Source organism: Panulirus ornatus, chromosome 48 (assembly GCF_036320965.1).
Source record: "Panulirus ornatus isolate Po-2019 chromosome 48, ASM3632096v1, whole genome shotgun sequence".
Taxonomy (NCBI): Eukaryota; Metazoa; Arthropoda; class Malacostraca; order Decapoda; family Palinuridae; genus Panulirus; species Panulirus ornatus.
The window spans coordinates 21739551-21883729 of record NC_092271.1 but is presented as its reverse complement, the minus strand read 5'-3'; the positions used below and the strand labels follow the sequence as shown (position 1 = coordinate 21883729).

At 39.9% G+C, this 144179-nt stretch overlaps 5 protein-coding genes across 22 annotated transcripts in view; 2 read left to right on the top strand and 3 right to left on the bottom strand.

Moving 5' to 3' along the window:
• Positions 1-19806: 19806 nt before the first annotated feature.
• Positions 19807-36484, bottom strand: LOC139763821 (jouberin-like). Of its 7 annotated transcripts, none has more exons than XM_071690127.1 (13): positions 36424-36484; positions 35126-35226; positions 33787-33945; positions 32918-32985; positions 31576-31768; positions 30894-31041; positions 29479-29558; positions 28731-28870; positions 27771-28169; positions 24005-25543; positions 21521-21618; positions 20261-20409; positions 19807-20077 (listed from the first exon to the last, which is right to left on the bottom strand). In XM_071690127.1, the coding sequence occupies exons 3-13, from the start codon at positions 33943-33945 to the stop codon at positions 19931-19933; spliced, it is 3120 nt and encodes a 1039-aa protein (XP_071546228.1). In that variant the 5' UTR covers positions 35126-35226; positions 36424-36484; the 3' UTR covers positions 19807-19930. The 7 variants fall into 7 exon arrangements, 6 of the variants coding, with proteins under 6 accessions (XP_071546228.1, XP_071546229.1, XP_071546225.1 ...); XM_071690128.1 differs by having other exon boundaries at positions 33787-33953; positions 36405-36475; XM_071690124.1 differs by having other exon boundaries at positions 36405-36475.
• Positions 36485-36503: 19 nt separating this feature from the next.
• LOC139763825 (non-structural maintenance of chromosomes element 3 homolog) lies at positions 36504-49214 on the top strand. Of its 3 annotated transcripts, none has more exons than XM_071690141.1 (8): positions 36504-36637; positions 37037-37133; positions 39179-39328; positions 42254-42352; positions 42683-42857; positions 43110-43204; positions 43388-43519; positions 48631-49214. In XM_071690141.1, the coding sequence occupies exons 2-8, from the start codon at positions 37113-37115 to the stop codon at positions 48631-48633; spliced, it is 675 nt and encodes a 224-aa protein (XP_071546242.1). In that variant the 5' UTR covers positions 36504-36637; positions 37037-37112; the 3' UTR covers positions 48634-49214. The 3 variants fall into 3 exon arrangements, with proteins under 3 accessions (XP_071546242.1, XP_071546240.1, XP_071546241.1); XM_071690139.1 differs by lacking the exon at positions 48631-49214 and adding an exon at positions 47377-48608; XM_071690140.1 differs by lacking the exon at positions 48631-49214 and adding an exon at positions 47377-48608 and having other exon boundaries at positions 36533-36643.
• A 16762-nt stretch (positions 49215-65976) lies between these two features.
• LOC139763822 (cryptochrome-1-like) lies at positions 65977-108134 on the top strand. Of its 2 annotated transcripts, XM_071690129.1 has the most exons (10): positions 65977-66287; positions 85849-85957; positions 93100-93242; positions 94809-94993; positions 97112-97341; positions 100107-100274; positions 101427-101567; positions 103733-103884; positions 104396-104598; positions 107116-108134. In XM_071690129.1, the coding sequence occupies exons 1-10, from the start codon at positions 66106-66108 to the stop codon at positions 107247-107249; spliced, it is 1647 nt and encodes a 548-aa protein (XP_071546230.1). In that variant the 5' UTR covers positions 65977-66105; the 3' UTR covers positions 107250-108134. The 2 variants fall into 2 exon arrangements, with proteins under 2 accessions (XP_071546230.1, XP_071546231.1); XM_071690130.1 differs by lacking the exons at positions 65977-66287; positions 85849-85957 and adding an exon at positions 87143-88289.
• On the bottom strand, positions 106492-134321 carry Ing3 (Inhibitor of growth family, member 3). Of its 8 annotated transcripts, XR_011716270.1 has the most exons (9): positions 133337-133524; positions 119600-119791; positions 117364-117574; positions 116538-116668; positions 115966-116079; positions 114278-114407; positions 111289-111464; positions 110495-110595; positions 106492-109247 (listed from the first exon to the last, which is right to left on the bottom strand). XR_011716270.1 is itself a non-coding variant. In XM_071690133.1 (8 exons), the coding sequence occupies exons 1-8, from the start codon at positions 133385-133387 to the stop codon at positions 110584-110586; spliced, it is 1017 nt and encodes a 338-aa protein (XP_071546234.1). In that variant the 5' UTR covers positions 133388-133524; the 3' UTR covers positions 106492-110583. The 8 variants fall into 8 exon arrangements, 7 of the variants coding, with proteins under 7 accessions (XP_071546234.1, XP_071546239.1, XP_071546237.1 ...); XM_071690133.1 differs by having other exon boundaries at positions 106492-110595; XM_071690138.1 differs by lacking the exon at positions 111289-111464.
• Positions 134322-138930: 4609 nt separating this feature from the next.
• Positions 138931-144179, bottom strand: part of LOC139763820 (uncharacterized) — a 19866-nt gene continuing 14617 nt past the window's right edge. The window contains exon 6 of one of the 2 annotated variants that reach the window (XM_071690120.1): positions 138931-144179. This exon is cut by the window's right edge and continues 82 nt beyond it. In XM_071690120.1, the coding sequence (XP_071546221.1) occupies positions 144106-144179 (74 nt within the window). In that variant the 3' untranslated portion in view covers positions 138931-144105. The other variant, XM_071690122.1, reaches the window with a different exon arrangement.

Genomic DNA, 144179 nt, shown 5'->3' with positions numbered 1-144179 from the left:
CTTGGCTGACGGTTTGATGGCTTGATGGTCGTGTCTTCCCAAGCGAGCGGGAGAGGGAGGGGAAAAATTTGTATGTGATAGAATTTGCAGAATTCATTAGTGTCAGTTTTAGCTGCACCGCGAGCGATGTTGGTGTACTTCCAGGCTGGACAGGTCCAAGCCTAGCTTGGTCAGGGGTTCCCATATATATATATATATGCCTTACGAGAGCACCAATTAGCCAAACTTATGAGTCTTATGTCTTATGGTTTGTGACCCTCCAGTAAAGTGTACGTAAGAGGAGAGTCACACCGATAGTGACCTTAACCCCTGAGATGTGGTCTTCATAAACCTTTCCACAGATATTCCCTCCCTCATGAATATTTGATACGAGGATGTACCAGCGAATATTTGACCCCGAGAACCACACATATGCAAAAAATACTTTAGAATCTATGTATCTCTCTATCTATTTATCTATGTATCATTTTATGTATCCGTGTGTTGTCACTACTCCGTTCTCAGTTTCATGTGATGGACCAGGTACATATTTTCCTTCACAGCATCACACACACACACACACACACACACACACACACACACACACACACACACACACATATCCTCAACCCAAGCTTAACATGAACTTCCTCACTTAATAAAAGTGCTTCTTACCTTTTCCACTTTACACAGTAAGTTGAGTCTACAGGTAAGACTAAGGTTTCCATCCAGGCGTCCATTCCCTCCGGCTCCCCAATCATTCCTGGTACATCTTCACCTGACGCTCTCCCTCTCTGCCTTAAATCAAGTCTCGTGCTCTATCTACCCATCTCTGTGGCTCTGCACACTATACCATCCACTGTATTGGTATATATATATATATATATATATATATATATATATATATATATATATATATATATATATATACCAAATGGCGTCCTAGCTTCGTCTCTTCGGTGTATATCAACTGACTCATATTTCTCTCTTGTGTCTCCCCTGATGATGTGATTATTACACGAAAGTGCACTTGGGAACTTATCGTGTTTCATTTTCCCCGTGAACTCATAGGAATATATATATATATATATATATATATATATACTTATACCTTCTGGGGGGTTACCAGCCCAGCCCCCCCCCCCCCCCCAAGCTTCGCAGGCAAGGAGGGAAAAAGGTTGAGGTGAGGGAAGGAGGAGGTATGTTAAGGGGAGGAAGGCAATGAATGAGGCCTGACTCATTATTTCAGGGGAAAAGTCTTTTAAGAATTTTGCAGCCAAAAATTGTGAGGTCGGAAGGAGCGGGTCTTGAGTGACTAGCACGGACAGTGAAATCCATCCTGTGTCCCGGAAGGAGGCCGCTGATTGTGCTGTAGTCAGGTCGTGTTACCATAACAACCGAGGGCTATGAATATATAACCAGAGATATTCATGAAACGTACTCATGTGTCGTGGAGATGACCGACGTGTTGGTAATACTGCCGTGTTAGCATCATTCTGTAGTCGTATTACTTACCCCCCCGTGTTGGCACCACTGATACCTTGGCACTGCAGGTGTATGTCTGTTCTCACGAGAATGGCATCACTGCCTCACTGTCGTAGGTGGAGTCACTGTACTGTTGTTGTACCAAGGGACTCTCTCTTGGTATCACTGCTGTATCACGACCACACTGGGTATATCACTCTTTTCTGGTATCACTGCTCTCTATACTGGCATCACTGCCTTGTACAAACACGCACACACACACACACACACACACACACACACACACACACACACACACACACACACACACACACACACACATTGGCATCACTGCTCTTCGGCTCAGAGCAGCTGCCGAATTTTTTTTTCATTTTATCCTTTTTTTCCCCCCAATATCCAATATGATTTGAAATCTTGAATATATATAGACCATTACGGCCCAGCGGAGCCGCACATGAGGCTACATTGCGAGGAATAAATATGTGTTAGCTCCTGTGCTTGCTTGGAATCGCTAGGCCATGCATGAAGCTTGCAGTGGTATAGAGCGAGAAAGCCAGAATTTAGAGCACTCTAAGAATTTAGAGCCACTCTAAGAATTTAGAGCCACTCTACCCTGATTAACTGGTAGAATACTAGTTATATGCATATGTGTGTGGGTGTGTGCTTGTATATATATATATATATATATATATATATATATATATATATATATATATATGTACGTGTGCGTATATTTGAGTACGCGTGTATTGTTCGTGAGAGGGAAAGAAATGTATGGTAATTGCCTTTTCGCAAACTCTCGTACGGACTGGGTGCTCTGCGGTCATTGGGCCTCCGTGTGTGTGTGTGTGTGTGTGTGTGGGGGGGGGGGGGGAGACACAGCTCGCATGGAACATAATTATTGGACGCATGTGTTTGTTGTTTGTTTTTTTTTTCTCTTCCGTTGAGAATTGCTGATGCCCAGGGAAATTCCAGTCTGGTTTTCGGTTTATCGCTAGTGAGTTCCCACAATTTTCAGCCGACTGGCGACGTGAACTGAACTGTTGAGGTGGCTTGGCGAAACTCCGTGGTGGAAACAGCGTTGAGAGAGAGAGAGAGAGAGAGAGAGAGAGAGAGAGAGAGAGAGAGAGAGAGAGAGAGAGAGAGCAACTGTGCTCTCGTCGCTCTCAAGTGCCGGACATTGCATGCAGTGGGGTGGGAGGTGGACGACGCCCCTTCGTCGTCATGCCACCGCTGGGGTGGGGAGTTGCTTCTCTCTCCCCGTCAGAAGAACAGGACGATCGAAACCACTGAGACATGACTGGTATTAAACCATAGAAGATGCGTTCGCGGGCGGCGGGAACAGGAGGGAGAGAAGATGTTGACTTCGTAGTTTTCGACGTGAGGCAGGAGCGACCCAAGATGGACTGTGGTTCATATCAAACAGTTCTCCGGTTTGGGTGAGGGAGGTTGTCTGTTGTGTTACCATCATCATCATCTGTTGTTCTGGGAAGGACGGGAGGAGGTTATAACCCCGTTGTGAACGGCGGTAGCGGTCAGGTCAGAAGGCCAAGCCATCCTGTCCAGAGGACGTGTGATCGTGCTCAGGGGTCGTACCGTCGTGCTCGAGGGTCGTGCCGTCGTGCTCAAGGGTCGTGCCGTCGTGCTCAAGGGTCGTGCCGTCGTGCTCAAGGGTCATTTCCAAGCCTCCGGTTCATCCCCATCAAACTCACTGTATGCATCATCATATTTCAAAGTCTTAAGTAGTTGTGGTGAGGTCACTCCTCACTCTTCTCTCTTCCATGGTAGGCAAATGCAAGGCCGTGTTACTCAACATCTCTTGAATGTAATACCTTCTTTACCGACCTCCTCTGGACCTTCTCTATTTGCTCTCTGTCTTTTTTTTTTTTTTTACGTGTGGTATCCAAACTTTGGAGACATACCCTAGTATGAGAGTGTGTGTGTGTGTGTGTGTGTGTGTGTGTGTGTGTGTGTGTGTGTGTGATGAAACATCAGTGCAACACCCGTGTTAGAATTACCAGTTACATCAATACCCTCATTATTCGCACGCGGAGAAAACCGATGCCACGGAAACTGAATAGTGGTCATTAGCTGTTAATTGCAGAGGATTTTAATGAGGCCCGAGACGACGAGAGGGGAAATAAGTTTCTATGTATTTTGTAAGCACCAGAAAATATACCATTTAGGGGAAATTAGTGTACACACACTGGTTTGAAAACAGAAAAAAAAAAAAAAGGTGGGCGAGAGATTTTTTTTTTTTGTGGGGTTTTGTTGGTAATGTTGTAATCTTCGACCAGGGTGTGCGAAACAAGATTCATGGGTGGCTCTTGTTATTCACTGGTCAGCATCCATCCCTCCCCCCATGACCTCCTCCATTCCACCCCCATCGTTCTCTCTCTCTCTCTCTCTCTCTCTCTCTCTCTCTCTCTCTCTCTCTCTCTCTCTCTCTCTCTCTCTCTCTCTCTCTCTCTCTCGGTGTGTGTGTGTGTGTGTGTGTGTGTGGGTATTTACGTATTTGTAATTACATGACTTGTTTGTTCAGCACGTGGGACGACCCTCCTCCCACCCCACCCCCACCGTCTCTTGTGAGTGTGGTGGCTATTTATGCAAAGAGAAGTCGGAAGTTTGGAGGGAAACAGAAGGAAAAGAGATAAATGAAAGATGATATAACAAAGGGAATAGATGAAAGGTAATGTAACAAAGGGGATGAGTGAAAGAGAGTGCAATTACGTGGTAAATGAAGGACAATGCAACTAGGGGTAGAATAAAAGAAGCTTCAACAAAGAGATAAATGAGAGAAAATGCAAGAAGGAGGCGAATGAAAGAAAATTCATGAAAGATGGTAAATGAAGGAAAGCTCGACAAGGGAATGAATGAAGGAAAATCGAAGAATGTAGGTAAATGAAATAACACTTAAAAAGTGAGTAAATTAAAGTATATTCAAAGAGTAAGGTAAATGAAAGAACCTCAGAAAAGTGGTTAGATGAAAGGACATTCAAAGTGTGGGTAAATGAAAGAAAATACAAAGGATATATGAGTTTCTCTCAACTTCTTCCATCAGTCATACAGTGTCTTGAATTCCTTCGTGTCTCTTCATCACTCACTCCTTCCCTTCGCTGGTTCATCTCCCACGAGTATATATATATATGTATGTATATATATATATAGAGAGAGAGACCTTTTTCCTCCACATCTCTTTCCCTTCTCTTCTTCATTTGGCCCAGTGCGCCATCTGGAGCATCAATCCTTTCCTCCCCATCTCAAAGTACTGCTTCATGTCACAATCACCAGATCCAGTGTGTGTGTGTCTGTCTGTCTGTCTGTCTATTTCTGTGTTTGTAGGCACACACAAGTGTCCGTATTTGCGTATTTATGATTCCCTGTTCAATCACGAACGCGCGTGTGTATGTGTGGTTTTATGTGTTTGTGTCCATATATACACACGTATGTGTCTGTGTAAATTTGGATCTGTATCCGTTGGCGTTCCTGTGTGTGCGTATCTCTGTTATGTATGGTGTCAGGCGGGTATGATATATACAATCTTCAGACTAGAGCATTTTGCCCCTTCCCTCTCTGTACACAACGTCCATGTCAGATCTTTGTTTTATTTTGGTCACCCCCTCCTTGCTCTATTTTCTGTGTACCCCGAGTTCCATTTTCTCTCATATACCCCCCCCCCCCTTGTTGCATGGTTTTGCGCTTACCTCATTTATTTGCGTTGTCATTCATTCTCTTTGTCGCATTTTCTCTCATTTATCCCCTTGTATTACCTTTCATTTACCGTTGTGTTCTTCCTTTACTCCTAAGTTTATCATTTTCATCTTACATTTTCTCTCTCTCTCTCTCTCTCTCTCTCTCTCTCTCTCTCTCTCTCTCTCTCTCTCTCTCTCTCTCGACTCTCGTCCTTCTTGCCCATTGCCGCTCTCACTCCGACACCCTTCGCAAACGTCATTCCCACTTATTCAACCCTTCCGTCTCCCATTCAACCCCCTCTCACTTCTTCTCCCCACCCACCTCTCTCTCTCTCTCTCTCTCTCTCTCTCTCTCTCTCTCTCTCTCTCTCTCTCTCTCTCTCTCTCTCTCTCTCTCTCCCGGCCCCAATCAATCACAACTCGCGAAGCGTCAGTAAAGGCTCCCTGGGAATAATTAGTAAAGTTCTGAATCAGGTGACACCACCATCAGTCTTAGTGTCGTGCGCTCTCTCTCTCTCTCTCTCTCTCTCTCTCTCTCTCTCTCTCTCTCTCACACACACACACACACACATCTGGAGTGACTTCTTTCGTCACGGCTTAGCATAGCGTGAGGAGCACGTCTCTACTTTCCAAATTCCAATAGCCCTGTTTTGCTTCTAGTAGATTTGTTGTTGAGACACCGTCGCAACCCATGATTTTGAAAGTCCATTCTCATATTACACTTGAAACTGAGGTGTATCGTACACGGATGTACCGTTCATGATCACGGAGGAGAAACCGATGCCAATTTGGCGAGGGGTAGACGCCTCATTGTTAACACTGTAGTTACTTCCTTCTTGAGGACTCTAACCACGGCCTTTGCCCGTCCACGAAAGACGACGATACGAGAAGTGGATGGAAGCAAAAAGCTTCGAAAATGCTGGTAGAAGATGTGTGTATTCTTTGAGGAACATGGATATACGCTTGAGGATTATCTTCAAGAATATAGCGTAGTCTCTTGGTAGAGGACATTATCTTCAAGAAAACAGCATAGTGTCTTGGCATAGAGGAAGAGGACGTGATCATTTAATGCCATCGTTAATGAGGTTGTTAAAAGTCTGGATATAATGCATATGGGAATAATGTTAATTACTGCCTGTGAGTATGTATTGTAGCCAGTTGTGGCTGAGGGGATCTGTCTTGTGTTGACGAACATACATTGAAATACTGAATACACCGTCATAATTATAGCCACTCAGTTACCGTTTTCCTCTGTTAACTAATAGTTATCTTTATGCATACAGTGACCCCTACGTACCACATGCAATAGACTTCAAATTTCTACTGTGTTGATTATTTATATGTTGCGGGGTTTTTTTTCTTTTTTTTTTTTCCCCCAGTATTCGAAATTGTTGTTGATATAGAGGAGAGCACAGGGATGAAGAAGTAAAGCGTCGGGAGGACCCTTTGAACAGACAAGGTTTGGCGGGTCTGCGAACCGACTCGTAAATCAAGGTTGGTCAGCAGTCATTTCCCCCCCCCCACACCCCACCCACCCACCCTGGTGAGTGATGGCGCTGGCCTTCTGCAGACACACACACACACACACACACACACACACACACACACACACACACACACACACACACAAGACACACGACCTCTGCTGCAACACCTCTCTCTCTCTCTCTCTCTCTCTCTCTCTCTCTCTCTCTCTCTCTCTCTCTCACACACACACACACACACACACACACACACACACACACACACACACACCCAACCAGGGCCTCTGACCTGGGATGTGTCCTCCAGGTGACCTGTGACCCGGGATGTGCCCTGCAGGTCACATCAGCCAACTCGTCTCTGCATATCATTGTCTTCATATTCATACACCACGGGTTAAATCTCTCAATCTCTCTCACACATGCACGTTTCTTGCAAATCTGGCGCCTCATGGAGGGTAAAATGTGAACTGGTGCAAATTAAGGCGCTCATACGTTTCGCCTTTATAGCCGGGCGGATGGGTTGGGTTGGGGGTGGGTTCAGGGGTTGTGGAGAGACGCCCCACCCACCTTCTCGCGGCCTTAACTTAGCCCACTATTGCCCCATAAAGGTCGTCCATCTAAGTTTACCAAGAGGAGTTTTCAAAAGGAATGTTGATCCCTCTTCTTACGGCCAGGGGGTCGAAGTTTGGCAGTCTGTCTCCGCCCGCCGCCCGTCCTGACCCACCCACCCACCCCTTCTCGCCTCCCCCACCCCCCTTCTTCAAACCCACCCAGAACTCCTTGCAGCTGCGTTTGATTTTACCCAGAACTTTGCTTTTAAAGGTTCGTTCTTTCTGTTAGCCAGGTATCAAACCTGGAGTGTAGAGGAGGGAAGGAAGAAAAAAATGAATACCAGTTGATCCCATCGGAGCCACGACGTGGGAAGGACAGTATATATATGTGTGTGTTGTGTGTGTGTGTCTTAAGATTTTCAGACTGTTATGGGTGTAATGAAGCGAGGTAAGACAGAGACACCCGGTTGCCATTATGTGGTGGCGGACGAGAGTTTGAACTGGTTTTAATCACTTTCACGACCATTGACCATCCGGTGATTCTCCTGTCTCATACATCGCACGATGATGTATATATATTGATCAGCCCCCTGACATCGCACGATGATGTATATATATTGATCAGCCCCCTGACATCGCACGATGATGTATATATATTGATCAGCCCCCTGACATCGCGCGATGATGTATATATATTGATCAGCCCCCTGACATCGCGCGATGATGTATATATATTGATCAGCCCCCTGACATCGCGCGATGATGTATATATATGGATCAGCCCCCTGACATCGCGCGATGATGTATATATATTGATCAGCCCCCTGACATCGCGCGATGATGTATATATATTGATCAGCCCCCTAACACACAGAGGTTATCCCAGTGAATGACTTAAGGAGGCGAAACTCCAGATTTCTTTTTCTCTCACACAACACAAACACTGAATTTCTGCTATGATATTTCAGGTGACTGAGGTTCATTTTCCGTGACCCGATGTCGCATATTGGAGCCACTTCATCGGTGGCCCGATGTCACAGTCTCCACCACATACTTCATGCATATATAACACATAAATAATCATAATTAACCATCCATTAGTTTTCTTCTTAGTATAAAGACGTCACGGCGAATAAGAATATACCGTAGACAGATGAATCTAATACATTTTGCGAAACACACACACACACACACACACACTCTGCCATGGCTACTGTGGCAACTTACAGCAAATTACGGGAGCCGAAAATGATGCTAACATGAGCGAAAAAAAAAATCGAGAATTCTTCGTCTCCTTCTTCCTGCAGGAGTAAGTGAGTTGGGAGTGGTTGCTCTCGCCTGGCCACTCGAGTATGAGGTCTGAGTTACGGGAGGGCGCGAGAAATCCTACCCTTTTTGTCACTAAAGTTTGCCTGGGGAGGGTGGAAAATGTCTGATTTTAAACCCGACGCGACGAGGACGAGAGACTTGAGGTAAAATTGCTTTTTAGGGTAGAACCCCTTCCCTCCCCCCCCCCCCCCCCCTTCAGAGCGGGAAAACATAGCATAGAAAACGGAGGATGGTTTGGGGCCTTTTCCCCCCAAAAAAGAAATGGCTCTCTTTCCTTGATGGGTGCCTCCACGCCACTCTATCATAGGCCTTTGGCATCCCCAAAAGGGCTTTGAGGTAAACCCTCAGTTTCTCTCTTGCCCTTTGGATGCCGCTATGCCCCTGTAATGGCCTTTGACGCCGCCAAAGGGGATTTAAATCAAACCCTCCATTTCTCTCTTTATTTTTGGATGACGCCACGCCACTCTATTGGCCTTTGCCATCCCCAAAGGGGCATTATAGTAAACCTTCCATTTGTCTTTTTGCCTTTGGATGCCGCTATTCCCCTGTAATGGCCTTTGGCGCCGCTAAAAGGGGATTTAGATCAAACTTTTTTTTTTTATCAATTCTCGAGTTTGCTCTCAGCCATCGGTAATGGATCAACTTCAAATAGTAGCAGCCGACGCCGCCGACCAAACCCCCCAGTCCCTCCACCTCTTCTTCCCGCATCTCCTGCGTGTGTGTGTGTGTGCTTTGCCCCTCCGCCCCAAGCCAGGGACGACAACTCAGACACTTCAACACAGCACACGTAGGAGGTGGGGAAGGATGAGAGGGGGGGTCGCCTGGTACACCAGAGTCGGTCGGTTCCTCCTCCTCCTCCTCCTCTCCCACCTCGCCCTACGACCTATCCCCGCACACCTGACTGCCTGCCACATTTTCCTTTATTGCCAAACACTCTGGTGGCGCTCCTCAAACACGATCGCCAATCATTCTGATGTTCTGGCAATTTGAGGGAGCAGTCTGAGGCGGGAGGAGCACGGGAGGCAATTGGGCGTGGTCTCGATCATAGCCATTTTAGCTCCTATCAATACGTTATGGGGTTCGGGATATCTGTCGTTCACCGTGGGTAATATTATGTCGCGTGTTTACGTCTCTCGTACGACGAGGATAATGCTTTTATTATCTATCAAGACTCGTATCACACAGCGGCTCTAACCACAAAACACACCACAAGCTTGGTGGTTTAATACGGCTCCTTTTCAGTGATATAATGCGTGATGTACAGTGTGGCGTTTATCATCCTCTTTGGTTCTCATATACTGTGTCTCTCATCATACCCTGCGGTTCTCCTTTAGCCTCTGTGGTTCCTGTCATACCTTGTGAGACTCCATATTCTTATCTATATCTAAAAGTATGTGATTGATACCTCGGAACTCTCACTGTTCTTGTAGATGCAGATGATTGTTTTACGTTGGCCAAACTGTAATTTGCTTCCACTGTAGTTCTTTCCCTGTGTTGTTCTGGTGACGAAAGTCTTAACTCTCGTGTTAGCCTCCCTTGAGCCAACTTCTACTAGACTGGTTTTGCTGTGGTTCCATTGTTTCCATTTTCATCCGACTTCATTGATTTAGGTTGAATTTCACTATCCATGTATCTAGCCAGTGTGTGCAGTGCTTCTCACAGTCCCAGTCTGGTACTGTCAGGGGCCAAATTTGTGTTTTTAAACGGTGAATGAACTTCAGCTCCTCACGTGTATATCCTTCTCTCCTTCTTTAATCCTAACCCCTGTGTGTGTGTGTGTGTGTGTGTGTGTGTGTGTGTGAAATTACTTATTTCTTACATATCTGTACAATGTGGGGGAAGATTTCTACCCGTCTCAAGAACTTTATCTACCTTTACCTATTAGGCTGGTCTGCCACCTACTCCTCACTCTAGGGAAATATATGAGTTAAGAAAAACGGGTCGTGTGAGGTACGTGTTGTCGGGTGTTGTGTGTTTCTGGTGTGAATACCAGTAACACCCAGTTGTATGTATGTGTATGTTATCTTGTCATACGTACAGAACATCAATGCAGATGACCGAACGAGTACATCAGACTTGACCACGTTATCCCACACTGAAGCCGTACGAAAGAAATAAGTCGGCTTCTTCCATTATCCTGATCAAACACTGATTACTTACGTCAGTGTGGCCTCTTAGATCGTGCCAATTTAACTGCATATGACGTGAGTTATCATCTGTCTCATCTCCCGTATCACATGATGTAACAAAATCGCAACTATAGATTTCTTTTCTCCCACCTTAGTACACGACAAGGAATAGAATTCTAAGATTCATGTGACTGAGAATCACTCACAACCTTTTCTCTTTGCGTCCTCGAACGTTTGAAAGTGTTTTCTCTATTTTTTTGTGGAGGAGAGAACCACACAGACACCACTAAAGGTTTTAAGGAATATTGTTAAAGTATAGAATCCGTCTGCGGAGGTCTAAAATACACAAGAGTCTTGTAACACAAAAGAAGCCTCTTATTGTCAGAGTGTGGGAAGTACTTGAGACCTGAACTGTTCAGGGGTTCGAAAAAGAAATACTTATCTTCAACTGAAAAGAAGAAACGAAGTAGGAGTGGCAGGCGCGGGTTACAAATGACCGCAAGAAGAGGGACAGGAAGAGCACGGAGAGCCCAGGACGAGGATTAAGGAGAGCCGCACGTTGGAGGAAGAACCAGGTGGAGGAGGCTGCTGGGGTTGTGCCCGAGGGAGTGTGAGAGAGGTGAACGCGAGCGATCGCTGACTTCTAATAGCTGAGACAGGCTAGCGATATCTGATATCCACCTCAGAAACTCTTTATTACGAGAAAATAAAGAACATTATTAGCACGACATCATTTTCACTCGAAACTCTACGTCAGCGAAAGTCCGCAAAGAGGACGTAATCAGTCTTTCTTCCTTTGTTAGACTATCTAGTACTGCAATTATTTATCTTCAGAGATTCTGTTAAGGCAAGTTCAGCAGCGAGAGAACATGGAAGGATGTATATTCTCTGCCAACAAGTCCTCCCCCATTTGTTTGTGTTGGGGGGCCTTCATGATATCGAACATTTCCGAACAAGCTCGTAATAGCACCAATTCGAAGTTCGTTCGAACCGTTAGCCCGAGTCGCTTCGGATCATCATGATCCGTCTAGCCGCCGCCGCGCCGACAGTTGATAATAGATCAAAAGTTATTCGAAGCTCGAGTATCGAGTAGCTCGGAACCGTTCGAACAGTCCGGCCGCTTAAGAGAGTCATAACCTAGCCGTCACCAGTTAGGACTGGATTGAAGCTCTTCGAAGCTTTGAATGGATTCGAATACGTTTTGAACGTATGCGGTGCAGCCTCGCGGGCACTTGGCAGTTCAGAGTAGATTTGAACAGTGTAAAGACGAGACTGCGTGGCAAGCCTCTTGGAATATCACAGTGCTTCTTCCGCGTACACCAAGAAGGAAGGGAAGCAGATGGGTCGTCACTCACAGAAGATTACGGTAAGCGACCTGAGTGAGTGACTGTGTGTGTGTATGTGTAAGTAAAAGCTCACCAGCTGTAAGCCTATCACGGGTTGACTGTAATGATGGCAGCTCGCTGCTCTGAGGTCTGCCACAGGTCGTGGTTTAGGTGGATGCCTGAGTGTTGTGTTTGACATTAGAAATCTACTTTTTTTTTCCCTTACCCGCCATGGTGACAATTGATGTACGATGCGTAATTTTTTTTTATTTCTTTTTTTTTTACTATGTCTACGTTGCCCCAAGACTATACGTATGTACCTTGTCGTTACTAATGCGTAACGTTGTCCGGGTAACGTAGTTCCAGCGGTATGCGTTTGAGTAACGCGTAACGCGCCGCAAATAACCTGTATCATAATACCTGAGACAAGGTGCGCCATTACGTCAAATAGCGTGAGCTACATCTCAATCAAGGTGAAACCGTACAAGTGATAACGTGCGTCCATAATAACAGCGGTAGCGATGATGATGATGATGATGATGATGATAGTGATGGTGATGGTGGTTTGATGATGATGGTGGTGATGGTGGTTTGATGACGATAGTGGTTATGATACTGACGATGGGAGTCTTCGTGGTAGTTGGGTTGTGGTGATGGTGGTAGCGTTGATGAAGGGGAGGGAAGGGGGCGTGTCGTGGTGATGAGGGTGGAGATGGGAGTGGCTGTGTCCCACACCAAGTGAGGACAGTGTAGCGTCACAGGCCGGTCGTACTGGAAGGGATGGGTGAGAACACAAACAGACGTAAGGAGTTTTTGATCAAAGAAAGGAGAGAGAGAGAGAGAGAGGAAAGTGTGATTGAGCACAGAAATTAAGACTGCTATTCAAAACATGTACTGATGAAAGGCTTCGACTGTAGATTAAGGAAAAAAAGACTTCCGTTGAAAGGGGAGAGAGAGGAATAAAACAGATGAGAGGGAAAGAGAAAGAGAGGGAGTCCATGTTACGCAGATGCCACCCTTCATTTAAGGAATTTGAAATTAAAAATCATGTACCCTCACACAACACACAAGAGATAGGGCCCCACGAGTGTAAAACTCCCTCCCCATACAGTAAAGTTAGGTAATTACACATACTATTAGCTAGGTAATGAGCAATAATTATTCATATTACAAGCAACTAATGACGCTAATTACATTAAGAAGCATTGTTGGGACCGTTAAAGGAAAAATATTCACACAGCAACACAGAGCAGCTCAAGAGTCGAGTAGGGTCGAGGAACCGAGAGCTTCGAGCTGGCGGCCGAGGACCAAAAGATACTGAGTATACTGACGAAAGAAGAGCCAGTCCCTCATCCTGCGCCCGGACCCGCTTTCAGTCCTCAGGCTGGCGGCCTCTTCGGAAGCACTCATGTCCCTCTCCTGCACCTCCAGGCCAGGAACAGGTCCCGGGGAAGGAATGGAGTGGAGGAGACGCCCCAGGGCACACTGGACGTTCCTGAAGTTCACATCAATGCGACCGAGGTATTGGAAGGCCCCGTCCTCCAGCCACTCCGGCCACAGGATCTCCATAGCCCGGCGAAACTGCTCGAGTGACCCTCGAGCCTTCTGGAGGTTCATCCTCACATCCCTGGCTCGCACCTCGGGCACGGCAGGCAGGGCCACGAGGACGTAACCCGACATCATCTCGTCAGCCTCCTGGAAGGTCAGACCTTCAGGGAAGGCTGCAGCGGTCGCGGCCTCCCGAAGGCTGAGGAGATGGGAGTGGGCGCGCGCGCAGGCCACGAGGGCGTCTTGGAGCAGGTCGGACGAGGAGGCAGGCTGGGCCACGGTGGGACAGGAGAAGTTTGGAACGGCCGGCGGGGAAGATGAACACCAACCTAGGAGGACCAACATGGCCACTAGGGACACGGAGATCATGCTGGTCACTAAGGGAATATATCGTTTGTGTATACACCAAATGATCGGAGAACCACGCGTGTCTCTCTGAACAGCATTGGGGCAAAGTCTGAACCTCTTGAGCAACGACGATGCGACCTTTAATCACGACGGCACGACTCTTTTGGCCGTGACCTTCCAACTGACCGAACGAAGAGGTCCACGTCGTTCTCAAGGACACGTACGTTTTTTTATGCTACTGAGTCGTACCGTCTTGCTTGATTGATAGAACCCAGATGAAGCCAAGATTGACGAGTGTGTCTGTGTGTGTGTGTGTGTGGCGATAGATAGGAACAGTATTATCAGCCAAAGCAAGACGTCCTGTGAGCTCTATAGTCCCGCCTGTCGGCAAAAATCTCGTAAGGAGTTAATCTTTCCTTCTCTCGTCCTCCCCACCGCGTCTTCTTGCCATCAAGAAACCTCTCTGCAGCTCTCTCCCAAAACCTTTTTCTCCGAGAAACTGATCCAACTTCATTTGGACCACAGCTGAAATCCACGCCATCTCCCAACAACTCACCTCCTCGGTTTTTAGCACTCTGTCACTTTTGCTTTTCTCTCTTCTGTTGTCTGACTTTTTCCTCTTTACTCTTTTTCACATTTGTGTTAGCGAGACGTGAGCACACTCTCCCGATCTTTAATATGAGACTATTCATAATGCTGTGGATGATATTCACCTAATTCCCAATTTCATTTAAGTCCGTCCATGATTTTATTGCAGACATTAAGTTAGAGAACACACACACACACACATGGCGGGTACCTTCATGATAACGTACGTACAGATAGGAGCTCTGATGGGAACAGATCCAACTAAGTCTTCAGTTCGTTCGACTCTCTTCCACGGTGTTGATGGGATAGTGAGGAATATCTTTGGCCAAAGTGGGTCTTCGCACAAGAGCCGCGAGTCACTGAAGAGAGTTTACGTAGCCTTAACCCGCCATCACCAGCAATAGTGGGGTCACCACCATGGCAGCCACCACCACCATAACTCACCAGGTAGACACTATTGAAACCCATACCGTCGTCCCTTCTCTAGACTATTAACATTCCTCCGGCAGTCCACTCACCCCTGAGAGAGAGGGTCATTTCCCTGGAATGTTCTACCCCTGTCCACGCTTCTCTCTCCCCTGAGACGCCCCTCTCACTATCTATCTCCTCAGTTTTAATCCTTCTCTCGCAATCATGCAGTAACACCACCTCTTCCTTCTTCCCTCTCACTCGCGTTATTGCGTTTGCTTTCATCGCTTGCTTGAGCCAGAGGGAATTATGATATGGGCAAATATTTGTTTTTTTCCTTTTATTTTTGAGAGACAGTATCAGTGGTCATCACCTTCGTACCGACTAGACAGACATCACATTTATAATTGTAGTAGATTTTATGATTCGCACAACCTATGAAAACTTAGTACTTCCATTATATATATATATATATATATATATATATATATATATATATATATATATATATATATATTATCCCTGGGGATAGGGGAGAAAGAATACTTCTCACGTATTCCCTGCGTGTCGTAGAAGGCGACTAAAAGGGAAGGGAGCGGGGGGCTGGAAATCCTCCCCTCTCGTTTTTAATTTTCCAAAAGAAGGAACAGAGAAGGGGGCTAAGTGAGGATATTCCCTCAAAGGCTCAGTCCTCTGTTCTTAACGCTACCTCGCTAACGCGGGAAATGGCGAATCGTGTGAAAAAAAAAAAAAAAAAAAAAAAAAAAAATATATATATATATATATATATATATATATATATATATATATATATATATATATATATATATACATATATATATATATCTTTTATACTATTCGCCATTTCCCGCATTAGCGAGGTAGCGTTAAGAACAGAGGACGCTTAAGTTGGTTAATTTCTCAAGATATTCAGAACGTTTTTCTATTACATCTAAAAAAATCAATTTAAAACTGATTATCCTTACCGCTCGATGTATCGATAAAAAATATACCCTGATGCTCACTCAATTGACAATCATTCATCTAACTTATTTAATAAAAGAAAAAAAAATCCATGAATCCGTCTCCCGGAATGAAAAATGGGCGACTTTTTTCTCATAAAATGTTTGAACGTGATGATGGATTCGTGGTGGGTCGTTAATCCCAGCCTCCAGAAGGGAAAAATTGCCTCTACCCAATATCGGCGGCTCACGGTGTGCCGATTAGAACAGCAAGGCCAAAATGCAAATGAAACTAGAGGGAACGTTCGTAAGGCGAGACGCCGTTGGGGAACCAGTCCTCATATTTTCCTTTATACGCACTGTATACACGTGTCCGTGCATAAAGCCTGTGTGTATTAAAGTTACTATAGTAATATTAAGTTGTAGTAGTAGTAAATAATGAGTAAGTGATGAAAAGATGGGGTAGAAATAGAAATTATCATTATGTATGATCATTATTTACAGTCATTATTCTCATAATCAATTGTACAGTTTTGATGTATCTTAGTATTATTGTATCATTACCAAAGTCTTATTTTTTTTTTTTTTTTTTTGCATTGAAAAATTCTTAAGGCACCACTAAAATACCTCCGTTTTCTTCAGCCCGTTAATGCTCATTTTCTTTTAATAATAGCGTAGGGTAACTTAACAAATTTTATGTTTATTAAGGCTTTTACTCCTATCGATTCTAATTAGTACTGCAGCCGTAGGATGTGATTATTAAGCTCGGTCAGTTAAAATATTCGGTTACTGGAAATCTCCGATATTACACAAAAATTACGTAACAAGTTTTTCCAGGAACCACTCATCCTCCTCTTTCCGTGCTCGAATACATGCCATGATCTTTCCATTGTATTTAGTAATTTTCCATTAACTCTTTATATATGCAGCATCAATTTTATTACCTCTCTCAATCCTATCATAAGCTTTCTCCAGATCCACTGATGCTACCCTCAATTTCTCGAAGTATATTTATATGTATTTATCATACTGACTATCTCCCGCGTTAGCGAGGTAGCGCAAATAAACAGACGAAAGAATGGCCCAACCAACCCACATACACATGTATATACATACACGTCCACACACGCACATATACATACCTATACATCTCAACGTATACATATATGAACACACACAGACATATACATATATACACATGTACATAATTCATACTGTATGCCTTTATTCATTCCGTCGCCACCCCCCACACATGAAATGACAACCCCCTCCCCCCGCATGAGCGCGAGGTAGCGCTAGGAAAAGACAACAAAAGTCACATTCGTTCACACTCAGTCTCTAGCTGTCATGTATAATGCACCGAAACCACAGCTCCCTTTCCACAACCAGGCCCCACAGAACTTTCCATGGTTTACCCCAGACGCTTCACATGCCCTGTTTCAATCCATTGACTGCACGTCGACCCCGGTATACCACATCGTTCCAATTCACTCTATTTCTTGAACGCCTTTCACCCTCCTGCATGTTCAAGCCCCGATCGCTTAAAATCATTTCCACTCCATCTTTCCACCTCCAATTTGGTCTCCCACTTCACCTCGTTCCCTCCACCTCTGACACATATATCCTCTTTGCCAATCTTTTCTCACTCATTCTCTCCATGAGGCCAAACCATTTCAAAACACCCCCTTCTGCTCTCTCATCCACACTCTTTTTATTACCACACATCTCTCTTACCCTTTCATTACTTACTCGCTCAAACCACCTCACACCACATATTGTCCTCAGACATCTCATTTCCAGCACATCCACCCTTCTGTGCTCAACTCTATCTATAGCCCATGCCTCGCAACCATATAACACTGTTGGAACCACTATTCCTTCAAACATACCCATTTTTGCCTTACAAGATAACGTTCTTGCCTTCCACACATTTTTCAATGCTCCCAAAACTTTCTCCCCCTCCCCCAAACTATGACTCACTTCCGCTTCCATGGTTCCATTCACTGCCAAATCCACTCCCAGATATCTAAAACACTTCACTTCCTCCCAATTGACTTGTCCCTCAACCCTACTGTACCTGATAACCTTGCTAATATTCACATTTACTCTAGCTTTCTTCTTTCACACACTTTACCAAACTCAGTCACCAGCATCCGCAGGTCTTACCCGAATCAGGCACCAGCACTGTATCATCCGCGAAAAGCAACTGACACTTCCCAAGCTCTCTCATCCACAACAGACTGCATACTTGCCCCCTCTCTCCAAAATTCTTGCATTCACCTCCCTAACAACCCCATCCATAAACAAACCAGGCATCCATGGAGACATCACACACCCCTGCCACAAACCGACATTCACTGAGAAGCAATCACTTTCCTCTCTTCCTACTCGTTCACATGCCTTACATCCTCGATAAAAACCTTTCACTGCTTCTAACAACTTGCCTCCCACACCATATATTCTTAATACCTTCCACAGAACATCTCTATCAACTCTATCATATGCCTTCTCCATAAATGCTACATACAAATCCATTTGCTTTTCTAAGTATTTCTCATATGCCTTCTCCAGATCCATAAGTCCTGCATACAAATCCATTTGCTTTTCTATGCTTTTCTTTACCCTTGAGCTTTGTTTCACTCAAAGCCAGAACATCCAGGTTCCTTTAGTCACCTTCTACGACACGTGAGGAATGCATGGGAAGTATTCTTTCTCCCCTATCTCCAGGGATAGGGGAGAATACTTTCTCAAAGTATTTCTCTCAAACTTTCTTTAAAGGAAACACATGCTCCACACACCCTCTGCTTCTGAAGCCACATTGCTCCTTCCCTTAGCAGGTATACTTAATATTGACTTATAGCTCATAATTTTAACATTAACTTATGTCCCCTTTATACACGGGCACTATACGTGCATTATGCTGGTCCTCAAGCACTTCACCTTGAGCCATACAAACATTAAAAAGCCTCACTTAACTGCAATCCCACCCATTCCTGCCACTTTGCTACACTTCATCTTGTCTTTTTGTGATGCCATTTGCCTTTATTCTCTCACCCTTCATTTGTACTCTCGTTCTTCTCACACTGTTCACCTTCTCCAAAAACATTTTTCATATTCTCCCAGAGGTTCATCAATAATCTCTAATCCCCTCTCCATTTGCCCTTTTCAGCTCTTGACCTGTAGACTCTCTTCTACTCCTTACATTACATATGATTAATTCATATGACTGAGTAATATAGAAACACACGATGGAACATTTTGTTTGTAACAATTTCATAAATGAAGGCCAGCATGGATTTGCAACAGGTAAAAGTAAACAGCTTTGGTACTAGTTCCCGATAATGATACGTATGTATGAAACAATTATACAATGGAAAAAATAGACCCTGTTTATTTGGATTTTGCAAAACCTTTAATTGAAATATGGAGTGCAACTGGAGAAAGAGACAAGACTAAACATCAAAGGAAAACTAGTAGATTCAAGTTTTTCATCAAGAGAAATATTAGAGTGGAGACAAATGGAACTATGTTTGACAAAAAAAGATGTGTTTTCAAATGTATTGCAAGGAGTGGATGCAGGGGAGAGCATAGCAGTCACATATTCTGTAGAAGATTCGACAGTCAGTAAAAACAGAAGGTACCAAAGAAGAATAAGAAATATTACAGAGACCCATGGATATCATCTACATTTAAATAGAAAAAACTTAATGGAATATAATTAGTAGAAAATCAGAGAATAGCCTTTGAATGATTAACAATATATAAGACATTTCCCACAAAGAAACAGACTGGAAAGAGAAAGTCAAGGAAAAAGAGGGGCAGCATGGTGTCATGAAAATTCAAAGTAGATAGTTCTAGAAAAATGTGAATGAAGAGAGAGGCTTAATTTTCAAAAAGCAGAGCCGGTAAGAATGATGGAGAAGAATGATATGCAATTCCTAAGGGAAATAACATCTGGAAGGAGACAAAAACACTGGAAAAGTTATCATTCACATTTTAAGAATCTCTTTCCAACCATTTTTCAGAAAACCTTCAAAAACTTATTTCATACTCCCAAACTATGTACTTTAACACCATTTCATAAAAGTACTGTGGTTCAACTTCAGTCATATTTGGTTTTGGGGGTCGAGGTAATCATCTTGACTGACTGCACTCTTGCTTTGTGCCTGCGGGCTCGTGCTTTGCTTGGAGTTCCTTCAACATCAGATATAAAGCTGACCTCTCCAGATCCTGATGGAACTGCTATAATCTGTGTTAAAGAGGGTTGTTATAAATATCTTCATTATAAAAGATGTAAAACTGAATATAATGCAGACAGTAAGTTAGAATGAACAAAATGTGTATGATTGAAAATTGCAGAAGCTAGTAAATGCACTAATGCATGCCCCTCATCCACCCTAATGCCCAGAAAAAAAGGAAAAGCCATACATACTTTTCCAGAATCAGTTTCATCTTCATGGCTATATCCTCCTGGCAACTGCTGAAGGTATGCTGAAGGGACAATGCCTGTGAATTTCAAATCTGCTGTGCGCACAAGCCACCAATCCTCATTCATTTCTTGTACCACCATTACATAATCACCTGCAGGCCAAAGAATGTTCAAAATAATTTTGGAAATCCCATACAGAAAGAACCCTATAATTCATCCATAACCTGAGGACATATGAAGTACAGTAATGCAATCAGTTGATTACAAATTAACAAGCATATGTATTTAATACAGAACAAGCATGGGTCATTCTCACCTTACTCATTTGGCTTTATGTGGCCAGATGTTTAATCAAACCAGACTGATTTCCCAATTGATTGGTGTCTCTGTGGCTTTACTACAAAGCAGGTCATACGTGTCTTAATCCAGAAGGTATTTCTCATATTCTGAAACTTATTTTCTTTTGCATGCACGTTCTTTCTTCGTTATTTCTGTCTTTTTTATCCTTCACACTTCACCTGATACTCAAACATCATCTATAAAACTTCTTACAAAACTCATTTAATCTTTTATAATCTAATATGATTACTAACCTTGCTATCATATCCTCATAAATCATATGACATCTTTTAAAATTGTTACCTGTTTGCCCTAAAAAAGTCAAGAGCAGTCTCATTCTACAGTCTACCACATGATAATCAAATAAACAAATTTTCCCACACTACTACCTATCATTCTAATCTATATGAGCATGTAAACTTTATGCATTCACTATACCATGATTCCTGGTACCCAAGTTATTGATAAGAAACACAATACTAAGTGGGTAATTCATTAGATTTTTATCATACTAATGTTAACACTAAACTCTGATAAACAGGTTTCTGAGCACTGACAGCAATCCATTTTCTTGTCACAGATACTTTTTCCACTTGCTGCTAATCCATGAAATAAAGTTTTAGGTTAGTACAGTAGTTACATCCAGTGTCTTAATTTACAGTTTACCTATGATCTATTTTTCAAAAACACATAAACCCTAAAATATTAAAAATCCAACAATGTTCAGGCCCTAAGCATTCAAATTTTTGATGTATTTATACTACCATATCTCTACATGACATACATACCTATTTTGAAAATTTAGTATATAGCAGATGTAGATGTGGTGTTTATTTTCAATACACAACTTGAAATAGTATGAGTAGTAGTGTTGTACCACCTCAGTTATACCACATAAATTCTTTGCTGAATAACCTTTCTTACCTTGTTTAACTGTCAGTTCATCTGGTTCAGTGCTTTGGTAATCATATAAAACTGTGGCAAGTTGCCCCAAAGGTAAAACTTCTTCACCTCTTTTGCCACTGAAAATATACATGATTATCAGTTTGAAACTACTTAGGATGCCATAGTGTAGCGTAAGTACCCAATCCAGAATAAGTCCACAGTAACCACAGTCAAAATCCCAAGTTCACTCCAAGAAACAGAAGGGAGCCACTTCAGCAGAAATACAGTCCATTATCTTATTTGAACTAAGGTACTTCAATCTCAAATTTCACAGCCTCCTAACCACACATCTCTTGAATTCTCATCATTTGCACATCATCCTCTTACTTTTCATGAATTTCTCATATGTAGTTTTACTGACTGCAATGTACTTTCTCAGTAACTAAATATTTCAAGTCCCTTTAATGCTATCAGGGTCTTGGGCTAGGTTACTCTCCTTACCACTTCACACTAGCATCACACGTTTACATATTGTTCATAAGGTTTGTCTAGAGCCTTCTTTAAGTGAACATTTATTAGAAATTGGTATTTTCATACGAAATCACGAGAAAAAATAATATTTCTTAATGTGTGTATGCCAAAATATATAATTTCTACATCATTTACAGATGTACAACCATTAAGTTACAATGTCTTTAATTTTCAGCAGAATTAAAGCATCAATAAGGATGAGAAGATAGATACTGTGGAAACAGTTCCACCCATTTGTGTCTAGTCTTATGGTCTCGTTCAGTAACTCACCACTAGCGCCAAACATGCTAATGAGCCTTACAGCACCAACAGCTGAGCTTTTACTCTTTCTAAATGTCTCTAAACCCATTGTAGTTGTTTACAGTTGTCAGCCATTATCGTTACCATATATTCAGTGGTATGTAAATTGTCTTCACAATGTAAAACTCGGATAACTTTCCTAAAAATGCATTGAAAAAAATTTTTACAAACACAGACACACTTATTACATCCTTGATGCATCACTGCACTGGATGAATTAAGACAAGGGTGGACATATATACTAGCCATATGATGTGAAGTCCAGCCACGAGTGACATGAACGACATGCATGAAAGCCAGTGATATGTAATAAACCTAACATCAAACTTGCATCCAACACTTCATACACATGCTGACATATGAAAATTCCAAGAAGGTAAATTTAAGAATACATGCATTTGCATACAAAAACCCTAAAAGAATTAATGCAATATATAACTGAAGACAATTTGTGGCATGAGGCGGGTTAATCTTGTATGGGATGAAAGTTTAACATAGGGGTTGTGCTGAAATGGTTGACATATGGAAATAGTAAGCTAACAAAAGACTCACTGAGAGAACCTATATGGATGGTTCAGACATGTGGAGAGGAATAGTAAAAACAGAGTGACCAAAAGGATATAAGTGTCAGGAATAAAGGAAGCTACAGGGAGGAGGAGGCCAAGATGGGGATGGAAAGATGGTGTGAAAGAGGCTTTTAAGTTTAAGGGCATGAACTTTCAGGAGGATGAGAGGCATTCATGGGATAAAATGAACTGAAGCAACATAGTATACTAAGGGGCAAGGTGCTATCAATACGATGAACCAGGTAATATGAAGTTGATAAGGTGAACAATGGCATGGTAAGTGGGGCTTAACTGTGGATCACAGGTTCTGGTATTTGTACACTATACATGTCAGCATGAGAGCAGATGTAAGTAAATAAAGCCACTGTTTGTTTGTTCCTGAAACTGCCTCACTAAGACAGGAGAAGCAAATGTTAATATTACAATTCTTCATCCAAAAACTGGTATACTGTCCATCTATCTATCATCATTACTATGATATACAATTTAAACATATTTGTACTTTATTTCATCATCTCAAAATTCCTATAAAAAACTTTGCTCTGAATCCCTTCCATTCATCTTTCCTTCTTCCAATCTAATCTAAATCATTGGATATCTATTTCTACCTTTTCATGAACATCATATCAGGGATGGATCTACTGCATGTCTCAAAGCTTATTCATACATGACCTTGAATACACAGTACAACTATATTTATGAAGTACCTAAGCATTTACTTTAGGTTTTCTCAGTTAATTACAATGTTTCTTCGCTTTATTACAAACTAAAAGGGCTTATCACCCCTTTTAAGATTCATCACAAATTTCATTCAGATGCTTTCTTTCCTTATTTTGTTAATAACCAGACCATAGTAATTCACATACATAAACTCTGAGTGTTGTCATTCAGTGATGCATGTAAATAAATGCATGTGCATGCTGTATTATTAATGCTGATGAAAATCATAATATTGGGCACAAAGGAAGTAGTATATGCAAAACAACACCAAACACTTTCATTGAAAGCATGCGTATATCAATCCCCACAATGATGAGCAATGATTAACAACACAAATAAGACAAAGGCTGCATTCATCACAGAAAATGTCAGGTAACCTTTAAAAGATAAAAATATAACATCTTACCTGGTAATGTTGCTACTTATGTTAAGTGGATCTTCAGTTGCCATCTTCAGTACTGAGTCTAGTTTCCTAAGGATCTTGTCTCCATGAAAATACCACAATCCTTTTTTGTTCACCCCTTGATCACTATTTCCTGAGTACTGGTTCTTGAATGTGAATGATTTCCTGTCTATTTCTGTGACAGAGTGACTTGATGTAACTGTTCTTAATTCTGACTGCCTTTGTTCTTGTACATGAAATTCAGATCTGACTGGGGAAGACAAATGTTTAGTCACATGACTCTGTTCTTTATGATCTGAAGAGAAGGAATGTTCTTGAGGTAGATGACTAGGGCTAGGACTTCTTATCAATGAAATATCTGGGCTTCTTGAGACAGCAGGCTGAACATACATGGGGATGGTAGTATTAGCTGGAAACTTTTCCTGATTATAAACTAAAATAACTACAGGAGCTTCACTGGAATATGAACACACAGCCATCATATGATCATGTGGATGAAAATCAACACAAGAAATGGTTCCATCTATAGGCAAATCCAGGAATTCTGACACAATTTCTCCTGTATCTGAATTCCATACATATAATCCATTATCTTCACTCCCCGATATCACCCAAGAGCCACAAGGACTGAGGCATCCACGTACTTGTTCTCTGATATTCAGGAAACCTCGAAGTCTGTGAGTTACTGTCCAGTGTTTATGGTTGACTAGTCTCAACTGACTGTCTCTTGTATGAACCAACAATCGAAATCCACCTGGATGATATGAGATTGAGTTTATGATGTTACCAACAATATCACTAATCTTAGCAACTTGTTTCAATGTAAGTATTTTTAATTTTTTCTTCCCTTTTTCTTTCCTCTGGACATCAACATTCCACATCAAAATCACACCCTGTTTATCTCCTGAGAAAAGCACATTCCCTTCAAGATTAAAACACAAAGTATTAACAAAGCTCAGATGATCTGTCAATTCCTGAACAATGGAATAACCACCAGTTTTATTACTGGACCAAACCCTTACCACATGATCATAGCAACCACTTATGAAAATATGTGATTTAGTAGGTACAAAACGAGCAGCATAAACATAGGAGGGATGAGCCAGGACACAGGCTTGATCATATCCATTCTTACTGTCAATATGCCAGATTCTTGCAGTTGAATCAGCTGAAGCAGTTAATAACAGTCGATCATTATCACTCCATGAAATATCATAGATAAGCCCAAGATGACCAAGCAGTGTATGTTCTAACTGGCCTTTTAGGACATCATATAAAAGAATTAATTTGTGGGCTCCACATGATAGTCTAAGACCATCATTTGAAAATTTCACAACCATGCAGCCTTTATCAGTGTGTGAAAAACAATGCTTCACAGAATTGGGGATCTTGCAAGACTGGTTAGGTTTGCGTCCCCAGTTGACCACTGGCTTCTTTAAGCGAGTAGAGAGACTCTGACTTGAACCATCTGAGGATGACAGATCCAAGAGATCCATCAAGGCAGTCCCTCCACCCTGCTCCTGTTGAGTAGCAAGCATGGACCTGTGGATGTATTTTTCATTTTATTAAAAGTCATACAAGAGGTAAACACAGGTGTAATCACATACACACACAAAAGAAAATTACTTCTTCCCTAGGCCCCCCCTTCTTCATTTTCTTTTTGTACTTGCTTGTCTTTTCTTGTCTCAGTAGTGCAGCCCCAAGAACAGATAATAGAGACCTTTTGGAAAAATCCTAATGGCTTCATCTTTTATTTTCCATTTAGAAAGTTAATTCATAAGAAGGGGATTTGCACACACACACACCCACTTCTGACCCCCCTTTGCTGTCTTCTATATCAAGTAGAATATAAGAAAAGTATTGAGCATTCTTTCCTTCTTATCCTCAAGGGTTTGGCACATTATATATGATACATGGAAAGTGGATGTATGTAAGTAAACTAGGCCAGTTTTCGACTGTCCTGATACTAAAGTATCTCACTAAGGCAGAAGAGGCAATCGGGTCGAAAATTCTTTTTCTTTCTGTCATTTTCTAAATGAAGGAACAAATGGACAAGCCAAGCAAGGATGATTCCCAAAGGCTCAGGCTGAGGTGTCTGAATGTGCACAGCTGTAACTAGGATGAGATAGGAGAGATAGGTTCTAAGTTTGAGAAGATCTGAGGTATTCTAGCTCTGAATGAAACAAAGCTAGAAAGAAAGGGAGAGGAACAGTCTAATAATGTCCAAGGGGTACAATCTGGGGTTGACGTGAGGATGACAGCACTTCTAACAAAGAAAGAGATGGGGGAATGAGTTAAAGAGTATAAAGAAGTGATTCACGAATGATATGGGTGAGAATGAAAGTAAACCATGAGAAGTAGGTGACTGTCAGTGCTTACATACCTGAAAGAGAAAGAACTCATTTGGGAGAAGCTGAGTGAGGATTTCAGCAATCCTGAGGCAAGAGACAGAGTCCCTATGGTGGGCTATTTGAATGCATGGATGGGGGATGTGGCAGATGAGGGTATAATTTCAAAGCATGAAATAACTGGGGAAGAGCAATTGGGGAACAGTTCAAGTTGTGTGATAAAAGCATTGGAGATTGGAAATACCTGGCTTAAAAAAAGTGTGTGGGTGAATGAGGCTGGGGTTAAAAAGCATTAATGGATTATGTACTAATTGACATTCATGCAAATAGTTTGCTGAGTGTGAATATTCAGAGATGTGCATCAAGTGGGATGTCTTATAATTTCTTGGAAGCAAGTCAAAAACTTGTATTGGCTTAAAGAAGAAATGACATAGGTGGGAAAACAGTGGTGAGAGTGAGTGAGCATGAAGAAAAGGTTTGTTCACTGAGATACTAAGTGATGTGGCATAAGATGACAGAAAATTAAACACAAGGAGTGGGCAGACAGAGGAACGTATTTAGGGAATCAGGGCTTACACATGCAAGTCAAGTGTGTGGTATGCAAGATACAGCATTTGAACGTATGAGAAATGGCAGTATGTGAAGGGACGATGATCTTAAATTGCTACCGAGAAAGAATTAAGAGTTGTATGAAGAGTAACTGTAAGGATCAAGTGTGTGAATGGGAAGTGTACAACAGAAAGCAAATGGAGGTCAAGAGACAGATGTAGAAACTGAGAAAGAGGCCGAATGAGATATCGGGTGAGAGGGGTTCTTATGATCTTAGGGAAGAATAATAAAATGTTTTAGATGGAAGTGAAAAGTGTAAGGAGAAACTCTTTTTGCAAAAGATGATGAAAAATACTTGTGCAGCACAGGCCATAAATATTATTCAAGGAAATTAATGCTATATGAGAATTCAGTTTCATATAAGTATGACCTGTAAATCACTTTAATCAGGTATTTAATCAAATAAAAGTTACATTAATGAATTTAAAATGTTATGACAATGTGTGAAGTCTTCATCGTGACTAACACATATCAGCATGACTTTTGAAAAAGTTTATTTCCGACATACTTGGCAATTAAGTTATAATACCATATTTTCCTTCCAGTGCAAAAAAAAAAGGCTTTATAAGAATATAAAAACTAAAGATTCTTCATAACTTTGCTGCCTTTTTCTGATAGTTTTTCCACAGTCATTTTGTGGACCTCATTCAAAAACTGACCAAGAGTATAAAAGGTTAGTTCATCTTCTAGATCTAACACTATCAATTCAGTTCACATATGCTACTGACAGCCATCAAATAAATTTTTCAGTTAGTCTTAAACATTCTGCCCTACATATAATATTTCATGCTTCCACTGCACTGAAAACTCACCTCAGTGCAGATCGTGGATTTTGCGGCATGAAAATCTCCTGTAAAGTGACATAAAGGGTTGATGGATACTTGTTCCTGCTCCCACTTTTCCACCAGCTATGAAGGTCTTTAAGGTTCACCTTTGAAGACTTCCTGGGCTTCCACAACTGCAACCTTAACTGGTGACCAATATTAAGATGATTATTGGCTCCCTTGATCTTCAGGAAAGCCCAAGCAAAGGTAACCCATTCATGACTTACAGAATCCCACAATTGGTTTGTTGGAGCATTAGAATTACTTGTAGACATGGATGGGAAATCCATCAGCTGAAAGAAAATCACAACCTGGTGGTCATCTGAAGAGAAATGGTCAACTAATTCGTTGATTATCAACTGTTCCTCCCATTTGCATTGGAGACTCCTGGAAAAAAAAGAGAAAAAATTCAGTAAATCCATCTTTCCATCCATTAGTTACAGCTATACCCTACCTTACACTGACCTCTCATGTAAAATCTTATCTAAAACCATCTACATCTACAAAATATTTTATGCACCTGCAGAACCCTCTCCATTCATTGTGTATTCTTCTCTAAAAATGTGACTTCTACATTTCTTTCATTAACATAAATTTGCTCTTTTTCCTTGTATAACCACTTCTTTCACCAGATTCTTTTATCTCCTGATACCTTTATCTATCAATCTGGTTCTTTAGATCTGTAAACTTTATTCAGCAATTCACCATCACAGTTCTTAGTTACAATTTACCATGTCACTAACTGAGTATAAGATGAACATTGTTCTACTAAAGGCAACACTAGCTTCCCATCTACATCCATTATCACTATGATTTTTCTGAATATGTAAATTATTATTAATTCATGAGTTAAATAAGAACGTAAAAGAAAATTCACAAGGCAACACACAGTAAACTAAAGCTAAAAAAGCTAAGAAAATGAAAAAGTATAATCTGAAAAACCAGTACCTGGCCTTTTTAATATCATATGGCTGGGTCATCATGGGAAGGATGTAGTCAACTTCACTCCCTTCATAAAATGATGTAGCTTTTCGGTCTTTGGTTGATTTTTTGAGCAACTGTCCTGTCTCTGAATTGCTAATATGTACCTGAAATCAAAATACTTCTATTTAGTGGTCAACATTATCCCAAATTAATCACAGTATCTATAGCTACCTTACTCTCATCATCACTGAATAATTATCTGGACTATGAAGACTTAACTCTTTCTTCCAAATTCTGAAAGAAATGTGGTTACTAACAAGTGTACAGTATTGCTATTACTAACTCTATTAATAACATCATAATCTCTGAAAGAAATGTGGTTACTAACAAGTGTACAGTATTGCTATTACTAACTCTATTAATAACATCATAATCTATGTTGATTATGCAGCAATTATTCTGAAAGCAGCAGTAATCTAAAGATAAGAAACTAATGGATTATCATCATGAATAAGTGTCATAATCAAGGAAAGTAGACTCTTTAGTGTTCTGCCCATTATCATTAGAAATCTGAGGGAAAACTGAAGCATTCAAAAGAATTCTCAATGTGTGGCTAAAGCAAGTGCTGCATCCATTTATGATAGACACCTATGGAAAGTTTGAGGCTGCCATTGTAAACGGTACTGTACAATGAATTAAGCAAGATAAAGAGTGAGTGATACACACAAACACACTCTAAAGAAACCCATAATAGGCACTAAGAGGCACTTACCTGAACCACAGGATGAGGGAAAAGTAAAGGTGAGCCTTCAAAACGGTCTGCGAAATGGATTGTGATTCCCAACACTTTATCTGTGAATGTAAACGTATTCTTTAAATTTATGATTCTCTTTAACACTTTTAGTGCTATTGGCATCAACTGACCCTTGTGTAGTAGCGTGCTATTAGCATCAGTTTATGGACACAATTCCTTGCCACTAATTGAATTCTGTGAACTCTGAAGGATGTGTTGACTGGCCATACATGGCAATCACTACAAAGGAAGAGTTATTGGAACTGCCTGGAGGCCTCAGTAGCCTGCTAGTGACCATCATGGAAAGTCGCACACTTTCTCTAGGTACTTACCATCCATAGTGCCCACTGCTAAGCCTCCACCACCTGTGTTTAGTGTTGGCTAATCCAAAAAATAATGAATTTCTGAAACTAGGAATGCTCAACTCTTAATTCATAAGAAAAACACTAGCAGGTGACAGCCATCCATTGACAAGGGCAGTAAAATGACTTGAGTGTCATGAGGATTAGCAATGGTGATGCACTGATCGAACACAATACTGTTTATCATATACCCTTCCCTGGCCCAGGTTACCATCTTTCTCCTTGCCTCATTTATATATGGGTTGTTTGCTATATTAGCTATTGGGGCCTTCCTCAAGCTGTATATACAATACTGTAATAATGACGATTTATATATATTCGTACAATTATTCTTACCACTAATACCTTAAAAGGAAAAATAAACACATATGGATTCACAATTATTTATAGTTGATGAAAAAGATTGAACCAGGGCATGTGAAATGTCTGGGGCAAACCATGGAAAGTCCTGTGGGGTCTGGATGTGGAAAGGGAGCTGTGGTTTCGATGCATTATTACATGATAGCTAGAGACTGAGTGTGAACAAATGGGGCCTTTGTTGTCTTTTCCCAGCACTACCTCGCACACATGAGAAGGGAGGGGGTTGTTATTACATGTGTGGCGAGGTGGCGATGGGAATGAATAAAGGCAGACAGTATGAATTATGTACCTGTGTATATATGTTTATGTCTGTGTGTGTATATATATGCATATGTTGAGATGTATAGGTATGTATATTTGCGTGTGTGGATGTGTATGTGTATACATGTGTATGTGGGTGGGTTGGGCCATTCTTTCGTCTGTTTCCTTGCGCTACCTCGCTCACGCGGGAGACAGCGACAAAGCAAAATATAATAAATATATAAAAAAGATGTTGGCACAGACCAAAATTGTTGTGTTAGGGCAGTTAGAAAAATGTATGTGTTTTACTGAAAAGTATCATGTTGCATCTGCCAAGACTGAAGCAACTGAAAAGACCTTGCTTGGGTGAGGGACAACACTTACATGACAAGTGAATACAGTTTAATCTAAACGAGATTTGAAAAGTATTACCGGCAACTTGTTCAGTTTTCTTGGACTTCTTAGTGGACTTCTTCTTTGGCACAGACTCTGTCTTTAGATAATCCCCTGTTGGTGAGCTGGTACTTGGATCACAGAGGTGTGCTCCATTCTCTAACTCAGTTCCATTATCTTCAATGACCTGACAAAAACATTTCAGTCAACAATAAGATGATTATAAGTTTTGTAACAAATAACAAATGGCTGCTTTAGAATATTTCATCAACCTTGAGAAGCAGAAATACCAAAAATGAGACATGAAATCATGTAGGATGGGCATTCTTGCCCTCTTTCCAGCTATGGGCTCTAAATTTTCAAAATCACACCCCGAGAAAGCTCCTTGTGACCTCAAATATGTGTGCCCACAATCTCCTCAATGTAGGTGAGGTACTGGGAAGGCACTAAGGAGGGCATTGATAGATGTTGCCACACAGGTATGAGGCACTGTAAAATTTTGCTGCAAAGTTGACATATGTACAACCCCATGATGATCTAAGAGTGACTGAGATTACGATATATTTTCCAGCTATGGTGGGAGAATGTTAGTAACATCTATGGCTTATTGGTGGAATAAAACATCAGGCAAGATTTCAAATGTGGCCTTGAGCAATCACCCTGAAATTCCTCATATGCACATCTGTACTGAACTACAGAACAAGAAAAGATATGTCCTAACCTCTTCTTCCCTCATACTCAAATTCTTTTTTTGATCTGCATCGTTATCCTTCTGCCTTTGAAGACATGCCTGTCCCTTATCTTTGCCTTCCCCTTTCGATTTAGCCTCACTGACTACCTGAAGTTCAACAACATCTTGTGTATCCTTTTTCTTTGATAACTTGCTGGTTTTCTTTTTCTTCTTCCTATATTTACTGAAAAGAAGAAAACTCTATCAATTGTTTCATTAGTATGACTTACTAAAAAGTAAACTTACTAATATATCAGCCTTCTTTTACAAGATATCTGGTTAGAATCATAGAAAGAAAGAGGCATAAGACATTCATGCAGTAATCACAGTGCAGTAGCTTGCTAAGCATGATGTAGTTCAGCCAGTGGTGAAGGTACACAAAAATAATGAGCATTTTAAGGATGAAAAGTTCCAACTACTCCATTATGGGGAGGGTGAAGAAACAAAAAAACAGTTAAGCTTACTGAATACAGATGGACACTATCATACTTTGACAGAAAAATATGAATGACAATGGATAAATAATGTCTGGCAACCTTACCCTCAGCATACAAAACAAAGCAATATATGCCTCTCAAAAATGATGGTAGGCTGGATCTTCAGACCTTCAAGGTAAGAAAAGGAAAGCCAATGATGATGTTCTTCAAGGCATTAATACTATCCTGAATGAAATACTGATATGTGCTAACATTACCTTTCAGGGCAGGAAAAATTTCTTAGAAAGTGTACTCATATCTTTCACAGCCCATAGTGACACTATTGAACAAACACTGGCTGTACTCTCTGTGCACAGATGGGAGAGATATATCCTAATTTAAGACTCTGTTAATCCTTGAAGGCATGGTTTCCAACTTTCACTCAAGTACAGCTCCTGCTAGTAGCAATGGCATGGAAGACTCTGTGCAATTTTATCTCTACATTCAAAACTACTGTACTTCAAAAATATCAAAAAATTTCGAACATGCAGGGCCTAAATTTTAACACATTGCCTACAACCATCAGAAACATTATGGGATGTACCATATCTACAAAGTGTACCACACAGGCCAGGATGTGGTGGTTACATGACCCTGTGGGTCACAGCCTCAAACAAGTAAAGTAACGTAGCAGTCTGAACTCAGGCTGATTTGTGAAGAAAGACCTCCAAAACTTTCTTAAGTTATGCATTTCAAATTCTGAGTTTTATGTAAATAGGGCATGCTTTAGTAGAATTCTAATCTACAGTTGTGCTATCACTCATTACTGAATACCTCAGCAAAGCAAATGGCATCTTCCCATCCTCATCTTTACCTGTATCCATACGCAATGTATAGAGCTTTATAATTTTACATACCTCTTATCTTTTTCTTGGCCAGTGTCACCATCAGTCTTCACTTCATCCCTCTTATTCTTAGTCATTTTCTGTAAAGATACATATTGCAGCTATGATACATTTGTTTTTTCATTTTTAACACAGCATGAAAATCCTGTAAATGTCATTTTCCACACAGTTATGTACTCAGCTACATCATTCTTACAAATGATTCTGACTGATTCTCTGAAAATCTCTCATATTGTAGTACACACACAAAAAGGTGTAAGATATGAAGCTATACTTTTGTGAACTTTGTGAAGGATTTTCATGATTTGTGGTAGCATAAAATGCTGTGCTGTATGTCTCCCATTATTACATGCTGATTTCCCTACCCATTCTTTCATGTACATATAATCTGAGATCTTCAGAATGCAGAAAGAAAAGACACATTTCTATCAACCATGAAGTACTATTGTCAGCTTTGTCTCCAATAATGTGCAAGACAAATTCACCCCGAGGCTTTCTCAACAAAGGAAATAAAATCTAATCTTCTACAATCATTAATTATATAAAAAGGGCAATATAAGCTTTTTTTTCTACGGATAATTTCAATTCCACCACAGTGTATAAACTGTCATGTGCAACCAACAACTTATATAAACTTGAAGCTTTAAGGAAAAAGGATTGTATTATAAAAGTCAGTTGAATAACCCAAGTTGCTGCATCCATTTACTATGTCTTCAAATTTCTAACTTTCTAATCAATAAAAGATAAAGAAAATACCACAAAAATTATTCACATTTAATATCTATAGTTCCTTACTGGGATAGAGTACTAATCATAAATGTTCAAACGCTACATTCTGCGAATACACATTTATTAAACCTCGGTGGAGATTCCTTTCTTACCTTGCCAAGTTTTTTAGCAGCATGCTTATGAAGAGCAGATGTCAAGAGGGTGTCAAGAGTTTCCCTACTGCCTCCTCCTTCTCCTCCTCCTCCAGGTTCTTCCTCTTTTTCATCTCCATGATCTGGTTTGGTTAGAGGCTGCAGATCTTCAACTGCCATCTGGAAAACTGTCATTTCTAAAGCAGTCATATTCATATGAAACTAAGAATTAGGAACTCCTATCAAAGATATCTAAAATCCTGATACTACATTAATTCTTTTTAAATCATTTTGCTTCATCGCTTTATCCATTTGGCCCTGTAGTTTGTCTGGAAACTGATTCTAGTAAAAGGGCATTTGACCATGTGACCACAATAGGACAAGAATCACATTGGTGTATTTTAAATATAAGGTGAAATTTAAGTTAGTTAAGACAGACTCTAAGGGATGTTAGATGATGTTTTCACCAGTTATTCAAAAAAAAATTTTGTAGACTTTTACATCACTTTCTTTCTATGCTTCATAGCACTCTCGAAAAATAAGAATTCTCATTATTAAAGTTAAAGCATCAGTTTAAATGGTTCCTAAATAATCTATAAAGTTAATGGGTGTGTTTCTTACAAATAGATCATTTCTGGGGTGACCCTTGAATAAAATATGCAAATAGTAGCTGCAGAATGAAATTGGATAATGTTTTCTGTCGTTCTTTTACATTTCTAACCTTAAATTTGAAAGTGATGGGAGTAAGCAATGTTGACCCACTTATCATTTAGTTATAAAATAACTTGCCTTTTATTCCCTTTATAATTTGAAGTAGCATGACAGTGGGGAGGGTTACGACCCAAGTAAATGTATAGTTAATATAAAGGTAATGAAATCAATAGAATCTGGGAAAAGATCACACAACATTCCTAAGCAGCCGACGCTTATGTTAATTTTGAAGTCAGTAATAACATATGTAATTTATTATCGTGTTTAGTAATGGTTTTTAAAAGTTTTGTGAGTTTGTAAACACACAAACCTGTTTCAGCACACAGGTAATTCCACCAAACTCAACATGCGGCATAATTCAACATAGTGTTAATACATTAACACTGGAAAAGTAAGGTAAATCTCAGCTACGGGAAGCCAATGAAACTTTCATAGGTTTTGTCTATTTCTGGGAGTAGTTCATCTACTTTTATAGCTCTAAACACAATATTTTCCCGAACTTCATAGCCCTCCCCGCTATCAAACGCTCCAAGCTGAGATCCCATAATCTTGAATTCTCCACATATTATTATATCCTTTCACAAACCGTGATATTGCAAAGTGGGTTTTGTTGTGCACTAGAAATAAATAATGATCAAACCTTGATTACCTTAATGAAGAGAGTCAAGTCCACCTGCTAGTACAGAAAACTTGGAAGACTTTTCGAGTTTTTTCATACTGGTATACATACTTATAATAGCACTTCGACCACTGTTGGTTAGATAAGATTCTCATAGGCTTTGCTGAAATTTACAAGTGTGTATGTGTGTGTGTTTGTTGCAAATACAAAAATCTTGTGTTCCATCAGATTACTTAATTTGATTCTGTTCCATCAGATTACTTAATTTGATTCATAATAGTTATTCCATCACAAAATCTACTTATAAATGTGCCACATTTATTCAGTTTTAAGCAGCCTTTCCATACATCACGGTCTCTCATTCACTCCAATGTGGAGCACTGCTTGTGTGCTTTATGTAGTTGTTCATACTCATCCCTAATGCCTGAGTGAAAAAAAAGCCTTACTCCTTATACACTCTCTGTTTGCTATGTTGCTTTCCTCTTTATGTTTTATAGAAGACCACTGATCTTAGTCTCTTGTATTTTTCTCTTATATTTTAACTCAAATTTTCCCTGTCTATTCCATCTCAGTCAATATGAAATGTAAAATTCTTTGTCATATCAGATAGAAGTGATTCTGGCAGTTGGTAAGTCACGACGCAAATTCACTTAAATGACTCTTTATCACTAATTAAGACTTATGGCCCATCACTTTAATTAAGACTATTCTAATGACTCATCACTTTAATTAATACTATTCTCATGTACAGTCTTCGCTGTAATACTTCATAGTATTGAATGAGAAATGCTATACAGTAGTACACGACAAAAGCTATCAGAGCATTACACGATAAATGCTATAAAAGTATTACGCGACGAAAGTTATCATAGCATTACACGACGAAAGCTATCATAGCATTACATGACGAAAGTTAGCATTACTCGACGAAGGCTATCATAGCATTACACGACGAAAGCTATCATAGCATTACATGACGAAAGTTAGCATTACTCGACGAAGGCTATCATAGCATTACACAACAAATGCTATATAGCATTACATGAAAGCTATCATAGCATGACACGACGAAGGCTATCCGCATTACACGACAAATGCTATATAGCATTACATGAAAGCTATCATAGCATTACACGACAAATGTTATATAAAGTATTACACGACGAAAGCTATCATTGCATGACACGAATGCTATCATAGCATTACACGACAAATTCTATATATAAGTATTACACGACGAAGGCTATCACAGCATGACACGACGAAAGCTATCATAGCATTACACGACAAATGCTAATAAAAGTATTACACGGACGAAAGCTATATACAGCGATACACGCCGAAGACTCCACGCATGTCTTGTCTTTTGTTAGATGGCGCTTGTTGAAGTGTACCGTTTGAAAATAGTGTGAGGGTTTGTGTGGAAGTTGCGCGTCTTGGTATGATCTTCTGAAGGTTTGAACACCGGGTTGGCAACGGTGGTCAACAAGCCGCGGGAGAGGAACAACAGAAATCTTTCTCAAGATACACGACTCATTTTCTGTAAATGTATTAGTTTTTTTGTTTCCCCTCTAATCCCCACGTCGAAACTAGATTTAAGTCTTGATTGTGTGCTAGTGTAGTGTTCCTAGGGTACAAGTGGCTTAGTTGTGTGTGGTGTTATTAATCGTGGTTCAAGTCCAGATTTGCTCCCCGTTCCTATGAAGTATTGTATGGAGGTTTAGTGGTTTTGTTGTGTGCGACATTAACTGTGTTAGAGTGAATTTGATGTGCTCTAGCTATGCCATTCTCGTTCCAAACATTGATGTGAAGCTACTATCAAAAAAAAAAAGGGGGGGGGGCCATACTGTTTTTGTAAATTGAAAGCACTGTGACTACAGATATGTTTTAGCACTTTCCAGGAACAAGGTTTCTAATCCAGTACCTTTTTTTTTCCCCCAGACCACTGTGATCAGGAGTTATTAATATGGCATAGAAATAACCTGATGAAATAAGAAAGGCTCTCTGCAGACACATTATGCCTCGACTTCCTCCTAAGGTACGTAACTTCTTGTTTTCAGGGAGGAACAGTTTGGAATTAGGAGTGGTAGAGGAGGTGTAGACCAGATGTTTGCTCTGAATAATTTATGTGAGAAATACAGAGAGAAAGAGTAGGGTTTGTGTGTTGCATTATGGACACAGAGAAAATGTATGTTAGGGTTGATAAAGGTGACTTTTGGAAGATTTTCCAAACATAAGTTGGGTGATGAAAGCTACAGGAAGCAGTAAGGAGTTTTTCTAGAGAGAATGGGGCATGTGTGAACAAGAAAGTATGATGTTGAGTGGTTCTAGGCAAAGGTGGGTCTGCATGTGTGTTGTCACTTTGTTTAATCTCTTCAGTGATGGGTTGATTAGGGGAAGTAAATGCAAGGATCTTGTAAAGAGGAGCAGGTCTCCAGTATGCTAAGGGTCGGGGTTGCTGTTTGCAGATAGCACAACTCTACCTGGTTTCAGAGTTTGGGAGAAAGAGTGAAAGGAGGGAGCTGAGAGTTGTTGCATGTAGAGCTAACTTTAAAGTAGAGAACTTGGAGGAAGTGAAATGTTGTAGATACCTGTGTGTGAACGTGACAGTGGATTGAACTGTGTGAGCAAAAGTGAAGGATATGGTGGGTGATTGAGCATATGTCCTGGATGTGTTGAGGATTGTGTGGTTATTAGGGTCTGTTAGGCCAAAGAGATGTCTGATGGGATAGTTTCCCAACAGTGTTGTGTGGATGCAAAGGGAAGTTGCTGTAAATACTAAAGAGTGGAGAAAGGTAGATGTTTTGGAAATAAAAAGCTTAAGAACAATATGTGGTGTGAGGAGGATTTATTATTGTTTGGAATGATAATGTAAGAAAGAGGTGTGGTAGTAAGCTGATTATTCTTGAAAAAGGTGAACAGGATGGGCCTAAATGATTTGGACAAGGATTTATCATTGAAGAGAGACAGTCTAAGAGGACATAGGCATTAGAAGTGATGGGAGTAAGTGGGAAGCCAAGAGAGAGATGGAAGAATGGATTGAAAGAGGCTATGAGTTATCAAGGCTTGAACATGTGGGAGGGTGTGTGGTGTGTCTGAGATAGAATGAAATTAAGTGATTTATACAGGGGGCAGTGGGTTGAACTAAAGTATACGAAGTGGTGTGGGGAAATCACAGAAAAGTCTTTGGTACTTGGCTGTGAATAGATGCTTTGGTCTTGAGATGTATTATATATAACAGCTCAAGAGTGGATGTGAACAAATGAAATATCTGTGTGCTACTTATGATGCTGTGAGTCTGCTGGATGGTTAAACAGGGACATGAATTTTTACCTTTCAATTAATGTGTGCCACTGCTGCCTAAGAGCACATTGATTGATGTGTTCTGCTGTTTAAGGTTAAGGAACTAGACCAGGAAAGAAACAAGCTTCTTGCTCACTAGATCTTGAACCTCAAGTCCCTTATTGTCCCGACTGTTTTCACAATATCTAAATACCGTCATTTACTGATAAAAGTGGCCATTATTTTCTGTTCTGGTACAGACTTTATATCAACCACACCATTACATTTACTGAAAGTTCATGATTAAAAACAGTAAAACCAGCAACAATGTACAGTTATGTAATAACGTCTTCATCATGGTGCATTCTTTTAATTGTGACTTTTCTAGCTTTTTCAAGCGTACTCTCATCCTAAATTATAGATTTCTGCTAAATGATCACATAATGTTTGTTTACCTATTGTGTCTGCAAGGGAACTCATAAGAAACTAGCCTTCTTGTTATTTTCATATGAAGCTTATCTCTACAACTTTTCCAAGAATGAAGTCCTTAGTATCAGTGGCTACAACTGTTATCATCACAGGATTAATTAACTACTCATTCATCCATTGGAGATAATTAATACACCCTCAAGGGTATGTGCTCCACCAGTTCAACAACCTTGCTTTGAACCAATGTTCCTCTACTGATTATCTGATTCGTTATCATGTTTCTCCATGATTCCTTCATGTTCATCTAGAGTTGTACCACCAAAGGACCCTTTTGCTTTGTATGAAAAATAATGTTATTATTGTTTATTATAGATAAACTACACACAGCATGAGAGTGATGAGAATGATGAGGAAGAAGAAACTCAGAGCCAGTCTCAGAGGAAAAGCCAGCTGTCATCTGAGGCTAGAACCAAATATGCTGGTCTTGTTTGCAACTACTTGTTAACAGCCGAGTCTAAGAAGGTATACATAAAATCTTTTGATATTATTTGAAATCGATAGACATTCATTTATTCTGTAACCTAATGTTGATAGATACACTTTGTTGAATGTCGTTGAACATTTTATAACATGGCATTTCTTATCTGAAAGAGCTATAAGATGCTCTGTTATACAGTGTTTCTCAAGGAAACATAATAAACTGTCCTTTGTGTGTGTGTTTAATTGTATGTGTGATTACCCATTTGTTCTTACCCTTATAACATGGAGGGAGGTTTTCTATTCATGGAGCCCTATGGCTGCCATCTTTTTAACTCGCAACTTTTTTATAGCTTTTCAACCTTTTCTGCTGTTTTCAGAGAACTTGTTTCTTTCAGCTACCATTTGATAGGTTATCTCTGGTCATGGAGAAACATGGATACCTAACATAGGAGCCTTTGCACAGATCCTGCTTGAGCTCAGTGGCATCTATTACTGATTTTGATCTACGAGAATTACCAACAATTGTTCTGTATCCCCATTCAGAGGATTTCTGTTTTTTATATACCTAGCATTAAGTGAATGTTATTAAGTTTTAATGGTGTTTTAAGTTTTAATGGTGTTTTAATGATGTAACATAATCCAGAAAGTACATTTATCAAGAATAAAAGGTGAAATATTAAATTTATAAAAACACAGGTCATAATTATGTAAATGGTGCTTTTGATAATTGAAATTCGGTAGATACTATTTATTTGGGTTGCAGCTTGGCTTTACCTATCTTTTCTTCTATGTCAGAGACCAGCAGCTGTATGATCTTCATATTGAGTGTTGATTTGGTTCTTTTATGTACAACTAACAGAATCTGTTTTATAATGTTACAAGAACATCATCATTTTTTACAAAACTCTTTGCAGTCAGTGCTGTAATTGTGATAATGGTGTAAGTGAATTATTTCCCATACGTCATCATAATTACATTGAAATTTCTACTATACTTGGTGCGATAGTGATACGCATTTATTAGAAACCATACTTCAAATTTTGAATTTTGATAATTTCCTGGGCAAGCAATATGTGGTACAATACTCTCTCATGATGCTGCACTGTGGCAGGGAGCCACAGCTTTCAGTCAGCCATGTGATCACAAATGCAAACAACCCTTGCTCTACAGTGTACTGTGTTGCTTGCATTTCTTGTATTTTGTGTTTTGGTTTTTTTGCATTGTCATGTTTACAAAATGCCCATCTGTTTCTCCTACTTCTGGCAAGAAGAAGAGGAAGGCAGTTACTCTTGAGATGAAATTAAAGATAATTGCTCAGCATGAAGTTATACATGAGGCACCAAGGAAGTTCACAGCAAAGAAACACTTTCTCATAAAATAGGCATTGTGTTAGATGATTTTGTCCAAATGTAGGGTAATTAAAGTGTTCTGAGAACATTTCAGGTAGGATATGCTAAGCTATGCATAGTGATCAATAGGTTAGGTGTACAGTATTAAATGTATTTTCAACCTCCAGTGGATTTATCGGAACGTAACCCCATCATAAGTTGAGGAGCATCTCTACTCATGATATTACTGAAAGGATTCTGATCAGTATATATAAAGTATCTATCAGTATTGAGTATGTGGACAGCTCATTTACTGGTTTGTGACATGGAAGAAAAATGCAGAATAAGCCAAGTCACTGACTACAGTGAAAAATCAACAAGTATTTGCCAAATTCTGATCTAGTTCATAGTTCATTCACAAAGATTCCTTGCTTTTGTGTGGGCTATAGATAAGAGTTGTGCGGAGGAGGGTGGATGTGCTGGAAATGAGATGTTTGAGGACATGTGGTGTGAGGTGGTTTGATCGAGTAAGTAATAATAGGGTAAGACAGATGTGTGGTAATAAAAAGAGTGTTGTTAAGAGAGCAGAAGAGGGTGTTTTGAAATGGTTTGGTCACATGGAGAGAATGAGTGAGGAAAGATTGACCAAGAGGTTATATTTGTCAGAGGTGGAGGGAAGAAGAAGTGGAAGACCAAATTGGAGGTGGAAAGATGGAGTGAAAAAGATTTTGAGTGATCAGGGCTTGAACATGCAGGAGGGTGAAAGGCGTGCAAGGAATAGAGTGAATTGGAACGATGTGGTATACCAGGGTCAACGTGCTGTCAATGGATTGAACCAGGGCATGTGAAGCGTCTGGGGTAAACCATATATGTATATGTGTGTGTGTGTACATATATGTATACGTTTAGATGTATAGGTATGTATATTTGCATGTGTGGACTTGTATGTATATACATGTGTATGTGGGTGGGTTGGGCCATTCTTTCGTCTGTTTTCTAGCGCTACCTCACTAACGCAGGAGGCAGCGACAAAGTATAATATAATGACATATACCACAGTTATAGATAGTTATTACATCTCAAACAGGTTCCCTCTCTGGACCATAGGGCAGAGGCTCACTTGGACTGTTTTGTTTGTTTGCTTTATTGGTATAAGTATCACATATACGAAAAAGTACAGAATGAAATGAAAATAGTATTGTGCATCATAAAAAGAACTGATCAAAAATCTGGACAATTTTGTTAGAATTTTGCCAAGACAGAATTTATTAGTCATTGGTTCTGTTATTCTTAATTTGTGTACACTTACCTGTATTTTGACATTGTGCATATACTTAGGGGTACAACACAGTGAAACCCTATTTTGATGGATCCTTTGTACCTCATCAGATCAATATTAGGACCTAATGGAAAAATCCTTAAATTCCATTACATTGTGATTTTAGTCTAAGGTTCACTTTTAACTCAGTGGGCATGGGTTAAGGATATGCCTAAGTGACTGAAAGAACTGTATGTGCCTATTCATGCTATGGAACTGGGAGTAGGTTTCATGATGATAGATAAATAGAAATGGATGCAGAATATTAGAAAGACTTGTCTGTAACTTTAACTTTGTACAGAGATTCCAAAATTTTTTCAGATACCTGTAAGGAGAGCAGATATCCGCAAAATTGTGTTGAAAGAACATGGACGACATTTCTCTGCAGTTATGGCAGAAGCAGCAGTTATGTTGAAAAAGGTAAGGATATGATGATGTGTACAAGTGAGGCCACTTCTTTGTATGCTCCTGATGTTGCCTCACAGATGCAGGAAATGGTGAATATGTATGAAAAATAATAAATTCAAGTCATTAGCACATTTTCTGTTTACTCTCATTTCATTTTATAGTACATGGGATGGAGTAGGTGCATAAAGCTAGATATGTAAATTTGATATGGTGTTGTCTGACCTATTTATTTGGATGTTCAGGTATCTTTAACTGATTGGTGAGAAACATGATTTTCCTTGTAGCTTGCACCTGTCACAAAACTGAAACATTTGTCTAATATACATATTTAATTTTTTGCAGGTTTATGCTTACAGAGTAGTTGCATTAAAAAAGAAAAATAATTTCATCTTGATCAACAACCTTGGTACCAGCTACTCTGATAATGACAATTCATCAAATAATGAAACTGCCAAGATGGGCCTTCTTACAGCAATACTGACTGCCATATTTATGACTGGAGAGGTAATGCAGGAAGGTGAGAACCTTAAGTAGTAGCTCCTTTAATGTTGTTTTCAAATTCTTTCATTCTGTTTGCCCTGTATTTGTGCAGCTCACATGATTATATAAAACTTACAGACTGTTTTCCCTCCTTTTTTGAGGTAGAGAACAAATGTTGGTCATTTTGCACATCTCATTAGTTTAAGTCTGATGTGCTGTACATTGGAAACTTGCAAGATAACTTTCTCCATTGACTTTTTGTATTTTATCTGCTGTTCTTTGTTTTAAGGTCCTATGCGAGAATACCTGAAAAAGCTCAGTGTTGATGTAGACACAAAAGAAGTTCATCCAGTATTTGGAAACGTTTCAAAACTTATATATCAGGTGAGATGAAGTGGTACATCATTTACAATTTCTCTTTCTTTTTTTTCTTTTTTTTTTCTGTAGTGTTACATGCTGTTATTACATGTATGTTATGCCCTAGAAATAAAGATGATTATGTGCATTTATATGTGAAGTGTATAAAGATGATTACAAAAACTAAAGTTATATTTTATACTTTTCTAGGAATTTGTCAAACAGAAATATATAGATATTACTCAGGACACAGCAACAGATCCACCCACCCGTGAGTACCGCTGGGGAGAGAGGGCCCACCAGGAGCTCTCCAAGAGGAATGTAATTGATCTAGTTTGTAAGGTTAGTTATCTCTTTTTTAGTGCAGGCTATGTAACTGGCAGAGGATCATAGGGTGAATGCTAGGTATTTTTTCTGCTTCCCCTGAAAATTCCTGAGCCATTTCTACCCACTTCAAGCTATGTTTCACTTAGAACTGGAACATCAAGGTTTCTCTAATCGAGCATATTACCTATCTGTCCCATCTTTTATCGTAATTACAACATACAGTCAGACACCCTAGCATAAACCTTCATTGACAAAACCTCACATGGCTTTTCCTCCTATCCTTCCCTTTTATGTATTTATTTACTATACTTTGTCGCAGTCTCCCGCATTAGTGAGGTAGCCCAAGGAAACAGACGAAAGAATGGCCCATCCCACCCACATACACATGTATATACATACACGTCCACACGCCCATATACATACCTATACATTTCAACGTATACATATATATACATACACAGACATATACATATATACACATGTACACAATTCATACTTGCTGCCTTTATTCATTCCCGTCACCACCCCACCACACATGAAATGACAACCCCCCTCCCCCTGCATGCGCACGAGGTAGCGCTAGGAAAAGACAACAAAGGCCACATTCGTTCACATTCATTCTCTAGCTGTCATGTATAATGCACTGAAACCACAGCTCCCTTTCCACATCCAGGCCCCATAAGTCTTTTCATGGTTTAACCCAGATGCTTCACATGCCCTGGTTCAACCCACTGACTGCACGTCAACCCCGGAATATCACATCGTTCCAATTCACTCTATTCCTTGCACGCCTTTCACCCTCCTGTATGTTCAGGCCCCAATTGCTCAAAATCTTTTTCACTCCATCCTTCCACCTCCAATTTGGTCTCCCACTTCTCCTCGTTCCCTCCACCTCTGACACATGTATCCTCCTTTGTCAATCTTTCCTTACTCATTCTCTCCATGTGACCATACCATTTCAAAACACCCTCTTCTGTTCTCTCAACCACACTCTTTTTATTACCACACATCTCTCTTACCCTTTCATTACTTACACGATCAAACCACCTCACACCACATATTGTCCTCAAACATCTCATTTCCAACATGCCTCGCAACCATATAACATTGTTGGAACCACAATTCCTTCAAACATACCCATTTTTGCTTTCCAAGATAATGCTCTTGCCTTCCGCACATTTTTCAATGCCCCCACAACTTTCGCCCCCTCCCCACCCTGTAACTGACTTAGTCTACCATGGTTCCATCTGCTGCCAAATCCACTCCCAGATATCTTAAACACTTCACTTCCTCCAGTTTTTCTCCATTCAAACTTACCTCCCAATTGACTTTTCCTTCAACCCTCCTGTACCTAATAACCGTGCTCTTATTCACATTTACTCAGCTTTCTTCTTTCGCTCAGTTTACCAAACTCAGTCACCAGCTTCTGCAGTTTCTAACCAGAATCAGCCACCAGTGCTGTATCATCAGCGAACAACAACTGACTCACTTCACAAGTCCTTTCATCCACAACAGAGTGCATACTTGCCCCTTTCTCCAAAACTTGCTTTCATCTCCCTAGCAACCCCATCCATAAACAAATTAAACAACCATGGAGGCATCATGCACCCCTGCCCCAAAGACATTCACTGAGAACCAATCACTTTCCTCTCTTCCTACTCGTACACTGCCTTACATCCTCGATAAAAACTTTTTACTGCTTCTAGCAACTAGCCTCCCACACCATATATTCTTAATACCTTCCACAGAGCATCTCTATCAACTCTTATCATATGCCTTCTCCAGATCCATAAATACCTTCTCCAGATCCATAAATGCTACATACAAATCCATTTGCTTTTTTAAGTATTTCTCTCATACATTCCTCAAAGCAAACACCTAGTCCACACATCCTCCACCACTTTGAAACCACACTGCTCTTTCTCAGTGTTATGCCCTGTACATGCTTTCACCCTCTCAATCAATACCCTCCCATATAATTTCCTAGGAATTCCTTCCTTTTTAAAACATGATAATAAAAGAGGATAGGGTTCCCAATCTCCCTTCTCACTGTAAATTGCTTTATCCTTGTCTCCAGTGATAATATATAGTTGAAATTAGCAAACATATGAACAGTGAAATTGAGAGAGGGATATTGGTTTAAAAAAAAAACAATTAGCAGGGTGCTGGGATGAAAGTCTTTTGGTGTGGTGTGGTCATGTAGAATGGATGGAAGGTGAGAATTTAGTCAGGAGAGTTAATAACTATTTGTCTGTCTGTCTATCTCAGATGCCTGTTTCCAACTGGAATAGAATCTCTATAACTAGTGAACTCCATTGCCACTTCTCAGCCTTTAGTGTGTCACCCATAACAGGCCACTGGCAGAGGGCAATTCTAACACAGGGAAGAGAGGTAGACTGCATAAGAGATGGATACTGCAGAGAGAATTATATTGGGCTAAGGTTATTTCAGATGTCTCAGGATGAAATGAAAGTGTTTTGTGCATAGAGGTGGCATGAATGGAAATATTGGTCTCACAACTCAATTAGTGTACAAATAGAAAAAGTAGTACTTTATGTAAGTCAGGAATTTCATGATTCAATTTAATACACTGCTCATAGATTGAAAGTGTGTATTATTGCTATATGATCCTGTATATACTTCATTTTCCTTATGGATTGGGAATAGGATTAATGATGATAGATAGATGGATGGATAGATAGGTAATAAGTTTAGTCTGAATGAGAGGGCTGACCAGGGTGTGCTGGCATGATATGGAGTATATAGAAACGATATGAGTTTCAGTACATTATACACGACAGTATGAGATTCTATTCCTGATGCTCTGTCTCAAATGTTGGAAAGGCAATTGGTTATGAAAAAAAGAAATAAGCAGTTATCGCTAATTAATTATGTTTGTATCCAAATGATGTTTGCCATACCCTTAATTGGGAAGATCATTCAGTGTACACCCAAGAAAAAAATTATCATCACCCAGGAAAAAAAATATCATTTGAAATTGGTTTTCATGCATCATGTTTTATTTGTGGAAAAATACCTGGCAGCATGGTGCGTTGTATAGTCTTAGAAGGCAGATGATATGATTTGCCACCTTTGTAACCCTCTGGTACTGAGAATGGAAGGATGCAACTTGTAAGACTGACTCATGCTGGCTGACATACAATTTCCCCACTATGAATGAGTAAAAGGATTTGTTCTGCATGTTGATCCTGATGCATAAATTTTCTTTTTTTTATATATATATGTATGTATGTGCAGCACTCCATATTAAAGTGATGAAACAAGTGTCATGACAAAATCTTAAATGCATACACTTGCAGTCAGCCATGAACACGTGAAATATTACAATTTTCCCAGTCTGTTTAAAGTTTCCTTCCTTACCTTTATCAGAATCTTTATCACCTCTACATATGCATATCTGTTTGTGCATAATTTTGCACTTTCTTATCACACAGTTGTATTTCGTTGTGCAAGTAATTTGCACATATAACGTGCACAGCAATATGCCAAGGTAATTTTTCAAGTGTTTGTTATCCAGCAACACAGACTTTTCATGCATGAAGATGGTTTCCACGTGAAATGTTTAGAAAAGGCTGTACATTTGACCTCCTTTCATGAATGTAGGAAAAGGGAAATGTTAGTTGTGACATAGTTCCCAGGAATACCTTTTAATTGCTTTTAAGAAAATTGCCTAAAAAATATTTATGTCACGCTTCATACTTATTTACATATTGAGATTTGGTCACAAATCTCATCCTTTTCCTAATTGAGATACTTAGAAATGATATGAGACCAGAGGTAATTAATCACCCTTCACACCCAGTTACTCATTGAGATTTTGATTGAAAATCTTTGTCCTTATCCTTGGTCAGGTATATGGAAATAACATGAGACCAGAAGTTTGGACATCGCAGTGGAAGATTGTACTAAGAGAAGAGAATGGGCCACAGGAGACAAATCCAGAACCCAGTAGATCACACAATTCTTAGATTTTGAATTCTGCTTATTTAGCCTGCGTTCTTGGTTTTCACAAGTGTTTCATTTTGATTTAGATGCGTAGTTATTAGTAATTTTAAGGTTATTGCCTTCAGTTAAATGGTTATGGTACACAGATGTGTAATATCAACTGTGTAGGTACTAAATTTTATAAGATTGTAACAAATATTCCCATACTATGCCTTTGGACTCTGGATTCCATTAAAATTAAAGAAACAGACTTTAATATCATCAAAATCACAGACTAACTGGTTTTAAGATTATGTAACTAGATATTTAAGACTAATGTTTCATATTATGCACATGAAAAAACTTCATGTTGGAGATGACCACAAAAATTGCTCCTTAGCGAACCAATTATGATTTCTCACAGCTCATTTAGTTGTCCTAATTGATGACCTTGTTTTGCACTTGTCTGACACCCTGTTTGTTGTAGGTGACTAAAAGGGGTGAGAGCGAGTGACTGGAAATCCTCTCCTCCAGTTTTTTATTTTCCAAAAGGAAGAACAGAGAAGGGGGCCAAGTGAGGATATTACCTTTAAGGCTCAGTCCTCTGTTCTTACCGCTACCTTGTTAATGCGGGAAATGCCGAATGTATATATATATATATATATATATATGGAAAGCTGTGTAGGTATGTATATTTGCGATAATGATACAGTAAGTCATTACTTCACAACCATTGTGCCATAACTGTTACTAGTGTGCTATGGCACTTTTCTGATTAGAAAAATTTAACATATCTCTGTCGTAAGCAACAACTGCAATGATTATTTTATGAAAAGGTACCTTATAACTGTGGTGTTGTACTCAGCATGTACTTTGAGAGACATGAAGCAATAAGCAAAGGCTAATATTTGTTTATATACTCACATCTAGTTTGAGAGACATGAAGCAGTAAGCAAAGGCAAATATTTGTTTATATACTCACATCTAGTGCCTATGTATTATGGTATTCAAATTGTTTTGTAGATCACTTGAATTACATGTTATTAGAATGTCACTACATTTGTTTTGCTATACTTATCATGTGTTTTTCGCAACCTCGCTAACGTGGGATAAGTTAGATGTGTATGAAAAAAAATAATCATGTGTTTGTGTAGAAAAATTTTCATTTTCCTTCCTTTCAGTGAATAATGGTTAGTAACAGAAGAATACTGGCAAAATTTAATTCATTATGCTGTGAGGATCAAGCAGACTTAAGAATGTGAAATGAAGTAAACAAGGTTGAGAAGCCCTGCATGAAGTGATGTGTTGGAAATATTACATAGAAAGATAAAAGTGAATGTATGGGTGGTGAATTAACAAGGATAGGCATGGATTCTCAGTATGGTAATGCTTGAAGGTATGTAGTTATACGCTTTCCTTAATCCAGTTTCTTTTTTGTGGAGGACCTTTTGTTTGTATCTTATTGATAGTTTCTTGGATTCTTTCAAATATGTTCTTGCATAAGAAAATGGTGATTGTATTTACATGCAACAGCAAAAAAATAGAGGGCACATATTGAATTCTTATCATGGAAAACCCTAAACAGTAGTGATATTAGATCATATAATTTGATAGAATAAGAGTTTCAGACAAAAATGACATAAAAAAAGTGTAGAAAATGGTATTTTATATAAAAAAGTGTAGAAAATGGGTTTTTATCCCCATTCCATTGCTCTGTGCAGAAACTTTAACTGGAGAAAGTGGTTTAGAATTTAAGTTTTTTTTATTAGTCACTCTAACTCCTGCAATTCACCCATATTGTTTAGCAGCACTGGTGGTTGAATCTTTATGGCAGCATTATTTGCATTATTTGTGCTGTGTCCAGACCTCTGCTCTGCTCTCTCAAAATATATGCTTAATTGTGGTCTTTTTAAGAGACATTGGTCCTCTTATTTGTTTCACTCATTAGTCCTTTCATGTGTTCCACTCATTGGTCCTCATATCTGTTCCACTCACTGATCTCTTCTGTTCTCCCCACTAGTTCTATAATCTGTTCCATCATCTATTTCTTTTTTCCACATATTGGTCACGTTTTCTCTTTAATTTGCTTGACCTGAAGTCTATTACACGTACTCTACCCACAGTCTTCTCCCATGGGTTCTTTCTTCTGTTTCATATACTAGGCCTCTTCTCTCAATTTACTGCCCCTACTTTTTTCACCCACCTGATTTTGTGCATTCTGTTCCCATTTAGTAATTCAATTTTTTCATTATATTCACTTCCATTCATTGACCATAATGTGTTTCATCCATGAGTCCTATTCCTACTCCATGCATTAGGTCCAGTCTTGTGTGCCACATAAAAGCTCTGTCCTTTACTCCACCTACTTATCCTTTCTTTTTTACCCTCTGGTTCTGCCCTTTCTTCCACTCACAGCTGTCTTATGTTCCACCCATTGGTCATGTCATCTCTGGCACCCACTACTGCTGTCCTATATTCCACCCACTGCTGCTCTCTTATGATCCACCCACCGGTGTTGCCCATGCTCCACCTGCTGATGCAGTCCTATGTTCCACCCACTAGTGCTCTTCTATATTCTACTCACTGATGGTGTCCTGTGTTCCAGCCACTGTTCCAGTTAGATGATCCATCCACTAATGCTGTCTTGTGTTCTACCCACTGATCCTGTCAGATGTTCCATCCACTAATGCTGTCCTATGTTCCACCTACTCATCCTTTCTAATGTTCCACCCACTGATGCTGTTCTATATTCCACTCCTTGATGCTGTCTTATATTCCACCCACTGATCCTTACCTCTGTTCCACTCACTGTTCTTGCTGTATGCTCTGCTCCACCCACTGGTCCTGTCCTCTGTTCCACCCTCTGCTTCAGTCTCAGTTTCCAGCCACTGGTTCTCTTGCCTGTTCCACCCACTGATCTTTTCCTGTGTTCTCCCCACTGGCCCTGTCCTCTTTTCCACCCACTGGTCCTGCCCTCTATTCCACCCACTAGTCCAGTCCTGTGTTCCACTCTCTGCTTCTGTCACATGTTCCACTCAGTGTTCTTGTCCCTGTTCCACTCACTGATCCTCTCCTCTGTTCCATTCACTAGTCATTTATTTATTATACTTTATCGCTGTCTCTCGCGTTAGCGAGGTAGCACAAGGAAACAGATGAAAGAATGCCCCAACCCACCCACATAGACATGTATATACATACACATCCACACACAGCACATATACATACCTATACATCTCAACGTATACATATATATACACTCACAGACATATACATATATACACATGTACATAATTCATACTGTCTGCCCTTATTCATTCCCGTCGCCACCCCGCCACACATGAAATGACAACCCCCTCCCCCCGCATGTTTGCGAGGTAACACTACGAAAAGACAACAAAGGCCACATTCATTCACACTCAGTCTCTAGCTGTCACGTATAATGCACCGAAACCACATCTCCCTTTCCACATCCAGTCCCCACAAAACTTTCCATGGTTTACCCCAGACGCTTCACATGCCCTAGTTCAATCCATTCATAACATGTTGACCCTGGTATACCACATCGTTCCAATTCACTCTGTTCCTTGCATGCCTTTCACCCTCCTGCATATTCAGGCCCTGATCGCTCAGAATCTTTTTCATTCCATCTTTCCACCTCCAATTTGGTCTCCCACTTCACCTCGTTCCCTCCACCTCTGACACATATATCCTCTTTGTCAATCTTTCCTCACTCATTCTTTCCATGTGACCAAACCATTTCAAAACACCCTTTTCTGCTCTCTCAACCACACTCTTTTTGTTACCACACATCTCTCATACCCTTTCATTACTTACTCAATCAAACTATCTCACACCACATATTGTCCTCAAACATCTCATTTCCAGCACATCCACCCTCCTCCGCACAACTCTATCTATAGCCCACGTCTCGCAACCATATAACATTGTTGGAACCACTATTTCTTCAAACATACCCATTTTTGCTTTCCAAGATAACGTTCTCGACTTCCACACATTTTTCAATGCTCCCAGAACTTTCACCCCCTCCCCCACCCTATGATTCACTTCTGCTTCCATGGTTCCATCTACTGCCAAATCCACTCCCAGATATCTAAAACACTTCACTTTCTCCAGTTTTTTTCCATTCAAACTTACCTCCCAATTGACTTGTCCCTCAACCCTACTGTACCTAATAACCTTGCTCTTATTCACATTTACTCTCAGCTTTCTTCTTTCACACACTTTACCAAACTCAGTCACCAGCTTCTGCAGTTTCTCACCCGAATCAGCCACCAGCGCTGTATCATCAGCGAACAACAACTGACTCACTTCCCAAGCTCTCTTATCCACAACAGACTGCATACTTGCCCCTCTTTTCAAAACTTGCAGTCACCTCCCTAACAACTTCATCCATAAACAAATTAAACAACCATGGAGACATTATGCACCCCCGCCGCAAACCAACGTTCACTGAGAACCAATCACTTTCCTCGCTTTCTACACGTACACATGCCTTACATCCTCGATAAAAACTTGTCACTGCTTCTAACAACTTACCTCCCACACCATATACTCAGACTCCATCTCCTTCTCACATCACCACTACTTGTTATCACCTCCTCATTAGCCCTCTTCACTGATGTTCCCATTTGTTCCCTTGTCTTGTGCACTTTATTCACCTCCTTCCAAAACATTTTTTATTCTCCCTAAAATTTAATGATACTCTCTCACCCCAACTCTCATTTGCCCTTTTTTTTTGCCTATTGCACCTTCCTCTTGACCTCCTGCCTTTTTCTTTTATACATCACCCAGTCATTTGCATTATTTCCCAGCAAAAATCGTCCAAATGCCTCTCTTTTCTCTTTCACTAATAATCTTACTTCTTCATCCCACCACTCACTACCCTTTCTAATCTGCCCACCTCCCACCATTCACTGGTATTCAATATTCCATCCACTAGTATTGTCCAATATTCTGCCCACTGATTTTGTCCTTTCCATCCACTTGTCTTATCCTATATTCCACCTGCAGTTCTCTCCTTCATTCCACCCACTTTTCATGATTTCTGTTCCATTCCATCCATTTCCCCGCTTGCTTCTGTTCCACACACCAATCCTGTCTTCATTTGTTTATCAATCTTGTAGTCATCTTTCCCATTCACTGGTCCTGCTGCCATTTGTTTCATTCACTGGTCCTCCCCTTTTGTGTTGTCTTTGACAATGTGTGCATCCCTCGTCAAGGGATAGGATTGCTTTCACTATTGTGCACAAGCACCTTTTTGCTATTGTCATTTGTGCGTTCCCAAAGGCAGTGGTGCTTGAGGAGTCAGGTGGCACCTGTGCTTGGTCATATCACAGCTCTTGCCTCCTCCTATTGTTGTGGAGATGATTGTCCACATCCATGTTCTCTTGTTGCTTGCTGCTGTCATTCAGAACACTCACTCCAGACTCTAAGAGTGTATCGAAGTGCAGCAAAGGGTGGGATAGTGTATTACATAGTTTATCATTTATTTCTGTTTTGCAAAATTCCATGCAGGCTTACTTTACCAATGCATGGCTTTTCTTCCATTCTTTATCCTGCTGGCTGTAATAGCTGGAGGGTGGGAAGAAAACTTTCTCACTAGTCTGTCCTTCCTATATCCACTTAGTATAGGAATCGATGAAGTTCATAGCAGATAACGTGAACCAAGGGGCGCCTCTCTATTGTCTGTCTGCCTCATGTACTCTCTAATCAAGCGGGGTCCCATCATGGCCAGGCCTGGATGGAAAGCTGATAAATTCTAAAAGAGAATGATATTTTAAGAATATATACTTGTATTTGTAAATCCATATAAAAACGACTTTAAAGCATAGACAATCATTGATTAGTAATTAATGGGGAATTGTATGGCTAAGCTGCCACCATTGAATTGTTAATAAGTCTGTAATAAACGGTAACGTTCAGGATAAAGAAAAAAAAAGTGTCCTTGACAAGTATGTGTGTAGAGATTACTAAATAAAGACACGCATGACATGGCTGTCCGTCCGTACGTCCTCGGGATAGAGATACGGTTAGAGGTTGCCAAATGCACGATCAACCCCCCCTCCCCCTATATATTTGTTAGTAATTCATTCACATCATTGGGAGAATAGAAATTGCTGGGGTGAAATGTTTTAGGGAAAATATTTTCATCTTAAAGCATTAAGGCTCTGCCAGCAATGCAGGGGATATACTATGAGAGGGGAAAATGGCTGGAAGAGTTTTAAAGTCACTGGACAATGGTATCTGTTGTTCACTGTGTGGTGGCCAGGCAGGGAGGTCGCGGTGTGCGAGGGAGGAATGGCATGGGTTTGAGGAATTACGATGAGTTTCTTCTTCCAAAGGGCAAGACTAACCCGTAGTGCTTATTGCAGGAAAATATAGAATTATGAAGAACGAGTTAGAATTGTTTAAAAAAAAGAGTTTGAAGACTTATTATATGTTTGTGGACTAAAATCCAGAAGCCCGCAAGGCGGAGAAAAGACAGAGCTACCTGGGCCAAAGGAGTGAGTTTGACAACTACTGAAGTTCTCTGTCACTGACCCTCTGGGAGGGAATGGTGGTGGTGAGGGAGGATGTGGTAGCCATTCACAGGAGAGAGCAGATGAAGGCCCGAATCTATTAGTTCATATGGAGGTATACTACTGGAAATGGAGCGGTAAATTAATCTTAGGAAAGAATACAAGGAAAGACATTGTGATGACTGTAGATAAAGGGAAGATTGCAATTAAAGCTGTATAGCTGAAAGACACAACATGAAGGAGAAAGTCAGTTTTGCCCAAAGGTGAACTCGGAACCATCCATTGTAGGGAAATGAAAATGGAAGACAAGAATTAAATGTAAAGCTGGATGAAGATCCGTAATTTAACAGAGGCTATACAGAGCAAGGTAGGGTATGTAATTACAAGAGAATGTGATTCATTTGCTAGGGGAACGGTAATGATCATCGCCTTCATATAAAGTCGGTGGGGATCACCCTTCACCGGATAGTTCAACAAATGGTGAGGTAGTAGAAAGAGGAGTGCACGGCAGACAGTAGATGCGAGGTGTGGAAGTCACTTACGTGACCAGTGGATCCACACAATCGCAGTTAAAGTTTGAAAATATGAATATAGGAAGTATAAGTTCTAATACTGGAGAAAAACGCTTCCTGCTCGAATCATCACAACCCAAACCAGCTCTCGAGAACACATGTCACATCAGGAGCCACCCAATCATCACCAAGCATTCCACAGTTGCCTCAAATTGCTGGTGCTTTACAGCCATTGTTGACCAGAAAGTACAACCAGACTCGCCAGCCAGGACTAGTACCAAGCAGCGGCTTGGAGAATGACCCCCACATGCAACATCTGTCTGTCCTGGCTATTTAAAATAGGAAACCGGGGCTATGATGTCCCAAGACGGTCCGAACTTATGTGTTCCTCTAAACCATGATGAAAACTACCAAACTAATCCCAGAACCGCTCACCTCAAAGGAAATCCTTGTGGCTTACCTCAGCTACTTATGCAAAATGTTTTGCTGTCATGTATTATAAACTTTTTTTTCTCACGCATCTCTAATAGCTGAGATGTTTTTCATAACTATATAAATAACTGAGAAATCGAGGATAGACTGAAGAATCCTTTGACTGCTTGCATCATTTGGTTATCGTACTTTCCAGAAGGGAAAGTCAACGTGAAGGAAACCAGGTCGGAAGATTGTGCGGGAGGCGGTTGAGGGAGGAGGTAATTGGGCGCCTGGTGATGGCCGTGCGTGGCGGCAGCTGTACGCAGCGTGGAGGTCCACGTGACTGGGTTTGAACCATAATGGAATTTATGAAACCTTTGGCTGCTTTATCTTATACTTCATCTACGAAATGTGAGAAACACTTAAAACATATAAGACTGGCATCTCTAAACAGGAATTAAATTTACTACGAAAGATGGGTGGTAGCGTCTTAAACCGCATGTTAAGCAACGTGATGCCAGATATTATTGAAGATAAAAGTTTCCATACGCCGCTAGATAGCAATTTTTATTTTTTTTTCATGTTATTGTAATAATTCTTTTCACTAACTCTTTTGATGATTAGGGACAGTATTAGTATGTCATATATGTTTTTCGTCAAAAAATACCTTGAAAGGCAACAGCTCACAGTGTACAAGTTCGTAAAACTGAATATTCCTCATCCAGTATGCTGTTGTTTTTATGTCGTAGATGGCTATTGACATATTTTTGTCATCTGCTGGCAGTGCGAGGAAGCAGAAATAGGGAAGGAATTGTTTTATATAGGAATAAGGGACGCATTTATCTAATGTACCCTTTAGTAATCTTAGATTTTTAATTTTAATTAGTGACATCTTGATTTGTACTCGTACATTACTTATTTTTTTTCGAAATTATTACTGCTCTTAGTGTATTTTCTCGTTAATTTCATGCCTTTACCATGAGGTGACGTGATTGGATGCAGTGCCAAATGGTGTAGAACTTAGAACAAGCCATAGATTCAGAATTTCGGGTTCGTGTATGCTATAGCGAAGACTTGGCGTATACAGTTACCAATCTTTTTGAAGGGAAGCCGTATTAACTGGGGTACTTTTTATCCGGGGATATATTGATTCATCCATTATGGTCGTGGCGAAAGCAGAAAACGGGGACCCGCGCCCCAACACCCAACGTCCTGCTGGCTCGTGGCCAAAGGTAAATGCGGATTTTACGTAATGGCTGTTCTTGTTTTACTGGATGTTCGAGAGCATAAGTATATTCAGAATGTGCTATTGTATTTTAGCCTTCTGTGCTTGTCCGTAGTAAAGGAAGTTTGCTGATGACCACGAGGAAAAATGAAACCCTTGGGACTTGCCGTGTTTTGCTTTTCCTCGAAAAGGAGTCTGTATATGAATGTGCATGAATGCAGATTAGGTTAGTATACTTATTATGTATCCTTTATCTCTATATGTCTGAGTGCTGCTGAATGTTTCATTGTTGCATAAGTGGGGTATGGTACACGAGTAATTGATTATTGCATAACTGGTTTATATAATAGGGTACACAGTGGTGGGTGCAGTATGATTGAAGAGTTCCTGTCATGTATAGAGAAATGCCTGTAAAGGGCAATTTAAGGTCATCGTTTTGTACTTGCTCTCTGTAGCTACTTACAGTACAAAACGCTTGAAAAAAAGATGTGCTGTTTACTCTTTTCCCCCTCTTCCACTGGCCAACATAGTAGTATGTACTAACTTTAAGATCTTTTGTAGGACAACTAACCCACACAGAACCATATACAAGCCCTCACGGTGCTATGCACTAGGTGTTACGTACCAGTGCAAGTGGGCGGCACCTAGATGCTGTATGATGGTCCACACAGTGCTATATACTAGCCCAAGATGTCATGAAGTAGTTCACAAAGTACTGTGTCCTAGCCCTGTGATGCTATGTATTGTATACGAGCCTCAAAGTACAATGAATTAGTTTCTGACTAGGCTAGATACTGGTGGCATGGTTTTATCTTCTGGTCCAAATCGGAGTGCGCTCACCACTATAGTCCTGTGTGCTAACCGTGATGCAATACCCTCTTCCTCTTATCTCACCACCCTAGACTATTGATTTCACCTGGGAATGGTACAGGACAAGTCTTTGGTGTATAATCGTTCGAGTAAATGTATGTTTATCAGTTCATTTCAAATCGCTCAAGTCCTTTTTGTAAGAAAGTTCTGGTGTTACCCGGGACGCGCTATGTAACACACACACACACACACACACACACACACACACACATATATATATATATATATATATATATATATATATATATATATATATATATATATATATATATGAACAAGGCATTCAACACTCCCACGACCCATTCTCACACAGAAGATACTTGATACCTCCCGCCAAAAGTGACAAAAAATGGTTGGCCAACTTCATACCTGGCCGCCAAACCAGTCGTATAACAAAGGCACCTTTAGAATTCTCAAGCTGTACAGGTGCATTTCTTACACCAAGCCTTTTCAATATCTTCTTTCACGACCTTCAATCAGCTTCAACAGAATACAGTCTGAAGATCCTCTATTTCGCAGATCACCTTACAGTTATGCCATACCATCGCACCCCGACACAACCCATGCAACAGCAAACATGCAATAATGCAACATACAAATAGTGAACCCCTGACAGACATGAATCCAACCGGTCTCACAGAACGGGCAGCGTCTTCCTCTCAGCTTAAACTAACTAAACGCCATCACACCACATTGGGACTATGTTTTCACTTAAGAATTCATCCGCCACACCATAAACTAAGTGCCTGGTCACCCACCCAATCAAAATAAGATATAATGAAGCTGCAAACCACTAAAAGACAGACAGAACTGCAAAGAACACTGAATATATATACATAGAGAGAGAGAGAGAGATCGTTGGAGGTAGCTATATGGATGTATATACATACTGGTGTCAATAGGTGACGAAAACCACAATGAAAAAAAAAAGAAAACGGTCAAGAAAGAAAACGTCAGAATCTTGATAATATATCACCAAAACGAGAATTATAGAACTTCTGCGGCAAAAATTCAAGTAATGTTTTGGGGAACCAGAATGTGAAAGACATTTCGTTAAAGATGAACGGCTCGGTAAATGAATTATGGATTGATGGTGTTAGGAATTTACTGATTGCACAACAGGCATTGTTTGTCAGATGTACAGATGATTGATCCGCCCATCCCTCTATGGAGTACTGCTGACGCAAATGTGTCTAAATCATCTGGCTAGGTTAGGCAGCAGACGGCAAGCCGCTTACGTTAATAGATAATATATAAGCGCTAGAAATACCAGGTTTATCGACAGATGTGATGTTTTGCCTCCTGTGTCTCCTCAACAAGACTACAGTTCTTCGTTCTCATGTTTTACCAACATTTACAATGCTGTCTTTAAGAGACTGGTCTGTTATCACCGAATGGTATCTCAACCTGGTGTAACCTAACCCGGTTCGTCACCTGCATTCAGCAGCATCTGTCACCTGAACCCACGGTGTACCCTGCAACACGTGTCACCTGCATCACAGATCAGTACCACAGCGTACCATCTGCAGCAGATTGTCACTTGCATCACCATCACCTGCACCACAATGCATCAGATATACCAGTAAGCTTCACCAAGCGGAGCCCGGCACATCCTTTGCGGGGCAACACAATACCGACACTTTCCCCTCATCCCGTGAGTAAGAAGTCTAGGCAAAAAAAAGTACTTTCCTTCATCCTGTGCGTGAGGAGCCTAGACAACAATGGTGGTATTCCTCCTGTGGTTGAGGGACCTAGACAGCAAAGGTGCTTTCTGTCATACGCTGTGTGTATAGGGGCTTACATGTATACATTAAAGGAGCTTTTCCTCATCCTGTAAGTGAGGAGCCTAGACAACAGAGGTGCTTTCCCTCTTCTTATGAGCAAAAAGCCGAGATAGTAAAGGTGCTTTCCCTCGTTCTGTGAATGAGAAGCCTGGAAAAAGTGTTCCTTTTCCTTATCCTGTGATTGAGGGAATCCTTGCAAGTAAGGTTGCTCATCATCATCTGAGTATGAAGCCTAGACAATACATATACTACCCCTCAAACTATGAGCATGGAGACTAGACAGTAAATGAAATTTCCATTATCCTGCGAGGGAGTAGCCAGAGACGGCACCTCCGGACATACCCAAACGGCTAGGCTTTAGTAGGGTATTACCCGTCGTGGTGCTTACTTGGGAGGCGCACTGTACAAATCTCGTACAAATGCTAGCTGTTATGTTTTCACTTTACAGGGAGAATTACAAGATTCATTCCTATAATGTAGAAATTCTTCTCAACATGTTATCGGATTTCTCATTAGAGGATAGTATTACAGTATTGAAGCTTTACCAATATTTTTTTTTATCTATTTTTCTAACATCCTAACCTAGCTAAACCCTAACTCGGATAACCTAACCTTTACTAAACGTAAACTAACTAACCAGGGCGCTGAAAGTTTCGTTGAGATTAATCCTTGAAATGTTTTAGTAACCTAGATTAAATCTAACTCAAAATATCCCAGCGTACCCTTAATCTGGCCAGAATGGCACTGCGAAGCTAGTTGAAACTTGAAATATTTGCAATTGAATTGATATCTTAATGTTGAACTAATTATTTCCTTTAAATGGCTAACAGTCCACCAGGAACCAGGAAATATCCCAGCAAGTAATTTTTTTTTTCCGTTAGTATTATTATTGGTCTACTATTAATGCATTGTACAACATTCCGAGAAGAAGGTTAGGGATATGCAGGTGCAGTGTACCATATCTCCCATTTCGTTTTATAGATTTGCTTTGTCTTTGGGTGAGATAGATTCTTCATTGTTACTGGTGCCGTCGACGGGTCACATGCGATAAACTAACCCCCGCCTCCACCCACTCCTTGTCGTCTCATTGTGTACTCCTGACAGGTCGTATCACCCCAGGCCAAACACCTGTTCAGTCCAGCATGTCTTCTTCGCTAGACACCTCCCCCCCCCCCGTTTCACACGTTCAATATCTATTACTGTATTTTACTTAAAAGGACAGAATTTTTGGGATCTTGCATCTTGTAGAACGTAAGTAGACTCTCATTTCCGTAATTTGTTCGGATCGAATAGGATGATTCTCGTCACTCTGGCCCGTGATGAGTGATGTTCATATGGCATCTGCAGATTCTGCACTTTTATTTCACTTATAGTAGGTTGTCGTATAAGTTTGAATGAGGAGAACATGGTGAACTAAGTTCATGGCGGTGTGTGACCTAATACATATATGTTACGAGGAGAGTTTCGCTCTCTTGTTGCCCCGCCTGTTAAGCTTACATATATTTTCCATGTTTACTCATTTGTACACACACACACACACACACACACACACACGCACACACCAGCCTAAGCCACCTGGATATCCATTTACTGACCAGCGCCGAGGAGAGGATGAACAGATGGGATTAGCTGTGTAATTACTATTTGTGTATTACGGGGAGAGGGTTTCATGCGTGCTACCTCACTGTATGTTAATATCACGTCTTTAACTCTTATATGTATACATACATATACCCCAGTGTAAGCCAGGCAACCGTTTATCAGCCTGCCAAATCATAGTCAGCGACAATAACCACTACACTGCAGGAGCCCATATATATATATATATATATATATATATATATATATATATATATATATATATATATATATATATATATATGTATGTGTGTGTGTGTGTGTGTGATTTTTATTTGTGTTACTGGTAGGGCTTTGTACTCGTGTTACCCCGCCTCTGCCTCCGTATTTACTCTTATGTATGTATACAGACATACTTAGGCTACTGTGTGGAGGTGGTTTGGACTGGAGAGCAGGTAAATCTGCGACCTGTCCATCGTGTGAATTGATGAACTACTTACGATTCCTTCATGGCCGTGAGACTAGGATACTGGAGCAAAATCCGGGCTTTTGAGGACCAGGAAGAGGGAGAGATGAAATTTAGAAATGCTTATAGAGTAATTTTGATCAGATAAAAGGAAATGTGATAAAACGTAATTTTTATAGAGATTATCATTCGATGCCGTCTTTCCTTTCACATTGGCTGGCCCCTTTCACCCAAGACAGCCTTGAGGCAGGGGGATTAGTCACCCTTCCTTACGACCGACGTTCAGTGTCCGTTATGTCTTTCTTGCGTACGTTTGTCTTTAGTGATTTCATTTTCGCGAAGATCTGTTCCCTGCCTCGGGTCCTGACTTAGCTCGGCCCCTGCGGTCAGTGGGTGTAAGTGTGTGTGTGTGTGTGTGTGTGTGGGCAGGGGGGGGGGTTAGGTAGTAGAGGGAGGATCTTCAGCTGTAAATGATGGGCAGGATAATGGTGGAACACACCCGGTCTGTACACCTGAGGCTGGAGCGTTCCCTGTCTTTCCTGCCCTCCCTCCCTCCTTACTGTTCGTGTCAACTGTCATCGCAGCAGAAACCTTAGGCCTATCTCTCCCATAGTCTGATGTAGACTACCGTTGCTTGCGCAAGTTCCCGAAATAGATGTGAGACAAAACAAAGAAAGGGGAGTTTGGACCGATGATAAAAAAGTACGGGTGGTGTGTTTGGTCACGTCATGCGCTGTGGTTCTGATCGGCATACAGTTTTTTAAGGTGCGCTCTGGCCAACTTTTGGTTATGTTGTATTATTTTTTTTATCACCTACACCTTACTGTTGCAGTAACTAGACGTAACTAACCCTGTCATTTCGCAGCCCGCGTTGCCATGGAGGGAGTTCAAATTTCTAGACCAGTAGATCACAATAAAGTATTTAATGCCCAAGAACCAAAAGATTTGTAGAATTCAGCACAGGTCATCTTATCAAACTGACGAAAAGAGAAAGATAACTAGTTTTTTCAAAGCATTACACGTATGTGAAATTGACATTGCTCTTTCACTGCTGTCAGTACATTTCAGAGTATTTCATTATGCAGCTGTTAAAACACGAGCCAGAAATTTTGAAGTGTTCTAAACGCAAAGAAATAATGAACCTCGTATTATATTCTCCTAAACACGAACAGCATTAAGCATTCCTGTTGCCCGTGTGAGGATGCAGTATCTCGTTATAATGGCGTGAAAAACTGAATTTGTTAAAGTATAATGACAGTCATAAGGTGACAAATTTCCTGGTTTTGATTCAAGTTAGATGCTAATTACCCAGAGATCGGCTATTGTGTACGTAAATCTGGTTCGAGGATGTCTTGGCGACCAAAGTACTTGGAATTTGGTGCTAATCAGAGTACATAATTGTTTTAAATATGGCGCTGTATATGACCCTGTGTTATATATGGCACTTAATATTGCTTTACTTTAAACGTAACGCTGAATATAGCCCTCCTTTAAATGAAGTGGGAGATGCAACCTTATATGTGGCACTGAATATAGGCAGTACTTTTAATGTGGCGCTGAATCATTGCATCTGTACGTTACATGTATCGCTGAATAAAGCAGTACTTTAGAGTCAGATGTGAATTAGATACGGCGCTGAATATAGCATTGCCTTAGATGTAGTCTTTGTTATTGTTTTGTTTTATAGGTGGCGGTGAGAAAATGTATAAATACGATGAATGTGGCGCTGAATAGCGCCCCTTTATACAGTATAACTTCATATGTGACTCGCATACAGATGTACTTTAAATGTATTAAATTCTCACCTGCGAACTTATCCTGGCATCCATGTTTGGATTTGGATGGATAGGCCATGGTGACTTTTCCTCACTGGTTGAGTGCTCGATATTGTCTTTCGTGTCGTCTCCGTTTTTACCGTTTTGTGTCTTTTCAAAAAAAAAAAAAAAATGTCCTCAATAAGGATTGCGATCTTGGCTTGTACAGTGAATGCACAGACTGCAGTAGTTATTTATTTGTGTTTCGGTAATCTAGGCGCGATTTTGGTCTTAGAGTTCTGCCTTACGTCAGCAATAACGTGAGCGCGAACACCCCGTCAGAACACAGGGGTGTGTCTTGGGCGGACGGGATGCAGCCGGTTGTGTCAGGTCCCACACACCTGGAGAATTGGGGTGAGGTCGGGTGGAAGTCACCCTCGGCAGTATGACCCATCCTAGCCACGGACTTTGAGGAAGAGGTCGTAGAGATCGCTGGCGGGTCGATGTTGACATCTCATGGAACTCCTCGCCATCTTGGGAGGAGGGGAATAAATACAGCACAAAAATAAACCATGATGTCCAAAATGACACTTTGAGTGCACCGCCATTCAGCTGTTACAGTCGTTTCCCAAATGCTAATCCGGAAATGAAACAAAAAATAATTACCAGATCCTTTTCAAGACCTGCAGTGCACTTTAAATATATATATATATATATATATATATATATATATATATATATATATATATATATATATATATATATATATATATTTCAGCCCAAAGTGAGTCTATCGGTGTCACAGAGCTATGGTAAGACAGCTTTGAGTTCTCCCTTCACATATATTGATCTGACAATTTAGCAACTCTGCTTGTGATTACTACTATTTCTTGCGGAGATAAAGTTTTGCACTTTTGTATATACTCACACATTTACCCCAGCCCGAGTTATATATTGGCCAATACCACGTCTAAGATTCGAGTGTTGATTATCCACGTCATCAGTTCGATTTTAAAAATTTGAAGGCTGTGACCAGGTTATCCCTCCCTTCTGTCTTCCACGGTGGACAAATATAAGGAGGCTTCTTGCCTCCCCTGTAACCCAGCTCTCAAATTCTGATATCTTTATTGCCTGCCTGTATATGGGGGTGTGTGTGTGTCCGAGTTAAGGTAATAGAGTATTTCTTGATATTTATGAGTAATATGTACTCCCTCAAGGTATGGCCAGATTTGATCAAGGTTGTGCTCGAGGGTCGTACCGCGCGGCGTGCATAACGGTCTCGCCGTCGTGTTCTTTGGTCGTACCGTTCGTGCTCAGGGAGTCGGTTGGCCGCGGTAATAGACTGGCTCTCTGGGTTAGTGTGTAGGTGTTGGCTCTGTGGGTTAGTGTGTAGGTGTCCTGGGTTAGTGTGAAGGTGCATGCCGTTGGTTGTACAGTGCCGTATCCTCTGGTCCGCGTCGGCTGACGTCACGGATGCGAAGCGAGACATGGACATAGTAGGTCACCTGGGGGTTGGGTGGTGTTAAAGGAGGTCGGCTCCCAGGACAAGAACGTCTCGTTATAACGGATGACAGCCCACATACAGTGTGTGTGTGTGGTTACAGTATGTGATACCAAGAGAGAGTTTTACACTCGTGTTTTAACATTGTATATGTATCATGTCGAGGAGAGAGGGAGGGAGAGCTAGATACTGGCAGACGAGAGGAGAGAAGACAATATGGGAATTAAAAAGGGAAGTGGTGGAGCTGTGGCCCAGCACCTTACATCCGTTAGGGTTAAAATGGACGGTTTTGGCAAACGTCACTCCGTTTACGTTTGTCGAAGACATTATTATAACCCGCTGTAAACCACGCACCCACCCGCACTCAATGGGACACAGCGAAAGGAAACCTTGGGAAGTACATTATCCTGCAGGAATGTGTTGAGTGGTACTCGGGAGTTGACATCCCCCTTAACTTGCCGTCAAAGTCTCACCTAAGGAAAGCCCTGAAGGAGAGAGACTGCATCCTGGGAAAATTAAGAACCCGTTGATATCTGGCAGTATTCCCTTCATATTATCTCACATTTTTTTTTCCAAATTATCATATAGCTCTCCCCACTACCATCATGTATTAGCACAGGAGGAAGAGAGTAATGCTACATGTTTCTACTTTGATGCCCCTAAAGTGAAACTTCAAAACAAAGAATAAAGAGTTTCACAAATGCTACATGTTGCAAGAACAGGTCTTTAAATTCCCAATGCTTTTTTAAGAATGTGAAGTAAGCGGCTACTTTCCTTACGTTCACAGCTTCAGGTTTGTTATATAGGAGGTTTGTGATCATTGAATGCAGATACCGACCGGGCCACGATCTTATGGGACTTCTAGAAGCATTAGGTGCGGTAGTTGTCATCACCATGACGTGGGACCACTGGGTGCACGTGCCAACTTGGCCACAGGCATATAACAAGGAAGCGTGCCTACTGCACCGTAATTACGTCACACTCACTGAAACGGCACACACACACACACACACACACACACACACACACACACACACACACACACACATCTGGGCATCTGTGGTGCATCGGTTAGTGTTAATGACCGTGAGTCACACGTACCCGCATGGGTTCGAATCTTGGGCGCGGCGGCCGGCCCCCTCCCACGTATTTCCAGCGTGTTGTAGGAGAGGGGCAGGAGTGGGGGATTGGAAATATTTCTCGTATTTATTACTTTGCTAAAGAAGTAGCAGTCAAAAGGGATGAATGAGGATCTTTTTTCTTGTAAGGCTCAGTCGTCTGTCCTGGACGCTACCCCGCTCACGCTGTAAATGGCGAACATGTATGAAATAAAATGTATATATATATATATATATATATACATAGGGAGAGATTTTTTTCAACCATTTAGTGCCCATATTTGAACAGGCATCTTATTCATCTGTTGCACCAAACCCGCACTCGTATCAGCCATTACAGAGCGTTAACACTGGCCTTCCCGAAGTTAACATCTTGTGTTTGTGCATGTGATATGCGCCAACCGTAAGAACGAAGTTTGTCCGTTGTGTATGCGCCATACAAGGCCTCGTATCCCAGGCGGGATATAAGCTGTGTTTTGATTGGATGCCGGTCACGTTGCTCTCGACGCGGCTGCTGCAGTATTATCATTGTTGCCGACGCTTCTAACGCAAGGAAATTCGGTACTATATTCTTACTGGTATACTGCTATAGTTTGAGAGTATGAATTACCTGGATAGTATATATGAATATTGATGTACGATAAGGTAATGAGATTCGAATTTAGGAATGAGAGTGAGTCTGTATTACTAACTGATGTGCGGGAGTGGTGAACGCTGGCAAGAATATCGTCGGGAGGGTCACGTTGTATGTGGCATGTCTAGGAGAGGGTCGTCAGTTTGATGTAAACAAGTGTTGGAGGAAGGACGTGCTATCGTTCACTGAACCCAATTTTGATATAACATGTGCAGATTTGTTGTGTTTATATTTAGTGCTAAGACATAATATTCGCATAAAATGACAGGTGACACATATAAGCCAAGACCAAAGCATGTGGTTCATTGGTTCAGAAAAGGACTCCGTCTTCACGATAATCCAGCTCTGCGCGCTGGTCTGAAAAATGCACAGACTTACAGATGTATCTTCATCCTAGATCCATGGTTTGCTGGGTCTTCCAACGTTGGAATCAATAAATGGAGGTAAGCAGTGTGTAAACTCCACTGTGAAACGCTGGGCAGAATGCGCATTATGGTAAATGGGAGGTGGGAAATTGACTCATGAAAACCAATATGGCGACGATATTACATAATGTACCTTGGTGTTTGGAGGAGGCCTTTTGAGGGTGGCAGAGACTTGTTAACGTTATGAGATTTTTCTACATCAAACTATGTATGAAGCATATTTACCATTTATATCTATAGGAGACAGCGCAGTGGAGCACGGGAGGTCCAAATTATTTGAAAATATAGAAATTGCAGTCTTAGTTTTTGACACATTAAGCTTATTTCTAGTTTTTAGATTGCTCTGTACGTTTCGACATTTAAGTTTTACGTGTGCGTTTGTATTAGCCAGGGCATATCCAGGATTTTGTTAAGGGGAGTCGAATGATGGAACTTTCAAGGAGAGGAGGGGAGGGGATAGCTAAAACAACGATGAAGGCTCACACAAGAGCGCTATGTAGAACACATTATATTTTAGATAATTTATCAGGTCTTGAGTTACGGATGAAATTTTCTCAATTTAATAAAGCGCTGTTGTACAGAAGTAAATTTATTGTGAAGCCGGCGTGCAGTTTAGTGAAAATGTATTTGATATTTGGAAACAAAACTACTGATAATAATAATCAAGAGGATTTTGTTTCATGAACCAAGTTAATTTGCTTTTGTAGATAGAGAAAATTTCAAAATAAACTTGGTCAGTGTTTTGGGAAGGTGGTGAAACTGATAAGGTTGTTTCATTTGTCACTTGTTTAACTATTGAGTTGAATATGTAGAGATTCAGATAGATCGATATACGTTTTCATTTCGAAGGATTTAAAGTTAGAATATTATGAGAGTATATTAATGATTATGTATTTAATATAGCTCAAGGGTGGCGTTCCCCCATCCCCCTTTTGGATACGCATAGACGTCAATTGATGAATTACCCTTTTGTCACAAATATTTTGAAAATTTAGTTATGGGAGATCATATATTTATCACATCTGGATGACTCGCCCCACCGTTTTATATTTATAATCTTTCCTATATCTTTAATGCATTGTTTTCTTTGGATTCTAAGGTTATCTGTAATTCAGTGTTTTCTTTTGCTTGATTCTAAGGCTGAACATGTATTTATTGTGATATATCGTTTAGTATTGCGATCTTGTCATATACCTCTGGTATGGAGAACTTTTTTCGTACTTCAGCTCTTGCAAAGTGTTAGCGTATAACAGTGCAGTAAATGTAATTGATTGGAAACTGATGTGTAGAATGTCTGTGATACGCTACTCGGGTTTGGTTTCATTTTCACTTTTGAAATTTCTTCCTTTAAGAAACGTGTGTGAATGAAGTTTTTTAAGTGTAAATATTCGTGATTGCTGTGATTCTGCACTCGATGTGGTCGTAATTTAGCCGCCTTGTTCCTCGTTCTGGTGTGGTCATCACCCGTTGACCTTGTGATACCGGCTGTGATGATGGCGAGGATGTTCTGAATCAGTAATTTTAGTACTAAACCTTAACATTGGTTGTGATTGGGCTATACGTAAGGTGCGACTATGATTATCCAGGAAATGGGTTCTGTAAATCACTATAGGGATTTTTTCCCATGAACGTTTCAGTTTAAGATAGGCTATGGAAGAATATCGACTGGCTTCTGCCGTGCATAAAGCACGGAATAATGTTATCCACTCCCTTGCAGAAATGAAGGGAAATTACGAAAATAGTTGCCTAAGCGTTTACATGGGAAACCTGGTCTAACTTTATTTAGGGAATAGAATTACCTTAATATATTCGCTCTAATACAAACATAAGGTACTTTATTGTTTCGGAGGTCTTCAACCCCTCACAGCTGTTATGTTGCTCCTTTGTTCAGTCAGATTGTTGAAGGCCACAACTCCAAGGTTTGCGTAGTCACGGGCGTATCCAAAGGCGGGGAAGGCGACAGGAGTTTTATATTACACAATAGAATTATTAATATTCACTGTACCAAGTATATATCTGCTTCTTTGATTTACATTAAAGACCATTTTCACATCCTTCCTAAAACAATGACAAATTACTGTTAGGGAAATTTTCTCAGTAAAAGCATATGATTTGTTTCATCGAACACAATTGTCACCCATGTTTACTGTAATTGGCTATTAAATGTTATTGAATACCATGAACATATTGCGAAATGATCGTTGGTTTCATTGTAAACTTACGTACAACACTTGTACTAAATTTTACGAGAATTTGAGATGTATGACATTTCATCATTTAAAAAAATCAGAAAGCACTAAGTTCTTTGATGCAGTAGATGCTTGCATAAGTTTTTTTTTTTTTTGAGCCTTTTGTTAATGTCTTGGCAAATTCATAATTCTCTCTCTCTCTCTCTCTCTCTCTCTCTCTCTCTCTCTCTCTCTCTCTCTCTCTCTCTCTCTCTCTCATTATAAGCCTACTGTTGAAATTATATGTAAGTTACTTCCACGATGGTGGTTTAATATCCTTGCTTGACTGCTCTTACATTTGGTTGAGATCTGAGTAAGTTTTATTTGATATGGTGTCACCCTAAGCAATTTTTTTAAAGAGGGTTGTGGTATGTAAATCCATCGCATGTGGTCTTTCTAGGCTTCTTTATCTGCCGGCTAAGAGAGAAATTGCACAGCTAAATATTGTTCCCTTTTGATTTTGAGCTGCTGTTTATCCCGACCGGTGGCCAGCTTCATCAAGATAGAAGGTACCCTTGGGACAAGAGAGAGAGAGAGACTTAATTAGATGGCCTTGATTAGGGCATTATGTTGCCCGTTCCGTCTCAGCTGATATATATGTGTGTGTGTGTGTATATATATATATATATATATATATATATATATATATATATATATATATATATATTGTGTTTGTGGCTTAAACCTTGAAACCTATTGGTAAATGTGTAATGAATTTAATAGAAGAGAATTCGCAAGAAAAGATTAGGTTGTGTTGCTGGGCGGGTTCCAGAGAATTTTTAGCCTCCATCATGGCCAAGTAGTAGTTGCCTTTTTTTTTTTTTTTTTAAGCCTTCACGTATTTCTTCACCTCAGCCCGTGTCTAGTTGCTCTACACATTCTCATTTTCATCTTTGAAGGTGGGCTTTGACCCCTTGAGCATGACGGCGCAACCCTTGGGTATGGTGGCCAGGCCTTCGTACCCAAGACTCGTACCATTTTATTCGAGAGCTGAACATATTTGACCACTTTGATCCGGAGCCAGGCTTAAATGGAAATCTTGACCAAAGATCACCCTAATGTGCTGAAAGGTCGTACGACTATACTCAAGGATCGTACCATCGTGCTCAGCGGGTCGTACCGTCCATTCTCGATAGGTTAAACTCATTCGATAGGATGTGTCAGGAGGTCACACATTTTTTTTCCTCGCGCTAGTGACTGGTTAACGTATTTAAAGATGTTTCTCATTCACTTCATGACTGCCGTGAGTATGGTGTCGGCATCACAGGAGTAGGTTCGCATGACACCCTGGTCTCGGACCAGGATGTAAGGGTGGAAACCACTTATACATTTTTTTCCTTCACGCTTATGGGCACATGATTATTGTGGGAGTGTGACGTATAGTGTGGGTGAATTATATTTGTATAAACTTATGTAGCACGTTGGGTGCCTTGAGTTGAATTCTCAGTGAGGTATTGAGAATGATAATTGGCTAACCATCATCAGGCTGGCTTTGAGAGTAAGTAGATTGAGTGTAACGTTCCGTCCAGTCACGTGGTGCGATGACCTGCTGTGTGGCCTGGATGGGCAGTACGTGCCGACCGTCTGTTGCAGTCAGCTAGCCATCCTGGTACCAGTGTTACCACCCTCCATTGTTTACGTAGATGCCCCATGTCTCAGTCTGGCACATGTTCCTGTCTCGCTCGCCCTCCTGATTAGGCAGCCCTTATTGGCGTATCGTGTGGGATTTGCCTCATGACTCTGCTAATGTTATATGACAGAATTTTCCAGTAACTGCTAACCCTTTGTTTTGCTTGTATGATAGTTATGTTTGCGACACGGGGAGAGAAGTTTACACCCGTCTTGCTTCGTCTCTTAACCTTTTATATATATACCTTGCCTCTACTCATGTGTACTCAAACACACACACACACACACACACACACACACACACACACACATTGTGCAGCATACATAGTTTTAAGTTGGTTTATAGTAGGGAACGTCCAAGAAAAGGGGACGGACGCGTGCAAAACTCCCGCCCTATACAGTGCATGTAGGTAATTACGCCCCTGCCTAAACCAGGTTCCCATCTATCGACCAGCCACAGGGGCCGATTAACATCTGAGATTGACTGTAGGCCGATTGCCGTGCCTTGGATTAGCACCCGCTCTTCACGCACCTTGGTGTTGCCAACTCAGAAGGACGACGACTTGTTCTCTTTTCATATCAGAACTTATTCTGTTCCTTTTGACCTCACGCACTTAGGTCATCATGAAATACGGAGGAACACCGTACTTCTGTCAGTATTTTATCCCCATATATGCCAGGGTGGCAAGGATTGCTTTTGCACACACACACACACACACACACACACACACATATATATGTATATATATATATATATATATATATATATATATATATATATATATATATATATATATATATATATGATTACCCCAAGACCAATTCTTATGGAAGAAGTCCTGGTGTTACCCAGGTCCTTTCTAAAGGTTCCTTCAGCCTAAGATGGCGCTACGTTCAGTTGCAGGGAATGGAGATTCCTTTTGAGTGATAAATTATCCGAAAAGACTACTCTCAACCTCGTTATAGACTGATTGATATATATATATATATATATATATATATATATATATATATATATATATATATATATATAATTTTATTTGCATATGAAATATGTTGCCGAAAAACGATGTACATAGAAATATGTGTTTCTTGTTTATATGTACAAATGACTCCACCCAGATCAGAGCTAAAGTTGGCCTCGAACTTGATTTGTGTTGCTCGGTGTGGACTGTGCACATGTTCAGGGCGTGAGGCGGGAAGCCATTCAGAAAATCAATATTACACCTGATCTCTTGGTAGGAAGTGCGGCTGTAGATGTGGTCCAACGTGACGCACGCATTAGTGGAAACCAAGTCATTAAAATCTGCGAATGGAACCAGTTTTGAAGCGGAACTTACTTTTTTTCTTTGCATTTTGTTTGTAGTTTCATTCCCACACTTGAATATTATAATGTGAGAATATTGTGTAAATAATTAACACGGTTTGCGTCTTCAGTAATATTTTGAAGACGCTGGTATAAAATTTCTGTAAGGCAGGTGTAATGTGAGGAGTGGACCTTGAATTCAAAGTATCGTCATCACTAGGGTGTAGCGATCCTTGTGTGGACTATGAGGTTACAGGGTTTAGAGATTATAACTTCATTTTTTTCCTCTCTTTTTCTTCAGTGATGTGATGTACTTGTTCGCTTTTTATGTGTTACCGTTGCCATAACATGTGCAGGGAGCATGTGGGAAACATGTGAGTGCTTTAATGTGTCGGTACCCGGTGGCTTTGGTGAAGGAAGGAGGTGGACCGTCGGTGCGGCGGTTGTCAGGTGTTGATTTGTGGCTTGGGTTACTGAAGGGAACGGGGGCGATGCAGCATCTGCTTTGACCAGGATTGATGAGGAGAGGGTGGGGGTGGGGGCTGCAGCTAGCATGTTTTGACCGATGACCAGGATTAATGAGGGAATGGGACGGTATGCAGCTGTCAAGTTTTGACCGGTGGCCATTATTAACGAGGGAGGGGGTGCTGGTGCTGCAGCTGTGAGGTGTTGAATTGTCTTGGGTAAATGAGGGAGGAAGGCGATGCATCAGTTGTCAAGGTGTTGACTGATGGCCTTGGTTAATGAGGGAGGAAGGCCGTGCAACAGCTGTCAAGTTTTGACTCTTGGACTGGGGTAGAGGAGAGAAGGCATGGGAACCATATATTATGGATTATGTTGTGTTTGATGATTGTATAATGTATTTCCACTTATGATAATGTACAATGTTGTATTTGTATTAACTATACAGACACTTATATTGTCTCGTGAATGCAAAGTATTTAGGATGTCTATTGATTTGACATAAAAAATGAGTGCTACCTTGGCTGTTGATCATGCAGACACGAAGAGGCAAGCAGACATCCATATGTCTGTGCATGCTAATATGATTTACAGATAATTGTTATTATTATTATTTATTTATTCATTTATTTATATTTTTGATAACGTGGTACCTTTTTACAACCCGTGAAATACAGATGCTTTCACCGCGCAACCTTCTTAGTTATGTAGCCAGCTCTTCTGGTCTCTTCATCTGCCGACCTAGTGCAAAAACCGCAAGACTTTTTCTATGGACTCCGTGAAATATTACTGAAGGATGTGGGATTAAGGGTGCTTGTCATAGCCCCAGACCGCTTGAGAGTGACGAATGAACCTTTAGATTATGATGACTTAACCGCTTGTGTGATGGAGTTTTTTTTATGTGACGACCTAATCACGAGAGTTTAAAGACAACCGTTTGTGTACGACAACTTCATGGCTTGAGTATGACGACTTAACTGCTCGCGAAAATCGACTTGCCAACTCTGGTATGACGATTGTGACAACCAGTCGAGTACGGTAATTAAAATTCACGCGAAGGCTGTTAATTCACCGTATTCCTGAGGTTAAGGAACTCGTAGGCGAAAAACGTGGCGAAATTATTTGAAAAAGAAATGGCGTGTTCTTGCGACAGAAAAGCAGGCCGTTCCTGGAAAGGGACGAGTGCACTCGTGTTTTGTTTACGACGGAGAGGCGGATCGATCGAAGCCACACCGCCGCGTGTTGAACACGTTACACAGACAGCATTCCAAACAGGATTTGTAGAGTGTTGGTGCCTCCTTCGAATGATTTATTGTTTCCTAGATCCTACAAAACCATTGATACGGTTAGTGACGTTACCAGTTTTTCACCGGATCTCGAATCGATGAGCTGTTTTGCCAGGCATGGAAGCGCTGCGGTAAGAGGTATACCTTAACCCTAACTTACTATGGTTTCTGAGGTCTTCTGTCCCCATAGCTCGGTATTGTGAGCAAGCTCTTGTCTTGCTCTTCTGTTCCATCAGGCTTTTGGAGACTGCGCCCCGTACGCCTGCGTTGGGGCAAGATCCTAAAATGCTCAGGCCCAGGGCCTACCTTCCAAAGAAGTTGGTTGGTTGGTTGTTATGGCCTGCCTATCCACTACCAGTGTCATTAAAAGGCCGTCAGCGTTCACTTAAAACCACCAGGTCTTCAGAAAAATTCAAGAGACCATATATGGTGTCTCTGCATGTACGGCCCTTGAGAAATATTTTTCCCCCTGTTTGTTTAATGAAGTATATGGATGAACACTTGTAGAGATGCTTGCGTTAACCTTCTCGCAGTCGTTTATATGTTACTCCTGGCATTTTTTTTTTTTTTTTGTTGTTGAATTGACCATAAAATCTATTTACATGTATATTACTAACAGGCCAGTTTACGTATATTTTACCAACATGCTATGCGGTAAAGAACTCTTTTTTTTGAGTATAACCTTATTTTTTTTTTTCGGATGATAGACTACATATGCAACAATTTTACGGTGACCCCATATTGACCACAGAACATTAATTATGCGGCGTATGAAGAGTCGAGACAACGTGGAGATATATCAGACATCTCAGGTTCTTTGAAGTCGAGGCCAGCTGTTGTGGCTCTTTCCTAGGCAAGCTGCACCACAGGTGTGTATAGTGCCACCGGGATGGTTCTCCTAGTAAATCCACAGTTGTCCTTCATGTCCTGTGAAATGGAAGGAACAACATCAAAGGATATATAGAAATGTGTTTCTTTTGTTAATCTTACTGAAGTATTCTGGCTATGGTGACCGGTACATGAAGGTGGTGTACTGCGCTTTTGAATTTTTTATCACATTTTTCTTTCTATTCATCAGTGGTAGCTCATTACTTTCCAGTGTCATTGATATATATATATATATATATATATATATATATATATATATATATATATATATATATATATATATATGTGTGTGTGTGTGTGTGTGTGTGTGTTATTTTCATTTTTGTATTTGCTTATTTTATATATTTATTTAATCTTTGCCGTTGTATATTTATTTATTAGTATTATTAACAGTACAGTTATGTATCTTGATGGAGAGGACAACAAAGTATCTGGCGATGTAATGCATGCGGTCAGGATTAAGCCTTCCGTGTGCCACGCTCTCTTTCTTCTCACACCACTGCTCTCTTTATACTCCTCTCCCTCTCACACCACTTCTGTCTTTGTACCCTTCTCCACTCTCTGTGCCTTTCGTCTTTGCTCTTCTCTCTCTGTTTAACCTTCCGCACCTTCTGCCTTACGCCATTTATCTCTTTGTAAGCTCTCCCTTTGCCTTTCACACCACTGGTCTCTTTGGAACACTCCCCCAACCTCTCGCCCTACTATCTCTTTGGAGTCTCTCCCTCTTCCCTCTCAGACCACTGTTCTCGTAGTACACTTCATTTCTCCCTCTGCCTCTTCCTCTTCCTCTCACACCGCTGCTCCCTTTTTAGCCCCGTCTGCCCTCCCTCTCCACCGCTGCTTTCTTTACCCTTCTGTCCCCTTCTCTCTTTCTCTCTCACCACTGCACCCTTTGTATCTTTCTGCCATCTCTTTCCATCTTCCCTCGTCTCTCACACCACTGCTCTCCCTGTGCTGTATTTATCCAAGCTCACCCTCTTTGCTTTCTCCCTTCTTCCTACTCCTCAGCAAGTGCCTGGTCTGTTTTGTTGGCAAGATACGACCGAATACCAACTTAAGTAAAACTACATGAGAACAAGGCCAAAGTGAGTGTTTTAGACGGGCTAAGTGTGAGTTGATTTAGTACGGTAATTGTAGTAGAGAAGCGGATGTCAGTGAACCGCTCACAGCACAATGCGATTGAATAAACAAAAAATTGGGTCTGTCGTTGGAGGAAACGAAGAAATCAAAACAAGTTGATTATATAGGACCCCGGAAAAAAATATCATTTTAGGGCAGATAAAAAAGAAAAGGCCTAAATATGAGAATGATTATGGGAGGTGGTAGTGCGAGAGTGAGCGAACAAATAGGCCTTCATTAAGTGGGGCAGAAATATAAAGAAATTGAAATGTCTGGAACTCAGGTATGTGACGCACAGGCGAGAGAGATGTCAGTAGTTTTCCATCTAAGGTAACGAGATGGCATATCTTACCAGACTGAGGCGGGGGTTCCGAAATGAAGTTAAACATTTTTTAAATTGCTAGCCAGTTTTTTTTCTTTTTATCTATGCTGGTTATTTCATGCAAACTCATCGCAGCTAGAGATCTCTAGTTCATCGGTTTCCTAATATACATACATTTAATAAAGCAGCACCTTAAGAAACCTAACTCACAACACACCTTCGCTCGGGCCGTTAGAAAATTCAGTCGGGCATCTTTATGTAAACTACAGCCACATCCTCTGTAAGTCTATCGTTCACCACTTTGGTAACATTTGTTGCCCTACGCTGTACTTTGTGTGTGTGCGTGTGACATTTCGTATGGTCTCGACCTCCTTACGTATGTATATCTGCAGTTCTGCATCACAGTTTCCGGAAGAGGGGTCTGGCCCCGTGTTTTTAGGGTCCTCATGGTGTGGCAGTGTACATATTGTTGATGTCTGTATCGGTTGGGATGGGGCTGTTCTTCCAGCTGTTTGTAGTTCTACGGGGAAGTGGTGGAAAACTGCAACCTCAGATACGAGGAATCACCAGTTTAAGGATATGACCATAGTGGGGATAGTCCAGTACCTTTACGAATCATCGGGTGGTGGGAGAGAGTTGTGAGGATCAGTGTGTTGAGTGCCTCTTTGTGTATATTGTAAGACGGGACCGAGGAGGATGTGACGTGCTTGTTTCTGTGGGGGAGGCATGAGTTAGTTTGGGGAGAAAAGTAAAAGTTGTGTAGATGTTCTCGTGTTCTGGTGCAAGGAAGTGTGAATGCCCTCAGCAGTATGGAGCCGAAAGCTGGAAGACTTTAAGATGGTACTGATCTGTTTCCTCTAGCCCCATTTGCAGTTTTGTCCAGTGACAACGAGAAACTTAGCGGACCAAACATCCTGGAGTGCTCTGGGGCTTAATGACACGGTCCAGTGGTTTGGCACAAGGTTGGAAGACCTGGCTGATGCGCATAACCGAGATGTGTTGTAACGTTTGTTATTGTGTGTGTGTGTATATATATATATATATATATATATATATATATATATATATATATATATATATATATATATATATATATATATATATATATATATATATGTGTGTGTGTGTGTGTGTGTGTGTGTATATATCTTTGTGTGTGTGTTTATCTCTTTGTGGGCTGTCCTTGAGGTCAGGATGTATCGTTTTCATCAGTTGTGTATTTGTTCACTGTATGACGGGAACCATCTCATCCAGGGGCAGTAAGTCACACTCCAGGAAATTCTAGTCGCTGCATGTCAAGGGTGTCTGGCGTGCCTGCATGCATAGTGAGGATTCACCGGCGTCACGAAGAGTAAATAATCTGGTCAGTGTGTTGGTAGCAACGAGAGCATACTAATATGTGGGTGGATGTGTGGGAAAATAATGATGTATATGTGAGAGCATAATGGTTTGTGTGAGGGCATTGAACGTTTTACCTACATTCATATATGCAGACTTCTCTGTACCAACTGTTTCCCTCTCTGTGTGAACACTCCGCTCTTGTTAGCTCTGTAGGTGAAGATCAATACAGAATAGAAGCTTCGCCCCATTGGAGGGGACCAATTGATTAGGTGTAGGAGTCGTAGCTGCATAGATTTGCTTATTGATAAAGGATTTTTTTTTTTTTTGACAATTTCTATGAATACTAAGGTATGTCGAATGATGGAAAAGATCAAATGTGAATATGTGCTAGGTAAAGATACATGTCATGGCTTTGAAATTTTTGCAAATTAATGAGTTCATTAGCGTCTTCCCCCCGTTGTAATGAACTCCTGGGTGTGCATTAGGCAAGCCAAGTGCTCATTTGATTTTTACAGTATTACGTTGTCATTTAAGGATATCCTAGAAAAAATAAACTTTTCGCCAGGTGCAAACAATTAATGAAAATACAGTCCTTCAGAAGGTGGGTAGACTTTTTAAATGGCTCTGATACTATTGTTTTCTTGAAGTTACACAAAAGTTTCCTTATTGTTATATCTTTAACATTGTTTTCTGTGGTTGTCGTGACGAGCATATGCAGTAAGGAGCATACATAGTTTAATGTGGTTTTCCTGTCCTGATTATAGTTTTATATATATATATATATATATATATATATATATATATATATATATATATATATATATATATATATATATTAGTTGAGACGGCACGCGCAGCTTAGGCCTTAATCAAGGCCATCCCGTTAACGCTACATAGGTAAATATACCCTAGCCAGAGCCAGGTACCCATTTTATCGACCTACACCCTTAGGGATGGATGAGCAGCCAGGAACGCTAACAGCTACACTGATGTTGTTTTTCGTGATTTGGGCTCTCTGATAATGTTGGCTATGTCCTGAACATACAGGTTACCGGTTTTCTTGTTCAGTGCATTTTCTTTGTGTGTCTGTGTGATTTTCTGCACTGAATTTAGTCCTCTGTGCTTTTCCTGTTCTGAGGATAGTTTGTTGTTACTGGTCCTTTTCATGCCCTGAACATAATATACTGTTTTTTTCATGCCTTAGTGTAAGTTTGTTCTCGTTTACGTGCCCTTACCTTAGTTTACCTTGGTTTTTATGACCTGAGCATTGTTAACTCTTGTTCTTATATCCTGAGCATGTTTACTTTTACTTTCGTTCCCTGAGCTTAGTTTGCTGTTGGTTTTCAGACTCTGCATTGTTTTCTGTGGTTTTTCATGATCAGATCATAGTTTACCTTGGTTTTCTTGCTCTAAGTATACTTACTTTGCTTATTTTTTAGCCCCTGATCATAGTTTTACTATGCATTCCATATCCGAAGCATAATCTACAGTGGTTTTCACGTTCTGAGCTTAGTCTATGGTGGTATACATGCCCTGAACGTAGTTTACTCTAGTTTACTGAGCATAGATGAATCATCTTAAGTACTTTGATGTACTGTGTAGTGGCAATGCTTGCCTTTGATGGAACATACCCTTTCACCCACAGTACCATAGAAATGCATATTTCTGTGTATACTTTAGCACATATAAAACCTTTGTAGAATAGAATCGAGACTTGAGGATGTGTGTGTTTTACTTCAGTGTGTTCGTTGTTTATAGCAGTTGAGCAGAAAGGGGGATACATTATGCTGATTTTTGTCATGTGTTGGTAAGAATTGTAAGGAAGACGTAGTTGTTCGAATATGAAATGATCTGGCACATGTATTATTGATCACATAGCTTGTTGAATGGATAGGCCGTTTGTACATAAGGGGAATTATAAATGGCATTAGCGAGTTGAATAGTCTTGTGTGCTGCTTACCTGATTCTTTGAACACTGCAGCACGAATCATGAGAACGATAGTATGTCTTTAAGGTACAAAGACCTTACTGATGCGAGTGATTATTGCATCGCAAACGTGGCGGCAAGCAGGCCTTTTTATCTTAGCTAATTGGTAGTCATTATCAGTGAAGATGCCCCCGTTTTTTATAAGTACCACTTTGAATCATTAAGCTTTTCCATCACCCGGTTCCTCGACTTTAGTCATCCAATATATATATATATATATATATATATATATATATATATATATATATATATATATATATATATATATATATATGATTGTATATAGATGGTTAGATATTTTTAAATGTTTGAAGGAAGCCAAAATGTAAAAAATTATTCTCTTTAATGTCCTTTTTTCGTTTCTGAAAGCGCTTAATAACCCATGCCTTCCGGTCAAGAACAGTTATTGCCAAACCAAGTGTAAGGGATTGTGACTGACGTGTCAAGTAAGGCTTGAGAGTTCCGTGCGCATCGGATATAAGGGAGGTGCACGGTATGAAAGGAAGGTGTCAGGTGATATGATAGGGGAAAGCTTTCTTTCTGTTTAAGCTTTGTGTTCGCAGTGTGTTGATCCTCCATCTTCTGTCCTATATAATAAGGCCTCCCGCCCCTTCCGGGTGGGTGGCATCTGCTTAAAAAAAAAAAAAAAAAGTAACGAAGTCGGACAGCCACCTGACTAGCACACGGAAGTGGTGAACGAAGTTCAAAGCCTTCTCATGTTAAATCATTCTTTTTTCATACAATGAGGTTGGACCTGGTAGTCCCCAGGGAAGGCTAGATAACAAGACCTGTTGGTGTATAACGAGGTTATTATCTCCTGTAGGACAGTTATAGCGTCCTACATACCTAACGTATTTGTAGATGGAGACGAGAGGGTAAAACAAAAGGCTCTTCCCCCACTCAGCGGTTTCCAGGAGACTGGCATTTTGCGCTGGCTTTTCCCGTTGCTCTCCCGTTGTGATACGAGCTTTAGTGAAAGAAGAGACCGTCTCTCGTCCTCAGGTAGTGTGCCTCGAGTTACTGGAGTTGATGACGAGACGTCTCAGTACCCTTTGCCATTGGGTTTTTGAGAGGGCCAGGAGCAGTGAGGAATAGTTTAGATTAAGGCTCCCGTCTCATTTTTTCCGGTTCTCCAAGATCCGGGTTGCAGGACTTCCCAAATCCGGGAAGAGCAGCATGGTGGCAAGAGATATTGGTTGGGTTCACCATGAATCCTCAGTTGCCTTGGTTACGGATGAAGTGCAGTCAGCACCAAGAACAAACTGGCGTACTTTCCACCGTAAAGTGCCGTGAGGTCGTGTTAAAGGACCGCACAGTCGTGCTTTAAGGCCCGTGCCGTCGTGCCTAAAAGTGGCACCACCTCTTCATTCCTACCGAGACGGTGCCAGGAAGTCTTCGTTCAGAGGTGATCACCTCCAGGCTAGGGGATGGGGAAGGGGAAAACCGCCTCGCTTCACCCCCGTGGCTCCAGAGTTGACAGCTTGATGCTGGGGGAAGATGTGACGGTGCATTTATAAGGGAATTATTAACGAAATGATGAGGATTTGCTCCGTTTCTTGACCTTGTGTATTGTCCCATGTATTAACCATATATATATATATATATATATATATATATATATATATATATGTGTGTGTGTATGTGTATGTATATATATTTCTGGGGAGAAAGAATACTTCCCACGGATTCCCTGCGTGTCGCATAAGGCGACTAAAAGCTGAGGGAGTGGGGGCCTGGAAATCCTCCCCTCTCGTTTTTTAATTTTCCAAAAGAAGGAACACAGCAAGGGGCCAAGTGAAGATATTCCCAGAAAGGCTCAGTCCTCTGTTCTTAACGCAACCTCGCTAGTGCGGGAAATGGCGAATAATATATATATATATATATATATATATATATATATATATATATATATATATATATATATATATATATATATATTCACCTGGCCCAATTCTCTGTTCCTTCTTTTGGAAAAAAAAAAAAAAAAAAAAAAAAACGAGAGGGAAGGATTTCCAGCCCCCCGCTCCCTCCCCTTTTAGTCGCCTTCTACGACACGCAGGGAAAATGAAAGAAAAGAATATATATATATATATTATAATTACCCCCAGGACATTTTTAAAGCTTCCTGCAGCCCAGGGCTGCGCTTATTCCAGTAGCAGGGGAATGTAGACTCCCCTATAGTGATATCTTAATGATACAGCCTCGCCAGCGTTGACTTATCTCCCCACTCGTGGTGTAACATCGAGCAGGCGGAGAGTAGGGCGATGGCTTACCTGTGTTTCGGGGAGCCCGTCTCCAGGGCGGACTAGTTTGCCTTGGCCCCACATTCCGTCAGGGTGTTTGGGTCCGCGTCTTGCATATCCATCGCGGTAATGCGCGTTGATTACACGATAACTTATGTCCATTGTATGTATGTATGTATATGTATATATATATATATATATATATATATATATATATATATATATATATATATATATATATATATACTAAACTAATATGTGGAACCCCGCCCGGTCCCCGGATTTAGATGTAGTACTAGAGGAGCTATGAAGTAAATACTGGGCCATTTTTTTTTTTTTTTTAAGAAGGGAGACAGATATATATATATATATATACCTTTTCCAACTGGTTTTTGATCAGCAGTGTACAGCAGCGTGTGACTGTCCAGCCGCGGGAACATTAGGCCATGTCCTTGTACCGTGCCGTACACGTTGGTGAGGGACGTTTGGTATTTTCCACGCGTATAACCTGGACCATTCCACCCCCCCCTTTTTTTTTTTCATACCCTCAGGGGTAGATGTAGATAGCAGGTAGCCGTCCCCCGCCACACCATACAAGTTTCCAAGAACCAGTCCTATCATTATTTAATAGGTCATAAACGACGCGAATCAGGTCGAATGAAAGCCACAAAGTTGATGAAGATATATATATATATATATATATATATATATATACATCCCCCTCCCCTTCCGTTACGAAAGCCTGGATGATGGGAGATTTTACAGAATGTGTAATTTTTTTCAGTCCACAACATTGAGGACGTAGTTGCCCCACGGCACCTTAACTGTACTTAGGTGACAGAGGTCGCAAATTGAGGTTAGATTAAAGGTTCGGGTTGCTTAAAAGTGCACCAGCCATTACTGATGCAGTAGAACCAGGGATTTATCTTATCTTCGTCTAGTGTGCTCCGTACATTACTGTGAGTCATTCTTAGATAAGGATGTGTGATCACGTCACCATTTTCTCCTCACACACACACACACACACACACACACACACACACACACACACACACACACACACACGTACTTTATCTATGGTGATGTACTCCAGGAGGGAGGTGGAGCTATAGTGATATTTTCTAGCTAGCAGGTGGAGCTGGTGTAATATTTCTAGCTAGCAGATGGAGCTGTAGTGATATTTTCTAGCTAGCAGATGTAACTATAGTGGTATTTTCTTGCATATTTTCTAGCTAGCAGGTGGAGCTATAGTGGTATTTGCTTGCAAGCAGGGGGAACTGTAGTGATATTTTCTAGCTAGCAGGTGGAGTTGTAGTAATATTTTGTAGCTAGCAGCTGGAGCTGTTGTTTTATTTCCTAGCTAGGAGTTGGGAGCCATAGTAATATTTTCTAGCTGGCAGATGGAGCTATATTGATGGAGCTGAGATTACACGTGATTCTTCATAGCTAGTGACACCTGCTTGTAAACTGGGGCTTGAGGGGGGGACAGCCTCCCATCTCACCACTGCGTATTATTAAACCTAATTATGCTTGTTCTTGCCAAGGCTTGTTTACCAGAGCTTAATAACTGGAGCAGAAAATGCCTTTGTGCATTTTTTTTTTTTTTGGGGGGGGGGGGGGGGGCTCTGGTAACGCCGCTCCTCTACCTCTTGCGTGTAGTGGCGTTACCTTGGACCTGACGAGCATTTAGCAGATCCATGATACGGTGCATCAGGTGGAATGCGTGTGTGGAGAGAGGGTGAAAAGACTAAACAAACGACAGTTTGTATGCATTGCTATATTGAGGCGTAACTGTAGGTACTATTGCCAGCTTAAGCTTCCGTGGAAACGTCAGTCACGCGCACTGTAAAGTGCGTGTGGCCAGTGACATGGGCGCACACCTAGAGCCTCGTGGTCTAGTGTATGAAGACATTTGAATCGATTTTGTGAGATAGGCGAATAGGTACAACAAGAGATGGCGCTGCGCCTTACTGAAGTTCTGAAGTTGCATCCACTTCTGTTATCTAGCTGATGGTGGGTGTGCTAATGTGACATACAGTAAGCTTAGGTTATATACTTGTTATGATGATCTTGGCCACTCGGGCGGCTTATTGTGGACACGAGTGGAAAGGAAGAAGGCGGGGGGAGAGAAAGAGAGAGAGAGAGCCGTTGACGAGGTCAGGTTGAGGATGTGCGGGGAGTAAGCAGGAGGAGCAGCAGCAGCAGCAGCAACAGCATTAGTGAGTTATCTCGACGTGTGGAGACCCTCAGTAGGAGACGCGGCCGGCCGCCCTTCACTATATCGACCGTCTCCCTCAACCTTCCGCCCCTCGTGTCTTGCCACGCAACCAGGGAGTGGGGAGGGAAAGTGGCGACACGGCACACCCCTTGGTGGAGAGTGCCTCACAGCACGGTACCTTATTCTCCAGGGGTGAGGACCGTGCTTGTGGGAGAGTGAGGCTACTACAAGTATAGTATGTGTAGGGGGTGAGGCAACCACCACAGGGACCGTACTTGTAAGGGGTGAGGCACCCACCACAGGGACCGTACTTGTAAGGGGTGAGGCTCCCACCACAAGGACCGTATTTGTAGGATTTGAGGCAGCCTTTACAAGGACCGTACTTGTAGGGGTTGAGGCTGCTACCACAAGGACCGTAGTTGTAGGGGGTCAGGCAACCACCGCAAGGACCGTGCTTGTAGGGGGTCAGGCAGCCACTACAAGGACGATACTTGTAGGGGGTGAGGCAGCCATCACAGGGACGTTGGCTTTCTGTTGTCGGGCTGTTGGGGGTAACGGTCCCTAGGCCCACGTGACCGCCTCATCCTGGCTAGCCAGGTACTCTGTGGGTACTTCTTCAGACCCTTTGAACGACGCGTTGCTCCCACTTCCCCCGCATTTTACTGACCATGATCACTGACCTCTCCCTCCTCCTCCTCTAGGGTATAGAAATCATCCCGTCCCTGCTGTATTGTTTTATAGTGACCTCATCGGACCTTTATATTGCTGTAATGACCTGCAGTGACCAACCCTGAGCTGTTGTGATGTGAATTGACCCAACCGACTACCGTGACGTTGCGTAGATGACCTTGGCTCATGCTCTAATGACCTCAACTGACCTTCCTTCTGTACTGCTGAACTGTAGTTGATCTTGCTGTAAGAACCAGTGCTGACCTTTGTTTTTTACCGATAATGACCTGTCCTTCTTATAGTGACCTGCACAGAGCTTTCCCTTTTTATAGTGACTGATATTGACCTTTCCTTGAGACATGGTGACCAGTACTGACCTTTACCTCTTTTAATGACGTTTCCTATCCCGTCTTAAGTCTTTGTTTTTAAGCTTACCCTTTCAGAGTGACCTTTTAGTGACCTTATATTTAGTTTCCATCGTACCCTAATAACCTCTTGCCTGTAATGGCCGTAGTGACTTATCCTAGTATCCCTGTAGGTGTGATAACCAATGTTCGACTCCCTCTTTCCCCTGATGTACTGACCTCGCTCTTGTTTTGATGACATGTCGTGACCTTGCCTCCCTTGCTGTAGCGGTCAGCCCATCCCTGCTATGGTCAGCTGTAGCGACCTTGCCTTCCCTGCTGTAGCGACCTTGCCCCAGCTGCAGTAGCGATCCTCCCTCCTCAGCTTTACTGACAATCTTGCTGTATTTGGCTGTAGCGACCGTCCCCCCCCCCTTTTTTTTTTTAAGCTGATCTTGTCTCACCTTTTTTTTTTTTTTTTTTTTTTTTTTTTTTTTTTTTTGCTATAGGGAGTTACTTCCACTGGCCTGCCTTCACCCCGCACCGTGCAACACCCCAGTGGTGACCTGTTACCCGACAGGTGTGACCCACTGGAGATTGCGTTTCTCTCCATAACCCTTGTTTTTTGTTGCTGTATCACTTACTGATTACAGATCATGTTCCGAGCGTAACCACGACCACTGAAAACGAACTAACTCACATAACTCCTTAGATTCCCCATGAGTAAGTAGCTGGTCTCCATACCTCATTTAGGCGTGGATACCATTCATGTTCTCCTCCCTTCTACTAGTCTTTCCATTGAAGGTTTCGAACCGGTATCTTAACAGGAAGAGCTCCATTACGCGTTTTTGCTCGAGCGTCTTGCTGTGGCTCGAGAGGTGTGTTGTAAGGCGAGGTTAGCCCAATGGTGGTGTTGGTGGTGGTGGTGTGCGATGGGTGCACGGAGTGCGTCCGTGGAGAAACCTTAAGAGTGCGTTGCTAGGGTCGTCAGGGGAGGCGGGGGAGGTGGGGAGGAGAGTGTCCATGGTGTGTCCACTTCTCCAGGTGGTGTCATTCGCTTCAGTCAGCAGTGTGTGTATACCCCACCCGCACTGATGCTCTCTAAGGACACGTATCTCATTGATTCCACCTCTCTCTCTCTCTCTCTCTCTCTCTCTCTCTCTCTCTCTCTCTCTCTCTCTCTCTCTCTCTCTCTCTCTCCATATGGCCGTGTTTTCCACCTTCTGGCCTCCTTCCCTTGGTCAGGCAAAGCTCCTTAACCGCCAGTAACGTTCCTCGGTATAGGGTAAGGTTCACTACCCTCAGTAACTTACTTCCCCATGGGACAAGGTTCTCTACCCTCAGTAACTTGTCATCTCCATGGGACAAGGTTCTCTACCCTCAGTAACTTTCTTCCCATGGGACACGGTTCTCTACCCTCATAAACTTTCCTACCCATGAGGCAAGGTTCTCTAGCCTCAATAACCTCCCCCTTCACCTCTCTGTGAGAGGTTCTATCTCCCATCACTAAGTCAGACATTTCTCCCTTGCCCACCAGGTTTCTGCTACAGAGTCTAGAGGACCTGGATTGCTCCCTGCGGAAGCTCAACTCCCGCCTCTTCGTCATACGGGGTCAACCAGCGCATGTCTTGCCAGAACTCTTCAGAGTAAGTATATAACCAAGTGTATTGTCCATGTGTGTGGGTGTGGGTGTGAGATGGTAAGTTTGAACTCTTGATTTCAGATTTCACAAGTTTACAAAGAGAAAAGGTAACCAAACGTTAGGCCTTTTACGTAGAGAAAATGTAACTGGACATTGGCCCTTTTACGTAGAGAAAAGGGAACTAGATATTGGTCCTTTTACTAAGAGAAGAGGGGTACCAAACATTAGGGCCTTTTCGCAGTCGAACGGGTGAATTCTTGTTCGTCTTGGCCAGCGTGACAACGCCTCTGGGAGTGTTGTGCCTTTGTCGGATCTATTACAGTATTAAGAAGGGGTGAGCTGGGATGCACCAGGAGGAATCTTGGAGATGAGTCCTTCGACGTCGTAGGGGATGTCACTCAAGCAAAGGACACGACCACTAGAGACCCGGCCCGTCAGAATCCAAGGGTAATTCTGAATGCATGAACTGTAGATGTTTGGCCGTCGTACTGTTTACTATTGTAGGGGTCGGAGGTTCATGTGTGGTATGTGGTTTATATGGGTGAGGTGTTGGATGTGTGTGGTGTGGCATGCTTATGGTGTATGACATAGTGATGTGGTGTGGTGTGATATATATGTGTGTGTGTGTGTGTGTGTGTGTGTGGTCTGAGAGCGTTATTGTGGTGTGTGTTGGTGACGGTGAGGGTTTTGGGATGGTAGGCGGGCTGCGGGCAGTCTTGGCTACACTACACAGGATGGCCAGGATAAATATAGCAGGTGTTCAGGGGCGGCAGGAGATGTACTTAACCTGACACGTCACCACCCCGTCCCCTCACACTGGTTCATTTTGGTGTTGGGGGTGGAGATTTATTTGAGACGGGTGACTGTGTGGGTAGTGTGAGACGGCTGGCAGTTTGAGTGGTGTGAAATGAGTGGCAGTGTGGGTAGTGTGAGACGGCTGGCAGTATGAATGGTGTGTGATGGGTGACAGTTTGGGTAGTGTGAGACGGGTGGCAGTATGGATGGTGTGATGTGAGACAGGTGGCAATGTGGGGTGGGGAGACAGCTGGCAGTGTGGGTGGTGTGAGACGGGTGGCAGTGTTGGTGGTGAGACGGGTGGCAGTTGGTGTGAGACAGGTGGCAGTTGGTGTGAGACAGGTGGTATTGTGGGTGGTGTGAGACAGGTGGCAGTGTGGGTGGTGTGAAACGGGTGGCAGTGTGGGTGGTGTGAGACGGGTGGCAGTGTAGGTGGTGTGAGACGAGTGGCAGCATGGGTGGTGTGAGATGGGTGGCAGTATGGATGGTGTGAGATAGGTAGCAGTGTGGATGGTGTGAGACAGATGGTAGCATGGATGATGTGAGATGGGTGACAGTGTGGATGGTGTGAGACGGGTGGCAGTATGGGTGGTGTGAGATGGGTGGCACTTTGGGTGGTGCAAGATGGGTGACAGTATGGATGGTTTGAGACAGGTGGCAGTGTGGGTGGTGTGAGGAGAGTAGCAGCATGGGTGATATTGGTGTGAAAGGTGGTGATTTAGGAGGATGGCGGTAGCGTCCTTGGTTATGGGGATGGATGGTGCGGTGTGGAAGTGATTCAGTTTGCCAGCCAAGCATGTTACACTTCACTGTGGCTCATATTGGTTTAGGTAGGGGGACGGTGTGGGTTTGAAGTTCTGGTGGAGTAAAAGTGCTGGTAGTGTGGGTTGCGATGATGGGAGTCATAGTGCTGGTGGAGGTGGTGTGAAGTAAGCCAGTGAAGTGTGCCACACCTTGCACTCGTTCTTGTAGATGTAGTGGTAGTGAGGGTGTGGGAGGTGGTAGTTGGAATGGGAGTGACAGCATAGGGTGTAGATGGGAGTGGTTTGGGTGATGGTGTAGGGGTATAGTTGGTAATAGTGTGGGGGAGGTGTTGGACAATTCATATGGTGTGGAGGTAAAGAGGGAGACAGCGGCAATGTGGATATTGATATGGCAGTCTGAGTGGCAATAATGGAGGTCATGGTGGTGGTGGAGGTGATAGTGGTGGTATTGTTGGTGAAGCTGTGTGGAAAGTGGTGATCATGTAGTGGGGGGATGTAAGTGGGCAATAAATAATTCATCAATAGGAAACTAGATCAGATTTAGAAACTCTTTGAAGGAGCACTGGCTTTAGGGTAACAGAGTCATGAACATGTGGAATGGGATGAATGGTGTAATGAACACATAGAGCAGATAGAGTCTCTTGACCGCACCTGGGGAAGTCTTCAACCCCATAGCCCAGGGTGGGCCTAGGCTGTTAGATTGGGGACGTCAGTGAACCAAGGTGTTAGAAACCGCAGCCCCCAGGCATGCATAGCACACCCCGTCAGGCTGATATGGTAAACTTTGAATGTACTTGTCCAATACACCCTAAGCATTCTCTGTTGTGCATCTCATCCTATTTCTGGTGGTGTTGAAGAGTCTTGGGCCCCAAATATTTAAGCTGTTTTCTCTTTTTGTGCATGTCACACCTTTGTATTTCAGAGGTAGTATTCACATTTCCCTCGCTTGGGAAATACCACACCAAAAATAGAATTTCCATTGAAATTATCATTATTTATCATTGTTATTATAGTCATGCATTTTCATTTTTTCACAAGCTTTCCATCTTATCCATACTGCGCTTCAGTGGCCCAGGAAAGGATACAAATCTGCTATTTGGCAAGAGTTCATTACATAATTCCAAGCGGATAGAGAGAGACCGGAGGGGAACAAAAGGAGACAGAAGCATTTTTCTCCTGTCAGCAGAACAGACCACGGGAGATTATCAGTCACATTGTTGGGTGGCAGCTGGTGTGGTTACATGTTAAGACTTCGAGACGACTTCCCTTTTGGGAGGTTTAGGATGAAATGTTGTCCTGTGTGTTTGCTTGCGTGTCATCAGTAACCAGTTGGCATGAACATCAGACTGTTATAATGAGCATCAAACACCAAAATGTACCTTGAGCATGTGGTTTTATCATCAGCTACCAGTGTGTGTATTTTGTAAGGCTCTACCATTTGTGCATTATACATAAACTTGAAGCATCACACAGTTAGAAATGTGATGTAGTATTTTCAGTATGAAACTCCACATTGCTGTACTGTATACGATACTGTACGAAAATTGTTTAGTGAAATAAATGAAAATATAAGGTTTAAATGTTACAGAAAACACAGCACTCCTAAAACCACACAAGTACTGCAGAATACAAGTGATGCTTCTGTTGTAGACACTGGTACTATAGGATGCTGCTGACAGTGTTATGTGGTGGACAAGGGTACTGCAGGATGCTGCAGATACCATTATGGTAGACAAGAGTATTGTAGGACGCTGCTGATGCCATTGTAGTAGATGCTATTGATGCCACTGTGGTAGAGACATGTACTACAGGATGCTGCTGATGGCACTGTGGTAGTAACAGGTACTGCACACTTCTGATGATGTTGCTGAGGCAACTGTGGTAGACGGAGGCATTGCAGGATGCTGCTGGGGCCACTGTGGTGTGTGCAGGTACCGCAGGATGCTGCTGATGCCACAGTGGTAGACACAGGTACTGCTGGATGTTTCTGAAGCTACTGTGGTAGATACAGGAACTGCAGAATGCTGTTGAAGCCACTTTGGTAGACACAGATTCTGCAGGATGCTGCTGATGTAATTGTGGTAGACATAGGTATTGTAGGATGCTACTGATACCCTGGTGGTAGACACAGGCACCGTGGGATGCTTTTGATGCCACTGCAGGATTCTGCTTTTGCAATTCTGGTAGACACAGGTCCTGTAGGACGCTGCTAATGCCACTATAGTTCACACAGGTATTGCAGTATACTGCTGTTGCCATTGTGGTAGACACAGGTAGTGCAGGATTCACCTGCTGCCAATTTGGCAGACACAGGTACTCCACAATGCTGATAATGCCATTGTGTTTGATGTAGTACTGCAAGACATTGCTGATTTCACTGTGGTAGACACAGGTACTGCAGGATGCTATTTATGGCACTGTGGTGGACACAGGTATTGCATGGTGCTTCTGATGCCACTTAGTAAACACTTGTACAGTATGAGGCTTGTAATCCCACTATGGTATACAGGTATTGCACGTTGCTGCTGATGCCACTGTGGTAGACATGGGTACTGCTGGATGTTGCTAATGCTACTGTGGCGGACAGGTGCTGCAGGATGCTGTTGATGCTACTGTGGTTGAAACAAACACTGCAGAATGCTAGAGGTGCCACTGAGGTTGACACTAGAACTGTAGGGTTTTGTTGTCGCCAGTGTGGAACACAGTTATTGCTGGGTGCTATTGATGTCGCTTTGGTAGACACAGGTACTGTAGAATGTTGCTAATGCCACTGTGATGGACACGTACGGCAGGATACTGGTGGTGTGTCTGTGGGAGACACTGGTATTGCAGGATACTGGTGGTAGACAGTGGTACTGCTGGATACTGGTGGTGCCTCTGTGGTATACACTTGGTACTGCAGGATACTGTTGGTACCACTGTGGTAGACACTAGTACTGCAGGATACTGGTGGTGCCATTGTGGTAGAAACTGGTACTGGAGGATACTGGTGGTGCCATTGTGGTAGACACTGGTACTACAGGATGCTGGTGTTGCCACTATGGTAGACACTGGTACTGCCGGATATTGGTGGTGGCCCTGTGGTAGACACTGGTACTTCAGAATGCTGCTGGTGCCATTGTGGTAAACACAGGACCTGGGAGGTGCTGCTGATGCCACTCTGGTACAGGATGCTGCTAATCCAACTTTGGTAGATACAAGTACCGCAGGGTTTTGCTGATGCCACTCTGATATAGGCATTTCAATATGCTGCAGATGCCAGCTGGAAGCTGCTGATGTGATTGAGATAGACACAGGTACTGCAGGATGTTGAGACAACTTTGGTAAGCATAGGTACTGCAGGATGCTGCTGAGGCCACTGTGACAGAGACAGTTCCTGCAGGATTTTGCTGATGCATTGGTGACATGGGTAATGCAGGGTGTAGCTGCAGCCACTCATGTACATGTAGTTACTGTGGGGTGCTGCTGAGGCCATTGTGGTAGATACAGGTACTGCTGGATGCTGCTGATGTCCCTGTGGTAGATACAGGTACTGCAAGATGCTGTTGATGCCACTGTGTTAGTCATGGGTAATGCAAGTTGCTGCTGATGCCACTGCCGTAGACACAGGTACTGCAGGGTGCTGGTTATGCCACTTTTGTAGACGCAGGTATTGCAGTGTTTTGATGATGCCATTTGATAGGCACAGATACTGTAGGATGCAGCTGATGCCACTGTGGTAGACACAGGTACTGCAGGATGCTGCTGTTGTTATTCTGGTAGACACGGGCACTGCAGGCTGCTGCCAATCCACCTTTGGTAGACTTGTGTACTGCATGCTGCTGCTGATACCACTCGGGTAAACACAGGTACTGCAGACTGCTGCTGATTCTTCTCTAATAGACATGGATATTGCAGAATGCTGCTCAGGCCTTTGTAGTAAGCATGGGTACTGTAGGGTGCTGTTGATATCATTGTGGTAGACACAGGTACTACAGGATGCTGCTAATCCAACTTCAGTAGACACAAGTACTGCAGGGTGCTGCTGATGCCAGTGTGGTAGACAAAGCTGCAGGATGCTGTTGAGGCCACTATGATAGCCACAGATAGTGTAGTTGCTGGTGTATGCAAGTGTTGTAGGATACTTTTGATGCCACAGTGGTAGACACAGGTATTGCAGGACACTGTTGATGCCTTTTTGGTAGACATGGGCAATACAGGGTGCTGCTAATACCATTGTTGTAGACAGGTACTGTAGGATGATGCTAATGCCACTGGAAAACATGGTAAATGCAAGATACTGCTGATGCCATTATGGTAGACACAGGTACTGCAGGACACTGCTGGTGCCATTGTGGTAGACATAGGTAATGCAGGATGCTGCTGGTGCCACTGTGGTAGACATGGGTAATGCAGGATGATGCTGATGCCATTGTGGTTGACACAGGTACTGCAGGATACAGCTGATTCGTTTGTGGTAGACACAAATACTGGAGGATGCTTCTGATACCATTTTGCTACACAGAAGTACTTTAGTGTATGATCTGGCCCATTGATGAAAACAAGCTCTGGAGGATGCTGCTGATGCCATCTGGTAAACACTACTACATGATGCTGTTGATGCCACTCTGGGGTTGACATAGGTACAGCAAGAAACTGCTAGTTTCTTGTGGTAGACATAAGTACTGCATGATGATACTGATAGCGCTCTATAGTGGCCATGAGTACTGTACTGTATGATGTATCTTCCACTCTGTGGTGGGAACGAGTACTGCATGTTGTTGAAGGTTACCTATGGTAGACTTAGGTGATTTTGATGGTGCCACTCACTTGTAGATTCAAGTACTGCAGGATGCTGCTGATGCCATTCTATGGTTGACATGAGTACTGCAAGATGCTGCTGGTGCCCAGTGGTGGACACAAGTAATGCAGGATGCTGCAGCGCATTGCTTGTAGCTATCAGAAACCCTAGGATGCATAGTGGAGAATTTAAGAAGGCTGTGAATGAGTATTTACCATGTGTGCTGTACTGTGAGACTGCAAGTTGCAGCTACCAACAGCTAGTCAACCAGTGACCCAACTCGACAGCTTGAATTCTGCCAAAGCTGTGGGGGCAGAAGACCTCCAAAGGCATCACCAGTAAATGCCAGGAAAACTGATGAAGAACAAATCAGTTTTTAGGGAGCATTGTATGATGCTTTCTTCATGTTCTTTTGCTCTGACATTTTGGACTTACTTTACTTTCTTTGTAGTAATCTCATTTTATATTTGATTATTTGATATCTTGAAAGTTTGAACCTCTTTGAAAGATATGATTAGTTCAGGAAAACAACACTGCATATTGCATCTCAGAGATTCTCTTGTAATGTGTCATTAAATCTTTTTCCTTCATAGTCATTTGCTTTTCATGAAGGTTATGTTTTGATAACACTTCATAAGTAGGAAAAGATCATACATTGATTGATAAAAAAAATGAGAGGACATACGACAAATACTGTATAAAAGTGTCTCATTGGTATTGTACTTATTTGCATATGTATAATATTAATTTGATAATCCTTTTACTGTTTGAATTTTGTATTCACATGAATGATGTTTTAACTTCCAGGAATGGGGAACTACATGTTTGACTTTCGAAAAGGACCCTGAACCTTTTGGTAAGGTACGCGATGCTAACATTATAGCCATTGCCCGTGAGATGGGCATCAATGTTATTGTCAAGACATCTCATACACTCTACAAACCAGAGAAGTAAGTACTCTCCAAAATATTCTTGTATGTTACTTGAAGTTACCCCATCATACAAATCTTTTATGTTAAAATCATAGAACAGAAATATAATTTTGTACATTGCTACATTTTTATTTTTAGTCATGTACTTGTATGTGCATGTTTTTGTATGCTTTTGTTAATTGTTCATGCTAACCCCTTTGAAACTGCATATATTTTCCAGTTAAATCTATATTTAGCTTGCAGGTTTACTTCGTTATTGGTTCAGTCTAATTCTAAATAAAGGAAATTCATTTGATATTCATTGTTTAAAGTGTGACTGCTGTATTATGCATGTTTAACATCTTTGCTGATGTTGTTTCCTCTTGTTGTATGTGTTTATTTAAGTGGTGGGTTTATTCTCAGATTTACTCTGCCAATTTATTATTATTTTTACTTTGGAAAATTTTGCAGGCGTTACTGGACTCTGCCTGCCCGAGTTTACACCACGAGTGAAAATCACATTTGATAATGTATCATTGGGAGTAAAGTCTTGTCAAAAAACTTCTGACTCCAAAGTAGTCCACATTTCCCTGCCACTGGATGGAGTGCATTCTTAGGCTGAATTGGCTTTTAGAAAGGTCCTGGGCAATTGATCCAGGGGTAATTATGAATATATAGATTAAAATCAGTAAAAATTTTGCATATGTGTGGTTAAACATACTGCATTTCAGAAGTAATTCTTACCATTATTACAAAATGTGTTTAAGCTCTTCATCCATAAGAGCTTTTTCCAAAAGACTTGAAAGATGTTCCAATGAGTCCTTCTGTAAACAGTTCACCCATTGCATAACTTAGGCACTACGATTAATGTAGCCCAATCCCTTTTGTGCACTGTCTGTTCTCTTTTTCACCACATCTCATGAATGAGTATCGAGTAGAACTGCTGGATAGAGATGATACATTTTGCATCAGGATGATTCAAGTGGACCTTGTGTTTCTCCTTCATATGTTATGACTGATTACGCATATCAGATGGTTTTAGGTAGTTGAGTGTATACTTGTTTCTTGCAGATTACATGGGCATCAGTCTTAATTTGGATAATTGTAATTTTACATTCTTTTCTTTCTAAGGCAGATTATGTGGGCATAAGTCTTAATTTGGGTAATTGTAATTTCATATTCTTTTCTTTCTAAGGTATCTGCTCATTAATATTGCAAACAGAATTTTTCTGCCTAATTATCAAACTCACTGTAGAGTAGGCATACCGTAATGGCATTTAGCTAGCAAGGTAAGACTTTGTGTATTTGTTAAAGACATATGTATACACTCTTCAGTTGATTTGATGAAAGATTTAATAACCAAGATTTGAAAATGATTATTTACTGCTTTTATCTGTAAATTACCTGAAGTGAAATCCTTGTAATTTTAAAAGATCTTAGATTCCCAGTTGCCTAAAATCATCAAGCTATTTTTACAGGTGAATTAGTTTATACCTGTTATATTTTATGCTTTTTGATAAGTACTTCTTAAGCCTCCACTTTCGGTACAGGCAGCTGTTAAATGTTTAGGAAATATTAAGATCACCTTTTTCTCAACTCTTATAGGATCATCGATAGAAATGGTGGCAAACCTCCCCTCACGTATAAAGCATTCCAAAACATCTTGATGAACATGGACCTGCCACCTCTTCCTCAAAGCACAATAAGTCTGGAGGATGTCGATGATAAGTACACTCCCGTTTCTGATGACCATGACGAAAAATATGGGGTTCCCACTTTGGAGGAGCTGGGTGAGTGTCTTACCTTATAGATGAAGCTGTGATTATTATGATGCTTTATGACTTCTTTTTATCAGTTCTATAATCCATTTTCCTTAAGAGCTATTAATTCTGAATAAATTGTGTACTATTGGATATTTAATTTCTGTTAGGGTAGGTATTACCGCACACCCTTTTTGAGCCATATATGGAAAATTACAAGAAACAAACAATTGTAATGTTTAAGTAATGGGAACTCTCTCTCTCTCTCTCTCTCTCTCTTTTAATCTGTAGGGTATGAAATTTGACAAAAATGATATTTCTTAATACAGTGTACTGCTGTGAAGATAGTTTTTGTGTGGTTATGGTTGTGAAATAGTCATCATGCCAGAATAGTATTTACTGCAGTGTCTTTGAAGTAATTATCATGTCACATACTACAAAATATTTTGATTAAATGCTGTGTTATTCGAGCCAAATAAGATATTACCACAGTGTTAGTATTACTATAACAATACATGTATATCAAGTTTTACAATAGTACACTATTCATGTGTCCTTAATTACATTTACTGTTGCAAGTAGTGTGAAGTCATTTCAGCATCTCATTGACAACTTCATTCATGAACAGTAATCTTGGCATTTTGGACACTGCGAAATGAGTTGGGATTGCATATCTTACCGATGGAAGCATTTTTTTGGCCAGCATAAGATGGGAATTGTCCCTTTTCCTTGGCAGACACAAGGATGTGTCTGTAACATAATGCATCTCTTTGTACAAACAAGATTTTGCCTGCTTTTTCTGTAGAATTTTAGAAACTGCTTTCTTATATTTGTTTTTCAGCTACCATGAGTTACATTGTGCTGTTGAAGTGTTTAGCAAAAAAGGTGGAATGTGGATGTATGAGAAAGGATTGTGAGTGATGTTTCAAGTGTTTGAGTGAAGTACTGTATATGGAAAATCTGTCTGTCTCTGATGCCTGTTATCTCCTGGAACCCCCTCATTGGGGTAGCTACAGCAATAGAGTCTCCATAACTAGCAAACTCCACTGGTGCTTATTTGTGTATAGTGCCCCACCCTTTACAGGCCACTGGCAAAGGGAAACTCTAGTGCAGTGTTTCCAGAGGCTCCTGTCAAATATTCGTACTTATTACTACCTAATGCTCTTGACTGTTGTTCCTACCAAATGCTCTTGCCTAAATGTTCCTACCTTGTACTCCTGTATATTGGTTCCATCATTTTGCCAAAGGCAGGGCTAACACATAGTGCTCACTACAGGAAAATCTAGTTATGAAGAATAACCTGTGTGAGTTAAGTGTTGTCATGTGGTATGTGACATTGAGAGACTTAATGTTTGCATCGAGAGATTGTATGTTTGCCTCACCCACATGGATAAGTCATATTCTTAATTCTTTCCTCTTTTGTGATTAGAAATACTTGTCAAGTATGATGGAAAATATTTTCCAGCATTGTTTAAAGAGCTTAAAGAATTCTTAAAGATTTTAGCATGTTTTTTTAAGAAAAATTTGCAATTTATTGAAACAACTGTGAGCTTTTATGCCTGAAGAGCTCTTCAGAAATCTTATGATCTGTATCATTTCATTGATTATTTGATAGCTTTATAGAATGCTGCAAAACATTATTAATGATTCTGTGTAGCAAAAGATTGATTTAAGGGTTAAAGGTTCAAGATGGAGTCAGGAAGGTATAATTCATGTGATAATGGTGTGATAAGCCAATTATGTTTACTTTTGTACACGGAAGTGAAATAGAAAGCCCTGTCATGGATGGGTTTCTATATTCTTGTCAGAATGAAGACAGGTTTTACCAGACTCTTCCTGCTAGTGTTTACACTGTGAGCAACAAGGCACATTTGGCAAGGCTGTATCATCAAAGGAGTCCATCATTTCCATTTATCTTGAGAGAGGTGGTCACAAAAACTGCAGGAACCCATTAAAATTGGCCCTGAGGTTTTATTATTATGATTGTGATGTTGAAGTACTACCCTGATTGTGTTTACATGCATATGCAAGTTACACAATGTTAAAAATTTTTATTTAGATCCTAACTACAAGCATCCATGTTCTATGGAACTTTTTTGTAATTTTGATAGATGTATATGTATTTGATACATGATTTTTCTCTTACAGGTTTTGACACGGAGTCACTACAACAGACAGGTTGGAAGGGTGGTGAAAGCGAGGCATTAGCCCGACTAGAACATCACTTAGAGCGAAAGGCTTGGGTAGCATCTTTTGGTCGACCCAAGATGACCCCACAGTCCCTCTATCCATCTCGCACAGGGCTTTCTCCGTACCTTAGATTTGGCTGTCTTTCTTGTCGAAGATTTTTTGTGGAGCTCAACGATCTTTATAGGAAGGTATGTTTTAAGTAACAAATGTTGAAGCCACTTCATCAGTTAATAACTAGTGTTTGGTGGGATTAAGGATGCCGGCATCATTTTAGGTTATCCAGATTTTCTTTCTCTCGTTCACATTAGTACAAATTACCTTGAAAATGAATCTGATGGAATCGAGCTTTCTTTATCATGCTTCTGTGGTGTTTTCAAAAAATTGTTAAAATGAAGTCAGAATAAAAAAAGTGACACTTGAAAGTTCTTGCACATCTGTATACACCCTCTCATAAGGAGCTTTAGGCAAGAATAAAAACATTACTTATGAAAATAAAAACTCAAAAATAATTTGGAAGGTTATTTTAATTATTTAGTTTGGAAGGTACAGAAAATGAAAAATCATTGTTACCTGTAAGAAAGACTGTAAATAGACCTTTCTGTAAAGAAAGTTTGCATTACTGAAAGACTGTGAAAAGACGTCTGTAAAGGCAGATTACATTACTGTTGATCTGATATGGACAGTTAAGAGTGACATGGAGAAAAACTGGCTTTTGTGATCTCAATATACATAACTGGAGTAAATGCAACCCACCTACCATACAGCATATTTGTGTTAGACCCAGAGCATGGTTTACACAGACAGTTTGGTGCTCTTTCTCTCTCTCTCTAAGAAACGTACATCTGTATAGGTATAGAGGAAAGCAACAAAGATACCTGGGTTCAAAGAAATAAGTTCTAGGGAGAAGTTAGCAGCCATGGAATTGCCTTTGTTTAAAGAAACAAGGAAAATGGGAGACAAAATATTAACTTTCATGATTATTGATGAGTTTGGTAATAGATACATTGATAAGGTCTTTAAAGTAAAGAGGAAATATAGGAAAAAGGGTCATAACTGGAACTAAAGCAAGGAAAGAGCTTCTTCAGTATTGATGTGGTGAATGAATGGACAAGCTAAGTGTAGAAACTTCAGATACAGACAGTTTGAACAAAAAAATTAAAGCATTGATAATTTAGGAACTTTATGTATTGGTTTCACAAGTGTGAAACTCATTTCTTGTACTGCACACCCATTTATATTTATTATTTATATTCATTTATTATACTTGGTCACTGTCTCCCACGTTAGCGAGGTAGCGCAAGGAAACAGACGAAAGAATGGCCCAACCTACCCACATACACATGTATATACATACATATACACATACAAGTTAGAATGCAGAAAAACTGGAGGAAGTGAAGTGTTTTAGATATCTGGGAGTGGATTTCGCATCGTATGGAACCATGTAAGTGGAAGTGAGTATTAGGATGGGGGAGGGGGTGAAAGTTCTGGGAGCATTGAAAAATGTGTGGAAGGCGAGAACGTTATTTCAGAAAGCAAAAATGGGTATGTTTGAAGGAATAGTGGCCCCGACAATGTTATATGGTTGTGAGGCGTGGGCTAAAGATAGAGTTGTGTGGAGGAGGGTGGATGTGTTGGAAATGAGATGTTTGAGGACAATATGTGGAGTGAGGTGGTTTGATTAAGTAATGAAAGGGTAAGAGAGATGTGTGGTAATAAAAAGAGTGTGGTTGAGAGAGCAGAAGAGGGTGTTTTGAAATGGTTTGGTCACATGGAGAGAATGAGTGAGGAAAGATTGGCCGAGAGGATATATGTGTCAGAGGTGGAGAGAACGAGAAGCGGGAGACCAAATTGGAGGTGGAAAGATGGAGTGAAAAAGATTTTGAGTGATTGGGGCGTGAACATGTAGGAGGGTGAAAGGCGTGCAAGGAATAGAGTGAATTGGAACGATGTGGTATACCGGGGTTGATGTGCTGTCAATAGATTGAACCAGGGCATGTGAAGCGTCTGGGGTAAACCATGGAAAGTTTTGTGGGGCCTGGATGTGGAAAGGGCGCTGTGGTTTCGGTGCATTATACATGACAGCTAGAGACTGAGTGTGAATGAATGTGGCCTTTGTTGTGTGTGTATGTGTATATATATGTATACGTTGAGATGTATAGGTATGTATATGTGTGTATTTATATTTGTACATATGTACATGTATGTGTATGAGTGGATGGGCCATTCTTTGTTTCCTGGTGCTAATGAAAAAAAGATATAGTGCTTTTGTCCTTAAATGGGGAAAACTGGGAAAGTCTGTAGAATGTAAAAATGTATTGAAAAAAATTCTTCAGTGTCTAATATTTCATATTCCAGAATGGATGTACTATATGATGATTTATTTACACTTTTCATAGTTCACTAAGGAATTTTCTTATTCACAGCAGATTAATGAGATTTTATACACCAGTATTTCAACCCATTTCATCCTTTTCCTTATCACTAATTGTCATCACAGAAATCATTTGCTCAGAGTATCCCTCTTGTTTGTATTCACTTTTTAATTTTCTTTCTGAACATGTTTCAGAATGTTCTTGCTTTGTAACAAACATTATTTTCCCCCTTGTAGAAATATATGCATTTGGGTAAAATTCATGCCTCTCATCCATCTTTAATTTGATTCCTCAAACCATGCTGCTAGCCATAGATTACCTGTCTTTTGTCATCACTGAACAGTCCTTTTAAGAAATACATCTTGCCTGAGTCCCATTTTGATCTAAAGTCAGTGTCCAAGTCCTTTACCCCTTTTGAAAAATGAAGTCTTCAGAACAACCATTAGTTGCTATTTCTTTCTTTCAGTGCACTGTACTGTACGTAATTGCACTGCATTCAAACTGAACCACACAATCCACTTATGTGTTAAAATCTCTCATTATAAAACTAATTAGTGATATTTCCATTCGCCCTACAGATAAAAAAATCTCCCCCACCACTATCTCTGCATGGCCAGATGCTATGGCGTGAATTCTACTACACTGCAGCCACCAACAACCCTAAGTTTGACCACATGGAAGGGAACCCCATATGTGTTCAAATCCCATGGGATAAGAACCCAGAAGCTCTAGCCAAATGGGCTAATGTAAGTTCAACTAGTGAAATAGAATATTAGCATTATTATTATAATACGTAATTGCTGTTTCCTGTGTCAGCCAAGTAGCACAGGAAACAGATGAAGAATGGTCCATCCACTCATATACACATCTACATACAAATACATATGCAAACATTACATACATACACATGTGCATATTCATACTTGCCTTCATCCATTCCCGTTGCTACCCCACCCCGCAGGAAAACTGCATTGCTGTCCCCTGCTTCAGTGAGGTAGCATCAAGAAAAGAGACAAAAAGGCCACATTCGTTCACAGTCTCTAGCTGTCATGTAATGCACCAAAATCACATACACTATCTTATTTATGCATTTTTGTGAGTGTTACCTTACAATAGTAGCTGAGAGCCAGGGGTTACCTGAATGGAATTGAAATATGCAGGAGGATGATAATATTTAAGCTTCCACTTTGTAACTGTCTGAAAAAGTTGATAGTGCCGGTTGCTTAATTAAATTATTAACCCATGTGATTAAGCATTCAGTAAAGACAGACTTCGAAATTGGGCTGTGAATGCCATACTCTGAAGGATACAGGTTGCTGCATCAGTCAGAGGCAGGATTCTCTTTCTGCCATTTAGTTATCAGTCAACATTAGATAGTACAATTATTATGAAGGGTGAGTTAATTAATAGTAAGAGAATTTTTAGAAGTGAAGAATCTATGCAGTGGTTATGTGAGCTTGATTGGGAGGATATGTTCCTGCGAACAAATTTTATGGCATTGCATTTAAAAACAGAAAGCCATTTTCAGCAACTACCTATATATGAAATGACTACAAGATATTGAACACTTATTAATGTGGAAATGTGAACTTCCTTGATAATTTAGGAAATAAGGTTTTTCCACCGCTTACATTTATAGAGGCACAAGTCTGTTGAGCATACTTGGTAAGATGTATGGGAGAATGCAGACTGAGTGGTTGGTTACATATAAAAAGCATTAAAGTGGGTAGAGTGATGTGGCTTTAGGAGTGGTACAGGATTTATACTAGAAATAAATGGAGAAGAGGGCAGTAACTGATTCACCTTCCAATTCCTTACATACTGTAGACAAGCCTCTTGCTCTAAGACACTCATATTTAAGTATATGTATACATTATAATTTTTATGAATTTTCACAGGGGCAGACGGGTTATCCCTGGGTGGATGCTATCATGACACAACTTCGGAAAGAAGGATGGATCCACAATGTTGCACGTCATGCTGTTGCATGCTTTCTTACCCGAGGTGACTTATGGGTATCCTGGGAAGAGGGCATGAAGGTGCGTTCTTTACACAGTAAATTTTCCTCAGAAAATTGCAGTCAAAGAATGTATTGGCATGAGTTAAGAATTGTGGACCATGATCATGTTAAAGATTTGTGAAGTAATATATCACTTTTAAAAAATATACAAAAACTAAATTAATTTGGATGATTCCTTTGTAAAGAGTTATTTGCAGAGTATTTTGGATATATACATATTGTATTAATTTTTTTTTATTATACTTTGTCGCTGTCTTCCGCGTTAGTGAGGTAGCGCAAGGAAACAGACGAAAGAACAGCCCAACCCTCCCACATACACATGCATATACATACACGTCCACACATGCACATATACATACTTATACATCTCAATGTATACATATATATACACACACAGACATATACATATATACACATGTACATAATTCATACCGTCTGCCCTTATTTATTCCTGTCACCACACATGAAATGACAACCCCCTTCTCCCCGCATGTGCACGAGGTAGCATTAGCTAAGAAAAGACAACATAGGCCACATTCATTCACACTCAGTCTCTAGCTGTCATGTATAATGCACCAAAACGACAGTGCCCTTTCCACATCCAGGCCCCTTAAAACTTTCCATGGTTTACCCCAGACGCTACACATGCCCTGGTTCAATCCATTGACTGCACGTCGACCCTGGTATACCACATTGTTCCAATTCACTCTATTCCTTGCACACCTTTCACCCTCCTACATGTTCACATCCTGATCGCTCAATATCTTTTTCACTCCATCTTTCCACCTCCTATTTGGTCTCCTATTTCACCTCGTTCCCTCCATCTCTGACACATATATCCTCTTTATCAGTCTTTCCTTACTCATTCTCTCCATGTGACCAAACCATTTCAAAACACCCTCTTCTGCTCTATCAACCATTCAAAACCCCCTCTTCTGCTCTCTTAACTACACTCTTTTTATTACTACACATCTCTCTTACCCTTTCATTACTTACTCGGTCAAACCACCTCAAGCCACATATTGTCCTCAAACATCTCATTTCCAGCACATCCACCCTTCTCCGCACAACTCTGTCTATAGCCCATGCCTTGCAACCATATAACATTGTTGAAACAACTATTCCTTCAAACATACCCATTTTTGCTTTCCGAGATAATAATCTCACCTTCCACACATTTCTCAACACTCCCAGATCTTTTGCCCCCTCCCCCACCCTATGACTCACTTCAGCTTCCATGGTTCCATCTACTGCCAAATCCACTCCCAGATATCTAAAACACTTCACTTCCTCCAGTTTTTCTCCATTCAAACTTATCTCCCAATTGACTTGTCTCTCAACCCCTGTACCTAATAATCTTGCTCTTATTCACATTTACTCTCAGCTTTCTTCTTTCACACACTTTACCAAACTCAGTCACCAGCTTCTGCAGTTTCTCACCTGAATCAGCCACCAGCGCTGTATCATTAGTGAACAACAACTGACTCACTTCCCAAGCCCTCTCATCCATAACAGACTGCATATTTGCCCCTCTTTCCAAAACTCTTGCATTCACCTCCCTAACAACACCATCCATAAAGAAATTAACCATGGAGACATCACGCATCCCTGCCGCAAACCTACATTCACTGAGAACCAATCACTTTCTTCTCTTCCTACTCGTACACATGCCTTACATCCTCAATAAAAGCTTTTCGCTGCCTCTAGCAGCTTGCCTCCCACACCATATATTCTTAATACCTTCCACAGAGCATCTCTATCAACTCCTTATCATATGCCTTCTCCAGATCCATAAATGCTACATACAAATTCATTTGCTTTTCTATTTCTCACATACATTCTTCAAAGCAAACACCTGATCCACACATCCTCTACCACTTCTGAAACCACACTGCTTTTCCCCAATCTGATGCTCTGTACATGCCTTCACCTTCTCAATCAATACCCTCCCATGTAGTTTCCCATATTGTAAGTGATTATATACTAAAGTTTTTCCTACCTTAATTAAGGTATGGTGTAATAGTATCTGAAAACATTTAGCAGAGGTAGGATTTTATTAAGTATTGAAATGCAGATAGAATTTTAGTTATTAGTGCACAAGTTTTATGTCTACTCTGTTAAGGTACCCTTCACAGTAAGCTCAGCATTGATAGGAAAAGATTTATGCTTGAATTTATTTTTCAGGTATTTGACGAATTGCTTCTGGATGCAGACTGGTCCGTGAATGCTGGATCTTGGATGTGGCTATCTTGCTCTTCATTTTTTCAGCAGTTTTTCCATTGTTACTGTCCAGTACGTTATGGAAGGAAAGCCGATCCTAATGGTGACTATATCAGGTAAGATATCATAAACTAATTGGTGTTTCCTTGGTGACATGACGATGATCACCAAGAAACATATATTGAGAAGGAAAAAGTCAAATGAGCTATAAAGGACCCAGTAGGGCATGCAGTGATTCTCCCTTCCTGCCTGTGTTACAACCAATACATGGGAAAGACGAACAGTAAGGGTCTGCTGGCTCATGAGTAGGTCATCTTTTTTAAACTCAGCTCTGCCTCTTACTATTCCTGTTGTAAGTGGGAAAGGTAAGAATATAACAGTAAAAAGGATCTCTTCCCACTATCAACAGCAGGCCATAATCAAAAACTAGTATATATAATTCTCTCAAAATCCTTATCTTCTTTGTTTTGACTATTCTGATTTTAGCTTGAACATTAATGAGAATATAGGTGAAGTTTGACTCATAAAAAAGGAAGTTGAAATAAACATGGAAATATTTATCATAATGGTTTTGTGTTAAGAAGCCACGTATGTTCTTGTTAGTTTATCTAAATTTTTACCTTTCAGAACGTACCTGCCTGTGCTCAAGAACTTTCCTACAAAGTATATTCATGAGCCTTGGACTGCACCCGAGTCAGTACAGCGAGCTGCAAAGTGTGTTGTTGGCCGTGACTATCCAATGCCTATGGTGGATCACATCAAGCAGAGTCAAAACAATATTGAGAGGATGAAACAGGTGTATCAGCAACTTGCGCACTACAGAGGAAAAAGTATGACTGGTCTACTTTAATTAGTTTACGAATGAATAGTGTAAATGAGAAAAATCAATAGTTACAATTTCACAGAAGTTAGATCTCAGATATCAATGGTAGCTTTTCAAAATTTAAAAGGAATTTATGGAAAACCCATAAAGATATCATGAAACTACACAGAATACCAGTATCTAGTATGCTTGGAGAAAGCGTTCATATAAGCACTTCATAAGTTTTCTTTTTGCACACCAAGTTGATTCTTCATGTGAGACAGAGCAAAACAACTCCTCAGGCATTCACATTTGAAATACAACCAGTCTCGAGTAATTCACTCAGTCTTTCTCCATCTTTCATGATCTACCTGTTATTGTACTTTCAACTTTACCACCATATATCCACTTTAGTGTATCACCTAACATGCATCCTGAATGGGCACATCATCTTAAAAGAGTAGACCTAGGAAAGCTGAGGTTTCATATCCAGACATCAACTCTAAACTTTAGATTTTAGCTATTAACCATAGGTTAAGAATGCTTACTTCGTGATACATATAGACTATTTAAAAGCCTTGAATAAGATGACCATAATATTTATTATACTTGATTGCCATTTCCTGCGTCAGCAGGGTAGTGTCAGGAAACAAGACGAAGAGCAGCCTAGCCACTCTTATGCGCACACACACACATATATTTATTTATTTTGCTTTGTCGCTGTCTCTTGTGTTTGCAAGGTAGCGTAAGGAAACAGACGAAAGAAATGGCCCAACCCACCCCCATACACATGTATATACATACACATATATATACACACACAGACATATATACACATGTACGTAATTCATACTGTCTGTCTTTATTTATTCCCATCGCCACCCATGGAATAACATATCCCTCCCCCCCTCATGTGTGCGAGGTAGCGCTAGGAAAAGACAACAAACGCACATATACATACATACCCATGTACATATTCATACTTGCCTGACTTGATCCATGCTTCAGCTCTACCTCTCTGAGGCAGGGGGTAAAAATGTAAGAACATATCAGTGCTTCCATGGTGAGAAGCTTTGTCACTAAGGAAAACGTTTTGCTTCGGATTCTCACTTTTGACGTGGAAGCAAACACAACCACAGTTTCTCATCTTCAGCAGATGTTATAAATATGGAAATTTCAAGTAGAAGACATGAAAGATGTTTTATATCCCATGTTGTGTATGAAAGGAAGTTACACAACATAAGAAGAGTATAGACATTCAAACACTGTCCAATCCCAGAAGAGCAATGTAAAAGACTAGTATGTCTTATAGCCTTGAGCTCAGCAAGCACAACTGCTTGAGTTGCATATTCCTGTGGATGGCAGGCATGATTTTCTAGGCCTTTCAGAAGGCCTAGAGTATGCCTTTTTTTTCAGGATGGTCAAAAGTCATATTAGAAAATCTACCATGATTTATCGACTACTGTGACTTCAGAATTTTGACATTACAAAAAATACTAAGGCAGATGGGTGATACACAAGAGTTCACAACAGTAAAGTCGTGGAAAACATGTTTTTATGCTGCACTGTGAAGCAGATCCCTCCTAGTACAAAAGGCATGGAAAGCTACATAAAATTTTTGAATTATTGAGCAATAAAAGTAAAGGGACCCAAGAGTATATATAAATCATTGCTTTAAGATTTTAGAACCTTGTGACTGCAGTGAAAACATTTTGAATTGGTGAATACCTAGTGTGCCTTTCCTGCCAGGATATGGATTGCATCATGGTCAGTCTGAGATTTGGGGTTGAAAGAGCCTTTGAAACCATACCAGACTAAGCAATAAGTGAACAAACAACAGTTCAGATGTGATATTATATAGGGAAGGTTCCCTGCATGAAATTGCTTTATTAGTTTTGACAAGTATATTAAAAAAGTACACTTTCCACTTGTAGGAATATTTATGTATTTTTCCCATACAGTTAACAGTTCCCAAAATAGGAGGGTAATACCAGGAACAGATTAAGAAATATCATCCTTTGCTCACTTCTACCCTTAGGTGTCTTTATAATGCATCCAAACCAGAGCCATTTTTCCCCAATCACTCCTGCAATAGGGTTACTCTGCCAGTTAAAATTGACCTTTAGCAAGGGTGTATCATAGGAATATAGTCTCTTCAAAGGGCTTCTTACTCCAAAAGTTCCCATTTTTATGCTACTGGAAGTAGTGCAACCTTGGCCACCAGGAACCTCTACAAGAGACCCTAGATGATAATACCATAGCTCTTTCCTAAAAATTGGTCTAAGGGTAATAAAAGATACAAAAATACTTCATTTTCACAAATTTGCAGCATAGGAAATGAGTGCTGGTTATAGAACTTTTACAGTAAGGAAATTGATTAATGATGTGAGATGGGAAAGAATGCAAGAACAATGTCCAAGATGGTGTAAAGAGAAATAAGAATAAAAGAGTATACAAGAATTTGGGTGAATGTGTTATCATGAAGTGCATTTTAGGTTTTATGAAAACATAGGGCATATTGCTGATTATCTCTATATTATTTCAGTTAATCCTGCAATCAAGTCCCCAACTGTGGATCACTACCCATCACCACCCCCAGAGTACGAGAAGAAACGTAACAATAAAACTGGCAAAAATGATATCCGTGATTCCAACTACAGAGTCCAAGTGCAAGCCTGACTCAAACGAGCCTTGGATGATCATGAATGCTGAGTTCATAAATTCAGAAGTGCAGCTTTGTATTTTGGGTCTTGAGAGAAATGAGTCAGAAGTTATGATTAACTTATGGCAATGCTTTAGAGATGAATGATTATGAGCTGCTGTGTAAGGTGATGGAACATGCTGGGTTCATTTGGCATTATTAATTTATGAATTGTTGATCTAAGGTGCATTGCACTTAACTTGAATCTGTTGCCGAGTTAAGCAATCTGAATTGTTGAATTTCCATAGTTGCATTATGATTCCCAGCATTAACAAATTAACTATGATTAATGGGATTCATTAGATAGTTTGATTAAATCAGATGCAAATTTTGGGCCTTTTCATGTTGACTCTAGGTAATGTCAAGATAAGAACCATATGATATTGCAGAGCTAACTAACTAACCATGTGGGGAAAAACACCTAATTTCAAAGTAAATCATAGCCAGTAGATAATGCTTTAAAATTATCTTGTTTTCATTTTATCAAAGACAAGACACTCAAATTATTAAAAAATAGCTTTTATTCATGTTTCTTAAATAGAATAAACAATTTAAGAAATATGAATTAAAAATGTCCAGGTATTCAAACTTACATATTATGACCAAAATAATATTTAAGATTATATTTGGCTTCCATTTTCATAAATTTTGTCTGCAGGTGTTAGTGTGATAAAATTATGTACATTTGCAGTAAAACCCTGTACATAAAAATAACTGTGGGAGACCCGCTACTGAAAGTTCAGTTTTTCTCCGAAGGCATTTTGTAAGAATGCCCTCAGAGAACTAGATATGTAAGTAAACAGTAATACAATAAGATGTACAGTTTATTGATAAGATAATAGATAGTTATTTACTGAAGATTGTTAATGTGCATTATTCACCTGTTGATATAATGACTTCTGTTGAAAAGAGTATGATGGCACACCCTGGCAACAGCTTGGTGGGAAATTTCTGACACCTGTTCCAACTGCAAGTCCCTCAAAGGGGTGGCCATGGCAACAGAGTCTCCATAACTAAAGAAATGCAGTTTCATAGCCTTTAGTGCCTCACCCTTAATAGGCCAATCACATACTTCTACATACTACTTCTTTCATCTTTCATACTATTCGCCATTTCCCCGCATTAGCGAGGTAGCGTTAAGAACAGAGGACTGGGCCTTTGAGGGAATATCCTCACCTGGCCCCCTTCTCTGTTCCCTCTTTTGGGAAAAAAAAAAAAAAAAAATACTACTACTACTACCACCTAATATTCCTCCCTACTACTACTACTACCATTACCATTTTGCCAAAGGCAGGGCTAGTACATAGTGCTCACTGTAGGAAAATCTAGTTACAAAGAAAGAGGTGCACGAGTTAAGTGCTGTCATAGGGTAAGGAAATTTGAAGATTGATGGTACTAAAACTGAATAACTTAAAGATCCATGAGGTGAGCAATATGTTTTAATGTACTGCACAGGCCCTGCTCTTGGAGTGTAAATAGAGTTAAAGATGGAAATCTGATGATGAAGAGGAGAAACACCCTTTGACAGTTGGGTGTAGAGATCAGCTGATGATATAGACTAATGATGCTCAATAGACAATTGGTAGAACCTAAGACTGGACAAGAGACATCTAGGAGCAGGATTAGCAGAAGTGAGTGATCCCAGTCACTTGATAGTGACTTTTCCTTTGATGAGTTTTATGATTTTCCAATATACTAGTCTAATATATGCTTCTGTCAACCATAACTGCAACATGAACTTCATCCTATCCATCAATTTCCTGTACCTTGCAGAAGCACAAAACTTTACATTTCTATGTACTCTTCCAGAATTACTGTACTCTTAACTGCTTGTAGTCATACCATACGTGTAAAGTCACCCTTAGTGAGGCTGTACAATCTGTTGATGAAAGGGAGTGCAGTCTCCTCGAGGAATTCTGTATTCCAAAAGATTCCATCATTTTCCTGCTACTGGAAGTTGCACTGCATAGGAGCCCCTTCAGAGAAAAAGATCCTGGGGTTATATAACAATAATAATAATAATAATAATAATAATAATAATAATAATAATGTTAATGCATCTTCCCTGCTACCTCCTATCTTTGAACCTTCAGAGAAAAAGATCCTGGGGTTATATAACAATAATAATAATAATAATAATAATGTTAATGCATCTTCCCTGCTACCTCCTATCTTTTTCAAAGGTGGTCTCCTTCCACCTGTTAATCATGAAGATGGAGCCATAAGAAATAACTTCATCCACTTGCCTGCCCAATCCCTACTTCCATACTGACTGAACAAGTTTCACGTCTCCACAGCAGGTTCCCCCCCCAAAAAAATCTAGGTATGACTTTAGCGGATCATTTAAAATTCAATGTAGCCAACAATAAATGAGCATAAGCCCTTAGTTTGGTCTAAGGGCATGAACAATGGAGCTTTTGATAAAACCTCAAATTATCAAGCTCCACCAGCTGATAAGGCAAAGATACAGATGCCAGCTACTGGTGCTCTAGTAATTTTGATTCAAATGTTGCACAGCTACAAAACTGTATTTATCTACCTATTATTATCACACTGGCATCAAATGGATCTCAACCATAACATGGACCTACCATGGAAATTAAATTTTCATAACAAAGGTCCCCTACTACTTTAACAAGGCAGAGGATGCCCAGTTCCATGGGTTAGACTTTCTATCTTGCTATCCTAAACACATGGTTAACCAGCCCTTGCAAATGTAATCAACATTAATAGTGCAAACTCTCAACTCAACAAAAGTTACCAGAGCCACTAACAGTGATAAGGACCACAAAACTGATGTGCAGTGTTATTCAACTCCCTCATAGGTTCCTATTTCATAAGTATGCAGGGCAAAGGAAAATGAACAATCTAAAGAGCAACTTACTTTCAGGGTATCATTCACTTAAAAATTTTCAAAACTAAACACACACAAAGCCTGTACAACTAAATCAACCACAACAGTTAGTCTTGAAAGCAACAGATTAGGACAGAAGAAAAAATTAATGCTATAAAATACTATGATCTATGATGAATCTGCTAGATCATCATCAACCGTTATGAGAGGTTTGCTAAAATGTCAGCGTTCACTACGAAAAGTCTGTTAAAACTTTTAAAACATCAACATTTACAATAACAAGTTTGATATTGCTAAATATCAATGTTCAACTCTTGCTACAAAGAATCCAAATAGTCCCAAGTGCATACAGGAATGCATCTTAATTACCTTTTGTAGAAAATAATTTTGCAAAATAGGGTCTTAATCCCAACCCTGCTTGCAGACAGAACATAAACACATTTGCAGGGAAGGACTTACTAGCCTGCTACCTGTAACAAGAAAGAAACCAAGAGAATAAAGTAACTAAATGAAATGTCCAAAGTTTATTATAACTAATTTCACTTCTGTAAGCATTGTATGGTTGGTGGGAAGCTTTTATGTGACAATCAACTGGATAATTATCTGTTAGCTTCATTACAAATGTTATTCAAAAGTGAAGATTATGTCTTAAAAAGATTGTTTTTTGTTTCAATGACTGGACAGAGGTCAGTGCATACATAACAGCTTGAGAGTGGATGAGTGAGTGAGGCCATCGTCTACCCAAGCCTGATACTACTCTACTGTGGTGGGAAATTGATATGATAGAAAAATCTGTACTGTATATTCTATCTCTCACAATACAACTCTATGATTGTTGCAGATTCTTTCATACCATATTCTCTTGGTAATTTATTAAGTATTATGTCCCATTCCTAAAAACAAATTTAAAGTGAAAGTCATTGTGAAAGATAAGATTTATCAAATTATATTAGAAGCATCTTCAGCATCCCCCAGTGAGAGGAGAAACATATTAATGTAAAGTTTGTCATCTTTTGCTGTGCAAAGTGCCACAATGGACAAGGTGAACTTGTTTATATGGCAGCGGACTGAAAAATGACAGTGGAGAGCAATCCTTTGTAAGAAATCAACTACACAAAAATGTTAAAATACGTTTTACAAATTTCTTAAGGTTTTACAATGACCTTTCCAATGTTTTTCCTGTCAGTAATTTGTTTAGATGCTTCAACAATTTGTTCAAATTGCCAAACTGAGTCAATGCGTGGACACAGCTTTCCTGAGGTGATCATCTCTAGGATTTCTTTCCATCCTTGCTGGAAGGTTGCTGGATCTTTGCTCCTTAGTTCATTTAGGTTAAACCCTGTAGAAGATGCAAATATTCAATTATAAATAAAGTTAACAATTGAATGGATAGGATACTGTAAGCTAATACAATAGGAGTGTTGACAGTTTATTGGTTAATATTTACAAGGCAAGCAACCAAGACAAATTTCTATGGGGGGAAAATGCAGATCAAGAGTTTGGAAAGAAATCCAAGGGAGATGGTATTATGAGGGGTTGATAGTTGAATCTGGAATACGAGGGTAGTATGTGTATACAGATTATGAGAGGTTCATAATGTTAAATCAGGAATACTAGGATAATATGTGTATACACAGATAAATAAGCATTATTTAGAACACTAATATATCTGGGTGAGAATATGGAGGAACCCATTGAAAAGCAGAAAAACTGGTAAATGGATAAACATTTAAAACAAGTCTTCATGGATAATTATGAAATAAAATGCCAAGATTACATTGTACATAAGAGCTTCTGCAATACCTATTCAGCTGCATTATATGTGACAGAATATACAGTATGAATATTTATTTTCTCATACTTATCACCACTTCCCAACAGAAGGCAGTGTCAGAAAAAGGTAAACCAAGGCCTCACTTGCTCACATTCACTCACCAGCTATCATGGAAAATGTATTGAAACCAGAGCTCCATATCCACGGTTAATTCCCAAACACCATCTGTGGTTTCCCCCATATTGCATCATATGCCTTGATCCAGCATCCTTCCATATAACTTAACATTAAAAAATCTTTCATATTTCCGAAGGAAGCCACCTGAATACCTTGACCGTAAACTACACAGATATACAGTTCAGAAAATTATTTGCTTGGTAAAAAATACTTCTTTTCTTCATTCTTTGTTTAGAGGTAAACAGAAAAACTATGAAACCATTTAAACATGTCACGAAATAACCTGCTTGGTGAAAAATACTATCTCTTCTGCCTTTTTATAGTTATAAACAGGTAAACTGTCCTAGCTTGAATATTCAAAGGCAACTGAATTTTTGAAAAAATATTCAAGTCAGATGTCAGTATCACATATGAGCAGGTGTCAGAATGAAGATAAAGTGAAACGGAATAAAAATGAATATGAAATTCTACAAAAGAATTTTTTTTTTTTTTTTTATACTTTGTCGCTGTCTCCCGCGTTTGCGAGGTAGCGCAAGGAAACAGACGAAAGAAATGGCCCAACCCACCCCCATACACATGTATATACATACATCCACACACGCAAATATACATACCTACACAGCTTTCCATGGTTTACCCCAGACGCTTCACATGCCCTGATTCAATCCACTGACAGCACGTCAACCCCGGTATACCACATCGCTCCAATTCACTCTATTCCTTGCCCTCCTTTCACCCTCCTGCATGTTCAGGCCCCGATCACACAAAATCTTTTTCACTCCATCTTTCCACCTCCAATTTGGTCTCCCTCTTCTCCTTGCTCCCTCCACCTCCGACACATATATCCTCTTGGTCAATCTTTCCTCACTCATCCTCTCCATGTGCCCAAACCACTTCAAAACACCCTCTTCTGCTCTCTCAACCACGCTCTTTTTATTTCCACACATCTCTCTTACCCTTACGTTACTCACTCGATCAAACCACCTCACACCACACATTGTCCTCAAACATCTCATTTCCAGCACATCCATCCTCCTGCGCACAACTCTATCCATAGCCCACGCCTCGCAACCATAAAACATTGTTGGAACCACTATTCCTTCAAACATACCCATTTTTGCTTTCCGAGATAATGTTCTCGACTTCCACACATTCTTCAAGGCCCCCAGAATTTTCGCCCCCTCCCCCACCCTATGATCCACTTCCGCTTCCATGGTTCCATCCGCTGCCAGATCCACTCCCAGATATCTAAAACACTTCACTTCCTCCAGTTTTTCTCCATTCAAACTCACCTCCCAATTGACTTGACCCTCAACCCTATATACAAAAAATATAAAATTCAGTACTTTTAACAGCACCACAGAGCAACACATCTTGGTGTGCTTGCTATAGCAGACGTGAGTGACTGTTATGATCTCATCTCTGAAGACTATGATGGTCACATCACTCCTAGCTGTCATGGTCAACAGAGTTAGCTGTTCTCTCTGCTGTATTCAGTCATATTATTCAGACTTTCATCAAAACTTTGATACGTACTGTGCAACCTTTGAAATTCACTAATCTGCCACGTCCATTGGTCAACTAAACATTAATGAGGTTATTATTGAACATCCAGAGATCTATAGAAGCCTCCAATTATTTATCAGTACAACATACTTCTAAAGGTTGTCAATCCATATTTTAAATAATGCAGCATTTCAAACTTTTTGAGATGATATCATTTTCCTTAAGAAAAAGTTCAAAACTCACAGTAGCCAATGGAAAACTAGTCACATCACATATAAAGCACAACTCTAACACGAATCCCAGTTTCAAAGAATCACTCAGACAAACACATGGTATTCACATTCATACACTATACTTTGCTACTTGTTCACATCATATCAAAGCTTGAATTCTAACCCTTTCAGTGACAGTCTTAGGCAAGTGTAGTACGGTGCTATTCCTGCCCCATGATGAACTCTCCACACATTGCAGGCCGGCCATAGACATCAACACACAGCATGAGTCATTACAGCTCCCTGGAGCCTCAATTATCAACTAGTAAGCGCAGTGGGACAGAGAGAATGGGAATACGTGAATCCTTGACTCATTGTCATTTACAGAAAACAAATGTTAAAATTATCTAAAAACATAAAATATGTGGTACAGGCAAAATAAAGTAGAAAATATCATTTTAAGACATCAGAATGGATACCTACCAGCAACAGCACGGTTGCTCATGATGAGAGAATATGGAGAGACATTTTTCGTGGACCACCAAGACCTGAGAAGACGCCATAGACTACGGTATTCTGTTCCAACCATTTCGCGGGCACCAATCAGCACAACCTGTTCCTCATAAGAAAAATGAAAACAATCACAGTTAAGTTACACGATCCAAGGACTCCTTTTACAATGCTTCCACAAGAAGTACAAAGGGCTAACGAAGAAAGTCCAGAGGCTGGCAACAAAGATCGTACCATAATTAAGAATACTTTCTGATGTTGATTGTGTGGGGTTTCCAAGGTATTGACACTGCCATGCTCAGCATGTGTATGTTATTGAAAATGAACAGGGAAATGTATGACTTCAATAGAGATGTAAGGAGAAACAGCATTTTAACAATTGAATCTACGTTTATGTTTCCCCATTCTGAGAAGCCGCACAACTCAGTTATCTCATTTAACTGTCTGTGTGAGGTGAGTGCAGGACAGTAAAGGAGGAAATGTTCAATGTCATGCAATATGATGTGTTAAGTGTTGTTAAGTGGTGTACACAATGTGGATGAGAAACATCCATTCTTACAAGCCTGGAGAAGGTAATTTCATGTGGGTTTGTGTTTGGTGGTTTAGAATTTAAAATGAGAGAATAGATGTTTAATGGTTGTTGAGTTATTAATGTGTGAATGTTTCGTCAATGTCATGTTTGCTGGGTTAGGTTAGGGTGGGAGGGGTATAGAGCTTGTTGCAAAGATATGGTTTCCAAACATAATAAACTGAGATTGTTTGTAGAGGAACTAAAGTGAACTCCCAATACAAATTATCTGCTCCATCTTCAATAATGCTAAACTGCCTGGTCTTCACCATCATAAGCAAAAGTTTAAAAAAAACTAAAAAACACAAAACTGAGCACTGAGAACAATCACTGGCTGTCTAGCAACCACAAACATTCAACACCTGTGCAACAAACCAAATATATTTCCAATACATTATCATCTCGATGTGTTTGGGGCCCAGTTCTCTGTAGTAGCACTAGAAACATGCTATCCAATCCCCTCCATAACTATAGCAATCTAGAAAAAAGTAAAAGATCTACCACTGCTTCTAACTTTAACATAAACTTACAGATTCCCCCTCCCCCATTTTACATGACATTAACTAAACATACATGCTCTAATGACCCGACAAGCACTAAAAAAACACCCTCCAAACCCAGTCTAACTCTCCATAGACTAGAATAAATTACTCTCTCATGTGAATTCTCTCCTGCATTCCAAATGATGCTTCAACACATCAAAACCCACCATACCCCACATGCCACATCCACAATAAAAACACTGACCCTTCTCATTTATCCTGTGCTCACCTCACAAAGACATATACATAATTTGTGACCTCTGATCCCCCCTGGTGGACATGTTTGACTTCCTGAAAGCTGTAAGAGACCCACAGAAGGGGATCCTAGGGCAGGAAGGTAAAGTAAAGGTATGTATGCACTCAGCTTTATGCATTTGGTCTACACAAGGCAAATGACCAAATTTCAAAGATAACAAAGAGACCGAGTGAAATTTGTAAGCACAGGATAAATGTGTGCATGTTTTCCATGATACTGTAATGGAACATGAGAAACTGCATTGAACCCATTTTGTTTTAACTGTGTCCTTATCTTGAAAATGAAATCTCTTTACCTTGCCCAATGGTTCTAGAAGTTCTTGACTTTTGGTAAAATCAGTTCCTCCTAGGTTATCCAACACAATGCTCACACCTTGTGGACGGTGAAGTAACACTTCTGTGTGATAGTCCTGAAAACTTCCGGTATCTGAATCTATGTTTCAAGAAGTATTTATAAAACAAGAATGATATCAACATATGTTTTCTTGGAACTCAACTTAGAAGAATGGCTCCCAGTTTCATAAAAAAAAGCAAAGCTAGAACTGTCATTGGAAGAGTATATGTGCATTCCAAGGATGATATATTCTTAACCAAAGGGTCATGCAGGAAAGCAATTATGTTACCATTTTGATGAATGCATTGCATAAGTATAAATGTGGTTAAGTTGATACAGCTAGTACTGTCTTATGGACAGCTTTGTCTAAAGTCTTTTAACTTGAATATTCACAACAAACAAGCAACTACTTTGGTGAAAATGGTTCTATATTTGAATCTCATGTCTCCAGAGATTGACGAAATAATTTCTGAAAAAAGACAATTCTTGCCAATATGAATCACTGCAACAACATGAATACTAAAAATCATATACCTGGTCATAGTGGATTGGGTAATCCACTCCATTTTCTACAACTGCATTATGTTTGTGAGCTGAGGCAGTTCCAAATACAGAAACACCAGGAACAGTTTTAGAAAGCTGGGTAGCAGCCCAACCAACACCTCCTAAAAATGTGAAAAACTGGCAAAAACAAATCTTTTACCATAAAATAGTGAACATTATTATTTATCAAAATACAGTAATTCGCTCAATATCAAAACTACCGATAATAATACGATAAATCAACCACTGAAGTGGTGCCTCTACACAGCCATCACTAGCCCACCCAATACGAAGACGGGTAGTACCAGTAATATACCTCCTTGGTTGGTGGCTGCCCCAGCTACTACCTACTACTTTACTTTCAAACATATCTATATTTGACATCCCAGTGAATGACCTCTCTTTCCAAAAATTCTTCAATGCTCCCACATCCTTCATCCCCTCACCTTATAACTTCCACAGTTCCATTGTCCATCTGCTGCCATGTCCAACCTTCTCTGCTTCTGCTTGCATTCCTCATACACCATTTAAGCATAAGACCTTTCACAAAAGTGACATATACATTAAAGTTCACAATCCTGACAAATTTCCATATTCATTTCAAACAACTCAATCATACTGCTCATTGCTCTGAAACATGCACCACTCTTTTTATAGAAACATTTAACAGCATCTAAAAGTATTCCATGTACAAACTAAAGGGTAAGAATTTCCCACAGAATATTCTCAACTTTATCTGCCAAAAATATGCCAACATCCAAGAATGTAAGGATAAAACTGATTTATATCTTATCATCCAAGATGAAACATTACTGACCTGCTGAGCTATGTATGAGAACGGCACCATTGGCTCTCAATCCTCCAAGATGGAACAGAGAAAAATATGCTGTAAGGTAATTGATGGTGAACGATGCTGCCACTTCAAAGCTCATGTTCTCTGGGACAACCAGTAACAAGTCCTCATTGACACTTATCTGTTCAGCAAATCCACCTCCCCTTGGGCAGTGCACAGCAACATGATCCCCTATCTGTTGATAATTAAACTTTTCAAACAGAAACATCAAGCTAAAATAGTTAGCTCATTAATTTCATACTCTTCACCATGCTCCTCTACAGACTTACCAACTACTGGTCAATATTCAATGGTGGAGGAGTTAGTTAATTTCCCACTTGCTCCAATGACACTCAATCATCATCAAGTACCTTCCTAAAACACTCATGAGAATGTGCAGTCATTGGCATAGCTGAAGGATGACTGACTGTGACAAGAAATGATCATGCACAGCCACCTCAGCAACTGCCCTAGTTCAATGGACAAATATAAGAGTGCAAAACTCCATGCATACATTTATGTCTAGAGGAGTTGCCTGGCTTGAGATGATATCCATCTAGAGAAGTCAAGTGGCTAAAACACTGCTTAAATTCTGAAGTACCTGTATCCAAACTTTAGGGCTTTTAGGTGCTGCAGTACAGCTGCGAAAAAACTAAAATCAAATGCTCAAACAGGTCTTTTCCCAGACCTTCCACTAATATGTCTTCCTCTGGTATTCATCTGCTTTTCCAGAAGTCAATCACAACAATAGATGTCAATGATCAGGGTTTTATTTCTATCCCCCATGAATAATAATGTCCCAAAAAATTTGTTTTGAACATTATATCATCTCCACGTTTTCTTTACTGTTGGTTCTGTAATTTTGCAAAGTAATGATTCCTCCATTACCATGCACACTTCTTTATGTATGCCATAAAGTTAATGATTAGATGCCGGATGTAGTGATGCCTACCCACTAAATGACAGAATCAAGGACTTTACTTTGGAGAGAACTTGCATTATGGCAGCAAATACGGAGCCCTGAATGACTTTCACAAGGCCTTCTCAGACTACCATAAGGAATGCTCTTAATTATCATGACACAATCACCATGCACGATGACAAGAACAAAGACAGACAGTTCTCCCTGAACGTCATGATAAAGTATGGTACTACAAAAAGGACATTTTAGAACAAACAAGCTGACAACTTGTAAACTCGGGATCAGGTGCTGTCTACACCAGTGTCTTCTAACTTGCAGGTCATTTGGCTAGCACAGCTTCTACATACTCCTCTACTTGCATCTGCAATCACTTACTCTTACTGACTTCCAGCTGAAAGAGGAAGATTTAATCTAATCAGTCTTACATCTGGCTGTTTACAGCTAACTAGAGCCTGAATGGGGTTTCTGGCTTCCAGAATGACTAAAACATGTTCACTACATACTAGCTAAAATGAGCAGCCCAAACACCTGCAACATACTCCTCCTCAATCCTGGCATATCTACAACTGGCTGGGAGTGAGACTAACAGAAGACTGTAACTAGATCCAAGTCCACCGGCTGCTAGAGTACTGCTACCAAAACAAAGTACAACCATGAACAACTTTTAGTTTTTAAAACTGTAATACGAGATAGAGTCAGCAGGTAACAGATGATGGACTTCACTTCCTCAATTGCCTTGTGCTCAATATACCTTCCATGCTGCAGCAGGGCCAAAGATACATTGCAACTCGCACTTCCTTACGATCTGCAGCACAACAATGGCACCTTATAGAACGCCTCCTACAAAAACCCTCAACGTTTACTCACCTTCGTTTCTGCATCAGCTCATCCTTGAGCTGTTTTGCCTGTACATATCAAAGAGATATTTCTGTATTTATCGCAATGCTATATCCGTATCTTATTCGCCACATCACTACAACACGTTGAAAAAAAACATGGCGGACGCAATGAGTCTCCACTTTGGACCGCTAGAGGTCGCGCGTGAGGTATGGAGAAACTCTCCCAAAAAGCATGGAACTGAGAGAATTAATTATATATTCAGCTAATGGTATTGTCATAAACCAAATTATTTCTTAAATTTAAAATATGCAAGATAAGGGTGATATTGTAACGTAAACTTTTCATGTATAATGACCTCCTAAACAAGAGCAAATTAATGGCTGGTAGGAGTCTACAGAAGGAAAACATAAGAAACAGGGGACTAGTTATAATACATATTTTCATAAGTATTATACTAACCTTCACTGAGGTAACTTTTTCTCCAATGGCTGTTACAACACCAGCACATTCAAGGCCAAGCGTACATGGTGGCTGTACGTCAGGGCTAAGGCCTTGACGTACATAGATGTCGTAAAAGTTAAGGCCACAAGCCTTAACTTCAACGATCACTTCGTTGGCAGAGGGAGGAGCAGGAGGTGGGGCATCTTCAACCTATGGAATATTGCATTTTGTTAAGTATCCCTTAATGTAAGATAGGTTTTTCCGTTCCAACATTTTTTTTCAAATACGACTGCGTCCAGTTTCCCGAATGTGCCATGACTCGTGATAGAGTTAATAATAATAATAATAATAATAATAATAATAATAATAATAATAATAACTCTCTTGCCTCTGTTCTGTAAGTTTAAGAAACCATAACTTTCTGGATGCCCTACCATGCCACACTATGGCCTATGCATGTACACGTTTTCAATAAACTTTTACCTATTATTCTAATGAATACCCTAGTGCAAATTTTCATATATCCTGTACTAAAATAACAAGCATACATTTCATCATATTGCTTAAGCTGATTGAACTTTACAATTCAAGCAGTGATTAATTACTTTTTCTGAAAATTAGTGTTATATTACAGCATTTTCGGCATTGTGCACCTAATTCTAATGAAGTCAAATGTTTGACAATCTAATTTTCCACTTTATTTGCCCTCAAATAAAACTTATCTGGGCCTGCTGTTTTACTTACTTTCATTCCATGCAGTGCTGATAATGTATCTTCCACTTTTACGTTAATATTCTTCTGAGCAATGGAAATAGTACGTTTATATTCCACAAAATGTTTTCCTCTGAGCAATGGAAATAGATTCCCAACTTAGCAAAATTTATAATCTCCCACTCTGAACCGTGTTCATTATTAATTTCTGCTAAATGATCATAAAATCTTCGTCTGCATCTGGTGTGTGCTGGGAGGTCCATAAAATAATCGTTACTCCTTTTAAAATTTTGATTACAAAAACAGAATCTACTTTATCAATTCCCACAACATAATTCTGCACAGGATTAAGATTAAGGTATACCAAAGGGGAAGACACCACGGCTTCCTTAATTTCTTTTACCACTTTCAAGTAGTGTATCTATGATTCAGACATACCCATCATATTTTCTTCTTTCAATACAGTTGTCTTGCTGCAAATTTGTTCCGTATACTCTTTAGATTAAGCTAATATATTTGTCTATACGACTGAAACTTACTGTCATTGGTATGAGGAAGCAGCAGCGGTAGAGGAGCCCGTCTACCTGTAATTGGCTGGTAAGATCGGCTTGACGTGCTCTATACCGTTCGCTTCCTCCATTGTTCCTTCCCTTTTACCAGGGAACTATCTCAAGCTATCCTATTTCGCTTTTTCGCCTATCCCTTTTACCTAACCCGCGTTAGCTGACCAATTCTTTCATATTCCCTCTTATAATGTTACCCGCCTCTACCGATGGTGTGACGTCTACTACCTGAGGAGTGACATCAAGCAGCCGCATTCTGCCCTTTTTTCCTATCTGACACTTGCCAACCGGCTCCAGCTGATTCACCTAGCTATGCACCCCCAGCCGGCCCCGCCACTCGCAGCTATAGCTGAAGTGACCTTTACTGCCTCTGACTCAACTAGGCGTCCTATTATGCAGTGTTACTTTCCTTGTTGCCTATCGGCATCAGACTGCTGGTTTACCCATCCTGCCATGTTCCCTTTTTACTCTGAATCCCTCTTTTGGTTTTCTTTTCTTCTAAGTACCTAATTAGTGTATGTCTGTCGAAAAAAACCTGTTTACTCTCATCTACCATTCTGTTTAGGTGGGCTTTCCTTATTCCATTTAAAGGCTTCTAACAGCTAAAATGACACTAAGTCTTCACTAAAGACGTCTTCCTCCTCCCTGCAGAACGCCTCATTCTACTTTTATACTCAACATTATACTGAGGGCACAGAAATTTATGTAATATCTGGAAAGCAATCTTGATGTAGCTATCTCCCTACGTCACTTTTAAAACATACAGATGAGATCCTCACACTTGGCTAAAATGTTTGATCTACCATTGGCTATCTCCTTGGGAGTATTTTAGACAGTCATCAAACTTCCCAACAATATCTCTAATTTTGCACCAGGAAAACACAAATTTCTTCAATTCCACTTAACACAAAACTCATGGTCCTAGTTACCAACTAAGGAGTCAGTAACCAATACACAAAACACATTTTAAGAGGGAATCACACTTTCCTGAACTGCTAGTCAACATGTCTTCCTAGCAGGTTGGAAGGTAAAATCATCCTTTAACTTCATTGCCACTGCTACCGTCCTGGTTTCTAAGTTTTCTCCAGTCTTCACAAGCTATTCACTCTCCTGTATATAAACTGCTGTAGTAGTAACAAAGCCAACACCATTATCCCATAGCTTTATCCTATCTAGTTTCTCTTAATACTGTGCCTCACTTCTTACTATGTTCTAGATGTGGGTTTTCATAGAAACTGCAGAACAAACAAGAAAAGTCCAGGGTGAACTCTCTCATACACCTAGGATAGCTAGCCTTTGGAGCTGGTGCCATTCTTCGTGAAAAAGCAGGCACCATCTTCTAAGAGTTGTACAACTTTTTGGCCAAGGTTGCACTGCTTTTTATCAAATGAAAACTAAGATTTTGCTTCACTCAAAACAGATAAATCGAACTAATGTTGAATTTAAGAAGGAAAATAAGATACCATTGCAACTTAACCAAGGTTTGCTACACTTTTCGAATAAGAACTAAAGTTAAGAATATTAAATTCAACCAAAGTTCCATTGAAATTCAGGTGAACATGCTCTAACAGAGTTCCTAGTGTATCTACAGTCCACTAGTGAAGGAATGGGAACCTTGGTTACTGTCTTTCCTTACCTCCACTATGATGGCACAGGGTTATATACTGATCTTTACATGACAGGGTTATATACTGATCTTTACATAAGTGTGTTCATTGAACTTACTAGAAACAGCAATCAAAACAACCAAGATTAAAGCAGGGAACTAACTGGTGGATCATCCCTGAATGAAATTCATGTTTCAAGTGACACCCTAAGACATCATTTAATAACATCCCAATATTATTCAAATTACATATCACACTGAGTTATTCAATTCTGAATCAATTTCAAGGGTTTCAACAGAAAACAAATTTGAGCCTTGTCCAGATCTATCTTTTTGATCAAGGAATCTCCTGTGACAAGTAAGTGTAGTAAGCCAAGCAGTCAATAAAAACGATTCTGCAAGAAAAGAGCTGCCTTTCTTGTTAAAACTGCTGAAAACAATAAAGACATGTTATAAAAAATATCTTGTAAACTTATATATATATATATATATATAATATATATATATATATATATATATATATATATATATATTTCATACTATTCGCCATTTCCCGCATTAGCAAGGTAGCGTTAAGAACAGAGGACTGGGCCTTTTAGGGAATATCCTCACCTGGCCCCCTTCTCTGTTCCTTCTTTTGGGAAAAAAAAAAAAAAAAATTGAGAGGGGAGGATTTCCAGCCCCCCGCTCCCTTCCCTTTTAGTCGCCTTCTACGGCACGCAGGGAATACGTGGGTAGTATTCTTTCTCCCCTATCCCCAGGGATAATATATATATCTTTCATACTATTCCCCATTTCCCGCATTAGCGAGGTAGCGTTAAGAACAGAGGACTGGGCCTTAGAGGGAATATCCTCTCCTGGCCCCCTTCTCTGTTCCTTCTTTTGGAAAATTAAAAAAAAAAAACGAGAGAGGAGGATTTCCAGCCCCTGCTCCCTCCCCTTTTAGTTGCCTTCTACGACACGCAGGGAATACGTGGGAAGTATTCTTTCTCCCCTATCCCCAGGAATAATATATATATATATATATACACACATGAGTGTGTGTGTCAGAGGTGGAGGAAACAAGGAGAAGCGGGGGACCAAATTGGAAGTGGAACAATGGAGTGAAAAAGATTTTGAGCAATCGGGGCCCGAACACACAGGAGGGCGAGAGGAGTGCCAGGAATAGAGTGATTTGGAATGATGTGGCACACCAGGGTCAACGCGCTGTCAATGGACCGAACCAGGGCACGCAAAATGTCTGGGGCAGTATATATATATATATATATATATATATATATATATATATATATATATATATATATATATTTTTTTCATACTATTCGCTATTTCCCGCGATAGCGAGGTAGCGTTAAGAACAGAGGACTGGGCCTTTGAGGGAATATCCTCACTAAGAATAGTTCAAAGTGAAAAATAAGCAAAGCAGTGGTGTCTACTTTACCAGTACAATGTAATCTCAATTTGTATCATAAAGCGTACAGAAGATAGGGATACAGATAAGACTTCTCTGAAAGCCAAAAAAATGGTTACAAAATGAAAACACTGTGGCCTAATCAAGACAGGAGAGCATAGGTTTGAATCCTGGTTATGGCAGTTGGTTCAATGTCAACCCAGCTGTTTGTCCACCCATAGGTGTTGGTCGATAAAATGGGTCCCTGGCTCAGGATAGGGTACCTCGCTAACATGGGAGATGGCAATTAAGTACAATGAATATAAGAAAATAAATATATATTTCATATTAATATTATACTTAATGGCCGTCTCCCACATTAGCGAGGTAGCGCAAAGAAACAGATGAGGAATGGCCCAACCCACCCACATACACATGTATATACATAAATGCCCACACACACACACACGTATACATATAAATTTCAATGTATACATACATATACATACACATATATACACATGTACATATCCATACTTGTTGCCTTCATCCATCCTGTTGCCACCCCTCCACGCACGAAATAGCATCTCCCCCCCCTCCAGTGAGGCAGCACCAGGAACAGACAAAAAAGGCCTCATTCATTCACACTCAGTCTATAGCTGTCATGTGTAATGTACCGAAACCACAGCTGCCCATGCCATCTCAGCATACATAAAAAAATATATACGCAAAAAAAGTTAGCTGCTAAGAGGTGCCACTTGTATTGTCAGTGATATCATAGGCCTGGATAGGTATCTGTATGGCTTTTGAGTCGTTTGGAAGTAACTTCAACAGCTTCATAGACAAGGATGAAATCCTGGTGGATAAATCCAAAGTAGGGCATAAAATGGTGTTTTACCAATGTGAGCAAGTGCTCTCTTTAATGCTCATAATTCTCTATCTAGAGGTGAGAATATCAATTACAGCATATACATCGAAGTTGAAGTATACATCACCAGTATGGTCATCCCACTTAAGGAGAAATACAAATCTGATAGAAAAATCCAATAATGTACAGATATTTTAAATGAAATAAGAAAGTAGAATTACATGAACTAGACAGCAATTTCCCTAAGTTCAAAGAGAGAAGAGAGAGGGTTGAAAGAATTGCATCTTTCCAGATTCTGAATCAGTATGATAAAAGTTGATTCTAAGCAACAAATTTCATCTCATACTTATGAAAATGTTGAAAGATATGAGAAACAATTTAGTAAAAGGGGCAAAGATCTATTTTCATGGTAACAGAGTGGAATATAGACAGCATCAGAATGACTCACTTGAAAGAATGAAGGACATAAGCTTATTAATTGTATGAAAATGCTTTCAGTGATTACTCATTGTTTTATCATTAGCAAAGAAGTAATGAAAACAATAAAATTGCCAGTATTACAGTGTATTAAATCTCTTATATACATAATAATTTACAAGGTATTAGCACACATAACACCACTAAAAAAAGGCCCACACAGAATGACAGGTTTTCAATCCTGAGATTTCAAGTAAAAATTAAGTGTTGCAGCTGACCAACATATATCAATTTTACGGCATAAATTAACATTTCTCATTACAAGATCATTTTTTCAGCAGAATCAGTATTATATATGTTTCATTATTTTCTATTTTTACTAATTTACAGACTAGCTTGTTGACAAAGATACTTTTTAGCTGATAATGCACAGGAATAACATTACACTAGGCATCAGTGACAAGGGACACTGGCTGAGCACTCACTACAGAGTCAAGCATGCTGAAGACTTGGTCAGCAACAATGCCTGTGGTCCTCTATTGCAGTCATATGTTGTAGATGCTTCAAGTGCAAAACAAAGAAAACTTGGGAGGCCTTACAATTCACATGGACCAAAAGTACTTTATGTACATGCCAGGAGAGCTGATGCCATAGGGAAGGTTTCCACCCTTCCAACATATTATTTGTAGTCCACAAAGGTAGCATGATGCTACAGGGAAGGTTTCCACCCTTCCAACATATTATTTGTAGTCCACAAAGGTAGCATGATGCTATAGGGAAGGTTTCCATCCTTCCAACATATTATTTGTAGTCCACAAAGGTAGCAAGATAAAATCTAAGGTAAAACCATTGATTTTTTCAAGAAAGTTGTACTATATGTAATAATCACATACCTGCAAGAAATATCATATGGTACCGTCTTTCACAGGATCTTCTAGTTTATCATCGTACATATACTGTACTAAGCAGTACTCGTTCTTTGATCATAAGTCATATGCAAACAAGTAAATTAGCTACTTCAGCATTTAAACAGAAATGCAGAAAAGATGAAAATTCCTTAGCAGGTACCAGACTCCAAACACTTGCAGTTACATTTCAACTGAAAAGTCAGTTTTAGCAAAGTTGTATCATTGGAACATTCTCAACAAAGAACTTTTCACTCCAAAGGATTCCTCTGTGCTACTGACTGTAGCACAACCATGAGTAGGTGTTCCTCAAGAAGGCATCAGGTTTTTTTATTTTTCATTTATCATACTTGATCACCATTTCCCACATTAGGGAGGAAGTGCCAGGAAACAGATGAAGAAACACCTATCCACTCACATACACTTATATACACATATGTGCACATATATATATATATATATATATATATATATATATATATATATATATATAATTTTTTTTTCATACATATTCACCATTTCCCAGGTTAGCGAGGTACCATTAAGAACAGAGGACTGAGCCTTAGAGGAAATATTCTCACCTGGCTCCCTTCCGTTCTTTCTGAGCACATGTACATATTCATACTTGCTCACCTTTATTCATTCCCGGATCCACCCCACCACAAAGGAAACAGCATCACCACCCCTTGTCAGTAAGGTAGTGCCAGAAAACAGAAAAAGAAAGGTCACATCCACTCACATTCATTCTCTAACACTCTTTTTATTACCACCCATCTCTCTTACCACATATTGAGGACAATATGTGGTGTGACGTGGTTTGATCGAGTAAGTAATGAAAGGGTAAGAAAGATGTGTGTTAATAAAAAGAGTGTGGTTGAGAGAGCAGAAGAGGGTGTTTTGAAACGGTTTGATCTCATGGAGAGAATAAGTGAGGAAAGACTGACAAAGAGGATATATGTGTCAGAGGTGGAGGGAACGAGAAGTAGGAGACCAAACTGGAGGTGGAAAGATGGAGTGAAAAAGATTTTGAGTGATCGGGACCTGAACATGCAGGAGGGTGAAAGGTGTGCAAGGAATAGAGCGAATTGGAACGATGTGGTATACCGGGGTTGACGAGCTGTCAATGGACTGAACCAGGGCATGTGAAGCGTCTGGGGTAAACCAAGGAAAGTTCTGTGGGGCCTGGATGTGGAAAGGGAGCTGTGGTTTCAGTGCATTATGCATGACAGCTAGAGACTGAGTGTGAACGAATGGGGCCTTTGTTGTCTTTTCCTAGCGCTACCTCGCACACATGAGGGGGGAGGGGGTTGTTATTTCATGTGTAGCAAGGTGGCGATGGGAATGAATAAAGGCAGACAGTATGAATTATGTACATGTGTATATATGTATATGTCTGTGTGTGTGTCTATATGTATACGCTGAGATGTATAGGTATGTATATTTGCGTGTGTGGATGTGTATTTATATACATGTGTATGTGGGTTGGGTGGGCCATTCTTTCGTCTGTTTCCTTGCGCTACCTTGCTAATGTTGGAGACAGAGACAAAGCAAAATAAATATAAATAAATATATATATATATATGGATGTGTTACAAATACAGAAAAATCAAATGTTGGAAATGAGACGTCTGAGGACAATATGTGGTGTGAGATGGTTTGATCAAGTAAGTAATGTATGGGTAAGAGAGATGTGTGGTAATAAAAAGTGGTTTAAAAAGCAAAGCAAAGAGAGAGTGCTGAAATGGTTTGGATGAATGCAGAGAATGTGTGAGGGAAGGTTGACAAAGAGGATATATATGAGTCAGACATGGAGGGTACAAAGAGAAGAGGGAGACTAAATTGGAGATGGAAGGATAGCATGAGAAAGATTTTGAGCAACTGGGCCCTCCTGAAAATTCTGTCACATACACATCTCACAACCTGATAACTCCATGCATCATCTTTCACTCCTGCCTTCCATCTTGTCCTCAGTCTCCCCTTCCTCCTTGTTCTATCCATTTCTGACTATAACCCTCTTCTTAAGGGTATCTTCCTCCTTGTTCTATCCATCATATGTCCAAACCATCCCAAGTCACCCCTTTCAGCTCTCTTAACCAATATACTAACACATGTATCACCAAGTGGTGAGCACAACATGCTATCACTAAGACAAAATATTACTATAGGTTCTCGTAGGTAGGTACTCTACAATTTCTTACTCAACCAACTCTCCCCACACCTCATACTATCCTTAAACATATATTTTCCATAACCATCCTCTTTAATACTTCTATTAATATCGGGCCCACACCTCACATTCATACTGGGTCGTCAGGGCTACAATACCATCAAACATACCCCTCTTTGCCCCTCACACTTAGTGACCTTTCTTTTACAAAAAATTCCTCAGTGCACCCAGAACATTTGCCCTTCACTACTCCTATAGCTTACTTCAGATCCCATTGGTTCCATCAGCCACCATATCTACTCCCAAGTATCATTAGTATATTTAACTACTGTAGTAAAATTTAAGTTCAACATTACAAAACAAACCTATCATGAAAATGCTTAACTGCAGTAATTGACATAAAAGTTGTATTACAAGAACATAGAACCTAGTCCATTAATTCTTAATTTCACAACATAATTACCTCCAATACTCTTCAGGAGATATACAATTAAGTTTACACACAAATTTTACAATGTTAGGTAAACAAATTTTTGTACAACTTTTACATAAAATCATGATGTTTTTAATAACATACTTGTAACAGTATATAGTTAGTCTCCAGCTAACATACTAAATCTGAATTTGACTTCTTTAGCTAAAAAAATAACTACAGATGCAACAAGATACCATACACATTTTTGTATAATTACCAGCATTGTATACATTACTCTCATGATGAGGTTATAATCTAAAGTACAAAATTTTACAAATATAAAACCCCAGTGCTGCTGTATTCACAACAAATAAATTGACAGTAAAACATTAAGACACTATACCAAATGAAATCTTACATTAAATGCCAAAGAGACAAACCAAAAACTGTATAATTCAGTACTCCCACAACAGCATTCCTAGACAGAGCAATGTCTGTGTTTGTCCAGTCCTACAGCTGCAATCCTACAATCCCAAGTCATTCTGTATTCTTTGGACAACTCTAAAGTTAAAAATATACTGACAAAAATGAGAAAAACCATCAGTCAATCCACTTGCTATAGTACTTAAGACTTGGAAATCTTCATGAAATTCAATTCCACCATTGTCGAGCAAAAGTTTGATACAACCTACACTGAATAAATCAAATGAAGGAAAAAATTAATGAAAAGGATATCACTTTCAGAATGAGCTATGATTGATGTAAGTGGTGTAAACTGAAACATCATTAATGACAAAGTGGAAGTACCAAACAATATCCATTCTACTCTTGCACCATCAAATTTGCTCATTCCACATCTAAACTAGCATATATGATTATAATTAAAAATATTATTGATTATTTCAATAATATGGTAAATGTCATAAACAGGTGTATAAGGTTTACTCAAGTATCATTTCTATTTTAATATTATGATTATTCAAAGCATTACAGAATTTCATTATCACCAGGTTTCCCCTAAAGGGTTTATTGGAACCTGCACAAAAAGCAAGTTAAACATAGATGATAAAATACGGTATTTACAGTATTCACAAAACTACGGTGCTTATCATTATAATCAATGTAAACTTTCCTGGACCTAACAAAGTACCAAACTAAGTCTGTGACTTCATCACTTCTGGTTCATTTTTATCACAATCTACAGATGATTCATACTGTACCTTTTATCCAACTATTCTTTAGAAAACGGATTAAATCAATGTAAAAGTAAATGGATTACAAACCAGCAAAAATTCACAACTTACCACCAGCCCTTACCATGCTCAGACAATCAATCTTTCTTCTAGCAGAATAAACTTTCAGAAAGACGGATACTTTTCTATAAATATTCACATTGTTTATCCAAATGCTTTACTTAATATATCAGAAATAAAGAAATTTCTTGGGAATCATGTTAAAAGTTTTCATCATAATGTTAATATACAAAAGGAGGGTTTCATTCACTTTTCTGAAATGAACAAATCATCCTAAACTGAGTTCATTTATTCATACTTCTCACACAGTATTCAAGTATTTTTCTATACAGTATCACCTGATTCAGCACCCACATCATGTCACTTTCTTGCTCGTCTATTCATAGCAGAGGCACACTGAGGGCAGTACCATTTACCCTTTGGTGGTGCAGTAATACCAACACATGGGTAGTGAAACCACTCCACAGGGCACTTAGGGTTATCACAAGCCACCATGTCACCATACGAAACCTGGTTACATATACAATATCGTGGTTCATTTGGGTCATATGTCCAATCAGGATTTTCTGAATTTGGGTCAATAAGGGAGTCTTGTAAAAGATCATCTGAGGGTGCAGGTGAAGCATCCATGACTGTTGTAGTGGATAGGTTGCTAACTGAGCTGTGCTTTTTCTTCTGTTTCTTGTTACTTGAACCAGTGCTTGTGCTGCCACTATTGGTACTACTACATGTCTCCTGAGGCAGAGCAGATGCCGCTAGTGCTGTCTGTGCTGCATTAGCTAATTCACTACCTATGGAGAACTCAGTGGGTTGGACCCCAGAGGTGATTGCATCATATGAGGCCTTAAGACTTGCTGTGCGTCGACCCTGTTGCATCTGCTGAGTAGCTGCAATTGCCTGAGAAGCTGCAGCTGCAATGGCATTACTGCCTGCACCCATATGTCCCAATGTGTAGGAAATGGTTGATGAAGGCGGTGGTGATACTGACATACTTGAAGTTAAATTAGGTTCTACCCTTTCCTCTTTTTTCACGGTCACTGTAGACGGAGTTGATGACTGCCGACGTTCTGTGCTACGTGAACTTGAGTTCATTACAACATACCGATTTTCTTTCTGATTGTCTCTGATGGGCTCATCTAACTCAAGTGATCTTTTTTCTAATACCTCTGTGATTCCGGGACTGTCTGCTTCCAGTTCACACTTGAATTTCTCCAATTCTTGATCCAACTTCCTCATATATCGTTCTAGTAAGTCATGCATATTTGTGGCTATGTTCACCTTTTCATCAGCATCATCTAGAAGTTTATAATATTCTTTTCTAATCTTTTCATACTCAGCATCTCGTTCCTGTGGCTTCATTTTCTTGGCATTTCCAAAGAATGTTTTGATCTGCTCTTCCAGCTGATCAGAGGTGTTTTGGATACCCAGGTCTAGCTCACGCAAGTCTGTAGTCCGATCACGAATTTCCTGAGGAATCTGTTCTATCACTTCCAAGAAATCCTCTAGATATAACATCTTTCACCCCTGTTTGATGACTTCACCCACAGCAGGCAATGTTTTTATGTGTTTACTATTCTCTTACTTCGGATGTACACAAATAAACATAAGGATATAAACAAAGAGCAAAATTATATATCTAGATTCTGATTGGCTTAAACTGTACCTCAAGGAATATACTACTAACTGATTGGCTAGTATCTCTATGCTTTAGTTAAAGATGCAGTCCGATCTTAAATTTGGATTCAGATAAAAGGAATTTGAATCAAGATTCTTTCGTTTTCCTCAGGTCCGGATTATCTGAAAATGGATACAGAATTATCAGAAAAAAACAAATACGGTTATGTTCAGAATAATAAAATTGTTCCATCTCTTTCTTCAAAAGTATAACAAAATATCTGAATCCTAATTCAAAATCGAAGTACCCCCGTTTACATTGAATTCATTTTCTTTTTAGCACCCATTGTCAGGATGCCTCTGGCAAATTCATATACATAAATGTGAATTCATCTAACTGCTCAGTAGAGTAAATTACTGTTTGGTTATATTAAAATTCTAGCAATCTTGGATGACATTTTCGTAACCTTTTCAAGTTGCGTGGTTTCAATAATTCATAGATTTCCATGGGAAACAGCGATACAAATTATCTACATATTATATAGTATGTATTATCTCTACATTATATAGAATATATTATAGAGACAAAAGTTTGAGCAGTGACTCGTAGAGAAAATATTTGATAAAAAGCAACTCGCGTGATATTTTTAGATATGTTAAACAGCATCTGCTTTTTCTTCTTCTTCTTCATCATCTTCCTTAGTGAAGGAATTAATTGAGAAAATCAGGGATACTATTATGAAAAGATCCATGTGGGGATAGCGCTCACCGAACACCATTTGCGAAATCAATAAAGACGACAGTGTTCTAGGCTGATGGGTACAGTGTGGTTAGTGTGTGCAGACAGTTATTGCAGAGCAAGAGGACTAAGTTGTTAGACAGGAGCTGTCATGCCGTGAAAGATGCCAGTGTACCAAAAGAGTAGATGACTTGTCAACTGTTTCTGTTGCAACCTTGTACAACTACGAAGTTATCAGTAGTGTAAGTGGGAAAAAATCAGGGGTGATTATCAAGCATTTGGGGTGAGATATATGGTGTATATGAAGGGATAGATTAAGGCCAGCACTAAATTGCAGGCTCAAATAAAGGGCGATAAAACCGGGGGAACATCCAGAGGACCTGTGCTTTCGAGGAGCCTCGAAGAGGGGAAATGGTTAAAAATACAGTAACGAAATAAGAGAAAACATGAGTAAACATTTTTCAAAGAAATTACAATTTTATTGCAGTTTCTCCCCAAGACCCTAAGCCCCCTATCCTTTGGCAGGCCCATGGAGCTTTTTTTTTCTTAATCGGCATAGATGTGAACCTTTCTATGGACTCAAGCAGTTTCAATACTTTCAAGAGATAAATTGGGATCCTCAGAAGGGAGACTTTTCCACGATACAATATTGTACTAGAACTGTGATTAAGTAATTACAAATGACATGAAGATATCACGCTGGAATTAATCGTTGAACAAAACATAAAACAGCACAAATATATTGCTTCTTGATATCTCCCTACCGATTAGCAAGTATTAGTAGGGTAATAAATAGGCAATTACACAACTTATGAATCTGTAAGTCCAAATAATTCCTGCTACTGTCCATCCAAAAAAAAAAAAAAAAAAAAAAAAATGCGATATAAATGAGAAGCAACAATAACAAACTAAATGGATTCTTATCTATACGCATACAGACGCTTTGTTCTTAAAGAAGCCTCCTATATGAAAACACGGATGATAACTTAAGTATCCGTAATACAATCCACAAAAGTTTCCCTTATGTCTACAACAAAGAAATAATTAACACAACGTATACGATATTAGAAATGAAAAGCCATCGTATGATGGATTCTTCTCACCAACCTTCAGTTGTTCGTAGCCTCCAATACCCTTCACCACGATTCTCCTCACCATCTTGTAATTCTTAGTGCACCAGAGTCCTAATGTCGTCTGAAGGAGAAATTGTCCTTCACACTGAGTCACAGCAGTGTTGAACAATGCCCAAGATAGTTATCATGGCTGTCCTAACGTCCCGTGAAATATATACCTCCTCCCAGTGATGAACGCACCCCAACCATTAAATACGTACCTCCATCTACGCACACTGCAGTTTCTCCTTGTTCAAATCTTATTAAGTAAAGTCTTTCCCATCTTGATAAACGCTTCGATATTTTGCTTGCCACTATATCTTGCAATTAAATTCAAAGATATGAACTATCGCTTGTGATAACCATAGTACATTGATGTTCACCTTCGGCAAGGACACCCCGTTAGCCCAACAACGTAATTAAGTAATCCGAACACGAGCCTCAAAAGATATGCATAGTTTCCGTGGAGGCTGTAGGATGAGCTTCGAGGATTCGCAGTAAAACGAGCAGCCTACTCTACCGGTGACGTTCCTTTTGCGTAACAAAAGATGTATTCATCCATCGCATGCTGACAATAAACCAGCGAATTGAAATCATTTCTTTCTTCATGATACTTAATAGAAGCATTGTAGTGTTATTAGTTACTAAACTATAAGGGAATTTCAAGGGCTATTGAGACACGACGGATCAGTAATATGTCTCCGCATATCCTTCATGCAAGATCATCGGTGACAGCTGACAAACACTTTGAAACGTTTATATTTCACTAAGCAAACTTTACACCATAATTCAGTATTAAGCGCAACACCACACTTGACAAACCTAAGGGCCATATCATACATTACACTTGACATCAGTAGACCTTACGGCACCATACCACACAATACCATACCAGGCAAACGTAAATCTTATGGCGCCATACCACTCAACGCCACACCTTGCAACTATAGACCATACGGTACCATTGTAAGTAACACAGTGTAACACCTCTGGTCACAAGTGAGAAACTACTGTTATCCTTGGGGATGGGGTCATGAGGTATCAGTACCCAAGTCGGGGCGTGGTCTTGTCGTTGCCCGACAATTATATGGTTGTCACCGTTTTGAACATTAACAATTACTATATTTCAATACTTAAAATCATCTAATGAGAATCCTGTTTCTATTATCATGAGGGTACAATTACTCCCCAACCCTCAGTCTTGTCGTACCTGCACTCCACACAATACGACACGGCACCATACCACACTGAACGACACCTACGGTCACCACACTACACAGAACATCACTGACCGCACCACACAGCACATCTTTGGTCACCACGCTACACAGCAAACCTCTGGTCACTATATCTTAGAGCATGGCACCTCTAGTCACCATATCACACACAATGAATCTCTTGTCACCATACCACATATAACGACACTTCTAGTCATCAAACCATTCAGTGCAGATGGAACAAATACAATACTTAGAGGCAAAATTCCCAATATGAAGTGACAGCCAGGAAGAAAATCCTTCCCTTAAGACAGCCAGAGGCATTTTGCTGGTGCTCATGCCCTTGGAAACACTAAGTCTCAGTGCCAAGATGCAAGCATACAACACAGAGTGTTGTATGCATGTACCTACAATAAGCCTAAGCCATGCATTGCCTATGAAAATGCATGGAGGACAGACGATATTTTTTATGGACACAGTATCTTGCAAGAAGCAGTTGCAAACGTGCCACTTAAAAATGGGGCCAACTGTATCTTCTGAGGGAACTGTCTTGGGGTCAACACCCAAAACTTATATGGCTGAAAGAAAGATACACTTAGAAAACTCTGCTACGAAAGACAATCGAAAATGTTCACCATCTGAAAAACTATGCAAATTTTCAATAGCATTACTTGGTTGTAAACCTTAGTATGATAGCCAATTTGTGTATCACAATCTTACAATATGCCATGTATTTTCCAAAGAATTATGCATTAGTACCCCTTCCTTGTAGTATATACTATATTCATCATTCCTGCTGTGAAAAACATAATCTGAATTGTTTACCACATAACAAGGGATGCTTATTTTCAGAAGCATCTCTTGATTGTAATACTTTGTATTATTTTTATAAGCCACATATTTCTAAAGAATTATACATTATTGCCTCCTTTTTGTGGTGTACATTATACTAATTACTCATTTCATATGGCATTTAAAATTTCAAGTACACAGATGACCCCATTCATCAAGTGGTAACTAAAAGTTGAAAATGGAGTAGATTTTACAATTTTAACATTCCAATATAGAGGAGGGAATCTGCAATTTTGTAAAAATACAAGGAAGAACTTTAGAAGTTTTCAAATTAGTGACACCATCTAATTACAGTGAAGACACATGAAAGAATTATCTTAATGATTTCTACAAAGAGTAGTGTAATACAGGAGAAATGGAGTCAAACGTCAAAGTAGTCTCCTATATGGATACTGCAAATACCATTGAATGTCAAGATTCTGGACTTGCATGTTTAGTTAAAGCATCACACGTTTAATTTGTCACAGAAGCCAAGTTCTTAATATCAGTGCTTCATTTACCTCATCATTTTATCAATGAAAATGTTATATATAAAATGCGTATTAACCTAAACAGCAGCAGACATTCAAAAATTGTTCAAATAGGTTGAAGTAAAATACAGCCTTTAAATGGGCTAACTATAATAAAAATCTTAACAGTGGGGTTTGTTAAGAACTTCAGTATAATGGGGCATCTCATCCTTGAATTACCCTACTTTATGGGGAATAAGTGTAAAAGCAAGGGGAAAAGTTGAGAGGGGGTGTTGTAATAGCGAAGCTTGATGAGGCCAATGTTGGAAAAGGCCAGAATTCTAAATATGTGGCAGTACACTTGTTGAAAATGAAGGACTGGCCCTAACAGTAATCTGAACAATAAATAATGGATAATAAATAATGACCAAGCATATTTTCCATTTACATTATCTAAACACATAAGAATGTAGGTCTTACGAATGAAAACCATTTCTCTATTGAAGAAAGAGCCTCATGAACATTAAAGAGAGCCTTTGCTTATGGGGGTTTTCAGCTAACCTCACCAAACAAAATCTGAGGAAATCCTAAAAAATTACCCCTCCTTTAACCATCATAAAATGTATTAGGTTGGCTGATGTTCAGTAACAAGAACTTAACAACCTTTCTGTTACCTACCAAAACACCTTAATATCACAGTTTAACTAACAAAATACACAACACTAAGCTACTTTGCCATTCATTAAGTCTGCCTCATGCCTGTTACTGCCCAGAATTAAATACTTTCATTTTCTAAAAAGAAGGGCGATGGGAAGGGAAAGTAAATTGATATTCATAGGGCTGTGCCTTCATTAGAAAATAGCTTCACATTTTTTGAAACCCACACTTTTCAGCTGCAGACAAGGCCTTAGGCAGTAAAGTCAATACCTCAGCAAGGAAAACAACAAAGAATTTGCCTGAGGTAGCAACATTGGAGAGTCTGTAAAACACTCAAAATGGAAGCCACTTTTCCAATGATGCAGGCTTCTAGCACAAATTCTGAGGTGAGCAAGAAGCATTGGCATCACAATCCAACTGGATCTGTTCTTTACTAACAAAGAAATCAAATGACCTACAAGAAAAAAATGATGTTTGACATAAATTCTAGAACAATTATCTGAAGAGGATAATTCCTAAATTAAAGCATCTCAGTCTTAGCTTTGAGGTAAACTTCACTCCTAAATGAGTGATGAAAAACTTAATAGGCTTTTGAGTCTAGATATATCAAGACATCCCATTAACTTTTCTTCCTGATTCCAAGGTTGTAAAGATAAATCTTAAAATGAAGATATTGCAAATCTATACTGCTTACGAAGTTTCCAAATAGTAAATCTACTTCCCTTAACAGTTCTCACTTGGAAAAGTTTCCTCCTGCCTTGCCCATGTTCTTTCAAAAGTTTTTTGTTCCACCTTTCTCAACCTACAATGCTTGTTCATTGCTCCCTTATGCCTTGCAACCATCAGCTGAATGGAGTGCTGTCTCTAATTTTGTCACAGCACACCTTGAAGCTTCTTGGCTTTTTGGCATCTTTGCTTATACCATTCTTTCATCTTTCTTACCATTCCTTCTGTATGTCTAAAGTCATCATCATTCATAATTCTTCACCATAAATTTCAAAGAACCTCTCACCACAAAGCCCTGGTTTCTGGCTACTGAACTCCATTTCCCAATTTTGTTATCATATTACTGTCTCCCTTTTGCTCTTTTACTGGCCTCATTTACCACACAGTCAGATCTGAGCATGACATGAACACTTCCAATTGGTATATCCTTGCTGATTAGTTGATAGAATGACTAAGGATTTCTCCGGTGCACTCTGTCACATCACTTAAGCTGCGACATCATGTTTGTGAGTGGTCATTAAGTCCCCATAATTCAGCATGACCTTACCTTATTACTCTTTATGGTGGTTAAAAGAAGGGAAATTCATACAGATCCCCTCAATTTTGTAGATGGGTACAGCTGGAACCTAACCTCCCATGAGCAAGGGCTTTGTCCATGACAAAAAGTATGGTGATGGGAACAAGTACCACTTGAAGAAAACACAATATTTTCGCTACCACGATGGTCTTAGAATAAAAATGCAGAATTATTCAGACACAAAACATCAATGTATATGGTTCTTTGTAATCAAATAAAGTGAAGAGCTGAAAAAAAATTCTTTAATTATATGCAAAAAAATAGTAATAATCCATTTAGCTAAAGAACAATCACTGTCTTTAGATGATAAATCTGAACTGATGAAACAAAACATACAATAAATTGATCATGAGAGTACTAAGGCCTTTAGAATAATTTGCAAAAAAAATGATAATACTTCTTAGTATCTAATGACATGCTTCATTATCTGGTAATGGAAGTTTTCAACACTGTAAGAGGAAATCTAAAACGGCTGGTCTTATCTTCATCAAAAGGCAAGAAGAAAGTCATGAGATCTTGCTGCTGCATTTCAAATTACATCTATATAAACATTCTATTAGTTCACATCCTATTTGAATGTCACACTACTGATCCTGAGATAATATAAAGGCGCAACAGGGATGTAATGAAACTTCCACCTTTTAAATCTTAACAGTTACCAAGATCAGTTGGGAACCATATCACTTCTAGACACTGATGGTCCCATTGTAGTATGATAATCCTAAATTGGACAACAACAAATGCATGACAGAGTAATATTACCAGCAAAAGTGCTTTCGTTACTAACAAAACAAGGTAACTTCAATCTTCAAATTATCACACTGAAATATCAATTATTTTCAAGAGAATTCCATTCTTTGGACTTAAAGAGTAAATTCATGTCATTCATACTGAAAAAAATTTCAATATACATTTTATTCTCTACCAACTCTTTAATATCTTCATCCTTTGTTTCTTAATCAAAAATTCTCACAAGAAGTCATTTTCCTTAATTTTCAATATAAACCTCATATTTTACATATTCATTAACAATATCCTTTTCTTCTATAGCTTTTTTACTTTTTTTCTTTCTTCTCCCCTTCTATTCCTTTCCTTCTATCCTCATCCCTTGTTCCTTTGCCCCACGTATATTTGTACATAAGACTGTTTCATGTGACACCACATTTACTTTCTTCTTGCTAATTTCTGATTCATTCATTTCTTGCTCTATCTATCAGTTTTTCAGTCTCCATCTCTTTTCTTTCTGTCATCCTCATCCTGTTTCTCATTCCTAGTCTAAAAATGTTTCACTTATTATTTCATTCCTTTTTATCCCCTTCTCCCACTTTTCAAATTAACATTCCTTTCTTATTTGCTTTTGCATTCCACTTCTTCAAACTAGCTCTTGCTTTAGAAAAGAGGATATACCTGTACAATTACTTTGCTATTGTAGGTGCAAACATACAGCTCAGTCTCATACAATGATTTGTAAGTTCCAAACTTGGGGTTACTAAGTTCATTTTTTGGGTCACAGTTTCTCCTCACTGTATTCAGAAAAGTTTCCTGTGGTGAGTAAGTGCATCAACTGTTAAGTCACTGCTACCACACTCATCTATATTTCCCATAGTTTTTATTGAAACACTAATATGAAAAATTCCCAAAGAGATTTTTGTGCATAGGCAGGGAACCCTACTAAACCTTGACTGATCACTGGGGTTATGAAAGGTATGAACCAGAAATTTTGGGGCTGTGCATGAATATGTTTGGGAACCCAAGCCATTATAGGGTACAGCCCTCACCTGAGAAGAGTGCATATTATCACTTATTTATAAACCATATGTGGATGTTAACGGAGAATTATCAAAACCTTCTTACACAAAAATTTCCTCACTTCACATGATTCATCATGCAATGGAGCAACAATCAATTGCTTTTAAAGGCAAAAAATTAATTGCATAACAAGTCCAAGTAAAATGAAATACTATGTAAATCACCATAAGTTGCAATCCTGAGAAGGTAGTACACTTAAGTAATGCAGATCCAAAACAAAGAATTTATGACCAAGTGGCTCTCAGAAAGATGATATATGTATTAGTGGAACCCATATTATACTGTATCCATTGTGTTCTGTATTATACAAATTGTAATATGTGCTTATGACTGAATTAAACTTATCTCATCAATCTCTTAAACACACAATTCTATTATATTCCCATAATAACTTTCAGTATTTCATCACCATGTACTGTACTAAAAATTATCTGCCAAGAAGCAGGCAGATACTAAATTTGGACTTTTCACATTATCAATCACCCAATCACACACAGCCAGTCACTCAAATATCAGCCAGAATGCCCTGGTTTTTCCTTATTTTGATGATTTATGTGGAATACAAGGTACAAGGAAATTATTCAATGTTCTCATATTTCATCCTTGAATGCTACTCACAGCAAACAATAAATTTCTAAATATCAACTAATTCTGTGAAAACCTAATCTAATTGTAATCCAGCTTTGGAAATCAATTGAACCTTTGAAAACCTAATATGATCATAATCCAGTTTTGGTTTTATGTATGTTGTGAACAGTAGACCAAACATTTCCTTACTCGTATACTTAAATGCAGCTCTGATATTATATTTTCAGGCAGAAAACTTGCCTCCTTAAATATTCTAAAGAGGAGCCCTGGCAACAGGCTGGGCATAATGTGATCCTTATGTCTCTTTTACGAACAGATTCCTCCAGCCCCTACCAGGTAATAATATCGCCAAGGCTTCACTGTGTCCCATCCTGTCCATGCACATTATATAATTACCTATTCCTAATTACATACAGTATTTGTACTGTAAAGAGACAGTGCTACCTTCAAGGGGCCCCATCTGTTGTACAATCTCTACTTTCATACAACTTCTTAATTTCACGTATGTCGTCTACATTAAACATGTCCTGTCATTCTGTTACATTCATTCACCACTCATGCTATAAAACTACTTCATTCTATCTTTTTAAACATGTTTCTATCTTAATTTCATGTTATGTTCACTGGTTTAACCATTCCTACAGCTCTTGAAGATCTGTTCTCCAGCTACATCAACCTGTTTTAAAAGCTTAAAGGTGGTGATTAGTTCACCCCCCTACTGTTTTCTCTTCCTTGGTGGGCAAATTTCTAGCCTCTGGCCTTTCCCTGAAAATCAGTTCTCTTAAATCTGCTGCTGTTATTGTTGCTTTCCTCTGGACCTTCTCTATTAACTCTTTGTGCTTTTTCGGTGCAGCAATCGAACTTGAGAAGCATAATCTAGTTTTGCCTTATCTAGGATATGAAGAAATACTAAATACATCCTTTTCTAATATCTGCCAGCAGACATTTTATCTCCTCTACTCTCCTAATGTGGGACTCTAATGACAGGTTATGAACAAAGCTGATTCCCAAAAACTTCTCACACACACACACACACACATGAGGCTTATTTCCTGCTAAATAATAATAACATCAAGATCCACTCTCACTTTTTCCCATCCATATAACTTTAAATTTGCATGTAACTGAATTTCACCAACGACGCACTGGACCAAATTTGGAGTCTATTTAGGTCCCTTTTAAAGCTGATGCAATCCTCCTTGCTCTTCACTTTCCTTAAAATCTTTGATTGTCTGGAAACATGTTCCAGTAAGAGTTAATACCTACTGGCAAGTTATTCACATTGATCAAGAAGAATAACGGTCCCCAACCAGAACCTTGCTGCATTCCAGTGGTGACCTGCATCCATTTGGAGAAGGCTCTTCTGACATGTGTCTGTTTCCCTTTCACTAAGATTATCTATCCATTAGAGGAGTGTCATTCTTATTCCTGGCTGGTGATCCATCTTCTTAATCAGCCTCAAATGCAGTACAGTATCAAATGCTTTCGGGCAGTCCAGATATGATCAATCCACCCAGTCCTCCCTTTTGTATAGGACAATCCTTAGCTCTCAAAGAAATCCAAGAGGTTTAATACAAGTGACCTTTCCCTAAAACCACATTGCCACTACTCAGATAAAATGTTCTCTTTAGAATGACATCCATTTGCTTTCTGATTATCAGTGTGTGTGTGTGTGTGTGTGTGTGTGTGTGTGTGTGTGTGTGTGTGTGTGCGTGCGTGTGCATGTAAAGCTTCATTCATCAACCACCTAGCTGCTAAACTTTAACATTCAGCACTTTGGGAGTGAAAGGTGAATGATATCTTTGCAAGCACACTAGTTGTAGTTATTTATTATTAATAATGTTTTATCACAGTTAATTCAAAGAATATTTATATATATTCATATCAATGATGTTCTCTGGTTCTGAAACTTGTTGTCAGACAATCTGGTCATTCTGTCTAGAAGATAATGGACACTAATTGGTGGTGGTGTGTGGAAAATGTAGTGGCAAAGAGAATACGGGGATACCAAGAGTTCCTATACTTTCTTGTTATATACAGATGACCCATTTTCTAACATTTCTTATTGGTTTCCTTTATGAGACAAAATGAAGAAAAATAAGAGCAAATTGAGCTAAGTTAGCACCATAGGCCCACCCAGAACTTTATCAGTTAGAAATATGAAAGCTTAAAGTCAGGAAATGGCTTGGTCCCAAGTATTTAGGACTAGCAAATTTATAATGTAGTAACTCCTCTTCATACATTATACTTAGGAATTGGATTATTTTTCTGTCATAAGATATTCCCTATTGCTGAGTTTGAAATTCTAGACTCACAAGATAACTTAGCCCGTGGCATAACTTACACAATCCATTATACGTTAAATTTTTCTTCTGTTAGAGTGCCTTCCTTTTTCTCTTCGCAGTGACTCATGAGGAATATAATGAAGTTGTGATGGTGTTCTTGCTAGTCACTGCATAGGGATGGCCCACTTTTCCAAGATATAATTCAAGGTTAAGACTGCAGGTAACTTATAAGCTGGTCTGATTAGCACCAACCACATCAAAACATACAATACCATCTTGTGGCTGACACTATCTTTCATGGATGGAGAGTTGATATACTTTTCCAGACTTTTTGAGGGAGTTCTGAATACATAAAATGTTTTGTGACTTGGGAAAGTTGAGTTTTGGATCTGCACTATTTGAGTGTACCACAATCAACTTCACACTAACACTGATTCATACGGCATACTTTTAGTATGACTATATTTTGATAACCCATAATTTCTAAACTGAAGATCTGTCATATCTAGCCACAGTCCAATAATCTTTTATGAGAGCAAATACAGATGAACTTCAGTATCTTGTATTATGCTATTGCTACATTTCCATAAAATGTAACATTCAACTAAATCTGCAATTTATATATATTCAATCATATTAAATATGACAAAAATTTAGAACATTCTCCAAAAGTTTATTCACCATAGACCAGCTACCAAATAGCAAAAGCTGCCTAAATTCAGTATTCCCTATTTCTTTTTAAATCACTTTGTCTCATTCAGCTCCTGCCATCTTTGGCAATGTTTAGTTTTTCTTTCCATACACACTTGAACCTGTCACCTTGTCATTCATCTCTATAAAGCCAGCAACACTTGCACTATTCATCATAAATTACATGTCTTTCATTTTCACCAATGGCAACTGTCTGAGTGAGGTAAACTTATTGGCCCATATCCTAGCTAATATGGCAGTGGGAAACTGTGGAAAACACAAAAAGAAATATTCTGTCTATGCTAAATCCTGAGCCTTGAATTTCAGCAATATTCACTTCTTAAGTTTTTGAAACTAACATCCATGACTTACAATATAACTGAGGTCCATCATTTTCTTCTCTCACCATTACTTCCTCATTTCTTGCACACATCAAATATCTCATCCATAACGCAATCTCTTTTGTGGTTTGTAATAATTTCAAAATGTTTGCTATCTCATTTACACTGGAATTTTCATTATCTGTATCATGCTTTGCTTCTATTCTCCTAGTTTCCATGTAAATTTTTTTCTAACTTCCCCATTGTATAACAAAAGGGCTTTAATTCATTTCCATGACAGCTAAGTCAACATGCAGATATTGTAAACAAATTATTCAAGGTTTACTTATGTGGAAAAGAACTGTGACATAAATATGGGGAAAACTCCACATAAGCAACTTCACTTAGATGATTATTATATTTTCGTTTTTACATTACTTTTCATTTTCATTTTTCTGATAAAATTTTTTCATTCTTCCACCAATCTAAGAAACTTCAGCTTCACCCCACCTTTAAGTTTTACTCAGTTCTACTGTCTAGGAAGCTTTCTTGCATATGTTCCAAGATAGCATTCTCTCAATGCTATTCTTGCAATCACAATCCTGAATTTACATCTATTGTGTGATGTTCAAAGGTTTCTGGAGGCACTAAGACATGATTTGTCTGAT

What these genes read in the sequence shown, in the direction of transcription:
- LOC139763821 (XM_071690127.1), bottom strand. Translation starts at nt 33,945, where the DNA reads ATGGCAGTTGAAGATCTGCAGCCTCTAACCAAACCAGATCATGGAGAT. An exon ending in GGCCAAGAAAAAGATAAGAG is followed by an intron (nt 31,769 to 32,917) that starts GTATGTAAAATT and finishes TCTTCTTTTCAG; the next exon opens with TAAATATAGGAAGAAGAAAA. An exon ending in TATGATATTAAAAAGGCCAG is followed by an intron (nt 28,170 to 28,730) that starts GTACTGGTTTTT and finishes TTTTTTTTCCAG; the next exon opens with GAGTCTCCAATGCAAATGGG.
- LOC139763825 (XM_071690139.1), top strand. Translation starts at nt 37,113, where the DNA reads ATGCCTCGACTTCCTCCTAAG. An exon ending in TGCCTCGACTTCCTCCTAAG is followed by an intron (nt 37,134 to 39,178) that starts GTACGTAACTTC and finishes TGTTTATTATAG; the next exon opens with ATAAACTACACACAGCATGA. An exon ending in CAGCAGTTATGTTGAAAAAG is followed by an intron (nt 42,353 to 42,682) that starts GTAAGGATATGA and finishes AATTTTTTGCAG; the next exon opens with GTTTATGCTTACAGAGTAGT.
- LOC139763822 (XM_071690129.1), top strand. Translation starts at nt 66,106, where the DNA reads ATGACAGGTGACACATATAAGCCAAGACCAAAGCATGTGGTTCATTGG. An exon ending in TCTTGCCAGAACTCTTCAGA is followed by an intron (nt 85,958 to 93,099) that starts GTAAGTATATAA and finishes TTTAACTTCCAG; the next exon opens with GAATGGGGAACTACATGTTT. An exon ending in TCAACGATCTTTATAGGAAG is followed by an intron (nt 97,342 to 100,106) that starts GTATGTTTTAAG and finishes TTCGCCCTACAG; the next exon opens with ATAAAAAAATCTCCCCCACC.
- Ing3 (XM_071690131.1), bottom strand. Translation starts at nt 131,391, where the DNA reads ATGTTATATCTAGAGGATTTCTTGGAAGTGATAGAACAGATTCCTCAG.